At 53.2% G+C, this 103,294-nt stretch overlaps 6 protein-coding genes across 6 annotated transcripts in view; 5 read left to right on the top strand and 1 right to left on the bottom strand.

The window, feature by feature from the left end:
- Positions 1 to 14,166, top strand: part of PLEKHA2 (pleckstrin homology domain containing A2) — a 15,781-nt gene extending 1,615 nt beyond the window's left edge. Inside the window, 9 exon segments of the mRNA XM_050910106.1 lie at positions 230 to 327; positions 4,280 to 4,391; positions 4,394 to 4,425; positions 7,504 to 7,650; positions 7,821 to 7,889; positions 8,063 to 8,133; positions 9,128 to 9,191; positions 10,083 to 10,160; positions 10,588 to 14,166. Coding sequence (XP_050766063.1) covers positions 230 to 327; positions 4,280 to 4,391; positions 4,394 to 4,425; positions 7,504 to 7,650; positions 7,821 to 7,889; positions 8,063 to 8,133; positions 9,128 to 9,191; positions 10,083 to 10,160; positions 10,588 to 10,932 — 1,016 coding nt within the window. The 3' untranslated portion in view covers positions 10,933 to 14,166.
- Positions 14,167 to 16,086: 1,920 nt separating this feature from the next.
- Positions 16,087 to 17,861, bottom strand: TM2D2 (TM2 domain containing 2). Its single transcript, XM_050910255.1, has 4 exons — positions 17,656 to 17,861; positions 17,478 to 17,565; positions 17,257 to 17,372; positions 16,087 to 17,061 (listed from the first exon to the last, which is right to left on the bottom strand). The coding sequence occupies exons 1-4, from the start codon at positions 17,859 to 17,861 to the stop codon at positions 16,848 to 16,850; spliced, it is 624 nt and encodes a 207-aa protein (XP_050766212.1). The 3' UTR covers positions 16,087 to 16,847.
- Positions 17,862 to 38,261: 20,400 nt separating this feature from the next.
- Positions 38,262 to 64,051, top strand: LOC127025241 (uncharacterized). The gene is given in 39 exon segments (XM_050910105.1): positions 38,262 to 38,319; positions 39,075 to 39,264; positions 40,052 to 40,117; positions 40,564 to 40,635; positions 41,388 to 41,557; positions 42,842 to 42,923; positions 43,702 to 43,835; positions 44,055 to 44,226; positions 44,348 to 44,440; positions 44,674 to 44,869; positions 45,398 to 45,503; positions 46,256 to 46,439; positions 47,101 to 47,181; positions 48,132 to 48,237; positions 49,938 to 50,076; positions 50,564 to 50,666; positions 51,289 to 51,416; positions 52,202 to 52,315; positions 54,248 to 54,330; positions 54,674 to 54,738; positions 55,033 to 55,094; positions 55,546 to 55,624; positions 55,753 to 55,829; positions 56,040 to 56,193; positions 56,592 to 56,657; positions 56,925 to 56,996; positions 57,993 to 58,159; positions 58,645 to 58,726; positions 58,906 to 59,042; positions 59,627 to 59,813; positions 60,113 to 60,202; positions 60,553 to 60,580; positions 60,583 to 60,750; positions 61,576 to 61,684; positions 62,011 to 62,194; positions 62,523 to 62,603; positions 63,302 to 63,455; positions 63,552 to 63,690; positions 63,970 to 64,051. Coding segments are annotated over 38 exon segments (4,359 nt in total). The 5' UTR covers positions 38,262 to 38,319; positions 39,075 to 39,117.
- A 700-nt stretch (positions 64,052 to 64,751) lies between these two features.
- On the top strand, positions 64,752 to 75,451 carry LOC127025240 (disintegrin and metalloproteinase domain-containing protein 18-like). Its single transcript, XM_050910104.1, has 19 exons — positions 64,752 to 65,383; positions 65,649 to 65,710; positions 66,149 to 66,227; positions 66,719 to 66,795; positions 67,006 to 67,198; positions 67,727 to 67,783; positions 68,007 to 68,078; positions 68,923 to 69,089; positions 69,332 to 69,413; positions 69,593 to 69,729; positions 70,984 to 71,164; positions 71,408 to 71,504; positions 72,035 to 72,226; positions 72,764 to 72,872; positions 73,301 to 73,484; positions 73,732 to 73,812; positions 74,406 to 74,514; positions 74,674 to 74,830; positions 75,364 to 75,451. Exons 1-19 carry the CDS (start codon positions 65,327 to 65,329, stop codon positions 75,449 to 75,451), a joined length of 2,181 nt encoding a protein of 726 aa, XP_050766061.1. The 5' UTR covers positions 64,752 to 65,326.
- Positions 75,452 to 75,552: 101 nt separating this feature from the next.
- LOC127025239 (disintegrin and metalloproteinase domain-containing protein 32-like) lies at positions 75,553 to 87,167 on the top strand. Its single transcript, XM_050910103.1, has 19 exons — positions 75,553 to 75,821; positions 75,982 to 76,144; positions 76,809 to 76,885; positions 77,002 to 77,179; positions 77,943 to 78,008; positions 78,254 to 78,325; positions 78,466 to 78,632; positions 78,726 to 78,807; positions 79,093 to 79,229; positions 79,527 to 79,707; positions 80,612 to 80,701; positions 81,859 to 82,057; positions 83,071 to 83,176; positions 83,563 to 83,746; positions 84,037 to 84,117; positions 84,589 to 84,697; positions 84,884 to 85,037; positions 85,299 to 85,377; positions 86,973 to 87,167. The coding sequence occupies exons 1-18, from the start codon at positions 75,553 to 75,555 to the stop codon at positions 85,348 to 85,350; spliced, it is 2,367 nt and encodes a 788-aa protein (XP_050766060.1). The 3' UTR covers positions 85,351 to 85,377; positions 86,973 to 87,167.
- A 2,370-nt stretch (positions 87,168 to 89,537) lies between these two features.
- Positions 89,538 to 97,139, top strand: LOC127025238 (indoleamine 2,3-dioxygenase 2-like). The gene is made up of 10 exons (XM_050910102.1): positions 89,538 to 89,636; positions 91,002 to 91,097; positions 91,737 to 91,856; positions 92,058 to 92,176; positions 92,519 to 92,533; positions 93,004 to 93,103; positions 93,346 to 93,463; positions 93,957 to 94,008; positions 95,899 to 96,047; positions 96,769 to 97,139. The coding sequence occupies exons 1-10, from the start codon at positions 89,538 to 89,540 to the stop codon at positions 97,137 to 97,139; spliced, it is 1,239 nt and encodes a 412-aa protein (XP_050766059.1).
- Positions 97,140 to 103,294: the final 6,155 nt, after the last annotated feature.

Below are 103,294 nucleotides of genomic sequence, written 5' to 3'. Positions count from 1 at the left end.
CCTCCCTACGCTCTGGTGCAAGATGCATCCAGCTGACCAGCTGCCACATCCCCTCCACGCCCCTCGGCTGCTTTTCCATGCGAGAGGTTACGAGACCGATATCTGCAGATCGCTCTGGGACTGGGAGCTGAGAGATATTGTCTTGCTGATTTATTGTTTAATTTGTTTTAATAATGCTAAGCACTGAATGGGGTTCCCTAACTCTTCTTTTTGTTCCCTTCTTTGATAGTTATCAATGCTTTATCTCAGCGCTATTTCTTACAAGCCAGCGATCAGAAGGACCTGCAGGACTGGGTGGAGGCGCTGAACCGGGCCAGTAAGATCACGGTAGGTTGCATTATGCTCATCTCTGGTGTTGCTGTGTCCTGCCTTGATGGGCCACTCGATAAGCGCCTGGAAGAGCTGTGCTTTTCCTTCTTGCTGTGCTCTCCTCCTCCATTGCCTCCCCAGTCCCGCCTGAGGATGGTGGTGGCCGGGCTGTCCCCGGTGCGGGAGCAGGTCTGTGCCAAACTTGCCAGGCTTTCTTCTGGCTTAGTGCTGAGGCTGCGCTGGGGAAGGAGGGACGTGCAGCTCTCGGCTGGTGGCTGCAGTGTCTTGTCCTCCTTCTGGAGCCCGCTCTGCTTCTGGTGCCTCCCTTGTTTTGCTGTTGAGTGGAGCAGCTGTAATATGGAGCTGTAGCTCCCGAAACCCCTTCGTTCCCAGGGGAGCATGCCCTGGTCCCCCGGACGGCCCCACAAGAGCAGAGCTCTTACACAGACATCCTGGGGCTCTGTGCAGTTCTGCTGGCACGTGGGGCCAGGCTGGTTTGGATCTGAGGGAGAAACATTGTGAGCAGAGGAGGGCCGTGCCGGCGATGCAGCCTTTTAGCGTGCGGGGCTGGACATCTTTGCCGTGTCCCTTTCCAAGGGCAGAGCTGCATGGTGACCCATCCCAGGGGTCTGGCTTCAGACGAGGGATGTTCCCTCCACCATCCCCAGGGATTCTCCTCGTCTGGGTTTATTTTGCTGCTGGTTGCTCTTGCAACTCTGCCTTCCCCACCCAGCTGCTGTGGGGGACGGTGGCTGCACCCTGGGGAAGGTCCTGTGGGAGCCGTCCCCGTCCCTGTCCCCGCCTGCTCCGGGGACGTTTCCCTCCTGCCACTCCTGCTGGCTGGGATCGTGCGTAACCGATGCCTCGCTGCGACTGTCAAAGGGTGTCTTTCTTGTGCTTCAATAATTTATTTACTCAATTTTTATTCTTCCTGGAACGCCAGGTCTTGTGACGAGGCGTAGCGAGTGCCCTGCGCTGTAGGGCATCGCGGGGCGGGTTGTGCCTGGGTCCAAAGGAGTTTGTCTGCCATCTCCTCTCATTTACTGTTGTGTTCATAGAACTGTAAATTAATGGTCACTGACCCAGTAACTCGCGAAGTCTGTGCTCCTCAGCTGCCCAGTGCTCCTGGCGATGAGGGATGCTGCTGCGCTCCCTCTCTCATGCAGCGGAGTAGAAGCACCCTCTGCACGCTGTGTGTTTGATGCTCAGCGGGCAGTGCCCGTGTGCCGGGACGCCTGGGTTCGGTGTTCTCAGGACGGCTTCTTCCTGGCCCCGGGATGCGGGGAATCCCTGCGAAAGGGTCAGGGGCACTGCAGGCATCTATGTACCTGGCATTAGCAGTATTGCCAGTGTTTAATGCCAGCAGGGTTTTACTAGATCGTGTGCTGATGCATGTTGTTCGTGGTTTGTAAACTAAATATAAGGAAAAATCGTGGCAAACAGTTTAGGATTGGGGCCTGTCAAATAACTTTTTTTCTTTGATTTTTTTTTTTTGTTTAAAATCACTGGAGTGCTGTGTTGTAGTCCCTGTTGGGAAGCTCATCTACAAGACCAGACCTGGCTTGTACTTGTATTTTCTTTTTTTATCTGCAAATACATTAAATGTGACAACCCCTGCGCCTGAAGCCGCCTAACTGACTGCACGAGCTCTGGCTTGTACCTTCTCTTTTATGGGTTCAGGTGATGTTGGCTACAAAAAACCCACCTCCAAAACTGGGTAGGAGTTGTAACCAGTGACATTTGTGTAGGTGTGCCCCGGGGACAGTTACCTCCAGGACAATTGCCTGCAGGCAGAACCATGTTGCTGATCTGCAAGGCTGGCTGGCGTGGCGGTAGGAAGAGACCCATCTTCTGGTTCCACAATAAACTGCGGTGATTTTCATACCCCGATGTTGGCCAGCCCTTCCCGACTCTGGCTGTGTCCCGGCTGGCCGACCGGCTCATCCAGCCCTGCAGGGAGGAGTTCTCGCAGGCTGGCTGGGAAACGCAGGGCTACCGGGATGCGGGTGACGCTGCCGCTCTGCCCTGCGTGGGAAATCCCTCTTCCTGCTCTGCAGCTTCCCGTAGGTCTCTGTTGGCGCCTGGGTTTCCTTGGGCTGCTCCGAGTTGCAGCGGCTCCATCACCTTGGCATGGGTGGAGAGGCACAGCAGGGCATGGGGAGATGTTCTGGCTTTCGGCAGGGTTTTGACCCTTACCAGCCTCTGGCCTTTGAGTGGTCTCCCTCTTCCCCTGGGCTCTGCAGGGCTGCCGGGCTCCTGGGCGTGGGGTGCATCACACCAACCACGCTCGTGTGCGCTGTATGTTCGGTGCACGCTGCCGCCGTCCGAGCCGCTCGCTGCGGTGGGACGGGAAGGATGGGGCAGCGATTCGGGTATTGCTCCTGGTGCAGAGATCCAGGTTCAGCTTCCGCTTCTCACGGAGACTTCTCCTCTGCTCTTGGCAAATCGGTTCCTGTGTTTCCTCACCCTGCGTGCTGTCTTTGTAGCCAGGGACTTGGTGGCTGAAGGCACGAGGTGTGCAGCGGGCTGGTGTGACCGTGACAAGGGACTCTGCCAAGTTCTGCACAAGAAGGCTTGAGCTGGCAGCAGCGCTGCCCCGTGCCGGGCGCCGAGCAGCACCTTCCCCCTTGCACTGCTGCCTGCAGAGAGATGCAGCTCCTTCCCTCTGCCCCCGCCCTGCTGCCCGCACACACAGTGTCTCTGCATCTGCGTTGTGAAACCGTTTCCTCTGGCCGGGCAGCCTGTGCCGGCTCCCCAGCCTCGCCATGCACCCACCTCATGCTTGCCCGCGTTGCCGGGGCAGGCAGCTGGTGCGTGCCGCTGCCCATGGGCGCTGGTGCTGTGCACGGGGCTGTGCAGCGCAGGTGTGCGGGAGCCTGCCATGGTCTGGCCCCTCGCTCTCACGGCAGCGGCGTTTCCGAAGCAGGAAGCGATGGCGCCTGAACGTGCCGCTGCTGCCTGCCCCCTGCCCAGTGCTGCCTGCCCGCTGCCTGGCGCTGCCTGCTCCATCAGCTGAGCCTGGCTGTTGGAGAGCAACTGGGGCTCTGCGTGGCCATGGGGTGACTGGGATCTTGTCCTTGGCCCTTTGACCTCTCCTGCCTGTGGGTTTGTGAGGTCTTAGCACAGACCTCTGCCCCCCAAGACTTAAGCCAGGTCTCAGCCTAAACGTGAGGCCAGCCGTCTGCCTCGGGAGGGACTTCAGAGCAGCTGAGAGCTCTGCTCTGCCCAGCCAGCAGCCGATGCATGGTGTGGTTTGCACGGAGAGGACTGCGTGTTGCTCCCTGTGCACTTCGGGGTGGAAGGCAGGAGGGTGGGTTGGAGCCAGAGACCCTGATTAATGGCATTAGAGAAGTGGGAGTGCAGACTGGGGAAGGAAAGCTTGGAAGCCTGCCTTTCTGTCCAGAGCTGGGTGCCGGAGGGAAGGAGCTGGGAGGGGGAAAGGGAGGATGCTGGCGCTGGGAGCCGGGTCCCTGCGGCACAGCCTCCGTCCGGGGATGCGGAGCCGCTCGCAGTGGAGAGGCAACCTGCCTGGCCGTGTGTTGGTGCAGGACATGCAGGCGTTCGGCGTGTAAAATAGCGCCGGCTGTCCGCTGTGCCCCTGCGGACGTGCTGCAGCTCAGCCTCATTAGGCAGACGAAAGCTCATCATTAAGCCTAGCTGTAAGTAGAGCAGGGACAATTAAAGGAGCAAGTGTCCCATGAACACATTGAGCTGCAGAGGCGAGTCACAGACTCATGTGAGTTGATGCTTAATTATTCACCTCCTCTCATCTCCCATCTCAGTGCCTCCTGCAAACTGCCTGGGTGGGGCCCACACCCTCCTTAATTGGAGCGGTTTGTTCATTTATTATTTTTTAAAGGGACATTGCTGCATTTAGGCTGGGAGGACAGAGACGATGGTGCCTGGTGCAGGCGTGGGTCTGCCCGGCACGGTCACGCCTGTGCCCTTCACCCCTTTCTTTCTCCCATAGGTGCCAAAGGGCGGCAGCGTCCCCCTGGCCACGGAGATCGCAAAGCCTCCAGTGGTGCCCCAGGCCCAGGAGAGGAAGCCCCAGGTGGCCTACAAAACCGAGATCATCGGGGGGTGGTGGTCCACACGCCCATCTCCATCAACCAGGTGAGCTGGCAGGATCTATGCACCGTCCCAAATCCTGGGGGTAAAACCGCTGCAACATCAGCACCCTGCTTGGGTCTCTCTGTTCCCCGTGTTTTAAGAGCAGCTCCTAATTGGGGATCAGCAGAAAAGGTGGCAGCTTTCTCCATGCGTAGCTGGGCGAGGGCGTTCCCGCCACACCCCGCTTTGATGTTCCTGCACCTCACTGCCGGGGGCCCTTCGGCGCTTGAGCCGGGCTTTGAGGGGTCCCTGCCTGCTGGGTTTTGTGTCTGGCTCCTGCTGCTGTCGTTGCCCTGCCAGCAAGGGTGTGCTGCCTTCCGAGTCGAGCGGGGCAAGGGTGGCTGGGTCTGCAAATCACTTGTTGCAAATGATACTCAGATTTCTGCTTTAGGAAGGGAGAGCACAGGGAAAGCGAGTGTCGGGGCGTTGTTACTGCTATAGCAGCCTGCGGTGCCCCGCCAGTACTGAGCAGTGCAATGGGTGGAGAAATACTGTTAATACGCAGCAGCGATGGGCTCTGTTGCTCTCTAACCCATGTGTCAGAGCAGAGGAGCTTGTGGACGTGGGTCCCCCAGCCTGGCGCTGGGCTGGGACATGGAGTCTGGGGGTCTGGGGGGGTCCGTGGGAGGCCGTGGGGCTGGAGGCAGTGGCTGGTTTGGGCTGTTGGGGAGGCTGGTTTGCACTTTCAGTTCTGGAAACCAGCTTGATGCCTGCAAACCCTTCCCACTCAGGGAGGTATAAATAGCTGCACTTAGCACTCTGTAGCACCTCTCCTTTGTCTCGCTCTGAAGTGTGATGAGACGAGGGGGTGTGAGGAGGAGGAGGGTATGAATCTGCTTGCCTTCCCGGCCATCCTGCACCATCCACCCACACGTCCTGGGTCCAGATCCCCCATCGAGGTGCCCAGGGCAGAGGGACCCCGTGTTGCTGCCCCCATCAAAGCAGCCAAAGGGACTGACCCATCCCGGTGGCTGGCACCGCTTGCCGTGGCTCTGCGCCCCCTTCCCTCGGCACGTGGCCGGGTGTGCACGTGGCCATCGGTGTCTCCCACCTTCGGGCGCTCATCCGGCTCTGGGGCTCACTTCAACTCTTATCAGTGGCAGCACTGAAAATAGAGCAGAGAATTAGATCATTGCAGCTTTTTTTTTTTTTGCTGGCAGGCGCTTTTAACACTTCCCTGGCCGCAGGGTTTGTCGGGGAGCGGGGTGCAGAGGTGTGTGGGGTGCGGAGGCTGGCAGGCTGGTGGCCGTCCCTTCCTGGTGCTGCTGCCCATGGGACCCTCAGCTGGACCCTCAGCCCCATGTGTGGGGTGGGGAAGGGCAGGGAAGGGAAGGCTGTGCCTCTCCCCTTGCTTCCCCGTGTGCCATGCAGCCTGTTTGCAAACAAGTGGCAGCAGCCAGCCCTGTGCCTTTTTTGTTTCAGTGAGTTAAAGCTGCTCTTTCCTCCTGACTCATGACTCTTCCTCCCTCTCATCCCCTGCCACCACCTCCCGAGAGCCACAAGCTCCATTCTCAGCCCTCACCCAATTTCTTTCTTTCACCGAGGGGTTTTTTTAGAGGTGATGCATCAGCTGCTGGACTATTTTCTGTGCTCTTGCAGCTTGCCCCGTGTGAAATGGCTATTCCTCCGCTGCAGCTTCCTGGGCGCGTCCGTGGTTTCCTGGCTCTGCCCAGGCCAGCCGGTGCTGCCCCGCAGCAGCTCTGGGACTGCAGCGGGGAGCCCCATGCTCCGGCTGCACCCCCAAACCGGCCAGCAGCAACACCCCGGCTGCTGGGTGCAACGCTCCCTATTGCAGCAGCATCCCCGTCTCTGGTTTTGGACACGTACACCTGTAACGCTCGGCAGAGCCGGTGCAGCCCCAGGCGAGGGGAGCGGGTGGCTTCCCCTTCGCGGCTGGGCTGGAGCTCTGCACCGCCGCTCTCCGGAGGTGCGGGGCGGCAGTTTGGGGCCAGCCAAATGGCTGCTTGTCTCTGTCCTGGAGAAACCAAAGCAGCCTCTCGAAGGTGCTGGAAGGAGCAGCGCGGGCAGGTCGCTGGTTAACCACACCGGCAGTCGCACCGGCGCGGGTGCCATATAAGGCTGGCGGTGGCAAGAGCCACCCCGGCTGCCATGGCAATTCTCAAACCTCAGCGCGGAGCTGGAGGAAGGGGTTGGAGGGACGGGGGAAGGAGATGAGCACAGATGTTTCATCTCAACCATCCTCTGTGCTGCCGAGGGGGAAGGGAGGGCGCTGCCGGGGGACGGGCGGCACGGAGGAGGGAAGGGGTGATGCTGGCGGCGGGGCAGGGTCCAGCCCTTGGGATGCGCTGGGAAGTGCTTGGGGTGAGCCAGGGGATGGTGCTGGGCACGCGGCCGTGTGCGCAGCCCGTCCGTGCTCACAGCAGCGAGCATTGGCGCTTGGGGAGAGACAGCTTGGGGCCAGAGGAAGCGCAGTTTTTCTACCTGAGCTCCAAACATCACAGTTTCCTTTGGGAGAATTTGGCTGTGAAAATGTGGAGCGGAGACTTTATGGCTTTCCTGAACAGTTTATTCCCATGATATATTGCCTGCTCCAGTTGGAAGGCATCCCTGCTTTCTAACTTGGGTTTGTCTGGCTCCGGCTTCCAGCTGGTGGTTTTTGTTCTGCCTCCCTCTGCCAGGTGAAAGAGCTCCTTGTACCTTGCGTTTCCCCCTGAGAAGGTCTGTGGTGCAGTCGAGTCACCTCTCGGTGTTTGATAAGCCAGGCAGATGAGGTCCTTTAACAACCCTGCTGCAAGGGATTTTCTTCAGCCCTCAAATTGCTTTTCTATAGCCTTTCCAATTTCTTAATGTTGTTTTTAACATGTGGGCGCCAAAAGGATGAATAGTACTCAGGCAGCAGTCTGAAACGCTGCGTGCAATGAGATAAAATCAGCTCTCGACTCTGGTTCATTCCCCTGCTTGTGTCCAGGCATTGCAATTAGCCCTTGGCATGCAGCGCTGCGCTCAGGGCTTGCTTCGGGTTGCCTTTCCCTCCAGCTCAGGTGTCCTGCCTTCTAGCAGGGAATTCCCCTCCCTGCTCTCTCCCGGCTCCCCCGGTAACTCCGTGCTCTCTGGTTGCAGAACGGGGGGGACGGAGCGGAGGGCAGCGACGTGGCCGCCCACCCGCTGCTGCGGCGCTCGCAGAGCTACATCCCCACCTCGGCCGCCAAGCCACCCGCTGGGCCCCCCGTCCTCAAGAGCGGCTACTGCGTGAAGCAGGGGAACGTGGTGAGTGCCGGGGGTCCCCTGCGCCGCGGGCAGTGGGGCGGCTCAGCCGGGCGGGTGGCCTTGGGCTGCCTGCTCCCCCATGGGTTGGGGATGCTCCAGATGCAGGACCATGACGGCATGGGGAGAGCATCAGAGCCCAGCACCGAGCCGTTTCCTCCTTTCTTTTCCAGAGGAAGAGCTGGAAGCGCCGGTACTTCGTTCTGGATGAATTTTCCATCAGTTACTACAAGTGTGAGCAGGTGAGCAGCCTCCGCCACCCCCCTCGCCCCTGCCTGGGACCGGCTGCTCCCGAGCAGAGGTCTGGGGCTGCCGCGCTCCCGTGCCAGTGCGGAGGGCTCTGTGGGAGGCACGTCCAGTGCTGCCAGCCCCGGGGGCCAGCCAAGCCCATCAACGTCTCCTCTCATCTCCGCAGGACAAGGAGCCCTTGCGTTCGATTCTCCTGAAGGACATCTGCAAGACCCACGAGTGCCTGGTCAAGTCTGGGTAATGCTCCCGTCTGTGTTTCCCTGGACTGCAGCTCCTGCCATAGCCCCAGGTTGTGCCGGGGCCGGAGCAGCTAACGGGAGCTCCGGCTGATCCAGCTGCTGGTGGGAAGCAGCTCCCCGAGGAGCTGAACCGGCGGAGGGCAGCAAGGAAACTCAGCTCCCGCCTTCGGGGAGCCCAGAGGGCCCCGAACAGCGGCTGCTGCTGCGAGCCGGGGCCAGGCTGAGCTGTGCTGCCGCTCGCTCTTCTTTTACAATCCTGTAACCCAAACGTCTCCTCTTTGTTTCGCTGTTAAGAAATTTCTTCACCTTCAGCTCCATGAGCAGGTCGGGGAAATGTGCCTGGATGCAGGATATTGTCCGTCCTCTGTTCTCCTGGTGCTGGTAGCCATCTCTGTTGGGCAGGCGTGCTCCTACAGCTCTCTTATCTCCATAGATTAAGGAGTGTGGGGCCCTGCACAGTAAATAGCATTGTATGACAGAAGAACAAAGGTGTTCATAAAGCAGCCGAAAGCCGTATATAGGTGTTTTCCTTAAACTAGCACAGGTGGCTACACAAAGTCTTGGGAATAATTTATTGCAGTGAATGCTGATAAAATCAAAGTAACTTGAAGACTTGCAATGAAAAATGAAGTAAGAAAACAAACCTCTTTAGCTAAAGTAAAAATGTAATTTATTAATATATCTTTGAATTGTTTATTCTTAATAAGTAATAGAAAGCTCACACTTAAAATGAACTGTAAATGAGAAGAATTACAGGTCTGGGGAGGGGCAGGGTTTGCCTGCAGACAGCAGAAGCCGGAGTGTGTGTGTGTTGCTGAAGGTCTCTGGGGAGCTGGAGTCGTCTTCTCAAAATCCCGATGAGATCCAAGGTTGCCTTCAATATGTTTTTCCCCAGCACACTCTAGAGATTAGGATAAACACAGATTTATTTTTTTTTTTTCCCATCCACAATGACTTCTGGGTAGTGACCGTCTCTTTCTCGCTGTTTCTAGTGACCTCCTGATGCGGGACAACCTCTTTGAAATCATAACAAGCTCCAGGACCTTCTACATCCAGGTGAGGCAGCCGAGGCCGGTTTGCTTTTCTGGGCAGTAAGTTCAGCTCTCGACAGCTCGTGCAAGCCACGCTCCTGCAAACGGGCTGTTCCCCAGCAGCCTCTCGGCCAGCAAACACAAGCAGATGAGTTTGTAACAGCTTTGCTCAGCGTCAGGGCACGGGCGGCAAGGGAGAACTGCCGGGCGGTTTCACTTCTCCCCTTGGGCTTATTTATAATAGCAGCTATTTGTGTGAGCAGGAAAAAGCAGACACAAAAGCACAGGGTGATCCGATGAGCATCCCGAGTGCACGGGGCTTTGTCTGCATCTCCCCTGTCGTGCAGATTTGGCCAGCCCTCTCTGCAGCGGGGACGGGTATTCAGGCATTCTCCCTGTGGCTGGCTGAGCTGGGCAGGAGGAGGCAGCAGGCAGGGGATGCTGCGCACAGTGCTCTCAGCGCTTGCAAGAGCCCTGGGCACTTGTGAGTCCCCGAAGAGCAGCCAGTGCGGCGTGCTGTGCCGTGGATGCACATCCCCACGTGCACGGGCAAAACCCCCAAACTCTGCTGCGGAGAGAGCACGGCCCCGGGCGGGCTCGTGGCAGGATGCAGACCCCGAGCCTCTGCCGCGGCAGGGGCAGGGTCGGTCACACCCCGGCAAGTTTTTTTTTTCCTTAAATGTTTTATCTATTCCTGATACAAAAATGCCGCAATGCGGAGAGTGGCTCCCCTTCTGTTGGGGAAGATAGGGTGGTGCGGTGATTTTTAAGCAAGGATAAATTAGTAGCAAATATACTGGGAACCCTGGTAGCCTGTCCGTCTGTGTGCCCATGCTTTGCTGCGGTGGGGATCAACTCCAGCTGCACCGGGGGCTTGCAGAAGGCAAAGTCTCATTCGGGCTGGTGTGTTTTGCAGGCAGACAGCCCCGAGGACATGCATAGCTGGATCCGAGTAATCACAGGGGCAGTTCAGGCCCTGAAAACCCGCCCGAGGGTAGGTCACGTCCTTTCTGCTTCATACTTAGTGTCAAATGAAGATTGTGCCAATGTACAAGATATTTATTCGGTGGCTTGTGTAAGTGCTCAGTTAGCCCGTTTCCAGGATGAGATCCCTGCCCTTTCTGGCTTTGTTTACCATTCACTGGAAAAGTTTCCTCGAAAACGATTGAAAAGTGGGATTCAGCCATCGAACTGGACCTGCGTGAACCCTGCTCTGCTCCGAGGCACGAGCGAGAGCCTGACTGGTGGCAAAGGGCCATTTAATTCAGTCTTTCAGTTTGCTTAGGGTTTTTTTTTTTTTCCTTTCTGCAGAGCGTGTAAAGGGCCTGGGCCTGTTCCCCACAGCTTTGCAAATTGCTCACAGCATTGCATGCACAAAAACCCAGCCCCAGCCAACGCTCACCCTGTGTCTGTCCTTGCAGGAGATGTCCTTCATGAGATCCACCTCCATGGTCAAGCCCGGGGGCTCCTCGGCCCCCTCCCAGCAGAGGCAGGCAGCAGAGGAGAGGAGAGCGCTGTGCAAAGCCCCCTCCACCTCCTCCTGGCAGCCCTGGACGCCGGTGCCGCAGGCGGAGGGGAAGCAGCCGGCACTGGAGGAGGTGCCCGCGCCGCCGAGAGACTCGGTGTTCATGCCAGCCTTCACGGAGCGCGATGCCGGAGCCGCGCCGGGCAAGCGCGTGCGGCACAAGTCGGAGCCGCAGCATCTCAAAGAGAAGCCGTTCGCCTTCGACCTGGACGATGAAAGCATCCGGACCTCCGATGTCTGACCGGGCGCCGAGCCGCCCCCCGGCTCCGCATGCCACCTCCCCGGCTGCCGGGGGTCCCGGCGGGCCGGTGCGGGGTGCGCAGCCGCGCTGTGCCCGGGACAGCTGGTCTCCATGCGTCCGCTCAGCACCTCGGACCGAGCTCGCCCCATCGTCTCGGCGGGGATGAAGTGGCCCCTTCCCTCCACCGCTGCTCTTCCCTGCCATACAGGATCTGGCTGGACCCGCATCCCAGCGCCCCGCTCTGCCAGGGAGCGGGGACCCTGCCTGCTCCTGCCTGGGCTTTGCCCCGGGTGGCTCCGTGTTTCGGAAGCTGCCTCCGGGCCAGGCATGGCCTGGATGAGGGAGCATCCCCTTCTGCAGCCGCATAATTTCCCCCAAAAACCAAGCTTGGAGGAAGCGGCAGGAGGTCTCAGAGGTGTGAAGGGGAGCGTGGCCTTTCTTGTGTTTGGAAAAACATTTTTCTCCCCTTTCAGGCTGCTCGGCCTTCCCCGGGCCGCTGGGCAGAGCCGGGGAGATGCCAGCCCGCAGCTGCCTGCACAAGGGACATGCTGCTACTTCCCGTTTTGATGACTTTTTCCCTAGGAGACCAGCTCTTTACACTGCCTGACTAGTGGCGTATCAACAAATCTGTTAGCTTTTAATTACATCTCTTTATAGCTGTGGCCACTGTTGAACCCCGGCACTGGCAGGCTCCCTGCTCAGCCCCTCCGAAAGGCTTATCGGTACTTTCTGAGCGTGAGCCTGGGCAGGCAGCCGGTGCGACGGTGGCTCCCGGGGACGGGAGGATCCTCAGGTACGGTGTCAGTTTTGCACTGCGTACGTCTGGGCACCAGAAAGCCGTGCCCGGGCGGTGAAGTGCTTTTAGCAAAAAGCAACGAAAGCCGAGCGTTTGATGAAACTGGGAAGACTTGTCCAGCCAACTCGCCTGCTGCCTGCCTTGAAATGAAAATGAGCAGACGTTTTTAGAGCAATGTGAACTCGTCATTTCCATAACCAAATAAGCTCCTGTAGGAGGTGTGATAAGTAGCATGTAGAAAATTCAGGTATTCCCTAGGGAGCAAGATCGTCCGATATCTTCACCCCGAAATGTGTGTGTAATCCTTGGGTGCCCAGCGAGGGCACAGCTCCCCGTCCTTGCTTGCTGTCAGCAGCAGGTTATGTTGGTGTGACTTTGAGAGCTGCAGCAAGCCCATCCAGGCGTAGCTGCTGCTTCACCCTTCGCCTGAGGGCCCTTACCCAGACCCAGGGTGGCAGAGTGAGGAGCGTTGGCTGGGGCGGTGTCCGTGCACCACGGAAAGCAGCACGTGTTTGGGTAGGAGAGCTGTAGTCCAGAATTGCGTTAAGCTGAAACAAGAGCCAGCGAAGGCATCCCTGGCGTTAAGCTGCTGGGGTCTGCGGGCGTCCCCAGCTGCGGTGCCCGGTGTGTGCGCCGCGGGCAGGAGGCAGCAGCCCGGGCGGCAGCAGCAGTGCCCTGGCTGGGCACTGGAGCTCTGGGCAAGGCTGCAGGAGGGGCCCGGGGCTGCGTGGGGCCCTGCTGACGGGCACGTGGGATTTTAAATGCGCTTGCCTTGGCCCAGCTGCACTGCTGTGTCCCGTGTCAGACATGGGCATGCTCTTTGCCGCCTCGGATATACTCCAGCTGATAAATCTGGGTGGTCGGTGTGGGAGTTGCATTGCAAGCTTAGCAGTGCATGGGGTGGTCTGGAGTTAACAAGGCTTCCCTCTGTTGTGGACTAGTTACCTGTTCTTTTCTTTTTTTTTTTCTTTCTTTTTTTTGGCATTACATGTTCTGTGCTTTGCAAAATCAGCTCAACGTGCTCCCCAGGAGCAAAAAACCTCTGGTTTGTCCCTGCCCTTTCTAGGTCTCCAGCTGTTTGACAGCTGTGCTTCAGCTAGCTCAGGCTCAGCCTGGGATCGAGCGGAGCTTTATCAGTTGAGCTCCAAGGCGTTGATTAGCCCAATGGATCTTAACAAGATTAAAATCGCGTCTTCCTGCATCGATCGCCTCCCGTGTCGGAGGGGCTGCTCCTCCAGCCCGGGGCAGGCGCAGCTGAAGGTGCCTTGGTGCAGCCTGGGCGAGGCGGTGCCAGGGCCCCCCAGATTCGGGGCTAAGAGTGGCTCAAAGGGCGTTGTGCGGAGATGCTGGAGAACACTGAAACTATGAAAGCAAGTGGGAATCGATGCAAACGGTACAGGGCGAGTGTTAATATTTGTTATTTAACTGTAGAAACCTAGATCATGCTGTTCCTTTTTCTTCTTTTTGCTTTATTTGCACTAGTGTTTGAAATTTTTTATTTTTTTTTTAGGCTGACTTGCTGTTTGGCTCATAACATGGTGTTTCAAAAATGTTTTAATAGTTTGGTAAGCCTATCAATCATAGAGTCACAGCATTTGGTGATAGTGCTCTGACCTCATTTCTGGAAAACATCAAATGCAGAGCGACGATGGTTACTTTGTGCAAGGCTTCAAAACCATGGAGTACCAAGGGTTTTTTTGTTGCTTGATAATTGCAAAGTTTCCTCGGGCCTGGGATGGTAAAGCAGAAGCTTGTTGCACAATTAGGGTTAATTATCCAGGAGGAGAAACTACCAGTGGCTCCAGCGCTATTGCAACATTCCTGTTTCTCATTCCCACCCTCCCCGCATCCCCAGGACAGCATAAAGGCTGAATGTGAGACTGAAACAAGTGGGTTCAAAGTCAAGCCGGGCTCCAGACCCATCCATAATGCAGGGGGTGTTGCAGGGAGGAATTTCTCTCCCATCCCGAAGGACCAGGCAGATGCAGCCAGACCTCGATGGAGCTTTGCAGTGATTTTTTTTAAAGCAGACTGGTATCCCCTCGTCTCTGCCTTTGCCTCCCAGCTCTCCCATGTGGCAATGAACGCATCCCCCATAGCCGCTCCCTTTCGAGAATGAAGCGTGTGCTGTGAGTTTCCCTGCTTTTCTAGGGATGCGTGCAGGTTCGAGGTATCTTGTACGGAAAGAGTGGTGTGAGAGATGGGTTTGCTCTTTTCTATGGAAACTCCCAAGCGGTTTCAGCCGTTTCTGCGAGTGCTGGCTGTGGATTTCAAGTGCTCTTAGGGCCGGGTTGCCTCGCGCGGGCGATGCTCTGTGACTCCCGTGGTGTCGGTTACCCGCCTCCCACCCCTCGCCTGTAAATGCTGGCTGCAGGAGATGGAATGCCCTCTTTTCCCTGTGTTTTTAAATAAAGAAGGAAATCCCAGTTGCTTTTCCAGGCTGTCTGTTTGCCTTGTGTATTTTGGGTAATGATTGCCGGGGGTTGAACGCTGTCCCTGCCGGGGTGGGGGGACGGGGCGCAGCAGCTGGGGTGGGACCACGGGGAGCACTGGTGGGTGCTCCCCCACGTGCAAGGGGAGCAGCCATCGTGTGCTGGGGGAGCTTTAGGGATGCTGCACGGAGCTGCCAAAGTCCTGCCTGGTGTTTCTTGTGCCACACTTACGGCTGGAGCCCCTTGGAGGCCCCCGCTGCGGAGCTGCAGCCGGCTGGGCTGCCCGCCCCACAGTGCCCACAGCACCCCATGCCCCACAGCACCCCATGCCCCACAGCACCCCGCCAGACACCCCGGCCCCCCAGCCAGCTTCACCGGGGAAAAGCACCGAGGGGAGGGTGAAGGGGCATCACGGCCTCTGCTTTGAAAAAGTTTTTGATCTTGTCACTGCTAGAAAACGAGGGGACAGAGGCTAACCAGGCGAGAAGCATCCCTTGCTCCCAGGATCTGTGTTTGGTAAGGAACATGACAGATTGGAGCAGGAACTGTCTGTGTCCAGTACATCCTCCCAGCCCAAGGTGCAAGTTTATTGCTGATGATGTCAAGATGCTTCCAGCTATTGCTCATCTTGAGCCCTTCCGTAGGTTGTGTCCTAATAAAACTCTCGCTTTAAACACTTTGTTACTTTTTTTTCTTGCTTTCAACATCCCATTTTCCAGTGAGAACGGGCTGAGCGCGCTTCTTGTGGACATCTGTGAAGCGGGCACAGGCACTGCTGCCCTGCACACAGGTCGGTTCTGGGTGTGCGAGGGGGCGAGCGCATGGTGGTGGCAGGGAGGTCACAACTGTCTTTGCCTTTCTGAATACGCGGGCCGGAGGAAAGCTGTCGGGCCAATACCCTGGTGCTCCTCAGCGTAGTCCATGACAGCCTCGAACACAGAAGGAATCTGAGGTCCTGCTGTTAGCTGGCAGCTGCTGGGCTGAGGACATGGGGGGATGTTAATGACGATGGGCTTTTGCACATGGGATTATTATTTTTCTTCCTGGCTTGCTGCATTATTTTTCCCCCCGCCCCGTGGGCTTTTCAGCCCCGTTGTTCCACTGGTTTGAAGAATGTGGTTGTTTCATGATGAAGCCTGCCCCCACCCCCCTGCCCTGAGACCTATTCGAAGCTGCCAAATTCAGATTACTTGTGACCTAAATGGGATATAAGCCCCATTCCCCGGAGAGGAGGAGTAGTTGCAATAAACCACAAACCAAAACTGGAATAGGCAGAATTCCCGGCCAAAGTGAACCCCGTTGCAGCTCCATTGGAGGCAGAAGCAGAAGTAACGCAGGCAGGAATTAGCCAAATGGCAACGGCTGGAGGGTCCTCGGTTTGCAGAACTGCGTGAGAGCGGAGAGTGTACGTTTGCTCTATTTTACATCAAATGTGACTGGACTTTTGCATATACGGATTTTGTGTCTGGTTCTGGCTGTGACTTACTGCAGCTTCCTTTTCCCGTTTTTATTCAGCTCGGTAAGTTTTCAGACTGCATCTGGTGGGGCTTCCTCTTTTGGGTGCGTGGTTCCTTGAAGCTCCCACTCATTTCGGTACCGCACGCGCCCCGTGCCACGGGCTGGAGCCGGAGGGGTGACCGGCACGCGGATGGGTGTCACCCCTCGGCAGCTCTAGCCCCTTCCCAGCTCTCCAATGGCTCCCGTCCGTTCCCTGCAGCTCCAGGTGGAAACGAGCCTTCCGTCACTAATGAGGCAAGGCTGGTATTTAACAGTTTTGTAAAACACAAATGGTTGCCACTGAATGGTCATGGTTTTAAAGAATACGACTGTCCGGCAGCAGGGAAAGGGAATGCAACCTGCTGCCATGGGCAGCATGACGGAGCATGTTTTGAAAAGCACACTTATTTACTATGAAGGGCAGGGGACAGGAAGAGAAACAGATAATTTTAAAATAACACATGTACTACGATGGAGTGGTTGCAGTGTCCTGCAGATGTTTCTGTAAGATGAGCATGGCAGGGAGAGTTACATCAATAGACACAAGCGCTTCTTTTGAGAGGCCTGAATAGTAACTTTATTTGCTGCACTGTGGCTTTCCCCGCCTGCAAGAGAGTGGAAAGTAATGTTCTCCAAAGGGTGCAGTTTCTACTAAATCTAGCCCAGCTTCCCCTGCAGCCAGTGAACATGGTTTTAAACAAACAGCGTAGAATTAGAGCTCATCGCTTTGCCACAGAGTCTCTGTAACATTGTGTTGGGTTACTCAACCTTAAAGGTTTGCAAAGTCTAGTAACACAAAACCACACGCTAGTGGCCTGCGTCTCTGTGTGGCTGTGTGTCCTCTGCTAATACTGAAAGTACGGGGGGTCAGCTCCTTCCAGACTTTATTAAGACTTGTTTGACCACCTCTGTTTGCAAGGTCTGATTTCTTAAACTGTCACCGCTTTGGGGGGGGTGGGGGGAACCCAGATTATTTTAAACAAGCAAAACATATACCGAACAATTTTGTGTCCCAGGTTTGTACAGAGGAATTAACAAGAGGAATTGTTCTGCGCGTTAAGTTACAGCTTTGTAAATCCGTGTTTGTGCAAGGCAGAAGTCTGTTCCGATGCTGCAGAACAGGCGGAGGGGTCCCATCTCCCGTCCTGCAGAGATGCCGTTAGCCTCTTTTGGGGTCAGCTCTGCTCCTCTCAGTACACGGTGCACCAGTTGCTGCCGTCGCTGGGCATCAGCCCGCCGGTGATGAGGAGAATCAGATCAACGAACCACCAGATCCCCAGTCCTCCGAGGGTCAGCAGTTTCCCCACGGCGGTCCCGGTGTGGCCCAGGCAGAATCGATCCACTCCGAAGCAACCCAGGAAAAACGAGTAGAGCAGAGTGGTTATAAAATAATGTCCAGTGTACCTGCAATGGAAGCGTTGGGCGGTGCGTCGGGCGGGGGCTGCGGAGGGGGAGGCCGCCCCCGCACCCTCGGGTGAGCGTTCCCCGCCGGCCTCGCCCCGTTTCTTACGGCGGGGCTCCCTCCCGTGGGGGCCGGGAGAGGTGCAGGGGCCGGGTGAGAGGAGAGGGGCCCTCCCGCCCCCGGGGAACGCGTCCTACTTGACGCAGGGCCTGCTGCCCCGCAGGAAGCTCCGCGGCTCGGCGCACTCGATGCCGTCCAGCGCTCGGCACTGCACCCGGGTGCGGTCCACCTCGCCGTAGGCCTGTCCGCCGAACTGCAGGCAGCGCGGGCGCCCTCCCTCAGCCGCGGGCAGGGCCCGGCGGCCGCCGGCAGCGAGGCCCGGCCGAGCCGCCCCCGCCCCTTCCCGCCCGCCCCTCACCTTCACGCAGCCGTGGCCCAGCTCCTGCTGCGCCGTGGCGTTCCCGCCGTGATCCACCGGCTCCTCGCACTCCACGAACTCCTCGGGGCTGCGGGGAAGGAGGGGAGCGGTGAGGGAGGGCGAGGCGGCCGCTCCCCCCCCCCCGCCCCGGCCCGGCCCGGCCCGGCGCGGCGCTCACAGGTAGGTGCAGAGGACGAGCGGCGCTCGCGGGTCGGTGTAGGCCCAGGCGGCGGCGGGTGGCCCCGGCCCGGGCGCGTCGGCCTCGGTGCCGTTGTGTGGGAGGCCGCGGGAGGCGCCGTGCAGCAGCAGCAGGTTGCCGAGCAGCAGCGCGGCCTGCCCGCACAGCAGCGCGTACCCCACCGGCCCGCCCCGCCGCGGCGCCATGGCGGCGGCCGCTGCTAGGAAACGCCGCGCCGCGCCCCGGCTTCCCGGCTTCCGGGCCGCGGCGCCGCCAGCCAATGGGCGCCCGCCGTCTCGCCCCGGGGGCGGGGAACAGTCGCCCGCAGCCAGTCAGAGCGAAGGCGGAAGAAGCTGCGGGGCGGGGCTGCGGCGGGGCGAGGCGGAAGTGCGCGACGAGCGAGGAGGCGATTGGCTGTCAGGGAGCCCTGCCAGCCTATGGGCGAAGGCAGGTGGGCGGGGCACCGGTGCTGGGCGCGGCCTCTCCCGGCCCGCGCCTCGCCCCCGGGGCGGCCGCCGGCACAGCCCCGCCGTGAGGGGCGGCGGGGGGGCGGCCGCGCTCTTCCCTCCCTCCCCGCCGCTCCCCGCGCAGGCCTCCGGCAGAGAGGGGGCTCCGGACGCGCTGCCCCGCTCGGTGTGAGTTGCTGGGGCGCGGTGGGAGCCGTCCGGCGCCGTGAGCCCGCCGCGCGGGAGGGAGCGGCCCGCTGCCGGGGCGGGCCCGCCCGGCTGCTGGCGGAGTGAGGCCTCGCTGCCTGCGGCCGCCCCTTGCCGCCCAGGCGCTCACCCCGCGCCCGTCGGAGGTCCCGCGGTGCCCATCCCGGCACTCGGGGAGCCCTCCCTACAGGGGAGCGCACCCCGTGCCGCCCCCCGGAGAGCTGCCTCTGCCGGGTTCCCCTGCTGTTAGCACCGGGGAAGGCCTCGCCCCGTGTGTCAGTGTGTTGCACGGTAACAAGCAGAGTGAGCTCATCCGCCTCAGCTGAGGCAGCGGCAGGGAGAGGCTCCCCGGGCGGCCGGGGCTCGCTGGGGCGCGTTGGGGCTCGCAGCTTCCCTCGAGCCCGGGCCCGGCGCTGGGGCAGCAGCCCGGCACCCCGAGCAGCTCTGGCAGGTATGGAGAGCCGCCTCTCCCCGCACGTTTGATGGGAGAGAGGGTTTAGGCCGATGGCTCCCTGTGGTATTAGACTGAAAGTCCCCCGTGCGCCTGGCGTGGGGTGATGCCACCTTCCTGAGGGAGCTGTGGCTTTGGCTTCTTCGCTGGTGGTTAACGACTGTTGTTGGGCTGGAGAGCTGCGTGGTGGTACTGCTAGAGTCGGATTTCCTCTGACCTGCAACAGGAATTGGTTTGTCTGTTGGATGTGATGGCCAGCTGTCTCATTAAGCCCTTCTCTAATCATTGAGAGACTTCAAGTGGCTTTAGAAATAGCTTAGAGATTGCACAGCATGTGGGCTGGGTGGCAGCGGATTTTGTTTGCAGCGCTAAGGCAGGCAGAGGAAAGATCACATCGAGTGTGTGTTTTACTCCGCTTTTACACCATTCTGTCAGTGTAAAGCATCTTTGAAATGGGTGTAAATGAAACTCATGCTTTACGGCCTGATGTTTCAGACTTTACCACGTTAATTGCTGGGGGAAAGGCCATGTCCAAAGGGGCTGGGAATGCTGTTGGAGGCGAGAGGCGGCAGCAAGGAAATAAGCAGTCAGGGCAGCAGCAGGTCACAGTCCGGAGGGAGCTGTACAGCCAAGTGCTGCTTGGAGGAGGCTTAGAGCCAGGAGGGGTGAAACTGTGTCTCTGTTCCCTTCAGCTCCCTGAAGTGTGACTCTGGAAGTCTTTTGAAAATAAGTGGGACTTATTTTCCCACTTCCCATTAATAGGAAAACAGGGAAGGGATTTCAAGAGTTGTCTAGACCATCTCCCTGCCCAGAGGAGGGACTAGTCCTGCTTGGATAGTCAAGTAGCAGAATTTTTTTATCCTAACTGCCCTACCCCTTGTACGAAGCGATTGGCATTGGGAGCCCCCCTTGCCTAGTCTTGGTCCTTCTCTGTTATGCTCAGAGAGCTGTAGAGATCTACCTCTGAGTGCTTTCTGGATGAGGCTCAGTGATTAATTGAAGAGAACGGCGCACTCAGCTATATAAAGGTAGAGGGTTGGAGACTGGGATCCTGCTATTGACCCTCCATCTGGACAAGCTGCTGCCTGTTTCCATCAGTTTTCTTCTGCCTCATTTTCTTCTACCTCATTTAATCCCCCCCACAGTGTCTTGAGGTCATGAGATTGGAAATGCCAAGCGCAGCTTGAGACAGGTACGTGGCATTCATTAACTCCAGCTGGAAGCCAGGCAAAACATGTAATTTGATAAGAATGCGTTTGGGAAAGAGCCATTACCAGGATTCGTAGGTGCCCGTCGGCCAGCGATCACTGGTGCGGTGTTAACGAGTGTGCTTCCAAAGCCAGCTGGACTGTTGCTGGTGATGTCAGTGAAGTCCTGACTGCATCCAAAAGCCTTAATCTGTCTTATTTGCAGTGCTTATAAGCAAACACCATGCACGTGGTATGTGGAGAGGATGTGGGAGCCAGCAGGATTGAGGTTGGAGGGAGAACGCGACGCATCTGACTTTGCTGTTTAAAACCACTGTTACATGTTTAGCCAGTTTAGTTGGAGGCCTTACATGCTTCAGTCTGGCAAAGGTACACGTTTGGCATTCACTGGAAAAGGGAGTGTAACAACGGCCAGCCCCATCATGAGGGTTTCTGAGAAATTTATTTTCTTGCTGATTCTACAGCTTTGTTGCAAAGAATTGTGAAAATAACTGCCAAACAGCAGATGTCGTTTGGGGAAATCATTCCGTATCCTCTCCCCTTGCCTCACTGTCTGCTCGAGCACAGTATGGCTCACGAAACCACAGCCCGGCAATGTCTGTCGTGCAGCTCACAAAGCGTCAGTGAACGCCACAAGTACCCACATGGACAAGATTTACACCCTGATACACCGTACTGCCGCTCACGTTGTACATCAGCCTTGCTCCCTTTAGAAACCAGTCTAAAAATCTTCTAAAGCCTCCAGAGGGGATTGGCAGTGACAAAACACAAAGGAGGAAATGCCTCTTTGCGTGGGCTTTCCTTACCACTGCAGAGGAGATGCGAAGGTCCCAGTTATTTGCTGGTCATTACATCTCTGGCCTTGCACCGTCCCCTTCGCTGCATTCCATAGGAAATGGGGCTGCTGTCCCTGCTCTGTCAGAGGAGGTTGGAATGCTTTTGCTTGAAAAACACCAAATTCCCCTCCCTCCCCCAGACATTGAGTGAGGTCCTTTTCAACATCTACCACATAAGCTTTGTTATCACACTGGATGCTACTTTGCCTTTGGTGTAAATCGTTGGTTTTGCATCTTTTTGGCTCAGCAGCCACATCAGCGAGTGATTTCAGCTGGCTGCTGTATTGCATGGCTTACTCTTGTATTACCAATGTCCTGTGGAAATGAGATGTCCAACACACATATTTGGTTTCCATTTGTGTACATTTTTTCTTAGTAAGTTCATTTCTTTGAGGTATTTCCTGTTTCTGCCTTTTATGCCTATTTAAGAGAGTATTGCTCCTATTTAAGCCTTTGAAAGAAACAAACATCCTAATTTTAATATCAAGTAATCTCTAAGGCTCTTGTCTGCAATGGGTTTTCTCACTTTGCCTTATTCTAGTCATAAAGTCTGTGCTGAAGACAACGAACAGGCTGAATCCCAGTGCTTGCCTTTGAGGTTTCATTTGTGACTTAAGACGTTGCAGAGCTCCAGGATTTATTGGTCTGTTTTACCTGGTTCTTCTCCAAAAGCATCTTCTACCGTGTCTGAGCGATAGCTCTGCTGATGTGGGCATTTCAGGTGTGTTTCAACTCGTTGGTCAGATGAGCACTTTAGATTTTTTGTTTCCGAAGTTGGCAGGTTTGCATTTGACCCAAAACGTGTGTTCAGAAGCTGTCCTAGCTTTCTGGCCTCGTTTCTGGTTCGTTTCTGGAGCTTTGAGGTGTGTTGTCTTCAATTCCTTGTATTGTGAGGCTGCAGTAGTGGCGGTGAGTGACAGAAGTCAAGGGAGATGGATGTGGCTCTTGGTAAATACGGACCTGGGAATCTCATGCCCCTCAGGCAGGAACCACTTATTCATGGGATGATTCATGTTTGTGTGTTATTTGTACAGTGCACAGTGGTATCCGTATTTGATCCATGTCATTATCATAATCCGTGGGAAGCCTCCTGTATCTTGGGTAACGCCCAGCTTATGGGAAGCACAGGGTATTACCTGACTCAAAAGCTATGTGCAGCTTCCATCAGGGTTGGAGATATATAACCTCTATGTTCTTTCTAACATCAGGCGGGAATAAAATCCTCTGTCTCACCTTGCAGTATTATACAATTTAGCATGCCGGCTTCCTGCATAGCTTTGTGGTTTGGTCTGTTAGGATACATAAAAGTGGCTTCACAGGGTCAACTTGTTGCCTCCTTCCAACAGGAATGGGAGATTTTCTGGTTGCTGGAGGCTGCGAGGGGGGAAACCTGAGTCGCAGGTCGTCTTCCTACAGCTCCTGCAAACATGCGTGCAGAGTTTTGGAATGTGAAGGGCCAAACAGCTCTTTCCTCTTTAATTGTTCACCGTTGCGACAGCAGTATAGACCCCTTATGAAATCTCAAGAACTCATTGTTAAGGAGAGGGGGAAGACTTGCGCCAATTGCTCAGCCTGTTACGTGTTTATTAATGGCATTTTTTGCATTATGTGCATTCAAAAGCAATTTCTAAAACATCGTAGATGTCGGTCAGACCCCTGTGAGTGAGAACTTGGGTGTGTACGGGTGTTTCTGGCTGATAGCAGTCAAAGGGCACTCACGTCTGGTTCTCTGTTGTTTGTGCTGGTGAGATGCATGTGGCCTTCGGCGTAGGTCTGGCTCTGCACCTACAGTGAGGTATTTTGCTGCATCTGTTTTGTTCAAGAGCAGCGACCTACTAGGGAAAAGAATGTGGATGCTCAAAAAACCCCGTGAAGTACCACACTCAGAAAACCAAGACAGGTTATGGGTATCTGGGAAGTTGTTGGTAAAACTGGATTTTATTTGTTTAGGCTCTCGTACGCTGCTTATCACTGTAGTACGAGGGTGCTTCTCCATCACCCGTTCAGTAATGTGACTGATGTGTCACATGCTGTTTATTTCTCCTCCTCCCGGGGGAAGACGCCGTGCTCCATGGAGTGCCTGGGCCCGGTGTTCAGTGGGTTGCTGCACGCTGGCCGGAGGCAGGTCAGAGCAACACGTATGATGCTTGGAGCGGAGGGCAAAGCCTGTGACGCTGTTTCATTCTGGAGAGTTTTTCTCTTATTCACCTGTATCCCCTGGTTTTGCACGGCAGAGTGCTAAGGTGAAGTTGTGTTTCCACGTGCTTCAAATTTAATGTAGTTCTTTGCACGGGAAGGCCAGAAGGGTCATTGTGTCTGCGGTCTGTGCTGACGCCCGTTCCCTTCAGCAAGCTGCTTCTTCGGGACCCGCTTGCTCTCGGGACTTAGTTGTTTTTTTCTCTAAAAAAAGTACTGGAAATCGTAACGCGAGGTTTCTTCCCGCCTGTGTCACGCGAGGAGGTGTCGTTGGGGTACCCCTCCCGACGCAGCGGGGCTCCTTCGGGAGCGCGGTGTTGCTCCGTGCGGCCGCAGCCCGCCCGGGCTCAGCCCCGGTCCCGCGGGGCCGGCGCGTGATGACATGTCTCGGGTGGGCGCCGGGACGGCCGCCGTTACGGAGCTTCGGCCGGTGCCGCGGGTGGCTGGCTGATGTCCCGCCTCCGAGGGCCCGCCGTTACCGCCGTGCGGGGGCCCTGGGCCGCGGCCGCCGCTCGGCGCCGGGGCCGCCCCTTGTCCGCGGTGCTGCCGGCGGGCGGAGCGGCCCCGCCCCGGGGCGGCGGGGGGCGGCGCGGCGCAGGCCCCGGCCCGGCTCCATAAGGCCGCGGGCCGCCGGCCGGACCCAGCGCGCCAGCCGGGAGGGGCGATGCGGACGCGGAGCGCCATGGCCTGGGCCCGGGCCTGGGCGGCGCGCAGCTGCCTCTGCCTCCTGCTGCTGGCCGCGCCCGGGCAGCCGGGCCGCGCGGGTGAGTGCGCCGGGGCCGGGGCCTGCCGCCGGCACCCCCGCCCGCCCTCCCCTCCCTTCGGCCGGGCGGGCCCGGGCCGGGCGGGCAGGCGGCCTCCGGCCCCAGTTCCCTTTCCCGGGCCCCTTCCTCGTCCTCTCCGCGAGGGTCAGGCTCCCTCCTCATCACCCCCGGGGCTGCCAGGGCCCGGCGTGGCCCTGCGGCCAGCTGAGGGGGTCTGGCAGCCCCCTCCCCTTCCTCGGGGCTGCCAGGGCCCGGCCTGGCCCCGAGGGCTGGCAGGTAGGGTGGGAGAGCCCCCCCCCGCCATTCCCTTTGCCAAAGCGGTGGGGTCCTGCTCGGCTGTCCCCATCTGCCCCGCGATGCGTGGGGCTCTGAGGGCAGGGGGATCTCCCCCTGGGTGGGCAGCACTGGCGGTACACGGTCACGGCGTGGGGGTCACAGGTGTCTGAAGGACCGGGCGGGAGGAGGGTGCTGTGGGTGGCGATACAACCTGGGCCCTGTCCAGGACCGTCTCTGCCAAAATGTTCCTGGTAGATGTTGCACGTGGTCAGAGAGGGGCCGAGAGGACAGCAGGGCCTTTGTCTTAACCCTGAAATGCAAGGAGGCAATCTCGGCCGGTGAGCTGGCGAGGTCCCCTTACACCTGCTCGAGTTTGCAGGCGTGCGGGGAACGCTGTCGCTGTGCTCTCCAGCCCTCCTGTGCCAGGCTAGGCGGTCTGCTCTCCAGATGCTCTTCCAGGCTCTTACTAGGCAGGTGGCAATCCGTGTACAAGAAAGCCTGGAAAACAGGCGGTGGGGTGGGCAGCCTGTTCACGGGTCTCCCAGAAATTTGTGTGAACAGATCCTGGGTACAACCGTGGAATTTCCCTGCCCAGAGGATGTTTCATTTCTGCATTGAGGTGACAGAACACCCACATCGTTTCCACTGCGTTTCAAGGGACACGTGCAGGGGCCTGTGTCTTCCCCCTCTCTCTCTGGGTGGCCTTAGGCATCGTGGAGCCAGGGCATCGCCTGTGCTGGCAGAGCCAGGCACGGGGCAGGACCCTGGCCGGCTGCTCTCCCCTGAGGAGGACCAGAGGCTGCGTCCTGGGGCAAGAACTCGGGCGCAGCACAGTGCCATCGCTAATGGCAGTGAACGGACACCGAGCTCTCTGTATGGGTTTTTAATGAGTTGACGCTCTGCTGTCTTTATGGGCTGTTCATGAATTGAAACCGTTCTGTTTATGGGCTTTAGTGATGCTGATTCTGACATTATATATACATGTTAGGCAGAAATGTGTCCTCTGTCGTTGTTTTCCTCCTGAAGGGATATATGTGCTGTGTTAAACTTCTGTGTTTATCATTAATGCATAGTTTTATAGTCAGGACTTCCTAATGGAGGAATCTTTTCTAAAACTAATATTGATGCTTCATGCTGAGAAACAGTGCTCTTGCGGTGGGTATCCCTCCCTGAGGGATTCTGTGCTGCGAATCTCTTGCCTCTCACTTGGCGTGTTGTTACTGGCGGTTGTGAGCTGTGCGCTAGACGAAAGCCAAGCTTTGAAAGGTGGCTGTTGGCTTGTGATGGAGGTAGCACGGCATGTGGGAAACTGCCTTGCCAGAGCGCCGAGGAGCGAAGTCTTAAATGATGCATCTCCGGGTATTTGGTGCTTGTGCTTCCAGGGGACTGGTCGGTGTTTTGAGGAATAGTGTTCCAGTTCCTAACTGTGGGTGGGAGGAAACACGGGTCACTGAGTTACTGGTGGTGGATGGCAGTGTTTCTCTCTGCCTTCTGAAGTCTCTGTCCCAGCTAATAATGCCAAATCTGCGATGAAAGATAATGGACCTCCTTTGTCTCAGGTCTGAGCGTGAAGGAGAGGGGAGAAACGAGTCACCTGTTTCAGTTCATCCAGGAACTTCCAACTTTTGGGTTGGAATGTAGGTGCTTTGGACACAATAAACAGGGATATGAGGCAGAAATGGGGTGTTACCGGAAACTAGTAATTGAAAATTCCTGAATGAACATAATCATATAACGATGTGTAGCCTTAAGGGATTTGTGTAGTGTAGTGTAGATTTTCCTCTCCTATTTGTGTCCGTAGGAGGCCTCAGTGTTTGGCTGTATAAATTCGTAAAGAAACCATCTGGCATTGCCATAGGCAGGGACTGTGGTTTTCGCTACTTGGTCTCTTCCCCACTACTTGGTGTCATACACACACCAGCGTGTTCTAGCCATGCTTTACCAGTTTTTAAAGGAATTCTTAAAGTGTCTAAACACTTTGGTTTCAATTTTCTGGGGAGATGCAATGTTTGGTTAAGATAATTCCTTTGTTCAGCTCATGAAAAACATAGCGCTGCCTCACCCATATTTCAACAAATCTGGGACAATCATTCAGCAGAGTAAAGAGGGTTTTTGTGGTTATTTCCTCCATGTGAAGAATAAAAAGAGGAAAGAAATTTCAGTGCAGCTAATGTTGCCTCTTGTAGTGCTTTGTTTTCGGAAACAGGAAGTTTGAAACATGGCTTTAGTTTTTGCATGTCTCGATCATTCTCATTTCTCAAGCTAAAATTAAAAAAAAAAAAGTTTATTTGCTCAACTCTACCGAGTTCTGTGATTGAATTTGTATTGTGTGGTTTCCTTTGGTGGCCAAATTTAAAGATAGCGACATCTCCAAAGAGAAGCGTTCCCACGGACCTCTGCTGTGTGAAGCGAGCTGACATCTACACAGCCGACAAGATGTGGAGGAAACAAGTGGGCTCTGTGTGCGAGGAGCTCCTCTCCATGGGCAAGGCTGTCACGATGGAAGGGCACAGACTCCAGGGCCATTGACCCAGGAGGAAGGGTGTCCTGGTGAGATGAATCGTCTTGGACTAGAGGATAGTGTGGCTTTGCTCTGTTTCTCCTTGTAAGAAGGTTCCAAGGTGGAGAGGATGTTGTGACAGTACCAGAGAACCAGAGCGATAGTCCTTTTTGTGGAACAAGAGTAGCTGTTGTCTTGCAGACAAATTAGTGTGGCTTTAGAAAGGGCAGAAGGAATAGTAAGAGTCTAGACAGGAAACACTTACAGCATAGGTCAGGATTTCAGCAAGAGGGAGGTAAGAATATTCTAGGAAGTACTGCTGTAGAAGAGCTCAATGTCCTCGTTAATGTCCAACACCCCCAGTAAAATACTAAGAGAAATTACATTAACCGTTCTTGCCAGCTTTAATGTTAAACAAATACTCCAGGTGAGCAATAAATCCAGTAGATGAATTTGCTTCTCTTGCCATGATAGTTGGTCATCTTTTCCTACCTTCTAAAAAGGCACTGTGACACAAGGAGACCCACTCGGTCTGAAGATTTAGAGCAAGGGAGGGAGGAGACGGAAAGAAAAGTCACAAGGAGGAGTACCCTGCAGAAGAACAGCTGGCCAGGTGTTCCCGGGTGCTTTGGAGAAGGAGCACCACCAAGGCACTCTTCAGCCTTTGAGGTATGGGAGGAACTGAAACTGCTGGCTTCGTAGGAAATGTTCCTACTTTTAGCAGACTATTTGTTAGCTTGGTGTTTTGTATAAATCTCTAAATATTTTTAAGTGGACTTGGATAGTATTTACATAGTGAAAGTGAAGGAGATTTTTGCTTCCAGTAATCCAAAGAGTAAATCTTACTACAGCTGTCAGTGGAAAGGTCAACTGCACCTAAAAATGCTTTTCCTAGTATGTAATCGATTGAAGGAATACACCGAAGAAGTGATTGGTGGTTACATGTCATTCTGGAAGGACATCTGTAGGTCAGTTCACAGAAGTTCCTCCTCAAACAGATACTGCTTGGCAAAGTGCTTTATGATTTTGAAAACGGGATACAGAGAATGCGTATTGAGTTTGCAGTTGATACCCTTCCAGTCAGACAGGATTCAGGCACCTTAAAGAAGAGTTAGCAATCCCAATAATGTGAACATGAGAGAAATATCTGGCAGAAAGATGCGGCTTTGAAAGGGCGGGTGCAAAGTGTTCTGCTGAGGTGGTAATAATTGTCTGCACAAGTACGAGAGGGTGAAAAATGGGGTGCAGGAGCACGTTGGCAGGAAAGGAAATGAGTGTTAGAGTAGGTTAAATGACAAGTGAATCAGCCATGCTGTCTGTTACGGAAGAAAGATTAACCTGTGGAGATACATAAACACACAAAGCATGTGAACCGTGATACTTATGAGGCCTCACTGGACTGTTGTGTCCTGTTTTGGATCCTTTCTCAGGATAGCTACCGTCTAACTGGACAGTAGAGCCTAGTATGAATGGTCAGAGATCTAAGAGAGGATCCACAAAGAAATATTGGATATTGGCCTTTACTTAGTTGAAGAAAAGGAGAGGGGAGTGTGACAGCACACTTTGAAAATCTAAAAATTTGCAGCCAGACAGAAGGGGAGTAAACTGTCCACCTCCTTTGGGGATTAGAGATACGGCTTAAAACACAGCGAGGGAAATCCATTGGACATCAGGAATGCTTGTTGGGAGATGCGTTGTGTGGAACTGATCCTACCCTGGGGCCCGAGGATGGACTAGATGGCTGCGTAAAGCTTTTAGCACTTCTTCTAGTGAGCAGTCTGCTGCCTAAGTGTCGGATGACTGGTGCAGCTGACCTCATCATTAATTGTAATCGATTGTAGCAACGGTTGATTTAATGAGTTTGTGTATTTAATGCTTTAGCAATGTGCTTCTTTTGACTCAGACATGCACACAGCTAATAGAAGATTAAAACTTATTGTGCTAACTGATGCTCTAGGTTTAATATGGTTGTGATCAAACCTTTACATTTATAGTAAAATGGCTAAAAGTTCCTAGGGTGGATGCAGGCATGGGATAAATCTGAAGAGAAAGTTAGCAGTCTCTTACTTCTGTGTGGTGCTGATTTTTTTCCTGACTGTATTTCCACTCTCACGTAGGGACTGAGTAAATCGAAGTAGGCAAATACAAGTAAATGGTCATACTGGGTGTCCTCTCTCTGAGTTTCACTGATAGACAGCTGTGAATAAATTTGGTTAGTATCAGAGGAATTTTAGTGTTTTGCTTATTGTACAGAATGATGCTCTTCGGTATCACTTGTGATGCTGAAAGCAGTGGGGGATCCGAAAGGGGTGGTCAGAGCAGAAATCGAGCCCTGCAGCCATTGCTGGCAGTCCCAGCGCACTGCTGGGCCCTGTGATGCTGCAGGTGGAATGGTTTGGAGCCTTGTCTCTGCAAATCCAGTCCTCCTCCTCGGTGTGGGAAGGGTGGTTTTTTTGCACGTTCCTTGTTAGTGTCTGTCTGCAGCCGGAGCTGCAGCTGGTCACATGCTGATGAGCTTGTTTTTATTAAATTCATTTGTTTTGTGGTGTAATAGGCTACAGTCTAAACTTTCCTGTTTCTTTTTTTTCTTCTTTTTTTTCACTTCCACTGAAGAGTGTATCTTTGACCTCACTTTAGTAGGCTTGGGAAAGAGTTACGGTAAAAGAAGGGTGATAATTGGGATGAACTGTTCAGTGTGGGTGGATGTAGCCGTGTGCTGTATTTCTGCAGCTGAGCCAACGATCAGCAGGCATGCCAAGGTCTGTGAAGACAGGAGATGCAGCTTGACTTTTGCTGCATATAGATCTTACCTGTCGGCGAGTGAATACCCTAACAGCTTACCTCAGCGTCTGGAGAGCCGTAATGGCAGTGACACGTTTCAATGGTTTTCAAGCTCCCGCACGCCATGGAACGTACACAGAATTCCTACTGTGGATTTGGGGCGGGGAGGGGAAGATGATTCACATCTTCCTAGCTGCCTCCGATGCTTGGTAATTAAAGGCAGTCTTTAATGAGACAAGATAAATATAGTGGATGCAATTGTGTTTTTCTCCTTGGAAATACAATCTCGACTAGTGTTACACCCAAGAATGAATGATAAGAAGCACATTCTCAGTGGTGACGTGTAGTACAACTCAGACAGCAGCCTTGGCCAGTGGCAGGAAGCACCTGAGTACAAGAAGTCCTGTAAGTTAGTGGAAAATTTATTGCAAACTACTGTGCTTGAGAACCATATTTACATTGCACTGAAGTTTCTCAAAAGGGGGTGGAGAAAAAGCTACAAAAAATAGCATACCTTAGAAAAACAGAATATAAATATCTTCAAACATCTTCTGTGGAAAACAGCTGAGTATCTGGGCTGGGTTTTTGCTGTCACTTCTGCCTTTCCTTAATTGCAATGAATTAAACCACCTTTACTTTGTACTGAAATATATGAATGAATTCTCTTGGATAGTAACCGTCTTGACTGGAGGGTAGCATCTTAATACCGATGTGGTTGCAGGAACCTATCTGATAATGCCTTCACAGCATGCTGGAACCTAGCGTTTATCTAGACTGCTGCGATAGCTGCAAACTGCCTTGTCCTTGCTAGAATTTCGCCTCGTGCTAATTAGGTCAGGCTGAGTGTGTTTTTCTTCCCTGGGTGAGATAAGGGCTGAATGTGTCAGTCACTAGAAGGAGCGGTGGGTGCTAGGGGGGACTTGAGGTGGCCAGTGTATTATTGGATTTAAGGACATATCTCTCAAGATTTGTGTTTCTTGGTAGGAAAAAGGCCTGTCCCCTAGTAACTAGCCTTTTTAGGAGGAAGATTTAGGAGCAGGGTTGTCTCTTGCATGTTCTAATTTCTGCTTCGTTGCACTTGTCCCTTTCATTGCATTTTTGATTAACTAGTCTGGTGCCCTCTTTGAGGGTTGCTAGTGATGTGTGAAATGTTGCGTGGGGCAGTCAGCATGGAAATCAGCTCTTTATAAAGTGAGGGTCAATGCCATGGAGATACCTGCCGGAACGGATGCTTTTGTCCTGGGCGGTGCTGGTGAAGGGGTGTGCTGTGCTTTCAGACACTGCGGAGCGGTTTTGTCCCAGTGAGAATCCCGCAAAACAAACTCTTCTCTTCTGTACATCAGCAGTCTTGTTGTCAATTTGATTTGTACTGAAACATGGGGAGAGAAACGATGTTTTTGCCAGAAGAGGAAAGAGAACTGAAAGCTAAAGAGAAAGCTATTTGCATTAAGTTCGAACTTTTAACGTGAAGGCTGCTTTTCTCTTTTTAATTCCACTAGAAAGCAAGGTGGTGCCTTCCTACCCTTATATTTTAGCTTGTTGTAATAGGAAGCACTTTGTTAATCAAGACAAACGCGCCCTCCTCCTCTGTTGAATTGTGCCCACGATGAAGGGAAGAATAAGGCATTGTACCTGAAATCACCTCCCAAACTGGTGGTAGTGAAGGGAGGGAAGGAGAGCAGAAGGTGAGGGGAGGACTGTCAGAGTATTCAGAGAGCTGAAAATTGTACTCTTGTAGTGCCATTTCTCTAAGGGGAAGCCTCACGGAGTTGCACTCTTCCCAGAAATCCCTCCCAGTTTTGCTAGCTTCGTATGATGATTCACTCCTTTGTCTTCTGCTTCCAAGCTGCTTTTGGGGAGGCACGCTGCTTTCTGAGTGCTGCGAAGATTATCCGTGCCCTGCTGTTTCTGTAGCGCGAAGACTCTCCGAAGAGAGTCTCCAAAACTCTGTCCAAATGTCACAGTGTCACATCCCCCGCTAATAAAGGCACTTCTGGACGGCAGTGGGGAAGTAACAAGTGCAGAGCAGCGACGTGCAAGAGCTCGGGACCGGATACGAGCGAAATGTGTGGTTGGAAATGACAAATGTAGAGAAGTGATTTGCCCGAGTATGTACTTTTGGTGGTTCATCCCAGGGAAGGAAGCAGCCCTTCCCTCCCCTGTTTTCGGGCCAAGGAGGTGTTGACACTCTACTTTCTGTAGCCTGTGAACATAAGGGCTATTCTCAGGAAGTTTATCTCTGCTTTTTTAATACCTTTTTTCCAACAATCACTGAAATTAATGAAACTTCTGCCGCAGTATGTGTACTATGTTATTTCTTGAGAAACAGCATAGCTCTGCCTATGCTTGTGTGACAGAAATGCTGTATTACAAAAAGGTGCACTGCAGCGCACCTGTGTTCTCCAAACGGATGTACATGCGTGCTGTAACGGGAGAGAAGTTGAAAGCAATCTAACTGCTTTTGCTTGCTCTTTGGGGATATCAGCGGAAAGAGTGCAGAAATGGACGTGCTTTTCGCTTGGGCAGTCACTTACCGGGATGCCTGTTTGAAATGCTAACCCGAGGTGATATTCGCAGTGTTGAGGTCGCGCAGCAGCTCGTGCTGGGGATGGGAAGAGAGGCCGCAAAAGCATCTGCAGGAGCCTGAATGTCACTGCCGCTTGGCGGTGTGGGCTCGGGGAGGCTTTTGGGGAACCCATGGCATTTAAGGCCTGCATGGGGGCTCCTGCCCGTTTCCCAAACAATGGAGCAGGCCTCCCACGGAGGCTTTGAGCACGCAGTGCCTTCGTGCGACTGGCGAAGCCACAGCCGCCTTCAGAGTTGCAGCGTGAGTTTTGGCGATTTTCAAATGAATGCAGTATCTTGGTCCCACTCGGAGAGTTTTTGGAGGATCTCAGAAACTAAACACCCCCTCAGCACCCCCCAGATTTGGCAATTAGTTCTGGAGATAAACGGTGACAAGGAGGATAACTGTTCCCTTCCCCCTACCTTTGGGTCGGGAAGCTCAGGCTGCTCTGATGAGCTCACTGATTCCATTGCCATGAGCTAGTAAAACTGTTGCTCTTAATCCTGCCTACGATCCCGGGCGACCAACCTCCCGCTTCCCGGGGGAGCGGCTCCCGAGCCAGGCACAGGCAGACAGCGGCCGTTGATGGGAAAAGTAATTTACATGTGCAATTTATTATTGTTTACACAGTCAATATGGAACAGTTGCTTGCAAAAACTGATGCCTTATAAAGGAAACTTGGACCGTAGACTTCTGTTTGGTTCTGTTTGGTTCATCTGTCTGATGTTGCATATGCAAATCATTTATAAAATGATCTGCAAAAGGCCGCTTTGTTGCATGCATTTGTTTCACCTCACTTGTTTTTATAAGGTCCTTAAGAGCTCTCTAAGAACATAATGAGTAGTACCGGCCTTGTGTCAGAAGTTTGGCTGTGATGTGCAGGGCGAGGGCGTAACGCTGAGCTCTGCTGGGCTGGCTTTGTGCTGCCGTGCCATTAGGAAGCGCAGGAACTGCTGGAGCCCCTGGGAGCTAATCTAGAGAGCCTGCCTGGTCGAGCTGGTGCGGTTCTGCCACTTTGCAGCACAGGACACCTGGTTTTGACACTGTCTTTCTGTGTGTCCTTGAACAAGTTCTCTCTGTGCTGACCTGCTTTGTTAAATGCTCTGATTCCTGCTGATGAAAAGCGATGATGGGTGAGGTAGATACTTGTAAGACAGTAATTGGAATGCGAAGCTTTCGATTTGAAACCTTCTGGAAAATTTGGTGTTTCTTCTCTGCTATTTGTGTGTTGTTTTCTCTGGCCTTTTACAAGGCAATCCAACTGTGCTTTGCTCTGAGATTTGCTCTGTGCTCTCCTGTGTGCATCACGGCCTTTGGCTTTTTCTATTTGGGTTACAGCTCTCTCAACGCATGTGGTGCCTTGGCAATGTCATGCTATGTTGTTTCTTAAAAGTAGAGCTTGTAAGCATGCGATAAGAAACGATGCCAGTCTAGTGGCAGAGGCATCTGCCCCGTGCAGTACTGCAAACCCATACTGAGCAGCCCAGTTTCAGGGGTCTGTGATAAGCTGGAGACCTAAACTGGAATCACAGGCTGCCTCCTTCCTACCGAAGGGGCTTTTCCTGAAATAGCATTTTCTTCTTTGTGCCTTATGCTTCTGATTGCTTTGTTTCTTAAGCCAGTGTTTCTGTTCTGCTTTCTAGGTTTCCAGCAGGTTTCTCTGTTGTCTTCCTATGAAGTTGTAATCCCGCAGAGGTTAGGAAGAGAACGGCGAGAGGCTTCCAGTGTCTCCTCAGTACAGGTACTGGGCAGTCTTAAAAATGCCTTCAGTTTAGTATCTACTTCCTAATGAGGTCCACCCAAAACTGACCTGAAATTCTCGCAAAACACTATCGGAATGATCTAGCAGCAAACAAGTATCCATCCTTACAAAAGGTATTAGATCTAGCATTGCCTTTAGCTGAGTTATGGTAAATACCTCCCTGCTCCAGAGGTTACAAGTTGCCACAATGGATTTTTGATCTGGGTATAAAAGTTGCATAATGAGAGTTGTTAAGGACTGGAACGAGTTTTGGAGAGGTGGTGAAATCGTTATCTGGGAGATGCTCAAAATGTGACTGGAGGAGGCCCTGAGCAGCCTGGGCCAACTCTGTAGCTGGCCCTGCTTTGAGCAGGGGGTCGGATTAGACAGCCTCCAGCGGTACTTTCCAGCCTATATTACTCTGCTGTAGCCACGTAACTAAAGACTGCATGCTTCAAAGTATTTGGATTAGACCAACTGTGTTTAGTCACAAATCTTACAAACATTGGCAGAATTTAATATTAACAAAAATGCCTTGCAGTTTATTGTAGTTGTTGACTAGTACTCCTGCTGTGATATTTAATGTAGTGGTCAGGTGATTCAGCTTATCCACTTAATATTTAAGGACCCTAGTTGCTGTGTGTAGCACTTGGCTAACGCAAGGCTGTGGAGGTACTGGCTCACTGTGAATGTTCAGTAATAAAACTGTATTGTCCTTTTCCAGCTGTAACTAAGAGTTTTTCTGTGGAAGTCTTAGAAACAAGGAATAAGAAAGCCACAAAGCTATTTTGAAATAGCTTCCTTCATGTGACTTTTCCCCAGTTACACAGGAAGGGATGCCAGGTTCCGGAGCTAGGGACAATTATAAAATAGGTTTCAGGCTCACCCACACGTGGTTATTCCTGGTCTGGTGCAACTAGCAAGATTTAAGAAGGAAAGTTCATTAGCGCAGTATCTGGCAATTTCAGTGTGTGGACATGGCAGTCATTTTGTCTGCTGGATGTCAGGGAACCAGAGCAAATCCTGATGGCTGTGGTCAGCTTCTCATTGCAAAGTCTTGCGGGCTCAGCGAAGCCGGCTAGGAGCACAGGGAACACCCGCTCCCCTGACCAGCGCTGGGGTACCAGCAAGAAGCGTGATGGGAGAGGCCGCTCAGATCGACAGACTTCTGCATCCCTCAAGGAGGTGGTTTAAATTTTGTTGGTATCAGCTGCATTTCCAGCAGGGTCTTTGCTGCTACGGCTGTATCTGAAAAGACTGAGAGTACAGACTAGGTCCGAGTTATAGACGGTGACAGTGGTGATTTGAATGCTATAGTCATAGCAGTAATGAAGCTCACAGAGGCTGTTTTCTGCCAAACTTTTGTTGATTTTGAAGGATGTTTTATTCATTAACATGAGTAAAATGCAACTTTTTTTTATATTCAGGACAAGGTGTCATATGCTATTGAGATAGAGGGAAAAGAATACACGATTCATCTAGAAAAGAACAAGTAAGTGATGAATTTCTTTAGATTATTAAATTCTATCTGTTGTGTCCAAATAACGGGCTGGCAGGTAGCATGCGAGTTCCGACTCTTGAGGTTCTTTGAGAAGTGCAGTTACATGCTAGCTCTGTGAAACCTGCAGAGAAAGACAGCAAAACTGGATTGAGTCATGCAGTCTTGGCTATCAGCCAGAAATTTTGTTGAACTCCTGCAACCCTGGTGATCCCCTTTCAGTGAAGGAAGCAGTAGTTTGCTCAAAGGGGATCTGGGGAATCGCTGAAATGACTCTCTCCATTCGCATCTAAAAATAAACAAACTGAACTATATTTCAAGTAAATATTTTCACTTTCTTCTGGGTTTTGTTTATTGTTTCAGGGTTTTTTTCCTGTCTCTGTAGCACAAGTATACTAATAAATCAGGAAGCTGACTTTATATCCAAGGCCTAATACCCCTAAGTTACAGACAATATAGATTTTGTCTGTCTTGAGTTTAATTTTTAAAGGGCTACTTGCAGCAACAGCAAGTTACCATTTATCAGGCTATTGCTTCTTTAAACTGCCCTCATAATAGACAAAAGAGACAGAACTATTTAAATGTACAAGCCCCTGGGGATCTCTAGCTGCCACTTGCCAAGCCCCTGACCCTCAGAAACATGGGAGTCCAGCTACGCTGCATCAAGGGATTTACCAGTATGGGTCAGCAGTCTTAATCGTGGGAGACTGTCCCAATGCACTTCCTTCCGAAACTGGGGAAGAGGAGTCATATGCAGCAGACTGAGTGCTGTGATTTTTTTTTTTTTTGTAGTCTTCATGAAAGCAAGCTTTTAGCACAATTTAATGGGTTTTGATGCTTGTTTTACTTATCCGGGGTGAGGTGGTTGATTTGATTTCATTAACAGTTCCACCATTCTGATATCTTGGATTTTGCTGTGGAAATGCACAATTTCTTTATTAATTTTAGGGGGTTTTCCTTTTGAATGTTTCCTTATTTAATTGCAATTTACATATTTGTGACACTTCTGATTAGGATCATCTTACTGCCCTGCTATAGTGTCATAGTTATTTCATTAAATTCCTCTTGTATTCCTTCTCCCCTTTCCTTACAGAGAACTGCTGCCCAAAGATTTCACAGTTTATACCTATAATAAGGAGGGGAAGTTGCAATCTGAATATCCAGATATCCAGGTAGGATTTCTTTATACCCTTACTGAAGGTGACTTGAACACTGACCATTTACAGGATGAGGGAGTCATGCGTTACAAAATGATAGTTGTATTTTTCGCTGGGCCACCTTCTAATTCCATGCACACGCTGCACTCTTCCTGGAGAGAGGCCTTGATTTTGGATGAGGCTCTAGCCTGGAGCTTGTAATAGACCCGTATTTTCTTATGTGGAGGTGATTGCTATCTAATTAAAAGCTACTCTTCTCTAAAAAGGAAATGCTCTTCTTAGCTGTCAGGTATCTCGTTATCTGAGAGTGGTGCTGTCCTTGTGTTACAGCACAGTGCAGTGTTGGTATCGCTTCTGGACACAGGCCGTGCTTCTCACAGGGACCAGAGCACATGGAGCAGAGCTGGGGAGATCCAGTGACTGAATATATAGCTTTTACTTTTACACACAATGGTCTTCCAGATTGGTCCACAAGTCAAAATGAACGGTCAGCTGCTGACCCATTATTTCAGTTGTGCGAGGCTGTCTGTTAGTGACTCTAAGAATTTTTGAGGGTTGACAGGCTATCCGTTAGTCCAGAAATCTGGGAACTACTAGAAGGGATAGACAAGATCAAGTCTGGAGGACCTTTGAGAGGGATGTTATCCGCGTAGCATTGGAGTTATTCCACTGAAAAAGCACTTGCAGCCCTCTTTTTCTGTACAAGCATGCTGCCTGATAGGTTGCCTTTGAAAATCTAATTCATTCAGTAGAATAAGAATAAAAAGCAGCTTGTGCAATACAAAAAGCATGAGAGTCTTTCTAGTGGCCTCACTCTTCTTATGTATCAATGTTGTTCTTTTGAAAAGGAAGTGTTAGTCATATATGATTCGTAGGATCTTGTTTTTGAAAATAGAGCACCTGAGTCAACTGAGTATTTACTTCCTAGTTAAAAGTGATTGACTAAGAGGAAAAATGCTTTTTCTGCATGAGGTCGTGAAAGTCACAGTGGCCCTGAAGGATTAGCACGTGCCTTCAGTGCTTTCTGCATTCATTGCTGAAACAACAGGCGAAATAATCTACCTGAACCCTATAATAATGTTCAAAAATGCACTTGCCAGAGAAAATGGAGGGTATTTGCCCCATACGACCGCCTTGTCTAGTTTCCAAAACATGTATATACGGAGGACAAAGTGGAAGTATTCTGTCTCGTCAGGGCTGATGAGGGATGTACTGCGCAACCAAAAAGTTCGGGCAGCACAGCGCCTGTTGGTGAGGATAGCAGGCGTTCGCCCTCTTCTTGCTGGAGAGAGGTTACGTACAAGCCAAACATTCTGCAGGACTGTTTTCTAGAAGACTGAATGGTGATTTGGCCCAAATCGGTAGGGAGGGGCTGGCCTCGAAATATTTGAGGCAGGGTGGAGGACAGAACTTAAGAGTAGGATGGCTTACGGTCAAGTTAAGAAATCCAGTTGCTAGATAATGCTTCTGAGCCCTGCTTGCCTGGTATTTATAACATGTTAGCAGCACCAGCTCTGAATCTGGCTTCAGGTAGAATGACTGAGTGGGCAGGTGGGATTTTAAACTGAAATGTGTCATGAACTGCTGGCCTCATCGAGTTGTGAAGAGCATCTGCTTTACAGGACAGGGAGGTGGGGATCCAGTTGGACTGCTCTGGCCCTGGCATCTTGGTTAGCTTTGTATGTGTAAGTCCTTGTGGTACTAAGGCAGGTGAGGAAATTTTTAGATGTACATTAGTGAAGGAAACGCTGTTCCATTGTGGTAGAGCTAGAGGCATGTTTGAAGCTATAGACTGTAGATAAAAGGCATGTGGTAAATTTTAACTTAAAGCATATTCTGTTCTCAAGTTGTAACTACTGCCAGTCAGTGGCAGGCTTAGCAATTACGCGAACAGAGATCACGCTGGGTGTGCAGATATGCGTGGAATATGTGTGTAATGCGCCCTTGTTTTCCCGTGTAGGATCACTGCCATTATCAGGGATACGTGGAGGGGACCCTGGATTCTGTGGTTGCTGTCAGCACTTGCTCGGGGCTCAGGTAGCACAGCTCGTCTTTTGTGTCCCTGTTGTCACGTGAGTCTCGCGGCTCGCTGAACCTGAAACAAAATTCTTGCCCTGTTTTTAGCTACTGTTCAGCCAGGCGGGGATTCATTGACTGGGGCCAAGCTGCAATAGTGTATGCCTTTGTGCAGTCTCTTCTGTGGTATCTTTTGTTCATGTAGTTAATAGATATTTGAAATACCATTAAATAAGTTGCAATTTGTTATCAGAGTACAGTAAGTTGTTCTTTGACACAAATTTTGGCTTATTTTCTGATTTGGATAGATGGTCACTACAAAGAACTGTACATAGTGCAAAAATGGAAAGTCAAACACGAGTCTGCAAATTTTACAAAATTGGCCCTAAAGCTTATGCACATCAAATTTGATTGGAAATTTTTTTGCTTTGGGCTAATTTCCATATCTTTTGGGACTTTGATTTTTTGCAGTGCCATGCCAGACACCAAAGTGGCAATAGTAATTGAACTAAAGCATTTCTGTTTAAGTCCTGTGACTTAATTTTTTGAGCATTGCAAAGTCTTACAAAAATGTTTAATTTGCTGTAATTGTGAAGGCCCTATCCAGTGAAAGGCTGCTTTCAGGCTTGAAATGAAGCATGCTGTTTTGCAAGGACTGAGATATAGACATGCCTTTAGTTATCAAAGAATAATTGTTCCTTTGTTTTACTCTAAAAATCTGGGTAACTGTCCTCCGTGTTTAATGCAAGAATTTCTCACGCACTACCATATTTTAGGGGTTTGGTGACAATAGGGAACATCACCTATGGAATTGAGCCCATGGATTCCTCTTCTGGCTCTAAACACATTTTATATCGATTGGATAATGTGAAGAAAGAGCCCACGATGTGTGGAGTAGCCACTGAAGACTATGAAGGGGAACATACAGAGGAAAATCACCATCCCAGTATGACTCAGCTACTGCGAGTAAGTACTCCGCTGTTTTCTCCACAGTCCCCTATAATGCGTTTTGTGAGCGTTCCGCTAAGAATATGGAAGCAGCTTATCAGATTTCCTGGGGTTTAACACATACCTAAAGGTTTCTGATTGAGAGGGCTTTATACACTGCTGAAAAATTCAATTGCTTCAACAAAGCAGTTGCAATTTCCTTCTGCTTCTGCACACAGCAGTGAGAGTCGAGTGGCTAGCAGAGCTTTTTGGGGCTTTAAAGGGCAGGAACACTACCCGCATTGGAGAGGCTCGTTGACAAAGTATTGCATCAGAAGCCAGGAGAATATTGTGCTGTTTATTGCATTATCCTAACCATCAGAATAACAGTTTGGTGTGAAGGTCCCCCTTGTCCTTTAAAGACTGGCTGTACAGGAACAAGATTGCAGTAAAAGCAGGAGTATGAAAAACATTGTGTTTCACTTCAAGGTTGTTGGCATTTGCTTGTTAGTATCTTTCTGCTCCTTTATAAAAAGTGTATGCTGTCTTTCCAAAGAAACCTGTGTGAAAAGTAAAAAGGTCCCTTGCTTTTGAAACACGGGAAATCTTTGTGCAGGTAAATTTTAGTGTAAAACACTTACAGAGAAATTGTCATTGCATTGGATTACACTTCTTGGTTTTGGCTTGTTTTTGTCTTGGCACAGTGTGCTTTGGGTGTGTGTCTCAAACCACTAGTTGTATCAAGTGAAATATGACAAAGTCATGGTTTTTTTTTGTTTACACTTGAATTAATAAAATTGAAGTTGTCTAAAACTTTTTTCCGCAGAGAAAGAGAGCGGTCCTACATCAAACAAGATACGTGGAGCTGTTCATAGTTGTGGATAAAGAAAAGGTAGGGATTGTGTGTCACTTTCCCTGCCTTCTCCCCAGGAGATGGCTTGAAAAGCCCTCAGTCTTCGTTACTCCCAAATGGATTGTTGAAAGACACTGACTCTTTAGCCAAGGTTATGCAAATGTGCTAACCTAAAACTGAATACACATGTTCTGTGCAACAGTCTTCAGGGAAAGAGTAAACTGTCAGACACGGAGAGTTTCTATCAGCAAGGAATCTAATAATGTAAGGAAAACACGTGGCAAAAACTGCCTTTGCTGTTTTCTCTTGAATATTGAGCTGTTGAGCAATAGCAATGAAGATGTTGCTGTCTTGATTAGCATCTTCTTGACAGGAGATTTGGAGCCAGACAAAAATGTTTTTCATGTTACTAGTCTTAAAATGTTTTGTTCCTTTTTCTAACTCTTGTCTTCATCTCTTCGTGACTAAGTTTCTTTGTCTTGCAGTTTGAAGATTTTGGGAAGAGTGAAACAGAAGTAAGAGAACACATGGTGCAACTGGCAAACTTCCTTGACAGTGTAAGTTAAAGCTACACTGAGTGTAAGTGGGAATGATGCTGTGTGCAGCAGCCCTGCAGCTCTGTTTACTTTTGTAAACTTCCACCTTGGAGTCCGTTCTGTTACCACTGTGGTGAGAATGAAATAAAGGTTTTTATGAAGCCAGGAACTAAACCTGTTCCCTCGGCCATCATGTTGGTGACTGATAGAGCTCAGAGTTGCGCCTGCACATTGTGCTGGAGGACTGCCAGAGGAGCAGGGGCTGCAAAGCGATGGCAGTATTTATTGACAGTGGGCTTTTGTGAATGCATCACTATGAAAGCTTTTCCACCTCTAAATTCATCTGCAGTCATCATACTTGAGAATTAATTTAGGGAACTCTTCCAACCTGTGCTACATACAGTGAGAGACAGGACAGATTGTTGCGATTATTGCAATTCTTAAGTATTTGTCAAGGTTAGAGAAAAAACTTGTCTTTCAACTTGACTGTTTCAGACGATGCTATTTGTCAGGATTGAGACTCCTTTTTATTTCTGTTTTGGATTTTCTCATTGATCCTGTAGCTAACGAAAGTCTGAATCACAGGGAAAATGCATTCTGGTGATTTGAATTGTGTACTAAATTTAAAAGAAAAAAAAAACCAAAACCAAAACAAAAAACCAAACCCAAACAGAAGAAGTAGATTCTTGCAATAAGATACATAATGCCAGACCACTTGTTCTTATGTGAAGGTCTTCAGAAATATTTCTCCATTTTTTTTTTTTCCTCCTCAGATGTACATCATGTTGAACATCCGCATTGTGCTGGTTGGTCTAGAGATTTGGAAGTATGAAAACATTATTAGCACAGACGGAGGTGCTGGTGATGTGCTGGCAAATTTTGTACAGTGGCGAGAGAAGAATCTTGTTTTGCGCCGAAGACATGACAGTGCCCAGTTTGTTCTGTGAGTTGCAGTCCCCTCCCTTTGACTCTTAAGAAGCTTATTCTATTCCTGTCTGCTCAGCCGTGCTCTAGTATCAAAAGTAGCCATTGTATTTCAGCAGAGAACCCAGTGCAATCTGCTGTGGTTTATGTACTCGTGAAAACGTTCCAAGTCAACTTAAGCATTTTTAAGAAGGTTTCTGTGGTCCTTGAATTCAGTGTCCTCTCTGGCGGGTATATTGCTAAATAACAATTTATTTTTTTTTTTCCTGTCCCATATGTCCTGCAATGTTCTATGTTGTGTTGTATTGTATAAAGCTTCCATTCAGATAATCCTTTGTCAGGTTGTACACCGGTTAGACTTGTAATCTAGGGCTTCTTTACTTGAAAATAAGCATAAACCTGGTGCAAAGCATTGCATTTTAATGGAGAAAAAGTTGTTTCTGCAGTTGGTATCCAGAAGCTAGCTGCGTGGTTTGAGCTTTGACACGTGACGTTAATCTGTCCGTCCCTACTGCCTTAAGCTAGCACAGAGCTTCCTGAGCTGTCGTCTCTGCCCCGCTTCCAGGACGCCTGCCCCTGTGCACTTCCCGCTCCCGCAGATAGCGCAGTCCTTAGGAAGTCACTGCCCAACGTACAGAAAGGGCAGAGGCGAGAGCACGCTTCGCACGGGGCAACAGCCCAGCCTGCCCTTGTGCAAAGCGGTAGCTCCCCTTCCCGCAGGAGCTGGGAGCCTCTTCTCCTCCGAGGCAGAACAGCACCGTTCAGGTGATGAGGGTGAAATGGCTGAAAAAATACTCATTTTTAAAATTCTTTTATATGAAGTAAAATGTAGTGCATTGTGCTGTTGCACTTAAGCTTTGAGAACTGTGTAGAAACAAAATAAGAGAGTAATGAGAAGGAAGTTGACAAGGAAAGAAATCTATGGAGTTTGGCAATAGTAGAAAGGCAGCTAACAGCCAATTAAAACAAATGATTTTAAGGGTGGACCATTTAGCTGTTTATATTTAGCAGGAAGATACGGAAGAGGCCGACTTTATCTGCAAGCTCTTGTCTTAATTTAAAAGAATAAAAGAACCATGAACAGAAAGATAAAGCTGAATTGGTACATTCATACCCACAGTCAATAGTAGCGCTCCTAGCAGTGCTCCTTTGTTAGCGTTGGAAAGCTGGAAAAGCCGGATTTTGTGCCCCACAAGCAGAAGTGATGTATTGAGTGGCTGTACGGATGGGCTGTGCTGTTGGCAGTATCGTGTGTCTGTGTGGTCGGGATGATTGCCTTTCCTTTTTCTCCCCATGACTATAGGAAGAAGGGGTTTGGTGGCACAGCTGGAATGGCCTATGTTGGAACAGTGTGCTCCAAGAGCCATGCAGGAGGCATTAATGTGGTGAGATATCTTTAGTGATACTGTGAATGGGATCAGGATAAGAGTTTTGCACTCCAGAATTCTTCCTGGAAGTGCAGAATCTTTAATAACAAAGCTGAAGTGGCTTAGTGGGGCCTTTTATGTGGTCCCCAACCGTTTCTGGCACTTCCGTGGTATCTGAATCACAACTTTTCTGTAGTCTTCTGCATCCTCTGCTCAGCCTCCCCTTTCCTCAGTGTGCAGCACTCATGAAAAAGGGACAGGATTTCTCTGCTGACATTTTAAGCACCCCTGCCTTCGAAGTATGTGGGAGCTGTGGATGTTCTCAGATCTGTCCTCTGGTGTCTGCTTGACCTGCACAGTCGTGAGCTCCTAGAGCAATGCCGGTTGACTGCCCTCTTTATGTGAAATTGCAGAGTGTTAATGAACTGAATTGCTGATCTCGGATAACTGGCGCTCCCAGCAATCTTGTTTTCTTGGACTAGTGACAGAAGTACTGGAATTGGAGTTTGCATATTTAAGGAGATTTGGGCTGGTGTGGAGAACTTTAGTTTTTGTGTTAATGTTGCAGCTGCACTGGAAAGTAGAGGTTCTTAGGTAGTGTCCCAAATATGTTTATCTAAGGGCTCTTATTACTAAGCAAATGACATGTACTTGGTTGGAAAGCAGGCAGAGTTGGTCTGAGAATCCTGTTAATGTAGAGACAGAATGACAGAAGTGTCTTTTTGGCACATAAGTAAACACTGACTTTCTCAATATAAGCTGTCCGCTAATTTTCTTCTGTTTTGTTCTTGTGCAGTTCGGAAGAATCAGTATACAGATGTTTGCATCAATTATGGCTCATGAACTGGGACATAATCTGGGGATGAACCATGATGATGAACGCGTCTGTCACTGCGGAGCAAGCAGTTGCATTATGAGCTCTGGAGCGTCGTAAGTAACTCACAAGAGCGAAGGCATTTTCCGAGGGTCAAAACGCCCCACCCATGCGCTTAGTTTTTACAGGCTGCTTTCATCTTCAAAGTACTCTTGCAAAGAGTCATGTCACGCTTGCAGCTCATGGGGAAAGCAAATGTTACCCTTGCTCTACAAACTGAGCGAATGCTTGTGGGTTGGCTTAGTGTAACGATAAGCTCATGTTCTCTGTGGCAGGGGATCGAGGAACTTCAGCAGCTGCAGCGCAGAAGACTTTGAGAAACTAACTCTCAACAAAGGTGGAAGCTGCCTGCTCAACGTTCCCAAGCCTGATGAAACCTATAGCGTCCCGTACTGTGGGAACAGGCTGGTAGATGCTGGGGAGGAGTGTGACTGTGGTTCACCAAAGGTTAGTAGCTTGTGGGTCTTACAAATGCTGCCAGGGTAGCCTTGCGTGAGCCTCACTGGAGAGGGGACTGTGCATGGCGGAGGGTGCGATTTCTTGACATTCACAGCACTTCTGTTTTCAGGAATGTGAAAGTGATCCTTGCTGTGAACCAGGTACTTGCAGACTCCGATCCGGTGCTGAATGTGCTTATGGCGACTGCTGTAAAAACTGCCAGGTCAGAGACTCAAACGTGTTATATGGAAGTGTTCTTCAGTGGCTGAGAAAAGGAGAGATTGGCCTAGCCTGTGCATCTGTGAGAGGGAATTGTCCTGCATGTACACAGCACCCGCCGGGGGCTTCAGATCAGTGCCCTTTTTTGGGGGGCATATTGTGGGTCGGGTGCAGTGTTCGTCTCTGCTGTAAGGTTTCTATTTTCTGATGCAGTTTCCCCCTCCCCTCTCTCTTCAGCTCCTTCCTGGAGGAACCGAGTGTCGGGCAAGTAACAACGAGTGTGACCTTCCAGAGTATTGCAATGGCACGTCCCAGTTCTGCCAGCCGGACTTCACCGTTCAGAACGGTCACCCGTGCCACAACGAGGAAGCCTACTGTTACAATGGCATTTGCCAGTACTACGATGCACAGTGTCAGGATATTTTTGGCTCAAGTAAGGAAGAGCACAGTGTTACAATTTTTCTAGGAGACGTAGCTAAAAGAATACACTAAGTTTATTTAAAATATATTTACTGGTTTTACTGTAACAAAGACCATCTGGCTTTGGCAAAGGATTTGGAATAGTGGTATTTATGGCTTAGCCTTCACACATTCGTCCTTTGTTGCCTTTAATGCTGTGCTGGTGATTCAAGTAGTAATTGTCTTGCACTGATCATTCCTGTTACAGTGGGGCTTCTGGAGTATAGGGCTGTAAAGAAGCCATGAAGAAATATCAAATGATATAATTCACTCAATGTTAAGTGACTATTTTTCTCTCTCTCTTTTTAAACTTGGAGCCTTATAGTGCTGACGTTTTCACCTCTTTATTGTTTTGATCGAGTTCTTAAGCTCTCTGTGCTGCATGGAACATACTAGGTGTAGCAGGATAATTGCTCTGGGTAAAGGAGACACGATGATATGAGATGTTTCTGTCCCTATTTAACTTGGTTCCTCTGTCTGGGGGGTGGGTTGTTGTTTGCAGAAGCCAAAGCAGCCCCCAACATTTGTTTTGCTGAAGTGAATTCCAAGGGTGACAGATTTGGCAACTGTGGTTTCCATGGCCATGACTACAAGAAATGTTCCAGCTGGTGAGTTGAGCCCAGTGCTCAAGAAGTTCCTAAATGTATCATTGAGAATCCTTATTTGGGTGATGTAGTATTAGTTTGGGGTGTTTTAGCAGGTGCACTGGGGAGAGACATGTTGTCACATAATCTAACCTTATTGACATGTATGCATCATACTGAAGCGACAGTGAGATAGCATAGAAAAGATGTGTTTTATCCTAATTTCTGAAGCTTTTATTAGCACTTGAAGCCCCCACACTTACTCAGTTGTAGGTTTTATTGACTTTTGGTTCAGATTGTCTGGCTTTAACTCTTGCACATAATAGTTGAAATGAGTTTGAGTGTTCAGGCAATTCTTCTGTAGCTGGGTTTGAAGCTTTCGGGCTCGTGCTGCAGTTTCCCGTGTGTGCGGTGTTCTGTGGCTTCAGGGGATCTGTGCGTCATGTGTTCAGATGTGGGGCTATGGCAGGGAGAGTGTGTTCCACATCTCCCATCATTGATTGTTCTTATCCTAAAGCGTTCACATACAGAAAAACGAGTAGCAAATCATCATGTTTTCTTTAATGTAAAGATCCCAACAGCTTAAAAGAAGGGATAAATCCATACTCTTGCAGCACTGAAATGAAGCCCAGCTCAATTTTGTTTGGCGAGTTGCCTCCATTTTATTTCCAAGTAGTGTCTTCCAGTAGAAAGAAAAGATCATATCAAATGCATGATAGTCTTTTTCTGAGAATAAATTCAAGTGTCACTACAGTATTCATGTGTTGATGTTGTAGGAATGCCATGTGTGGGAAGCTGCAATGTGAAAATGTGAAAACTATGCCTGTTTTTGGAATTAAGCCTGCTATTATCCAGACTCCCATTAGAGGCACCACGTGCTGGGGTGTAGATTTCCAGCTAGGCTCTGATGTCCCAGACCCAGGAATGGTGAATGAAGGCACCAAATGTGATACTGGAAAGGTAATTAACAATTAAAAAGTGATTTCTTAAAGTAATAATTCGGGCTTTTCATGCTAATAAAATTTTCAGCTGCATTGTTTCATGAATATTTATGGCCATTAATTTTTTTGATGCCTGTAGTTACCGCAAAACTGAGCGAGTCCTTTGGTTCCCCACACTGCCTAGTACTGCAGTGCATGTGCATAAAAAATGTAATGAGCCTTTCATTTATAGACGAAGCAAAAGAAATTAAGTTTGTTGAGAGCCAGAATCTTTGCTCCGTCAATGAGCAGGAAGAGCTAGGCACAGACAAATGCCTTTAAGACAACTTTCAATTAAAATCCAACTGAACTAAAAAGCCTAGAAGCTTAGCCCCAGCAGAGGAATGCACATTCCACATATCCTTACTGTGCACAATTTAATTGCTGTTCCTTTACATTCAGACTAGAGACAAAAGACTTCCAGTGACAGTTCAGACCCCATACTGAGAAGCCTTTTGTAGAACAGACGGGTTTCTGTAGAGTTGGGGTTCATCACGTAAGAGTATGAGACTTGCTTTGTGGTCAGTGAGCACAGAGTGGCTGCAGAGCCGTGTGCTGTGGAGCAGGCAGGCGGGGGAGGAAGGGGTAGGTCAGGGAAATGCCATCTTGCTTCATTTGTGCGCATCTCTCAATGCCCCTAGATCTGCAGGCACTTCCAGTGTGTGAGTGCCTCTGTTCTGAACTACGACTGTGACGTGGAGAAGCAGTGTCACGGACACGGGGTAGGTAGAGCAAGAGCCTCCGCTCCTACTGATAGTCCACTTACGATGAACACTAAGTCTGTAAGTTTTGGTATAACTGGCAGTATTTCTACATGACGCCCTCTGACATCTTTATTACGAGAATACTAGATTTTTAGAGCCAATGACCATGCAAATATATAAACAGAGCTTTTTTTATCAAAGGTCCCAGTTTGAGCCAGGTACACTGTAATTGTGCTTAATCAATAGTGTCTATATACTAGTCATTTTTGCACCTAGGAAGTCTTTTGCCCTTCTCTGTTTAAGGCTGTAACTAATGTGGAATAAAGTAATCATGATGCTAGATGCAGTGATTAAAAATATTCTGTGGGGTTTTTGAGGATGGGTTTTGCTATAAAAAGCTGGTTTTCGGTACTGTTACTGAGAAAAGTGCCATTAACAGTCAGCAAAAATTGGACCGAAGTTATGTAAGTTGAGCAAGTTTTAAAATGGTGGATAGTAACTTAATTCTTCTGTTTGGTTTAACTGTAAAACTCTCTATAAAATGTCTCTGGGCAAGAGAGCCTATAACAGTATCAAAAAAATCTTTGGCAAAAGCTCTTAAGATGATATTTTTTTGCCAGGCAAGAAGAATTCCCAATTCCAGTATTACTAATGTAATTTGAAACTCTGCATCTCACAAAAAAAGAAAAAGAAAAAGAAAAAACCATGCTCTTTAAGCCATTGGGATAGCTAATCTTTGGAAGCTCATCCTGAACAATGCTGTGCTTGCTCAGTCATGTGAAATCTTGAGATGCCTGGCCAAGGACTATTTAGAATTGGCGTGGGAGTTGCCCGTTACAGTCTTCCAGGCTGAGTGATACGGAAGGGACAGAATAGATGGTCATGGCTACTGCATGCGGCTTTTAAATATGTGGAAACTTAAGTTACTAAATAGACCTTATTGTGATGTTTGTGTTGTTCAAATACAGGTGTGCAATAACAACAGGAACTGTCACTGTGCAGCAGGCTGGGCCCCTCCTTACTGCGATACCAAAGGCTACGGAGGAAGTCTGGACAGCGGACCTCCTTATAATGGCAAGTAGTTGTACGGCATCTCCAGGGCTGTGGGCCTGTCTCGCTGAGGGTGGTGCTGGGCTGAGCGCAGAGTGCCTGACTGCTCTGAAGCAGCTGACTTCTGGTGGCTGAAGTGCTGGCGGTTGGCTCTTCACCAGGTTTCGTTTGCAAACAATTCTAGTTAAGGTTTTGGGCTCAAGGTGTTGCACTTCTCTCTTTGGGTGCTGGGGATCTGTAAAGAAACTGGGCTGGTTTAATTGCCTTCAGGGGATTTCTGCCACCTTGGACCAAGATCTTCTTGGACTTCTCTGTATCCAAGCTGGGAACTGAAGCCCCTTCCATTCTTAGATCCAAACAAAACATGAAATTTGGCCGAGGATGTGGGTGCAGATCCATGGATGTGAACCTGCATCTCCACGAGGACATGCTGCTTCTAGCAGTGGTGGCAGAGATGGGTGGCTGCTCTGTTCTGGTATCTGCGGGTAGTTGCATGTGCACCTGCAGTGCAGTCAGGACTAACATCTGGCCGAGGTGGTCTAGGGCAACACATGTTGACAAGCCACTATTTTATTAATGTTTATTATTTAAGTGCAGACAGCATGCTTTGTTTGGTAGTAAATACAAATGTAGTCCCTGCCCCAAACAACTTACAGTCTAGAAGAGAGGTACGCAACAAAGAAACGGGGAGATACGGAGGTTTGTGACACTATGTTGTTTGCAGACTTCTGGTTTGCCCCTTTTTTGTGGAGGGAAAAGATGGGTTGGGGAGGGAATTTTGTGGGGGTTTTTTATGTAGTCTTTCCCCCAGGAAGGGTACTAGGTCAATGTTTGACGTGGCAAGATGATGTATCTATGTACTTGGAAGATATATGTATCTATGTTTGAATGTGAAGAGTGGGAAAATGGTGCCTGGGGCAGGGGAGCACAGTTCATGCACGTGAGAAAGCGAACTGAAAGAGGCTGTGAAGCTTACTTTTCTCACGGACAGTTTGAAGATGAAATAGGAAGCCAAATCCAAGCTATAATTTGGAGAAAACTTGTGCAATGCCTGTGTGGAGTATATAAAGATGGGATTGATGTTGTCCCTTCCATGATCTGCAAGAATGATCCTGAAGACTGTTTTTCATAAGATGGTGTGGGTTTGGGGAGAAGCTAGACACTATGTTGATGCAATAACAGACTGGACAATCACATTGGAGCATGGACAGATGCTTCAAATCATCAGACAAAAAAAGGGAAAGGCTTTTTTTGTACAGCCTGCATTGGAGAAATTTGCTGCATATAAAAATGTAGATATTGTTAAGAACCTGAGTTCTTTGCCTACAGCAAACAATGGTAGGAGAAGAGGAAGATTTAGGATCAGACCAAAGGGCAGAAGCTCTGCTTTCCTCTGTTTCAGTTGAGCTCACAAGATCTTCACAGTGATGTAGTGGAAGAAAAATTAGGTATTGATCTAGTAATTCAATATACTATAGCCCAGGGTATCATGGCACATACAGTTCTTTCATCTTTGACCAGACAATCCCTGTGAAAAGATAATCAGAAAAGAATATATTTGGGCATATATCTTGCAGTCTTATTAGATTCTTTAGTTTTTTCTTCTATGAAAAATGGAAAATAGTTGTAGAACCAATCTACCAAATATTCACTGCTGCAGTGAGTCAAGTGGTGGTAACACCATGTAATACTTTTTTTCTTCTCCGTCGTTTTGTCCCCATCAGACAAAGACACCTCGCTGAGAAATGGGCTGCTGGTATTTTTTTTCCTGGTCCTCCCACTCCTTATAGCTGCTGCTCTGGCATTTGCAAAAAGAGACAGGCTGAAGCGATGCTGTAGAAGATTAATGTCACGCTGCCATTCGTAAGTATAGTCTTCTTTTTACCTCCTCCTCTGCCCTTTTGAAGTAGTCCATAGACACTTGTTTACACAAGCCAATGCCAAAGTATGGAGGTATATTCCAGTCCCAAGATGTCAGGCAAAGGCCCCTGCATCAAATGACACATGTAGGTTGCTCCGGGCAATGACAGAAAAGATAAATTCATCTTAAACTGAGGGAGCAGAGAACTTTCTTTTTACCATTACATTTGTTGCTGTGCATTGGTGATGGGTTTTATATTTTTGGGTCCCATCTTTAGTATAAAGTGGCAAAATGAAGCTGTCATAGTCCTAAACAGAAAAAGGGTTATGTTGTTTATTAGATATGTGGCAAATACTGTCTTCCTGAGATTTGATATGTGCTAAGATAGTATAAATCCATCTAATGGGTTTGAAGTGCTTGGATTCATAGCCTGCATAGCCATTCTGTCAAGATTATACGCTCACACAGTCCCTATCAATTGGATTTCAGGTCACTTCAGTCACCACCTCCTAGAACAGAAACCGAACCGAGAGACTACCACCACAGAGGCTTTTCACACGGCATGCCTTATGCTCCAAGAGGTGTTCCCATGGTAGGAACGATCCACTTTTCATTACTTTATTTGCTACCTGTTACTCTAAAGTAACAGATGAAGGCTGTTTATATATTTTTTTGCCTTAATAAAAGCTTCAAAGTTACTTTATTTTTTCATTTCTGCAAATCAGGTTTTCTCTTTGCTAAGAGGCAAAGAGGAGAATTATTTCCTAAGGTGTGGGGGAGGCACTCCTCAGTTTCCCACTGTTTAAGCTTTTTTGCGGGCTGTGCTTGGCTTGGCAAGCAGTTTACCTGCTTTGCTACCCCCTTTCCCTTACACTGGAACCCCCCGCCCTGCCCGAGGAGGGGAGCAATCCTTGCCAGCTCCCTAGCTCCACTCCTTTGCAGACCAGTTATCTCTCTGAATGCAATAACTAGCCAAAGCACGCTTGCAGAACAAATCAAACGCTTGTTGTGATCAGCCTTTCTGTTTTTTCCAAAATACAGTACTTTTCAGACTGCTGTTGCTTCTTTCTGCTGAGTTTCTCAGAAGGAAAGAGCAACTCTGACATTTCCAGGTTTGTTTGCAAGTGGTCTTAAATGTCACTTAACTAATGAAACAAATATTTCAATTCCCTAAGTGCAAATTTGTGAACGTTCTCGTTATGTTTTCTTTGTAGGATATGGAACCAAATACCTTTCCCGTTCCATCTTACCCAGTTAACCAGCATCCTCAGCAGGCTTACCACCAGTCTTACTACCCATCTCCACAATACCAGGCGCCGCAGCCACAGAAGCTGCCGACAAGGTTGGTTGAGTTATTGCAAATAACTATTGGCAGTTGCGCTGATGTATATAGATTGTCATTGCCTTCATCTCTGTAAGCATTAGGGCATTTCATCACGTATTATACGCAAGCAGGACTGACCTTTTATTGAAAGAAGTTTCTTCTTCGTTTCACACTGCAGAACTAAAGTGCTATTACCCATAGCATTCATGTTACACACTGTCACGGCTACATTTTGATTAACAGGTTTCAGAACGCTTTTCTGGGGCCAGATTAGCCCTGCATACAGGTGAATAGAATGCTTCTCAAAATACGCAGTTTAAAAAGAAATTACTCAAAAATCTGTCATTGTGCTGATTCGTAAACGTTATTGCCAAGTACAGGATCATTTCTCATTAACTCTGAACAGAAAGTTTTCCTTTATTTTTCATTTTACTTTTTAATTGTATTTCTAAGATGTAATGCCTATGCCATAAAACATGCGTATCCAGAAAGCACAAGGTATCGAGAGGGAGTCCTTCAGAATAGCTTGTGTTGGTGGGAAACTCGTGGGGGTCTTCAGAGTGTTTTGGGAAAAATGGTGTGTAACAAACGGGGGTTCCCTGAGGATTTCAGGCAATGGAAAGCAGAGTCTGACCATGGCGTGCTCGAAATGAGCCTTCAGCGTGGCAGCTGAGATTGTGAGAAGCAGCGTAGCTGGCCGGGGGGGAGTCTCCGCAGCGGCCGCGGTGCTAGTGCCGGGCGAGGGACGTGCGTGTTGGATGTAGTCACCTGGACTGACGACGGCTTCTCTGTCCCCCTTGTAGGCCACCGCCTCCGCAACAGAAATGTGTACCTCAGGGACCTCCTCCATCACAGCAAAAACGTTTACCTCAGGGACAGTATTTTCCTTCTCGACCGGCACCTTTGCCTCCCAAATAGCTTTTGGCTTCTTTGGGGCCTTCACGTGAGCTGACCTGTTCACTGAGACAGAGCTGAAATTGCAGTTATCCTTCTTGCATTGAGTGGCCCATGGTAATCCTGGAAAGCCTTCCTTCTGCAGCCTGGGATAAGGCAAATGAGATATTGGAACGAGGAATGTAAAACTTTAAACTAAATACCTCTACCAAAGCTACAGGAACTGAAAACATCTAACCCGTTCTTAGATCTGAGTATTGTGGCTTTGTAAACTGCAGCAGGGCTGTCCAGCTGGAAGTGGAGCAGCCTGCAGTTAAATCATCTTTAGTACAGCACTTGGGAGTTGCTTTGGGTTCCCCTATTTCTGCGATGAGCCCTGATAATGAAATTGTCTGATTTGTTGCCGTCTTTCTAAATGTGCAGTGAAGAATTGAAGTAACCCATACCGTTTTCAAAACAAGGAAATCTGGCCAATTAATTTAAAATTATTTTGCATGGACTGGAAAATGTTATCCATTTACACATTAATGGCACAAGTGAAATAAGGTATCAGTGTACTTTTTCAGAGGAAGATAAATATATTGTAAACATGTTTATGCATGTATATATGTTTATTGATGTGTAATAATGCACTTAAATTCTTACTTCCATGCTGACTGACACTAAGCTGTGCTATATGAGCACTAAGTTTAATGGTTTTAAATTAGTAGTTGTGAGTTGCTGAATGAGAATCCTGTACTAATTACCACTAATATCATGAATGGGCAATGAAAATAAAGGTACGAAAAGACATGGCCATATTTTGGTTTTAAAAAACGGGGTGCTCTTAGGTTTTAATTTGGGTCTAAGGACTGAGTAGCAGTCCCTGCAGAACATTGAGAAGCAAAAGGTGTCTGTCTGCCCAGACCACCTGAGCTTCTCTGAGCACTTTAAACAGGAACCTGCTGACTCATGCAGCCCTGTCACCTAATCCTCAAAGCTTTTTAGTGTCAGTCAGGATGCTTAGAGGCTAACTTGCGTTAGGTTGGACTGCCATCCGTTTCTACACCACTGACTAAACTAGATTCTAAAACTGTTTCTGAAAAGCAGCGTTTAGCATTTGGTGTGCTGGCCGAGGAGGAGATCTGTTAATCGTGATACCGTTGTGCCGTGGGTAGAAACTGGATGCTGGTGGTCACAAATAGAAATCTGTTGCACAAACTTCTGCTAAAAGTGAAATAAGTACTGAAAAGAGTGCTTGGCTTTTTCACTTTGTGCTAGCCACCGAGTACAAACTCAATCTGTAAAATCCCCCATAATATTGCCAAAAAAAAAATCTTTTCTCCTGTATATACATATATAAATATATATATATAGTGTTTGCATTTGCAGTAATAAAATACTTGAACTCCTGTGATTTCCCATAAACTTAGACTAAGATTTATAACACTATTAAAATATGTAAAACGTCACCTAGAATATCACCAGGTATTTGTGGGGGTCTTCTGTTTGTTCCAAGATAATCACTTCCTAATTTGTGTTGTATTCTGCTCCGTTGGGGCTGTCTGTCTGTCTGTCTGTAGCGATTAGCTTTGCAGCTGAAAGAGGCAGATGTCCGCGGGAGCCTCTCCAGGCAGCTCTCGGCTCCAGTGGGCCCGGTGCGGAGGGTGGGGACGGGAGGAGGGAATCCAGGGAATGAAGTCATCCGAGAGAGAGATGTACTTAATTGTATTTGAAGCTGTATGTGTGAACTAAAACTATGCTGAAAACGGTGCCTTTTAATAGATAAAGAGTTTTTATACTTCCAGCATGCTCCTTAGCAGTATTTGCAGGGTGGTGGTGTAGGGCAGTGAACGTGCTGTTTTTAGAAGCGATCCTACGGAAAGGAAATAGCTCAAATTTTACATGTGTTGAATTATTGAAGATGACTACTGACTTTCTTTTTTTGAAGTGTACGCTTATCCCTGTCCCCCGAGTAGGTCTGGAGAAGGTGGAGGCCGTGTCCGTGTCCGACGCCTTTCAACCTTCGTGCTCTGCAGAACCGTCCCCGCTCTGCGCGGTGAGGCGCGGCGCTCCCGTACCCTCGGGGTCTGACGAAAGGGCTGTTACCGACCCCCTTTGTAAGAAACAAACGAGCAATAAAGATGCCGGTTTTGTACAAGGCGTTCTCGTCCGCCTCTGCTTTCCGGGGCGGGCGGGGCCGAACCGGTGCGGCGGGGCCGTTACCGGCCGGGTGATGGGGCCGCTGCTGCTGCGGGCGCTGCTGCTGCTGCTGCTGCTGCGTGAGTCCGGGCCCGGGCCCCCCCCCCGGTCCCCCCCGCCCTTGGGGCCGCCCCGCACCGCCGGGGGCCGGGCTGGGGCCGGGCTGGGCACCGCACGGGTCGGGTCTCTCTCCGCTCCAGGCTCACAGGCGCTGTCCGAGATCACGGTCCCGCTGCGGCTGCCCGCAAACGCGACGGGAGAGGCGGTGCCTCAGCAGGCACGTTGCTTCGGGGGGCTCCGTGCGGGCAGTGGGGGGGGGGGGGTGCGGAGGAGAGCGGGGTCTCCAGCTGCAGAGGAGGGGCGGGGGGGTACAGATGTGCTGGCAGCTGTAACGGAGGCACCACGCCGGTGCTGCCAGCACAGCAAAGGCTGTGCCTGCTGCTTGAGGAGGCACTGAACTCTTGTGCTTGCCCTCGGCGTTTGTAGTTGCCCTCAGAGCGTGCTTTTCCAAAGTCGGTGTTCCTAATGCTTCCTTTCTCTGCTTTTCCGCACGCACAAGGACGCGGTGTCCTACGTCCTCAGGATAGAGGGGAGGCCGTACACCATTCACCTGCAGCAGCAGTAAGTTGGCCCTGGCGTTGCCTCGTCTGACCGCTGCTCTCCTCTTCCCCGGCGGCGGTGGCGGCTGGGCCACGGGCTCTGCCCCCGGCACGGGACGGTGCCGGGCTGCGGGGCGATCCCCGCCTGCAGGCGTTGGCACTGGTGCTGCTCCCTTGGGCTCTTTCCAGGCCCTGCAGCTGCCGGGATTGTGCCCCGCTGCAGGCACGTCCCAAAGCCCGCAGGGGATGTGTACGTGTGTGCCACGCGCCCGAGTGCCGAGGGGTGGCAGAGGACTGGAGGGGGGGTTGAGGGATGTTTGTGCCCGTGAGCCCTGATGCCAGCAGGTTCTGGATCTGCCAGAAGCTCTGGCATCACCAGTGCAACAGTGCAGGCCGCAGGACCTGGAATAAGCTCAAGAAACTGGGTAAGAGATACTATTTTCAGTGCTTCGCTTTATGCTTTTCTTTTGTAGTGTCTTTTTATCTGATGATTTCAGGATTTATGTGTCTAATAAGAAGGGATCTTTGCATTCTGATTCAACCCGTATCAAGGTAACCTTGGATTGCTTTGGGGTTTTTGTACTGTAAGTGTTGCAGCATAGAGCTGCTGTTTGGGCGACGGGTGAGGGAATTGCCTTCACGGCCACGGAAGGGGCTCCCTGTCCTCTGTCATGATGTAGGGAGGCTGCCACTACCGGGGGTACATCGAGGGCTTCCCCAGCTCGGCAGTGACCCTCAGCACCTGCTCGGGGCTCAGGTAACGAACCGCCACCTCCCCGCGCTGCCGTGCCCGTTAGTGCCGGCGGGCGCTGCCGGGCCTTTGCCGCGGGGGAGCCCAGGGGTGCCCCGGCAGCCTCGCTCGAAGGCGGCTGGGGCTGGGGCTGGGGCTGGGGCAGCCTCCCCGACGCGGCTGCCAGCACCCGGTGGCAAATGCCCGGTGACAAATGACGCACCGTCACCGTGGCAGGGGCTTGCTGCAGTTTGAGAACGTCAGCTACGGGATCGAGCCCCTGGGTTATTCTCCTGCGTTCGAGCACTTTGTGTATCGAGTGAGTGATGAGAAGATGGCAGGTTCCCTCTTGGCCAGCAGCCACCCCGCGAGAGGGCCAGGCGGGCTGACAGCAGAGGAGATGTCCTACAAAGCACATGGAGATGACGAAGTGAGTGTGTGCCTGTTCTCGCGGTGGTGCTGATGTCCCCGTCACGCAAGGAGGGGTCCGATCCCGCAGGAAGCTTTGTCCGGTGTCGTCTGGATGGAGGGGGTTAGGAGTGCTTGTGATGGGATGTCGCATGGATCGTTACTCATCTGGTGCCTAATGAGAGGCGTCACCAAGGTAGAACGGGTTCTGAAAAAAGTCAGAAATGGCGAAGTCGGAATGGCTTCTTACCTTATGCTAATTTGAAGACAGCGTCGAAGCATTGCTTTTGAATGGACACTTGAGCAGTGTAGCAAACCTCAGGAATAAGGTGGCTGTAGAATATAGAAATAAGTAGCATTGGAGACCATTTTCTTTTTCAGCCACTATCAGCTGCAGCACGATCTCCCAAATACTTCAAAGTGTACGTAGTTTTGGACAAGGCTTTGGTAAGTCCGTGCCAGTCATTTTCTCGCTTGTGTTTGCCTGACTTCTGTGAGCATAGAAATGGTGCCATTTCTCAGCTTTTATGTGTATTTGTTTTCCCTTTTGAAAAGTTACGTGTACTGTGGATTTTGTAGGAAAGAAAGAATGAAAATTCGTAGCTCACATTTACATGATTGGATGTTGGCAGTCATTTCAGCGTTTCAACATTGTTCTGCTTCATCGTGGTAAATGCCTTGTCTGCTCTTATGTCCTCTTGGGTTATTTTTCAGTACAACTATATGGGTTCAGACACAAATGCTGCAACGCAGAAGATAATCCAGGTCTTCAATTTAGTCAACAGCGTAAGTTTTAAATTCTGGTTTGTATTGTAGTAAGATGATGGGGGGTTTGACGTTAGTAATGGCCACCTATTTCCCAGCTGCTTTTGGTTTTAGGAGGAAGTTATGTAAAAAATTCCAGGTCTTGGCTCACGATGTTCTGGCCGTGATGGCTGGGCATGGCAGGAGCTCCTAGCTTCTCAGCAGCCTGGTCCAGACTTGATCAGAAGTGGGCAAGGGGTTTAGTCCCAGTGGGCTAATACAAAAGTTTGGCCTAGCAACTGTGAAAATACACTTTTTTAAAGCTGCAACGGCACTAGTGGTATGGTCTGTGCTAAAGTTACAGTTAGCTGCTCGGGATGAGTCTTGAACTGCGACAAGTTGGTATGGAGGAAAGTTCTGTTGAGCAGAATGGAGTAGGAATTCGCAGGACCTGCCTCCCCGTTTCCATTTCACAGGAACCAGGAGTAAGCTGTCTGGCATTTATAGCCTGTAAAGTGTTTCCCGAGGAGGTTTTCTCTAGACACGTCAATCTGCTGCAAATTAACATCCTTCCATATGTGGTGGCAATGTCTCATGCAGATGTACAAAAATGCGGGCGTTTGCCTTAAGGCAGCCAAAGTCCAACATTTCGAGGCTGCCTAGATTGTTCCCCTCTCTGTGCTGCAGATCTCGTCTCACTGATCAGCCATACAATTAAATCTGTTTCCACTCAGGTGCTTATAAGCAACTTCTAATCCTGTTCTTCACTCCACTGGTGCTGTTAGGATTCATGTGTATAATGACAAGTTAGTCACAAAAACCCGAAAATCTTCCTACAAAGTTATTCGGCTTTGTTCTCATGCCTCTTGGTATATCCTTTTGGTTTTTGGGTTTGTTCATTCTATTTGTCATACAGATGTCATTCAGTGACTGACAACAGCAATTGGCTTTTCCTACATGATTTATTGTGTATAGAGCTGTAATTTTGCTCAGAAGGAAAGGTAGGTGAAGCAGGCGTTTCCTCTGTTATGCTTTCAGATGTTTAGTGCTCTTAATGTTACCATTGTGCTGTCCTCTGTGGAGCTGTGGACAGAGAAGAATAAAATATCGACAGCAGGGGAAGCAGATGACCTTCTACAGCGATTTTTACAGTGGAAACAGTCATATCTCACTCTGCGGTCGTATGACATAGCTTATCTATTAGTGTAAGATAAAGGTTTCCTTACTCGTTAAAGGTTACATGGTAGAAATCAGTTAAACCAATGTAAGTTGAACTATAAAGATTCCCATGAAAAGTGGGTTTTTTTAAAGAAACATATTTCTTACATATTTCCTAATTCCTTAACATTCCGAAAGTATTTCTTTCAAGACAGACGTCCTAGCCGGCCTTTCAGTGGCGATGTAGCGTACGCGATTGTGCCGCCCATCCCGGCAGCCCGTGGCTGAGGAGAGGCTCCGCTGCTGCCCTGGCAAGGGGACGGCTGCAGCCCTGGTCCCTGCCTGGCACTCGGCACAGGCACCGGCCGCCACGCAGACCCGGCCAGCAGCTCCCCTGGGCTGGCGGGGGGCACCGGGGGACAGCGGAGCAGCCCAGGGGGACCGAGGGGGACTCAGGCTGTACAAACCTGGGATCCCCCACAGCAACAGGGCGTCCCGGGCTGGACGGCCGGTGAACGCGCGTGTGTTTCAGGTACAGGGACCGAGCAGCGTTCGTGGGCGCAACGGCTCCGGGAAAGGGGTGTCAGAGAGACGCTGCTGGCGCAGTGGCCGTGGTACGGTGCCGCCGGTCCCCCGCCTGTCCCCCGCCAGCCCATGTGTCCGTGAAGCCGGAGCTCGCCCACGGGCGGCAGGGACAGGGACGGGCGGGAGCATCCGTGGCCGGAGCTGGGGTCTGCCGGGGTCTGCGCAGGGAAGGCGCAGCGGCGGCAGCCCTGCTCTCTCCTCCCTCTAGTACCAAGAAGCCGTGACGCTGGAGTCCTTCTCCGTCCTGCTGGCGCAGCTGCTGGGACGCAGCCTGGGCCTGAGCTACGACGACTCCCGGGACTGCCGCTGCCCCGGGCACGTCTGCCTCATGAGCCCGGAGGCGCTGTGAGTTGGTCGGGTCCCGTCCCTGCCCGCGGCGTTGCCCGGGGGCTGCGGGGGCCGGGGCAGATGGGGCGGGTGGGCAGGATGCGCTGGGGGAGATCGGGGTCCCCGGCAGCTGCCAGGCCGGTGCCGCGGCCAGCGCCCGTCCGGCTCGTGCAGCCGCGTGTCACCCGCAGCCTGGCCGAGTGTGCACGGCGCCGCGGTTGCGTGGCGGGGATGATGGCGGGGTGTCCTCTCATCAGAGGTGTCCTCGACGAATGTCATTCTGTTGCAAAAATTACAACAAATCAGAAATATCTGCTTTTATTCCTTTAAGAAGGAAAAAAAGAATAATTAAATTAGTGATTCAGTGCTTAATTTGAAAAAAGAGACCTTTTCTCTCCAAAAGCGAGATATTTCTGAATGCCTCTCAGTCTCTATTAATAATGAGTTGTAAAATCGGGTTTCACAAGTGAACTGAAAGACACCCAGGGGACCATTGCGCCTTGTGCCAGCATCTGAGCAAGTGCTTGAATTGCACAGAGATTTTGAGTGAACGGCGGTAGATGTGTTAACGCAAACAAGTATGGATAATTGCTTTATTTTAGACGTTTCAGTGGGGCAAAAGCCTTTAGCAGCTGCAGCATCAGGGACTTTGAAACCTTCCTGAAGCACAATGGAGGCGCGTGCCTTTTCAATAGACCCCGCTTGACTGGGCTGTCCTACCGGAGAGCGGCCGTCTGCGGCAACGGCGTCGTGGAGCCCGGCGAGCAGTGCGACTGCGGGGCGGCGGAGGTGGGTGCTGCGGGAGTTATGGCTAAATATGTACATTTGTCCTGTTCGTACGTTTAGAATAACGAACCCTTGAGACTAAGGGCACGGCTGAAGTAGAGGCTAGCCCAAGAAGGATTATGTCGGGTTTTAGATCATTTCTATGATGGCATCGACCTGATGGCAGCTTTGCCCACTTTCTTCTGCTAGATAGTGCCCAAGTGTAGCTTTTGGGGGAGAAGAAGGAGAAGAGAACCTCTGACAGTAAAAACCTCTGGGGGAACAAAAAAGTAGAGTAATGTGGTTTTGTGATGTGTCCCCAGGCATGCTTGAAGGATAAATGCTGTACTAAAACATGTCAGTTTAAGCCAGGAGTGAAATGTTCCTCTGGATTATGTTGTAATGAATGTCAGGTAAGGCACGTTTTTATAATTATCGCATGATCGTCATTTATTTTTGGAGAAATAGTATGTTCCCATGCTGAAGGATGGAGACAAACTTACCGCTGTGCAATCGGAGAGGTTCCTGGGGAAGGGCTTTCCAGCTCAGCTCCCTCAAACCCCCGGCAGGAATGTTACTGGGGAAAAACTGTCTTGGACAGTGTAACGTGCGTGCGGTGAGCTGAGTGCCTCAGCGGTGGTCCCGAGGGCCCGGGGATGTGTCTCAGGACAGCGCCGGGAGGGGCTGCGTGGGGCCTGAGAGGGGACGAGGCTGGTGGGTGCGTAAGGGTGGAGAGAAGAGTCCTCGCTGCCTCCTCTGCCAGTTCAAGCGGAAGACCTCGCGGTGCCGCCCCCCGCCGATGCGCAGTGTGACCTGGCCGAGTTCTGCAACGGGTCCTCCGCGTCCTGCCCCCCCGACCTGTACGTGCAGGACGGGCACGGCTGCGAGCACGGCACCGGCTACTGCTACAAGGGACGCTGCCAGTCTCCGGACCTGCAGTGCCGGCGGCTCTACGGGAGAGGTAGCAGAGGCTGCTCTGGTTGTACTGGTACTACTGGTGCTGCCCCGGCGCAGGAGGTGGCCGCGGTGGTAACGATGCTCAGTTTGTGTCTTTGCTCTTTGATGCACCGATCTCAGGTCGGTCTCACTGATTCTTTTTAGCCTGCTTTTGGTGGAAATGAGGGTTTGGGTTGGTCGGTAACTCATTTTTGATAGTTCCCCCATGAGCCCGAACCCAATTTCAAGCAGCTGTTGAAGCAGGCGGGTTGTTAGGGGCTGCACTTGCACGTATCCGATACGAGTGATGAGGCACAGCGCTCTGTGCAAGACTTGTGCCTTGTGTCGCAGCTTCTCCTTGTGCGTGCAGTTCGGGGGCAGGAGGGAGAGCAGAGACTGTGGTGCCTGGGAGGGGTGGGTGCAGTACCCAAAAGGAGGGCAGAGGGGTGGAGTGGGGCACCCGAGGAGGGAAGGAGACAGCTTTAGGAAAGCATTTCAAGCTCAGTTTTGACTCTGGTTAATATGTACTTCAGTAGCCAAACCCAGCACAAGCACGTAGTTCTCCCAGTTCTTCAGAGATAACAAAGAAAACAACAACAAAAAAGCAAATTATTATCTGTGAGCAAATGTAATCAGCGAACTAACCTACCGTTTGCTAATCCCATGTTTCTGGGGTTCAGGACTGCTGAGGGTTTGGCAGTTCAGGGACAGGTATTATATTTTCTCTAATTAGTGAACAGCATCTATGTTCTGCTGTGAACAGGGTGAAAAATTAAGAAGTTATTAGATACCACAATATGTCCCTTTGTGTTCCTTTAATTTCTAATAAATACTATTGCTAAACTTGTAGGTTCAAAAAACGCTCCTGTGGCTTGTTACGAGGAACTCAATAGTCAGCGGGACAGATTTGGACACTGCGGGTTCCAGCCCAGGCAGCGCTATAAGTCCTGTGCTTGGAGGTATGCTCTAGGGAAAGGGCACTTGGCTCCGCTAAAAATGCATATTTAATTGGGACTTTACAGTCAAGGAAAGTACCAAGACTCCCGTTGATAGTAAGATCTGTGAAGCGATAAATAGAGTTATGTGTGTGTTCTCCTTGTTAGTAGTATGGTGTCTCTCCTTGTGTCACGGATCATCTCTTGGACTTCCCAGTCCTGCTTATTTTTTCTTATCATGCAGCGCTCCAGATTTGTGTTGCGCTGTTTAATGTTTCTAGTGTTTCATCAGGTAGCCTACATATACATGTGTGTGTGTGATACACATCCTATGCAAACTGATTTTATAGGAATCTCAGATGTGGAAAGTTAATCTGCACGTACCCGTACAGCACTCCATTTCCATCAGATGCTGCTGCTGTTCTTTACGTCCGAGTGCGTGAGCATTTATGTGTATCTTTGGATTATTTGAATACACCAGCAAGTCTGGATCCTCTTCTGGTTCCGCCAGGTACAAAGTGTGGTTATGGAAAGGTGAGGAAACATTTTATAATAATCTAAAATGCCAGATATAAATTGTAAATATTAACCAGGTTTTAGAAATACTTGCTCCTTTGCAGCATAAGTGTACTCGATATTTACAAACACGGTAAAAACATGCAAATGTTACATTAAAGGTTTGGCATGGTGTAAGCATTAGACATAACCCAACCCCAGGGTACTAACTGTAGCTTTTTAAAAGCACTGTTGTTGTTTTTTTAGAAGCAGTGTATTTTCACTCCCTTTTGGGACATAAGACTGATGGGCTGAGTGCTGCGATGGTAAAGCCATGCTGAACTGGAACTGTTGTGGCTTTTCCTAGGTGTGTATAAACAACACTTGTCACCCACATTCTGTCCTGGGATATGACTGTGACAGCAAAGTGAAGTGCCACGGCCACGGTGTAAGTCACTCCACGCTGCGCGCGTGGTGCTGCGGAGGGTGGGTGGCTTTGTCGTACACATTTGCGGTGGCTTTGTATGGGACGTGCTCAAAGACCCATTTTAGGCTGATACTCTACAAAATCATGACCTTGTCAGCTAATACACCGAGTAAAACCATTTAAACTATTGGTCCTAAAACCAATATCAAAATATAATGACAGTTTTTATTCACTGAAATGGAGAATTTGATGGTTTGTTTGGTTTATGGAGGGGGAAAAAAAAGAAAGCAAAACTGAAGGAACATGGAATTGAGGGCAGCGGAGCCAGTGTAGATAAAAAGTGTTGCGTGGTTGTAGGGAGCAGGAGAGCTGCACTGTGATGCATGGAGGGATGCTGGGCTCTCCGGACCCCTGCCTGGCTCTGGAGCGCTGATAGCCGGGGCAAGCTGCTCCCATTTTCTGCTTATCAGACAGAAATGCGCGTGGGTTTTGCAAGAGGGTGATGTTTTATGCTTGTTCAGTGTGTCAAGGCTATTAGAGCCTGCACTTTATGGTGTGTTCCTTTTCTGATACGCTTCCTAAATCGCCAGAGTGCTAATAAGTGCGCGTAGCCTTGTCCCAGCCTGGCCAGCGGCAGCGAGACCGATGCAGGTCTGGGCAGGAGAATCCGTTGCGTGAATTCATGGCAAACTTTAACCACCCGCCCCCGGGCTTTTCAGGTGTGCAATAATAAGAGACATTGCCACTGCCACCCTGGCTGGAAGCCCCCCGACTGCCTGCAGAAGGGATCCCACTTCGGGGGAAGCGTCGACAGCGGCCTCCACGTGACGGACAGTGGTTAGTACCCACAGCGGAGGTGGGGACAGGCGCCGGGTTGGGGTCCCCGGTGCAGGCAGGGAGGGTGGCGGTCCCATGCCCCTGCCTGCTGCCAGCTGGGCTGTCTCCTGCCAGGCCTCTCCCTGCGGCAAGCGCTGGAGGACGCGACGCCGGCCTGGCCGGTGCTGGGCTCCTGCCTCCTCCTGCTTGCCCTCGCCGGGGCCGTCTGCCTCGTCCTCCGGCGGCGGGTGCTGGGCCGGCGCTGCGGGTGGCAGCCCCCAAGCATGGAGGGGTGAGTGGGGGGCCCTCCCTGCCACGGGATCCCTGGGGGTGACGGGAGGTGCGGGATGGGGCCACGGTGTTCCCCCGGCAGGGTTGAGGTGATCCCTGGCGGAGGGTGGGGGCTGAGGTGATCCCCGGGGCTGAGGTTGATTCCCTCGGGGGGGTATGGGGGTGATTCCCGGGGGGAATATGAGGAGACTCCCCAGGGCTGAGGTGATCCCCGGGGGGGGGGGTGAGGCGCTCCCGGAGCCAGGCCGCGGCTGAGGCGCTGCTCCATGTCTCCATGCAGCTCCGCCGCCGAGGAGGGCAGCGACCGCTCGGAGCCGGGGCCGGAGCCGGAGCCGGGGCCGGGGCCGCGCCGCGGGCGCTAATAAAGGCGTTGGGCCGAGCCGCGTGTCCGCGGCTCTGTGCGGGGCGCGGCGGGGCCGTTACCGGGCGGGCGGGCGGGATGGGGCCGCGCCTGGCGCTGCTGGCCGCGCTGCTGGCCGCGCTGCGTGAGTGAGAGCCCGGCCCGCACCCCCGGGCCGCCCCTGCCGCCACCCCGCCCGGGGGAGCCCCGGGGCACCCCGCTGGCGGACACCCCCCACCCCCCACCCCCCCCCCGATCCTGCCAGCGGGATCCCGGCCAGCCCGGCACGCAGGGACCTCACGGCCTGGAAGCTGACGTCATGTGCTGGAAACTGACCTCACGGCCTGGCAGCTGATGTCACACCCTGGAAACTGACATCATGTGCTGGAAACAGACCTCACGGCCTGGCAGCTGCCCGCAGGCCAGCAGCAGCTCTCCCCACGGCCACGCTCCCCCCGTGCCCGAGCCCTGCCGGGTCCCGCAGCCCCGGCCGGCGGCAGGGTGTCGTGCTGCCAGGGCCGGGGCGAGGTTTCCTGGCGTGGGAGCCTGTCTGTCCCAAGGCTGGCCTTGGGCCGGGGGGCACTTGTTCCTCCTGGCTGCTTGGTAGGGATACGGGGGGGTGATTTTGTCCTCCCAGCACAGCACCCCATCCAGCAGGAGGAATCGGTGGAAGGGTTTTGTGCTTGCCTAGTTTGTGCTTTTTGACAAGTGTTAAATCCTGCTCTCGGGGGCTGAGGGGCTGCAGGCGTTGCGAGCGCCCTTTTTGTCTGGGGGCACATCGTGGTGGTTGGGTTTTGTGGATCTGCTGAGCGTGTGAAGCTGCGTGGCGTTGGCAGCTGCACAGCGGGGACAGCGATGCTCGCGGGGACGGAGCAGGTGGTGTGGCTCCTTCTGAAGTGGACATTTCTTGCATGGTTGTGGACGTGTGTGGGTGACTGGCCTCTCTGAGCCCCGTTTCGGTTCCTGATGTAGGGTGGGTTTGTTCAAGTGGAGCTTGCTCTCGTGCTCCCATCATACTTGGTTTCTATTCATGGGCTCTCATCCAGCACTAGTAAGTGCGCATCATTTTGTTTTTTCTATGCAAGTGTCTAGATACTTTAAAATGAAGTGTGGGTGAATGATCGCAAGGTAGAAAGTAGAGTTGGTGAACCTCTACAGGTAGAGACCACGTCGGTCTGTGGTTATAAAGGTGTCTGTGATAGGCATACACAATTCTGACTGTGGCTGACGGGCACAACCATGGTGATACAAATCTGTGATTATAACTAAGAAACAAATTCTTTCTCTAGGTTCACAAATGCTGCTGCACATCACAGTTCCCCAGAGGCTGCTCTCAAAAACAGCTGGAGAGACGGTACCTAAGTAACCAAATTATATTGTGTTTGTGTGTGTGTGCGAGTGGATATACGTGCACAGGAACGCGATGTGCACCAGCCGAGGTGTGACTGACCCGAGGGACAGTTTTAGGAAACCACGTTCTGCCTGCGCAGGTGATGGGGAGGGCCATGCTCTGCTGAACTCTTGTGCTTGCCCTCGGCGTTTGTAGTTGCCCTCAGAGCGTGCTTTTCCAAAGTCGGTGTTCCTAATTCTTCCTTTCTCTGCTTTTCTGCACGCACAAGGACGCGGTGTCCTACGTCCTCAGGATAGAGGGGAGGCCGTACACCATTCACCTGCAGCAGCAGTAAGTTGGCCCTGGCGTTGCCTCGTCTGACCGCTGCTCTCCTCTTCCTTGGCGGCGGCGGCTGCTGGGCCACGGGCTCTGCCCCCGGCACGGGACGGTGCCGGGCTGCGGGGCGATCCCCGCCTGCAGGCGTTGGCGCTGGCGCTGCTCCCTCGGGCTCTTTGCAGGCCCTGCAGCTGCCGGGATCGTGCCCCGCTGCAGGCACATCCCAAAGCCCGCAGGGGATGTGTACGTGTGTGCCACACGCCCGAGTGCCGAGGGGTGGCAGAGGGCTGGAGGGGGGTTGAGGGATGTTTGTGCCCGTGAGCCCTGATGCCAGCGGGTTCTGGATCTGCCAGTGCAACAGCGCAGGCTGCAGGACCTGGAATAAGCTCAAGAAACACTGGGTAAGACCATTTCAGAGCATTTTCAGAGGATTTTATTGTTTTTCTGTTCTAGATTCTTTTTATCTGATGATTTCAGGATTTACACGTACAATGAGAAGGGATCCTTGCACTCTGACTCGCCCCACATCAAGGTAATGGTGACCTGCTTGGTGTTTCTGTTGCTGCGTTGTTCCAGGGTAGCCTTGCTGTTCGGTATTTTGGGGGATGTCACTAGTTACTGCAGGGGAGCAGTGCTCCCCCTCTCTCTCTGCAGTTTTGCTTTCTAATTACAGCAGGAGGTGCTGGGGTGAAACAAAACGTTTTCCTTGCAAATGCATGGTCAGATTCATGTTTGTGAAGCTTTTTGGAGTCGCTGAGTTTGCTCGGTTTAAAGCTTGTAATCCTGACCGTGGCTACCCTTCCTTACGGAGAGACCAGGAGAAGAGCCCCCACACCCAGCAGTGCGGCTCGGCACAAGGCAGGGCAGGTCCTTATCGTGAGGATGCCACATCCTCACACTCAGATTTGTTTTTAATTACTCGGGCCAAAGAGAGATTGTCCAAAAATTCCTTGTTGTACCATCACTTGACGGGGTTGCCTTCACGGCCACGGAAGGGGCTCCCTGTCCTCTGTCGTGATGTAGGGAGGCTGCCACTACCGGGGGTACATCGAGGGCTTCCCCAGCTCGGCAGTGACCCTCAGCACCTGCTCGGGGCTCAGGTAACGAACCGCCACCTCCCCGCGCTGCCGTGCCCGTTAGTGCCGGCGGGCGCTGCCGGGCCTTTGCCGCGGGGGAGCCCAGGGGTGCCCCGGCAGCCTTGCTCGAAGGCGGCTGGGGCTGGGGCTGGGGCTGGGGCAGCCTCCCCGACGCGGCTGCCAGCACCCGGTGGCAAATGCCCGGTGACAAATGACGCACCGTCACCGTGGCAGGGGCTTGCTGCAGTTTGAGAACGTCAGCTACGGGATCGAGCCCCTGGGTTATTCTCCTGCGTTCGAGCACTTTGTGTATCGAGTGAGTGATGAGAAGATGGCAGGTTCCCTCTTGGCCAGCAGCCACCCCGTGAGAGGGCCAGGCGGGCTGACAGCAGAGGAGATGTCCTACAAAGCACATGGAGATGACGAAGTGAGTGTGTGCCTGTTCTCGCGGTGGTGCTGATGTCCCTGTCACACGAGGAGGGGTCTGATCCCGCAGGAGACTTTGTCTGGTGTTGTCTGGATGGACAGAGATGGGGGCGGTTAGGAGTGCCAGTGCTTGTGATGGGATGTCGCGTGGATCGTTACTCATCTAGTCCCTAATGAGTGGCGTCACCAAGGGCTACAAATTTATCAATGGATTTGTAAAAGTGGGGGTATTTCTCCCTCCAGTTTGCAGACGGTTGGCAGCGATGTGCTGGCTACCTTGGCCACGGGGTTCATGTGAGTGTCACAGGGCTCCGATGTTCATCTTAGCCGAGAGCCAATGTTGCTAGCAAAAGACTTCAGTGTTGTCCTAGGTGTTAATACACAGCTTTTGCTTTCTGCCCTGAAAACAAAATCAGCAGATGGCGATGCCTTGCGGAGAGTTCAGTGTCTCAGACAAGTCAGCGTTTCTTATGCCTCATGACTGAATTGGTGAAATGAATTATTAACAGTGAAGAATTTTTTTTTCCAGTCAGTGTCCAAATACCAGAGAGAGATGGCGCTCCACGTAGTTTTGGAAAGGGCTTTGGTAAGTCTGTCAGTCAGTTCCTGTTCTGTGTTTGTTTTCTTTGCCCTTGCTCGAGCTGCGATAAAGCTTCGCTGTGGTCGTCTGCGTGGTCCTGCCTGGCTCTGTACGGTCTGTGCCTTGTGCCCTGTGTCAGTGGGTAGAAGCCACTCTGAGAAAGATCGTGATAACCCCATGTGCTTCAGCGTGGCAAATAACCTACATATAATCTCATGTCATTTTTCAGTACGACTACCTGGGTGCAGACGAATATGTTGTGACACAGAAGATAGTTCAGATCTCCAGCTTGCTCAGCAGTGTAAGGTTTTCCTGATTTATGTGTACTGAGATGGAAATTTTGACGGCTTATTTCAGCCTACGAATGGATAGGTATTGGTAGGATTTCTCTAATTTTAGAGAAGACAGTAATTAAATGTGCTTTCTGGAAATACTGAATCTCAGCTTTCTAGCTTTTAACTTTTTGGTTTAGTCTGTCAGAGCTCCAAGTTTGCCTAGGACTTGTCCAGACTGGGGTAGGAGGTGTGGAGGGGGTTTTACCCCTCGCTGTCCAACACAAACACATGCTCTAAATCAGTGCTGCTCTGGAGTCCCGCAGTGCCTGTTCCTAAAACCTCCGAGGTGACGCGCTGTCCCGCAGCACGTGCCCCACCGAGGGCCCGTTGTGCCCTTAGGCGGGTGCCAGCAGCCACCGCTGCTCGTTCCCATCTGTCTGCCTTAGGGGAGTGATTGTATTGTTTTCCTGCCCGTGTAGTACCCAGCGTACACAGTTGGGTCAGCGTTTGACTTGAGATCACAGGGAATATTGTGTTTCTTCCTGGAAACCTAAAAAATGCAGACACGGACACGGTTGTGTATTCTGTATGTTTAATTATTTAATATCTCTATTCAAGCTTAGGTTGTCTTTGGGTTTATTAGATCCTGCTTACTGAACTAATTTTTTTTGCTCTTTTGGACACACTTCTGTGTCTTTCCATTTTATATTTCCTACACCTTTTTCATGATGCACATACAAAGCAGTCATCAGTTGCCAACTGCTCCCGTCTGTTTTCCTGAAGCAGCGTGGCTGCTAATAAGAACAAACACTTAAACAGCACTTGAAATGAAACATATGGGAGCAGCCACTTCTCTTGTTAAACTTTCAGATGTTCAGGTCTCTTAATCTAACAGTTATGCTGTCCTCCATGGAGGTCTGGATGGATAACGGTGCATTTAAGACAACGGCGGGTGGAGAAGAAGTGCTGGCGCAGCTGTTGGAGTGGAAGCAGACCAGCCCCACTCTGCAGCCCCACGAAGTGCCGTATCTGCTCCTGTAAGAATAAATTGTCGTCATTATTTAAGAGCAGGCAGTAACAACCTGCTGAATGCACGTACTCTTGAACAATAGACTTTGCTATGACTGTGATGCCTCTTGTAAAAATTGAGGATGCAGTGAGGTATTGCAAACATAAAGTGAGCCCTACCTGAGCTTGGCATGATCGGCTGGCTCTGGCTGGGGCTGGCAGCGACGGGGCGTCCCGGGCTGGACGGCCGGTGAACGCGCGTGTGTTTCAGGTACAGGGACCGAGCAGCGTTCGTGGGCGCAACGGCTCCGGGAAAGGGGTGTCAGAGAGACGCTGCTGGCGCAGTGGCCGTGGTACGGTGCCGCCGGTCCCCCGCCTGTCCCCCGCCAGCCCATGTGTCCGTGAAGCCGGAGCTCGCCCACGGGCGGCAGGGACAGGGACGGGCGGGAGCATCCGTGGCCGGAGCTGGGGTCTGCCGGGGTCTGCGCAGGGAAGGCGCAGCGGCGGCAGCCCTGCTCTCTCCTCCTTCTAGTACCAAGAAGCCGTGACGCTGGAGTCCTTCTCCGTCCTGCTGGCGCAGCTGCTGGGACGCAGCCTGGGCCTGAGCTACGACGACTCCCGGGACTGCCGCTGCCCCGGGCACGTCTGCCTCATGAGCCCGGAGGCGCTGTGAGTTGGTCGGGTCCCGTCCCTGCCCGCGGCGTTGCCCGGGGGCTGCGGGGGCCGGGGCAGATGGGGCGGGTGGGCAGGACGCGCTGGGGGAGATCGGGGTCCCCGGCAGCTGCCAGGCCGGTGCCACGGCCAGCGCCCGTCCGGCTCGTGCAGCCGCGTGTCACCCGCAGCCTGGCCGAGTGTGCACGGCGCCGCGGTCGCGTGGCGGGGATGATGGCGGGGTGTCCTCTCACCAGAGGTGTCTTGAGCGCGTTTGGCTTAGGCTAGGCAAGATCCATTCCTTTTTTGAGTTTTAACATTTAGAAATTGATCGTCTGGAAATCTGAATTAATTTCTAGTTACTGTAAATGCGATAAAGCTTAGTTTTGTCAGCAAGCGTTGCCTGCGAACTGACCGCACGGTAGCTGTGTACCTCAAACGCTTTTGGTCTTTGAGAGCGTAGGGGTAAGTGGTCAGCGCAGCCGAGCTGAGTCTGCTTACAGCGGGGAAACGTCCTCTCTGGAGCCTGAGGAGCTGTATTTGTGTGTGTGTGAGAATAGGTATACGTATATGTATAATGGTATATATGTGTAGATACAAACATTAAGAGACCAGTCAATCTAATATTTTTCAAGGAAAGAAGATTTCAGTTCAGATTTGATTTTGTTAGTACTGGGAAAAGAATAGCCAATGAGAAAATAGGAGTTAAAATAAAAATATGTTTTAATTACTAGAAATCCTGAGATATTTTGGCCTTCCATTTTATTATCTCAGGCATGAAAAATGTAATGTTTCTGTTAGTGAATATTTCTGAGAAGTAATAGTTGTATTTGCTTTAAACAGGAAAGCGTGCTCGTCCAGCACTTCTGCCTGTGTTATTAGTCATACATGATTTGAACCAAGTTTTACAAAATGATTGCATGTTGAATATACTTTAAAATAGCATGTCTAGGGTGATATCCTAAAAAGAACTTGAAACATTGTGAGAAAAAAATGGAGTTGTTCTTACTGTAGGAACGATAAAGTATAAAGTAGTGATTTGACTTGAGAAATGGACACTTTTCTTTCCAAAAGCAAGATATTTCTGAATGCTTCTCAATCTCTGTTAATAATGCATTATAAAATCTGGTTCGGCAAGTGAACTGAAAGACACCCAGGGGACCATTGCGCCCGTGCCAGCATCTGAGCAAGTGCTTGAATTGCACAGAGATTTTCAGAGAGTGAACAGGGGTAACTGTGTTAACATATAAATGGATCATTGCTTTATTTTAGACGTTTCAGTGGGGCAAAAGCCTTTAGCAGCTGCAGCATCGGGGACTTTGAAACCTTCCTGAAGCAGAACAGGGACTGCCCTTTCATCAGGCACGCTCTGCGTCAGCCCTCGTACCGCGCAGCCGTCTGCGGCAACGGCGTCGTGGAGCCCGGCGAGCAGTGCGACTGCGGGGCGGCGGAGGTGGGTGCCGCGCTCCGGCGGAGGGCTGTGCTTGCTTCTGGTCCTGAGAGCGGGTGTAAGCTGGAAGTGCTCTCAGGTGGTGTATAAAGCGTTTCTGTGGTAACACGTGGAAGCGCAGCGTTCCTGCTCTTCCCTCGGCTCCTCCGAGGTACGCTGTTTGTTAGGAGGAGGGGGGTCAGGGCAAGCAGTCATCCTGCAGATGGGGAAATTTGCAGCAAATAGTGATTTCTGGTGTGTTTTCAGGCCTGTGCGTTAGACAAATGCTGTACTCCCCAGTGTAACTTCAAACCAGGAATGAAGTGCTCCTTGGGATTATGCTGTGAAAATTGCCAGGTAAGGTGTGTTCATAATTATCAGAAGTTAAGGCCATTTCTAAACCTTGGAGCAGTAGTAGTTTCTATGGGAGCACTGTCAACCAGCTTTCTGGTTTTGCTTGGACGGGCATCTCCAAAAAAACTTAACGATATTTGTGCCGCATTTTGTCTCTTCTGGATTATGTTGTAATGAATGTCAGGTAAGGCACGTTTTTATAATTATCGCATGATCGCCATTTATTTTTGGAGAAATAGTATGTTCCCATGCTGAAGGATGGAGACAAACTTACCGCTGTGCAATCGGAGAGGTTCCTGGGGAAGGGCTTTCCAGCTCAGCTCCCTCAAACCCCCGGCAGGAATGTTACTGGGGAAAAACTGTCTTGGACAGTGTAACGTGCGTGCGGTGAGCTGAGTGCCTCAGCGGTGGTCCCGAGGGCCCGGGGATGTGTCTCAGGACAGCGCCGGGAGGGGCTGCGTGGGGCCTGAGAGGGGACGAGGCTGGTGGGTGCGTAAGGGTGGAGAGAAGAGTCCTCGCTGCCTCCTCTGCCAGTTCAAGCGGAAGACCTCGCGGTGCCGCCCCCCGCCGATGCGCAGTGTGACCTGGCCGAGTTCTGCAACGGGTCCTCCGCGTCCTGCCCCCCCGACCTGTACGTGCAGGACGGGCACGGCTGCGAGCACGGCACCGGCTACTGCTACAAGGGACGCTGCCAGTCTCCGGACCTGCAGTGCCAGGCACTCTATGGGAAAGGTAACAGCCTGCTCTGGTTGCACTGGTACTAACATCGAGCTCCGGGGCTGGTCTGGGGCAGAAGGCGGCATCCGAGCACGATGGATGCCTACCCTCTCTTTTGCCTGAAACTGGGGAAGCCGGGCACCGCCGGGAGTATGCAGGGTAGGGAAGGGCAGAGGAGACCTCAGGATGGATTTCCCACGCTTGCGGAGAGGGGAAGGGAATGGGCCATCAGAAGAGGGTGACAGTTTCCATGGGGATTTCCAGGCTGAACGTTGACACAGCCAGTCACGCACACCTCACTGCCTCTCAGAGAGGAGAACGAGCCAGAAACATACCCTGATGCGGTTGTGGAAGGTGTTTTGGACTGGTTGGGCCGTTCCACTGTCTGTGAGATCTGTCCCACAACCCGAACAGAGGCGGCTAGCGATGGGACTGGAGCGGTAGCCAAGTATTCCTCTGTCAGAGGCCACAACTGATAAGTGTTAAAGGCAACAGAGGTATCTTAGTCCGTATTACCGTCAGTGGTAACCAGTATCGTTTCTAAACTTCCAGGTGCAAAAAACGCTCCTTTGGCCTGTTACGAAGAAGTCAACAGTCAGCAGGATAGGTTTGGACACTGTGGCAACCACCCGAAGGATGGCTATCGGCCCTGTTCCTGGCCGTAGGTTTCAAGGGAATGCAAAGTGTTGAACTGGGAACATATATTTAATTGTGGTGTCCTTTACTGTCGATGCAAAGTAACAATCTGTGAGAAGGTTGCCTTCGGTATGTTTTTCTTTTGCTGGGCAGAATTGACTTGCAATATTAGCTCTAGGCATTCTTTAGAGAAACAGTGTTGTAGAGAAACTGGAGACTTCCGAAGGCAACTTCAGCACACGCCTAATTGTGTGAGCGTTTAATGTTCTGATGGTTCATAGGACGGCTTCTCCCCTGGTATCAAGGATTCAACTCCTCTAAAACGTCATGTGCTTGTGTTTTTATGTTGTGTAAATCCCCCTTCCCGAGTTGTGCACCTCACCGTCTCCAGCACTGTGATCAATCAGATGCTGTGCGTGCTGTTCTAATTGATTGTGCTAACAAACTTTTTAGGAATCTGGGATGTGGAAAGTTAGTATGTACATACCCGAATCGTATTCCCTTCACAAAAGTCAAGGGTGCCATAATTTATGCTCAAGTGCAAGAACATCTGTGCGTGTCTTTCGATTTTATGCGCGGACCCACAGTGCTAGATCCTCTCCTGGTGAAAGAAGGCACAAAATGTGGTCCCAGAAAGGTAAGAAATATTGCACGAGCATCTGGAAATGGCATATAATGATCATGACCGTAGCAGTTTTAGAAATAGTTGCCATTTTGCAGTATGAGTTAAAAGTGGTCTGTACTTACGTTTTTAGTAATTATTACCTGTGCTATTGACTTTCGGTCATTCTTTAGGGCTAGGAATCCTTTTTAGAGTTACGGCAAGCGTGGTAAAGGGTGATGAAAAAGTGCCCAGCGGGATTTTTTTCCTTTTGGTCTTCCAGGTTTGTATGAACGGCACGTGCCACCCACATTCAGTCCTGAAGTATGACTGCAATGTGCAGAAAAAATGCCACGGGCATGGAGTAAGTAACAGCAATGCACTTGAGTTAGTGTTATTGGTTTGATGAATATTGCTGAAGAAGAGAGAGCGGTTCTGTTAAAATGCCCACCGGGGCTTGTCTGTGAATTGCCTAGACCTGTGTTTTGGCTAACACTTGTTCTCTGAAATCATCACGCAGTAATGAGTTATTGTGGGAGAAATTAAGTGAGACTAACTTACTTTCTGTCCCAAGCAAAAAATAAGTGAGGTAAAGGGGCTTGGAGTATTTGCTTGTCTAGATTAGCAGAAAACTGGAAAAAGAGTATCTGGAGAGGATTTAACTGCACATAATTGAAAAAGTGTCGGAAATGATCAGCATAGCTGTGCAAGGCGAGAGGTGGGGTGGTGAACAGCGGAGTGGGAATGCAGGGGAAGGCCGAGCGGGGCTTTCGCACAGCGGTGTCGCAGGTGCTGGCAGGCTGGTTGTGACCGCAGGGTGGGAGCAGGGAGGGCAGTGGTGTGGGGAGCAGAGCAGGGACAGGTAGGAAAGCGGCAGTCCCGGTGGAGACGGAGCACTGTTCCTCAGTACGGGCTTTCCCAGCGAGGGATGGTTTCTGCCCACCCTGGTGTTGGCAGGTGTGCAACAACAAGAAGAACTGCCACTGCGATCCGGGCTGGAAACCCCCCCAGTGCAGGACTCGAGGAGCCGCTGTAGGCGGTAGCATCGACAGCACGCTGCACCCCGGTGAGTGCCGCAGCCGGGCTCTGGGTGCCCCGTGGCTTTACTGGGTGCAACAGCAGCTCCCACGGCCCCGCAAACGGCCCCGTCGGGCTCGCAGCTGAGCAGACGGCCCGTGGCATCGCCGGCCCTTACCCAGAGCTGTACCTTTGCTTCTTTCCCTAGATCGTATTGCCAAAAGCTCTGCCCTGGCCGTGCCGAAGAACTGGCTGCTGCTGAGCTTCGGCATTGTCCTCCTCACCCTGGTCTGTGGCACCGTCGTGATTACGAAGTGGAGCTGGCTGAAAACATTCTGTGCAAGGAGAGGATCACAAACGGATGGGTAAGTTGATATGAGTTACTTAATGCAAATCCTCTCTTCTGGGTGTGGGAGATGGGCAGGGAGCACGGAATTACTGGAAAAGCTGGTGAGTGGGATTTACAGCCTGGGCAGAGCAGGGGAAGCGATGCTTGGGAAACAGCAACTGTTTGTTGGTAAACTGGGAACTGTTTGTTGGTCATCAAGGGAAGAAACTAGCAAACAGATGTCTAAAATATACAAATGTAGGAGAAGCAAAACCAAGGGTGGATTTCCCTGGCACCAAGCATGCTGTCTGTATGCAAGAGCCGGAGGAAACAGGTTTTCCATTTGCTAATTCCTGGGGAAAGCAAATGGTAAAAGGGGAAAAGTAGGATACAGGAGAAGCTGCAGGTCCCGGTAAAAACGGAGAGTGGCAGCTCACGCTGTGATGTGGAGGAGGAGAGCGGGTGGGAGACGGAGCTCGGGCGAGCGGGGAAGCAGGGCTGGGTGAGGACACAGGGGACGTCAGGGCTGGCGGGGCCGGGGCTGAGGCACCGCTCCGGCTCTCCTCGCAGCCCCGCCGCCGAGGAGGGCAGCGACGGCCGGGACACGGACACGGACCCGGACCCGGACCCGGACCCGGGGCCGCGCCGCGGGCGCTAATAAAAGCGTTGGGCCGAGCCGCGTGTCCGCGCCTCTGTGCGGGGCGCGGCGGGGCCGTTACCGGGCGGGCGGTTGGGCCGCGGGGGGCGATGCGGGGGGCGATGCGGGGGGCGCTGGGGCTGGCGCTGGCGCTGGGGCTGGCGGCCGCGCTGGGCTGGCTGCCGGGCGAGGGCGGCGGGGCGCTGGGGGCGCGGCCGGCGGTGCCGCGGCTGGCGGCGGCGGACGGAGCCCCGCAGGTAGGTGCGGAGCCCCGGACCACCCCCCGCCCCCGGCTCCGCCGGCCCCTGACGCTCCTCTCCCGCGGGCAGCGCGCCCGGACCTACATCATCCCCATCGAGGGGACCCCCCGCACCGTGCGCCTGCGGCAGCAGTAAGTGGGGCGCAGCAGGCGGGCAGCGCGTCCCCCAGCCCCTCTGCAGGGCTGCGCAGGGTCGCGGCCGGGGACCGGGGCGGGCCACTGCCTCGTGCGGTGGCCACCACGTGTGGCCACGGTGCTGACTGCAAGGGTGTCACCTCTGTTTTGTATGTAGAGTGTTTTTGGCAGAGGATTTCCGGATCTATACCGATGGCCGAGGGGGGCTTGCGAAATCCGAACTGGCACGTATCGAGGTAATAGTCACGCCCTGTGTGCTGTACCCAACATCTCTGAGAACGGAGCAGCCGTGGAAGTGCTCCAGGAGGAACGTGCAGAGGGTGAGAGTCCCCTCTGCAGCAGTGCTCTGCACAGCCCCGCTCTCCCCCAACATGGTGCCTGCAGGAACTTTCTCAAGGCACCAAACCCATTCCCTGGGACCACAGATCACCAAGCCAGTGGTGTCGAAACATCGACGTGGTTGGTGCTGCGTGGTTGGAGGAAGGTGGGCAGCAGCCAGCCAGCAGTTCTGCCGAGGGGCAGGGGTGTGGGCTCAGCCTCCAGCTGACGCAGTGGTGCAAGCAATCCCACATCCCACAGTGGAGCCTGTCCTGCAGCGTGGGGGCTCGGGCTGTCTGGGGGGCCATGGCTGCTGCCAGGCGAATGGCCGCGTCACCCAGCCAGCACAGTGTTTGGGAGGACAGCCACGCTGAGGGCACGCATCGGCTCGCACCCCACCACAGCGAGGGCTGACACGGGCGTAACGGGTTCCCGAGGACGGTAGGGAGCTGAGGAAAGGACAAAGACCAACCGGGGGTCAGTGCAGGTGTCGGTTCCCCGAGGAGGCTGCAGGGCTGTGCTTCTCCCCACACGCGTTGTGTGCCCTGTCCTCTATGGGGACCGCAGTGCAGGCGGTAGCAAGGTCTGGTGCCTTGCACGCTGCAGTGCTCCCCAGGTCTCTGGGGAGAAGGCACCGAGCTGTTGATATGGCTTTACTCCTTCCAGCGCGACTGCTTCTACGAAGGCTACGTCGAGGGTTTCCCTGTTTCGCTCGTGGCACTTAGCACCTGCTCCGGCCTGAGGTAAGGCGGTTGCTTTTGTGTGGGGGACAGGCACCAGTGTGAACGCCGGGCGGTGTTGGTGTCGTCCCAAGGTGGCAGAGGAGCCGTTCCTGCCGCTCCATGCTTTTGCTTTCCAGCGGGGTCCTGCAGCTCGCGAATGCCAGCTATGGGATCAAGCCGCTGGAGGCTGTAGCTGGGTATCAGCATCTCGTGTACCCAATGTGGAACGAAAACATAGAGACTCGGCTGTTTGTAGAAAACAGCTCTCTTGCCCGGACTGGGGAGGTGTCACCGAAGCCGGAGGATGCAATAGCAGTGAGTACACCTCCCGGCCGGGTGGTCTTCGGTGGGATGGTAGCTGTAGACCTGGGAAATGTGTAGCCAAAGGATACCTCAGTTTGTGCAATAGTGTGTTGTTTCTGAGTTGATTTGCTACAGCAGATGCTAAAGGGCTTCGTAACTCGTCTGTGCTAAGGATGAGGTCTCTGCCTGTGACGGGTGGGAGCTGCGAGGGTGGTCCAAGGCTGGGCGAGCAGGATGGGGATTTCTCGGCAGCGGTTATCGTGCAAGAGTCGACCGTGCCTGCTTATTAACAGGGCGGAAGAGAGCCAGGCAAGCGGGGAGGGCATGTTCCTTCGCTGGAACTTACCCGTTGGGCCAAAGCCACCAGCAGCGTGCAGTGCGGGAGGGCAGTGGTCCCGGCAGGCAGCTGGTGTGTGGTACTGGTGGGCGGCTGGGTTGCAGAGCTGTTGTGAATAGGAAGGAGTCAGTGCTTGCCTCTGCTCTCTGTTGTAAGTTGCTTTTTTTTCCATTGGTCTGTGGCCTTGCCAAAATGTCTGTTGTTGTAAATATGGCTGGAATCTGTGGCTGAGGATGTTGTGTTGTAGACGATGTAAGGACTGTTTTCCTGGGAGTCTGGGGCTGTTTGTCCTACAGCTCCAAATGGCCATGAAGTGCAGTAACTGGCCGTGGACCCAGACGCCTCCTTTGCAGAGCTGCTGCGAACTGCAGAAGCTTTGCACCAATGTGTGCATGGGGTGTTTTTGTTGTTTAGTTTGTTTTTTTGGTTTTCCTAAAGAGTAAGCAAGCTGTCCGTAGATCCCCTCGGTATCTGGAAATGCACGCAGTTTTGGACAAGTCTCTGGTAAGTCTCTGCATCCTCTCTGCTGTAAATTGTTGCCTCTAGAAAAAACTTCTGCATGCAGCAAGTCTGTAGCTACACAAGAATGTCGAGGGCAATTTGTGTGGGGCTTGAGAGTCTCCACGCAATGGGGACAAACTCCTTTGGGCACGGACAAGAATATGTTGTGGCAGGGACCACAGCCAGCGCTCTTGGAGAGTTTGCCGCACATGGTGCCCTGCCGTGCTCTTGTGTTTGTTGCGTTTCAGTATGACTATATGGGAGCAGACAAGGATGCTGTGACAGCCAAGATAGTGCAGCTTTTCAGCTATGTGAACAGCGTAAGTTGCTTTTGGTCGCATCCTGAACGTGCACGGAAATGTGTGGTAGCGGTATGGATAAGGCCTCGTAGCTAAAGCAGGCGGGAGGCTGCGGAGCAGCAGGGCTCTGTGGACCAGCCGTGGTGTCTGTCTGCCTCCAGATGTTTGCTCGCCTCAATCTGACAATAGTACTGTCTTCTCTGGAGTTTTGGACGGAAAAGAACAAAATCCCAACCACGGGAGATGCCGAGGAGTTGCTGCAGAGATTTTTGGAGTGGAAAAACGTGCATCGTGTGTTGCGGCTGCAGGACATAACGTTCCTATTTGTGTAAGATGAGGATGGCTGTGTTAGCGTGGAAACGACAGGAAGAGGAAGGTGCCAGTATACCGTGTGTCAGGCTGAATCTGGTCTGTTCCCCAGTTACAGGGAGCAGTCCCGTTACACGGGGGCATCTTCTGCGAGGAAGCTGTGTCTCAGAAACCATGCTGGCGGCGTTGCCTTGGTACGGTACCACTGAGCTGTCTGTCTGTCCCCATAACCTCCCATGCCTGTAGGTAAGGTGATGAGCGGTGCCTCAGGATCTAAGCCCTGTGCACAGCCCGAGGCCAAGGAGCCGCCAGGTGGGAGCAGAGCCCTGCGAGCGAGGCAGCAGGGGTGCTGGGGGGCGCAGACTGGGTGCCCCCCGGGCTGTCGGTGCAGGAGCCCTCATGCCCGCCAGAGCCCCGGGGGAAGGTGCTTGGGTATGGCAGCGACGGCGGGCTGAGGCCGGTCCTTGTCCCCCCTGCAGTACCGGAGGGCTATGACACTGGAGGCGTTTGCAGTCCTTGTGGCACGGCTGCTGGGGCTCAGCCTGGGGATGGCGTACGACGATCCCGGGAGCTGTCACTGCGCAGCGGCCGCCTGCATAATGCAGGCCAGCTCGGTGTAAGGCTCCCCCGCCACCTCGGTGCACGGGTGGGTTTTGGTGTGATGGCACAAGTGGGACACGCTCCCGCCGGGTGTGCGCGGTGCCGGTCTGTGCGATGCGGCCCGCGAGGGGCAGAGCAGGGGACGTGTCCAGGAGCCTGCAGGGGCGGAGGGGGCAGACAGCGGGCAGCTCCTGGGGGCAACCGCAGCGGAGGGCAGCTGCCCCACGTTATCGACGTCTTCTGCGGGCGGGAAGGGTCACACAGCCCCAGACGCAGACCGTGGTAATGGCAGCCCTGTCCTCTTACTTTGCAGACACTCGGCTGGCGTGAAAGCCTTCAGCAGCTGCAGCGTAAGAGACTTTCAGCGTTTTCTCGCCACTGGGGAAGGGCAGTGTCTGCTGAACAGGCCAGCTATGGATGCAGCGTATAAAGCTCCTGTGTGTGGCAACAAAGTGGTGGAGCTGGGAGAGGCTTGTGACTGCGGTACAGCAGAGGTTAGTTGTGGAGCCTTGGTACAGCGGGAAAGAGCCAAGCTATGTGTCCCGGTGGGAACAATCCCAAGAGAAGTGTGAATTGCTCCTGTACCCTCCAGACCTCTGTGAGGGCAGAGAGGGCCTGAGGCTTTATGAAGCCCTAAAGCCATGCAGACGCTTGGCTGTGGTTGCCACTGTGTCTGAAGCGGCCATCACAGAGGGCTGTTGTGTGGTGTTGGTAACGGATGGATGGGAGGGAGTTTGTAAGCGGTTGTAGCTGTAAAGAGGGGCTGCCCCAGCCCAGGGACACAGCCTGAAATGTGCTGGGAGGATTACCCTAGGGACCTGCCAAGGTGTCCAGCTGCGGATACCACTTGGGAAGCGGTTTTGGACACAAAAGTGGCACGTGGTGATGTTGTGGGGAGAAACTCTGTGACTGCAGCCTGCTAAAAAGGCAGGGGTGCTGTAGTGGTCGTGGTTTGCTGGCAGGGCGTAGGCAGAGGTGGAGGCAGCAGGGAAGGTCTGGTAGAGGAGCAGTACTCCTGTTGCAGAGAACTGGTGAGCAGCAGATGAACTCCTCTGTCTTGCTAGAAGCCCCCCGGTTTTGTGCCATGCACACACATCCGCAAACAATCTCTGTCCCCGCAAATGCTGCCAGCCCAGGCAATGGCTCCCCCACGGCCTCAGGCATGTGAGGACAGAAAATGTGGACTTGCCGTGGGAGCATGGATGGCTGGTGGCAGCCAGCGTGGCAGGGGGCTCTGCCTGGGGACCCTGGGCACCACTGCCCACTGGAGAGCCTGGGAGATGGCTGCCTTGGATGACAGGGGCTGCCGGAGGGAAAGACCAAACTCTCCGGCTTGTTCCCTTGTCATCCTTGGGAGAAGCGGAACCTTGCCTGACTGTCCCTGCCGGTCACCTCCAGGAATGTCAGCGTGACCCGTGCTGCACCGTTGGCTGCAAGATGAGGAGAGGCGTGCAGTGCCTGTCGGGACCGTGCTGCCAGAAATGCCAGGTAAGCTGTGTGGCGGGAGCGGGCACGCTGCGTTCCCTAGGGATAGCTCCTGTGCCGACATCACCCACTGACATGCCTAACGTGAAGCAGGAATGTAATGGGACCCATGGGGGAAAACGGGGACCGTGCGTCCAGCCGACGGTACTGGCTAGTGCGCTGATGTGGAGGGTCAGCAAGCGTCGGAAAGTGAAGTGAGCGCTGTGAAGTGCTGGTGCCTGTGTCCCAGGAAGGTATTTTTAGGGTGCAGGTACTGTGCCTGCTCCCAGAGTAGCGAGGTGAAGGAGATGCCAACTTTATAGCTACATGCGAGGCTTGTAGCGGCATCCCCCCATTTGGCCTTCCCAGCTGGGCAGCGCAGGCTGCATGGGGCCGGGTGACTCCTGTCAGTGGTGGCATGTCTGCCCTCCCGCCAAGGGCGAGCTGCAGGCTGCAGGGGAGGGCAGCGGGGCGCAGGAGCGAGCCGGGGCCGCAGGAGCTGGAGCAAAGGCAGGGCGAGCAGAAATAGGCACGCCAGAGTCGTGCCCTTTTGGGCTGTATGGGTGCCAACGGTCTTGTGGTGTGCAGGCGTTCGGAGGGGGCTGCAGCTGGAGCTGGGGCTCCAAAGTACCGGCAGCTTTGGTCTTGCAAATGTACAGAGAGGAAAGAGTGCAGTGTGGTCAGGAGCCAGAGGAGCTGAGACTTCTCTTTCTCGGGGAGAGCCACTGTGGTGTCTGGAAGGTATTTACTCTACATGTTGTGCAGATCAGGCCAGCCGGTGTTAGCATGGGAGAAGCTTTGGGGGTCCTTTTGTTTGTGTCGCTGGTTGATGCAGTTGTTGAAAATGGCAGATAGAGCGGTTGGTCTGAAATCTCTCCCTTATGGGCCTCGACTCCAGGCAGCTGGCAGCCGCGTGGTGGACGCAGAGGGTGCTGGTTGGCAGCAGGCTCAATAGGAGCCAGCAGCGTGCCTGAAGTGGTCAGGCAGTTCGATGAGATGATCGGTGTAGGTCTCTTCCAACTGGAAAATATTCTCTCCTCTCTCCCTCTCCTCTTCCTCTCCCTCTCCTCTTCCTCTCCCTCTCCTCTTCCTCTCCTCTCCTCATTCTGTTGTAATCTGTTCTATTGAAGTTCTATTCTATTGAAATTCTATTCTAATCTAATCTATTTTCTTTCCTCTAGTTTGTGAAAAGAGGCACATTATGTAGAAGCAGCTCCGAGGATGAGTGTGAGTTGAAGGAGTATTGCAACGGCACCTCTGGGGAGTGCACACCCGACCTCTGGGTCATGGATGGGCATCCCTGCAGCAGGAACACCGCCTTCTGCTACCGGGGAGTCTGCCAGACAGCCGACAAGCAGTGTCAGAAGGTCTTCGGCCGAGGTAAGGGTGACAGATTGCAGGAGTGGGGCTGGCTGTTGTGCGGGAAATGCAAAGACCTGGATCGGAAGCATTGGAGTGGGAAACCCTGGCAGCCCAGCCCGTGTGTGCGAGCAAAAAGGGACAGGAGGCGTGGAGGAAAAGGAGGAAGCATGTCGGGCATCTGTCCATCGGTGTGCTGCTGCGGCGCGGGGTACTCTGGGGGTGTTTGTAAGGGACTGAGTCCATGTAGCTGGAGTGGAGGTGTCAGTGGGAGAAGAGATCTTGTGGAAGTTGATCCAAGCTGGGTGAAAGAGCAAGCGGCCGAGGGGCTGGTGGAAAAGCCCGTGAGAGCACCATGGGACGGGTGTCCAGGGACGAGGGCGGGCAGCTGGCCTGGCTGTGACTGGAGTAACTGAAGTTGGGGTGGCACAGCGCATCTGCCAGGAGACATGGGGCCGCTTTGGCGGCGTGCTGTGGGGTACAATGCGCTCGTGAGTGTCCTGGGCACCTGGAGAAATGGCTCGCGATGAGCGTCTGCCTCATGACCGCGGGGCCAGATGTGAACGTGATATGTTGCAGCACTGATGCTGTTCCAGGGAGGCTGGCAATGAAGGAGCAGTGTGTAGCTGGAAGTGGCGGTGGGAGCGCTGCCATGCAGGATGGGGCTGGCTAGCTGTGAGCGCTGTCCTTTCCAGCCAGGTGGATGGTCTCGTCCTCTGGGACGCGACTCCCAGAAATGTCCCAGAAGGTCTTGTGGCTGTCCCGGGGGGAGCCTGGCGTGGAGCCGATGGGCACGCAGGGGTGTGGAAGGGAGGCAGCCGGAGCATCCCACCGCGGCAGGCTGTAGGGAGCACGAGAGCAAGCAGGCTGGCTCTGGGCTTCTGCACGGCCATGGCTCCGAATGCCTGTGAGCATGCAGGCGGCCCCGGGCATCACCGAGTAGTGGGTGTAGCCTGTGGCCTAAGTGGCGATGCCCAACCCCGAGGTGGAAAGAGGCTGTTGGACGGACCACGAGTGTTGTTACGTGTTTGCAGGTGCCAAGAACGGGCCCTTGGCCTGCTACGAAGAAATTAACAGCCAAAGGGACAGAATGGGACACTGCGGCTCCGATCGCCGCGGTTATCAGCGTTGTGCGTGGAAGTAAGTGCTGTAGCAAGGGTGCCGGGGTGCTCTGGCCGCAGCGTGGTCTGCCACGGAGCAGGGAGCTCGGCCCCACGGTGGGGGAAGAGGCAGAGCGCAGACGGGCTCCCTGGGCTCAGCCGCCCGGCAGCGGAGAGAAGCGTGCTGTCCCGGGGCTGGGCGGGCAGGGGCACTGGACGTGCCCGTGCAGAGCTGGTGAGCACACTGGCTGGGGGTGCGGGGATGCGGAAAGGGCCCGTGGTGGACGTAAGCGTGCCGTGTCCGTGTGCTGGGAATCAGGCGTTCGGGGTCCGTTCTCCAAGCACTCGCTCAGTGTGGGCAACAGAGCTGAAATGGAAGGATGAAGGTGGCTGTTGTCAAGTCCTTTGCTCGTGATGCTTTTGCAGGGATCTCCGATGTGGGAAGCTCGTGTGTGAATATCCGGGCTCCAAGCCCTTTACCAAGGAGAAGGTTGCGGTGATTTATGCGCGGGTGCAGAACACGCTGTGTGTAACGTTAGACTACATGAAGCCTCCCATGGAGAGGGACCCCATGCTGGTGAACGATGGCACCGTCTGTGATGACCACAAGGTAAGTGATCCCCTGATGTGTAGCAGCAACCCTGGGAGAAGAAGGACTCGTAGAAAGTATTGCTGCGGTAGCGGCGTTGGGGCCCCGAGGGCAGCGGCTTTTCTGTTGGCTCCATCCCAAAGGAGTTGGGATGGATGTATGGGTGGTGCGAACACCTTCAGATGAGGTCCAGCATGAAGCCTGATGCTCCCTTGTGAGTTCCCGAAAGATCTGCAGCTCTCCTGAGTTGGAGCTGGGTGCGTAACCACCCGGCTGGCTGACCCAGGGTTGCCTGTGTGCTTGTGCTGTAGATCTGCCTGAACCAGCAGTGTGTGCCTGCTGCTGTCCTGAACTATAAATGTGAGATGAAGACAAAGTGCCACAATCACGGTGTAAGTCACGGTGCTGCGCGTTGTTGTTTGTGGTTTGTTCAACTCTCTGGAGACGTGGCTCACAAAAGCGGCATCTTGGGTCGTATTTGTGGGGAGGAGCAGCCGAGGGATGCTTGGCGGTGGAAGTGCCAGAGCATCTCTGGAGGCTGCGTGCGTAGCACCTCCAGCAGAACTCCCTCGTGGAGCCAAGTGGCTCCTCTTTGTAAATCAGCCAAATGAAAGGGTCTGAGCCTGCCGGGAGGCTGGAAGAAGCGATAAGGACAGGGAGAAGGCAGTGCCCCGGGAGGTGACAGCCAGCATTGACAGAGGCAAAGGGCCGGCCGTCTGAGCCCCGGGCAAGCTGTGCGCAGGGAGGCTTTGCCTGGCGTGAGGTGCCCTGACATCTGTCCCCAGTGTCTGGCAAGTGAGGACGTGTGGGCGTGATCCTCTGCAGCTGGCTATTAATCCTGTCTCTCCCTGTCTGTCACACAGGTCTGCAATAACCAAGGGAGCTGCCATTGCCATCCCGGCTGGAAACCACCGACTTGCCAGGAGAAAGCAAGGGCGATGGGCGGGAGCGGCAGCAGCCCGTCCGGAGATGGTGAGTGGCGAGGGCAGCGGCTGCTTGGGGTGACAGTTCTCATGGGAAGAGATGGTTCTGGGGCTGGGGTGATGGATTCCCGTTCTGGCAGTGGCTTGCCAGAGCAGGGCCATGTAGGCAAGTGTCTGGGTCCTGTGGTGTGTCCCAGGATGGGCTCAAGGAGGTGGTTCTGTTTCCTGTGCCTAGATGAAGCAGATGTTGAGAGCGAGGGTTTGCCGAAGCTGTGGCTGCTTCTGACCTTCTGCCTCTTTGTGCCTGTCGCCATCGGGCTCGTCCTCATGGCGCTAAGGAGAAGCGGCCCAAGGCGCTGCCTCGCCACGGAGGAGCTGGATGAAGACAAGTGAGTTTGTTCTCTGCACCAAAGGGTGTGTAGGTAACACAGTGGTGGCCGTAGGCAGCAGGAAAGCTGGAGCCCAGGCAAGGACTGTCACTGCGCAGCATGCCCGAGGCGGGAAGAGGAAGCGGGAGCGACAGACAACAAAGGGACGAGGCGGTGGTGCTGCCATGGGGCCGACGGCGATGCTGGGAGGAGGGTTTTTGCTCCTTGCAGCTCTAGGCAGCTCTGCGACCGACAGGAGCTGCCTTCCTGGTCCCACTCTAGGTTGGAAGACAAGGACTGTGTGGATGAGGAAAGGAGTGTGTCGGATGTGTAGCGACGCAGCAGGGAAGGACGTTGAAATGTAAGTCATTGCCCAAGTGGCTGATTGTTTTTTTGTGCTGGGCTTGTGTGGGGATGGCGGTGGAGCTGGCAGTGGAAATAGGGGAGAGGGAGCCATTGTGTGTGCCTTGACGTTGGCAGGGAAGCGGCCTTAGTGGGAGCATTGGTCTGGGGGTCAGGGCACCCAGGCAGTGTGGTTGTTGGGGTCACGGGTGGGCGGCAACAGGGTTTCTGCAGCACATCAGCTCCTGGGTGCCTGCAGATGTGGCCGGTCGAAGCCACGGGAGTCAGAGCGGGTGGTCAGGAGGCGGCAGTTGGCCGAATGTCCCGGGCACGTGTCAGCGGACAGCAGCCTGGGTGGTGGCGAGTTAGTGTGAGCTCTGAGCGGTGAAGCTTGAGGTGCTTACTGGGAGAAGGTGTGTGAGTGTAATAGGAAAGCGGGGTGGAAGAGAGTGGCCTGGGATAGTGGAGTTAGTTGGAAGGGACCTGCAATGGTTGTTTAGTGCAACTGCTGTAGTTGTTGCAGCTTGTGGGACAAGTCGGCGTAACGGCTGGCGGCATGACGCGCCGGCGTGCAGGTGCCGGGACGTGTCCCAGCAGTGCCATGTAGAGGCCAGCGGTAGTTGGCCGAGGGTGTGCGAGAGTTGGGTGCTGTGGCCAGGGTCAGTCTCGGGAAGGGTATTCCCCAGGGCTCGCTATTGGGGCCAGTTCTGTTTAATATCTTTATCAATGATCTGGACGAGGGGATCGAGTGCACCCTCGGTAAGTTTGCAGATGACACCAAGTTGGGCGGGAGTGTTGATCTGCTTGAGGGTAGAAAGGCTCTACAGAGGGATCTGGACAGGCTGGATCGATGGGCCCAGGCCAATTGTATGAGGTTCAACAAGGCTCAGTGCTGGGTCCTGCACTTGGGTCACAACAACCCCATGCAACGCTACAGGCTTGGGGAAGAGTGGCTGGAAAGCTGCCCTTCGGAAAAGGACCTGGGGGTGTTGGTCAACAGCCGGCTGAATATGAGCCAGCAGCGTGCCCAGGTGGCCAAGAAGGCCAACAGCATCCTGGCTTGTATCAGAAATAGTGTGGCCAGCAGGACTAGGGCAGTGATCGTCCCCCTGTACTCAGCACTGGTGAGGCTGCACCTTGAATACTGCATTCAGTTTTGGGCCCCTCACTACAAGAAAGACACTGAGGTGCTGGAGTGGGTCCAAAGAAGGGCAACGAAGCTGGTGAAGGGTCTGGAGAACAAGTGTTACGAGGAGCGGCTGAGGGAACTGGGGTTGTTTAGCCTGGAGAAAAGGAGGCTCAGGGGAGACCTTATTGCTCTCTACAGCTACCTGGAAGGAGGTTGTAGCGAGGTGGGGGTCGGTCTCTTTTCCCAAGTGAGCAGTGATAGGACGAGAGGAAACAGCCTCAAGTTGCACCAGGGGAAGTTTAGATTGGATATTAGGAAAAATTTCTTCACCGAAAGGGTTGTCATGCGTTGGAACAGGCTGCCCAGGGAAGCGGTGGAGTCACCATCCCTGGAGGTATTTAAAAGCAGACCTTGGGATGGAGGTGGCTGGAGGTGGGTGCTGCCCAGAAGTAAGTGATGCCTCCGTGGTGTTTCCTCTCTGGCAGCGTCTGACAGTGGGTGTCGGAGCGCAGTCCATGGAGAGCATGCACGGAGGACGCTGCAGTGTGGCACAGTGGAGGAGATGCCTGCAGCCCCAGGCTTGGGAGCGAAGTGGCCCGCAGCCTGTGTAGTGGTCACTGTAAGCGTGTGTAGTGTCTGTTGTGGTGTTTGTTGTTCAATAAAAGGTGTCTGCGATCTCTGAGGAGTTGTGTGATCCCTGAGCAGCACCGTGTGCCAGAACTGTGCCTGGACCGGGAGGCCCCTAAGTGAGTGGAGGAGCTGCGGCTGTGTGCTGTGATGGGGTGGGCAAGGGCTGCTCCTGCGTGGGACACAGCCAGGAGATGTGGCCAGCACTGACCGGCATGTGCCCAGTGTGATGCCAGTGATTGTGCCTGTGGGCCAGGACACCACTAACCTCCACCTCTGCCCCAGCGAGGGCGCATCCGTGTTTCCTGCAGTGCCCTCAGACCTGCACCCCACAGAGATGCCCATCTTGCTGTCCGTGCCCCCCCCCAGCCCTTCCCTTCCCACGCACCCGTGGCCTCTCCAGCCCTGGCCCCCGGCACAGGAAGCGTTCTGCGCAGGCAGCACTCACAGTGCTGACTTTCCCCCAGAAGACCACTGTTTTGGCAGGCCCCGCTCAGAGCATCCTGCCGAGCCCCCCTCGGACGGGGGGGACCCGCCGGGCTGCCTCAGTGACCCTCAGCCGCGGGGACCCTGCCCTGCCAGGCGCCGGGCTGGGGCGGCTCTCGGCGGCACCGGGGGGCTCACGCCATCGTGGCGGACGCACAGGAAGAGCGCGGGGCGGATGCGCGGTCCCCGCCGTGGCTGCAGGCTCCTTCCCGCTGGCGTGGGGCCGGCAGGAGGGTGGGCTGGGGCGGTGGTGGCGGAGGAAGCCTGACTCATCAGAGCAGGCGTCGTGCCAGGAAATCCCCCGGAGCCAGGCAGCCCCCTCCCCACTTTGGCTGCAGCCCACATCCCCTGGACAGGCAAACCGTGGCACTCACCCTCCCACTTGCGTGGGCTCGGGGTGCCCTGTCCAGCACCGGCACTTTCTGGCACACAAAACCCCTCCAGCCTTTCCACGAGAAAGACCTGCACAGTTGTGCCCCCACCTCAGGGCCCCTTGGTCCCCAAGGCGCAGAGAGCAAACAGCACCAGCACAGCATCACTGCAGCCCTGCGCTTTCCCGTGCTGCAGTGGCAGCAGCACTCGCTGCAGGGAGGGGAGCGATCTGCCAGGGGGACAAGAGCAGCACCGCACTGAAACGCGGGGAAACGGCAGCCTCTGCCGTGAGGTCCCTTTCAGCCTCGGTTCATTTGTCTCCGGCCAGATGGTGGCACGAGCCTCGCCAGCATTAACCACCCAACAGGCAGGGAGTTTTGCTCCTGTGCATCGCAATTAGGTCAGAAGCCTGCAGTCCCTCGTTGCAAGGTGGTCTAATTACCCTCCGTGCATCGCCGTCCACTCTGCCTCCCTGGGAGCGGGTGCATGCAGCTGCGGGGAGAGCACGGCCGGTGTTCCGGTGTGCGCACGCTACCAGCACGCCATTCACTGCTGCCAATTAAAACTGTCATTACGGTCTTGCACTTTGTTTGGCACTGGGAATTTAATGACAATGTCAGCTCACGTTCAGCCATTAGTTCACTGGAAATGTAAATAAACCCTTAAGTGACACGAAACGCAGATTAGGGAGTTTCACTCCCTGCCACGCAGCACTTACTTCTGCAGCAGCTGCTTTGGATGTGGCTCCCATTAATGTATTTTGGCTGTGCTGGGCATATTGTTAGCGCACACATCAGCAGCACCTCATGCGAGCACGGGGCTGAGGATACGGTGCGTGCCTCGTACATCACTCCTGCGGGGACAAAGGTCCCTGGGTCCCTGGCACCTGGGGGTGTCACACACAGCCTGACAGGAGCTGCGGGCAGCTCCCACAGCCACCAACACACGTCTGCCCTGCCAGGCTGTACCTGGTGCCTGTGGTGGCTGCAGGTCCGTGCTGCGGTGTGGGGTCCCTGCTGCACTCATGGTGTGCCCGGGCTCTGCAGCCTCCAGCAAGATGTGGACGGTCCCCAATTCTTGCACGGTTCCTGCAGACCAAGCACAGCACACAGGACGTGAGTTTGGCACTGCCAGGATCCTGGGGAAACCCAGCTGCGGAGTCAGCGTCCCTGAGCTGCCGCCAGCCTGAAGTACCCCGGGCTGCTTCGATGCAGCCTCCCATGGGAGCCTGGAGCATCCCTGCAGCTCTGAGGGGAGGTCCCGGGGGGAGACAGCTCACAGCCCCTGCCCGCGGCAAGGGAGCTTCCCTGAGCCTTCCCCATAGGTGGATGCCCACGGGGATGGAGAGCAATGTTTGCTCCACGACAACGCCTTATCGGCAACCTTTAACCGTGTTTGCTCGGACCCTCCGGCCATTGGGCGGATGGGCCCTGGCTCCCCCCGGGACAAGGTACGCTCCTGCGGCCAGGGCACACGGTGCTGGCTCAGCACATACCGGGAGCGGGGCAGCCGGTGCGTCTCCGCTGAGCCAGAGCACGTCCCAACCCTGCGGCCAGTGCCCGGTGATGGAGGCCGGTGACAGCACGGAGGAGACCCCACTGCCTCTGGCACTGACAAGGTTTCAGCTCTCCGAGGACTACGGCTTCCTTCTTCCCGATCCTCTGGTAGGAGATGGCTGTGCCACTGCGTCTGCATGCTACAGGAGACAGAGAACAGAAAAATAGAGGGGTTGGTGAGCAGCTTTCTGGTTGGGTTTCAATTTAATGCTACTCTATAACAGTTTATAAAAAACAATGAGGAAGGCACAGGCTATTTCGGCTTAGATAGTTTCATAGGACAAACCCCTCGCTTTAAAAATTATTAAACTGGCTGCAGCAAGCGGCACAGGGGAGAGGAGAAGGAGCTTTGCAATTCACACATTGGCCTTGGCTTTACAGGATTTCAGGGAGTATGAGGAGAGCAGTCAGACTGCAGATCTCCCATGCTGAAAGCAGTGCCATTTATCACTGGGCTCACTTTGCAGTGGGAGCGCTCAGGGACAGGCAGATACTTGTTTATCATCCATTAATTCATGATCATGCAGGCTGGTATTACAAGAGGGGGAACCAGACACAAACCATTAGCCACGAAGTGCAAGGCTGGATGGATGCTGGGACCCCGGGCCGGCGGCATCCGCTCCCCTCCCTTCCCCGCAGGCGTGAGCGCAGCCCTGACAGAGCCGCAGGAAAACCTTTGCAAACATGATGGAGCGGGACGGCAAAGGGTGCCCAGGCCCCCCCAGCCGGGCAATGTCTGGCACGGCCCTCCCTGGGGCTGCCCAGCCCCGGCGGCCAAGTCACAGCCCCGCTCCGGGCCCCCCCGCGCACCCCCCGCCTGCCACCGCTCCCCCGATGCCCTTTTCTCCCTGGATCCAACGGCTTTTCTGCGTTACAGCCAGAGCAGGGACTGGAGCAGGAGAGTTTGGGTGTTGTCTCTCAGCCAGCCTCGACTCTGAAGAGTTTACCCAGGGCTAGGCTTATCTCTGAGCCCTCTGTTCCCTCCTGCTCCTGTCCCAGCACCCCCCGTACCCCAGCACGGGATTACCCTCCCCACCCCGGGACGGACAGGCTCCATCCACCTTTGCAGCGACTCCCTGAGACTCACGCCAGTCCCCAGAGCTGCGCTGGTGCAGGACCTCTTTGGCCGTCCCGTGGCCGGCATAAGACCCCAACCCATGGGTGCGCTGGGGACGTGCTCCCCTCTGCCCCCCAAAAGCCTGGTGTCCAGGGGCCGGGGCAGCCAGCCCAGCTCTCTCAACCGACCCGTCAATTCTAACCCCGTGACTTCTTCCCAGGCTTGGCACTGGTGGTGCCACGTTTGCTGCGACCTGTCCCCCCTCAGCTGCCACCTGCCCACATCGGGATGCTCTGGGTCCCGTTTCTCACAATCTCTCGCTGTTTTGCAAAGGACGACAGCGGCAGCATGTCCCCCTGGCCCAGCACAGCCAGACTGTGCATTAACAGCCCTCCCTCTTGCCTCTCTCTACCAAGACAGAGCTGCCAGCACCCTACGGTCCCTGGATGGAGATTGCCCACAACCTGCCTCAGCTGATCGCGAGCCATCGGCTCCGCTCACAAGTTCACCAGGTACCCGTGTTATCTTTCCTGGCTCTGGAGCTCTCTCAAACCTTGGTCTGACAGAGCACTGCCTGCAAAACGCATGGAAAAGCAAACCAACAGCAAAGCCGTGTCCTCAGCAAGGACTCACGCAGACAGGACTAATACCATGCAAAAGCAAAGCCTTAACGTCGGCACAGAAATAACTCCTACGGCAGATCCTAGGGTGCACCGGCCAGCTGAGGCAGCGAGGGCTGGAGCATGGCGAGCAGCGTGCGGTGGCAGGGGAAACCCTCTAGATGTCACGAGAGCTGCGGCTCGTCCCGGCCATGCTCCCCGCCGAGGAGCCCAGGCGCTCTGTGAGCCCCCCAGCCCGGCCGGACCCCTCCGGCACGCGGGGATCGGCTGCTCTCATGTCCATCCCAGCATGAGGGAGAGGGATGCCTTTTTGAGTAAAATCCCAGTTTACTGTCCATGCTCGCAAACCAGCAACAGCGAATCAGCAGCAAATCGTGCAGGGGTGGGAAAGAACGGAGACTTGCGGGGAGAGGGGAAGGGCAGGGAGAGGCACTAGGAGGGTCTCTCCCTGGCTGGCGGGGCAGCCCCCCACTGCGGGGGGCCCTTGGCATCGCCTGCCGTGCCCCTTGCTTCCAAGGGTCTCCCTGGCAGATGCCGCAGCTGAGTGCCCGGCACCTCCGAGGGCGCGAGGAGCTGCACTTGGCACATCTGGTGCTCAGCTTCATCACGATGGGCTACCTCTGGCAGGAGGGCGAGGAGGGCACCGTGAAGGTAAAAGCAACGTGGAGCAGGTTCACCTGCTCCTTGGGATCTGGGGGCTGATGCCGCTTCCCTGGGACTCATCCCATGGGAGCAAAGCCTCTTTCCTGAGGCTGCAGCAGGAGCATGACCCCTCCTGCCTGCTTGGGTGCTTGTGCACCTTTCACCAGCCTGACAGTGTCCCCATCTTCTCCTGTGCTTTGTGCCCTTCAGGTCCTGCCCCGAAATCTCGCTGTCCCCTTCTGGGAAGTCTCACAGGCCCTCGGCCTCCCCCCCATCCTCAGCCACGCAGACTTTGTGTTGGCCAACTGGAGGAGGAAGAACCCCAACGGGTAAACGGGCAAACGCGGGCGGACTGAGCACGGCTCTTCCTGCGGTCAGGGCAACGGTGATGAATGAGCCTGAGCAGCTCCCGTCCAGCACAACAGGGACAAATGGTTCCCAAACCGCTCCTGTTCTGCCAAAACCCACTGAAAACCCACCATCACTGGGGGCCTGTCTCACGGGGAACCGGGTGCCTCTGGGAGCATCCCCCCAGGGGACGGTGCTTCCCACGGGCCAGCGAGCTCATTTGCCTCCCACAGAGCACAGTCCGTTGCTGAAACAATTTATAACGTCTCTCTTTCTCTCTCCTTTTCTTGTGCATTTGTTGGCAATAACCGAAATGCCTTCAGGCCTCTGGAAATTGAGTAAGTATTTAAGATGCTTATTTATTTTCTAACAGTATTAGTTTTGTTTGAATTGGCTTAGCACTCCAACGCTGCAGGGCTCTGCTGAGGTTGAACCTATCTCTTGATATATGAGCACAACAAAAACAGCTCAGTCTTTGGCACGCAAATGCCACTGCAACAACAGCAAAGTGCTGTGACTGTGGCTGAACCGTGGGCTGCTCTAGTCCACGCAGAGCCTGGCTGCCACGGGCCAGACTTTTAGTCCAGTGAGTGCACGGGGAGGGTTGCGGATCCCTCAAAACCAGAGCAGCCCCTCTCCCCTTTTGCTCTGTGCCAGCTCATCTCTGCCCGGGGTGCAGATAAGAGGCTCTGCAGCCGGGAGGGTTTTGCTCCAAGGGCTCAGCAGGTCCTGGGGTATGCGGGGAAATCCCGAGCAAGCTCCCTCCTAACCCCCGCGCGCTCGGCCGCCCCGCCGGTCACCCCTGCAGGAACCTGGACACCATCATCTCGCTGCCCGGGGGAGAGAGCCTGCGAGGCTTCATCCTCGTCACCCTCCTGGTTGAGAAGGCGGCTGTGCCTGGGATTAAGGTAGGGTACCGCCGTGCCCTGTAGCTCTTTGCTCGCCCGGAAAGCACCCGCAGGCATGCACCCATGAGGTGTACCCGTCCCCTGCACGCTTGCTCGCAGGCTGGGGGAAGGGGCAGAGCTGCCGTGGGTGGCAGCGGGTATCCAGAGCTGCTGTACACAGACATCCCAGCCTCCTCAACACTTCGTCCTCTCCTCTCCCTCCCTCTCCCTCTCCTCTCCCCTCCTCTCCTCTCCTCTCGCAGGCAATCGTTCAGGCCATTCGTGCCATCCTGCAGCTCGATGAGGAGACCCTGCACAAAGCCCTGCAGGAGCTGGCAGAGGCCATCAGGGACATGAGCAAGGCTTTGAAACGGATGCACGGTAACAGCAGCCTTCAGCTGGGGGGCAGCTCATGTCCTCACATCGCAGTGCACGCTTTAGGTCATGGGATGCATTAGCGTAAATGTGCTCACGCTTGGCCCATAAAGCATCTCTGGAGGGATGGTGCGGGAGGAGGCGGGAGCAATTCAGGGAAAGCTCAGTGCTCCCAGGATGGTGCATGGGAGTGTTTGAGCACTCAAACGGGCCTGGGGTAAAAGTGTAGGGTGTTTTCGGGCTGAGCAACTCTGAGCACCAATGCTGTGCTGCGCACAGCGGTGCCCCAAGGAGCCCAGCCGGGGGAAGCCCACCACGGGGAGGGGGCACCAGCACCATGCAACATGCCGGCCCCTCCTGCCGGGTCCTTCTCGGAGCACAGATTCGGGTCGCCTTGGCTGCAGCGGAGGGGGGAGCACTGCCACACGGGAAACGCCGATGCAGAGGGAACTAATTGCCTTTTGCCCGCAGTAACATCTATGATCTGATTTCCTCCTAGACTATGTGGATCCAGCAGTATTTTATGCTGTGATCCGGATCTTTCTTTCCGGGTAAGTGCAGCGCATTTCCCTCCAAAGCCACCATGTCAGCAGCTCGTGGGGCCAGTGGGACCAGGGGATGCGCTGGGAAGGGGCAGCCCAGACAGGGCACGGGGCCCCCCGGGGCAGGGGAGGAATCAGCGGTGTGTCCGGCAGCGGTGATCCCGAGGGCAATGTGGTCCTGTCCTTCTCAAGGGAGGGAGTTCCCAGGCGCTTGATCTGCCTGCACAGAGCCGGAGCCGCTGGGCAAGGACCACGGCAGAGGGCTGGGGTCTGCCTCCCCACCCGCTTCTCTCCATCCCGCACTTCAGCTTAGCCCCGGCACTGTCTCTGCGCCGCAACAGCCGTAATTGTGCAGAAATGAATCATTCCTGCTCTTGGCCCGAACACTTTTGACAGGAGAAGACTAATTTCTCTTTACTTGCACACTGTACACACAAAGCTACAAAGCCGGGTGGGGTCTCTTCCCCCTGTGTGTTAAGGAAACATCTATAACAAGCCTCTTGCTGTTGCTCCATCACAATTCCATTGATTAAAAAAACCAGTCCCCCCCAAACACTGAAAAAAGTCCGTTGGGCAAGGCAGAAACATGGCCATGAGAGCCCAGTGCTGAAGGTTTGCTATCCCTCATCTTCCCTGCGGGGCTGCGAGCATCCCCAACTGCTCCGCTCCCGGGCTTCTCAGGGGGTTTCTATTTTTATTTCTCTTCAGCATATCTCAGCATTCCTAAGTCAAAAGGCTCCATGCATCCTGATTAGGTTTCTCGCATTTTTTATCCAAGCTGACCTTGTCTTGATGGTCATCAGCCTGGAAAAACATGCCTTTTAAATTCCCTTCTGCTTATAAGAACTTCCCACTAGTAAAGGTTACTATAAATACATCCCTGGGAGAGCTAAAAATATTATGGTATTTGATAATGAATCTATTTTCTCTGCAGTTTGTACAAAATCTGCTCCAGCAGTCAAACAGCCTTAGCAGCCAGCACCAAAAGCTCCATGAAATGGTGCATTCTTCAGAAGGTCAAGAGATATTTTTGTGCCAGGCACATCATCTCTCTGAAATTATAACTCCTCTTTCCGTTTGTGAGCAAGCATTTATCCATTTTTGCACAACAGGCGCATAAAGCCGGATGACGGGCTGTGAGTTAATGGTGTACGGGGGGGAGGCACCGGCACTGCCCGGTTCCTGGGCTTGCCGAGGACGAGCAGCTTTATGAGAGGGAGGAAATCACATTACAGGCTTGTTCTCCGCTGAAATAAATAAAGGCAGGCTGTCCTGCGCTGTCTCTAAAGACATCCTCTCAAGAGTAACAAGAACAGAGAAAAATCCAAAGTACAAACTTCAAGGGCTCAGAAGAGCATTTGGGCGACTCTATCATCTGCCACAGAGGCAACCCGGCTTCTCCTAGCAGCCACCGGGATTCCAAAGAATTAATGTTAAGTGCCACTATTGCCCAGACAAGTGCCCCCTCCCCTCTTGCACACCCAAAGCACCTCTGCACGTGCAAACCACCACGCGGCACCGGCCCGAGCCAGGACCCGAGTCAGAGATGGAGGTGCAGTCAGGCGGAGGCAGCTTGTCCTGGGACCATGCCATGGGGTGCTCACCAGTGCGCGGCACTCCCATAGAATGATCCCTAGCTCCTAGGCAAAGGATAACTAAGGATTTCCCCCTACACTCATGACCTTGTCATGTGCCTCGACACGACACAGTGTTTATTTTCCAAGTTTATCTCGCGTTTGAGGACAGCTGACAAGGCTGAGCGAGGAGGAGGAGATCCATGGGCCGGGTCAGGAAGGTTTCACTCAATCTTGCCAGCCCAGGGTCCCTTCTTGCAGCCCCTCCCCGTTATCAGCTGCCCCACGGCTGCTCCCTGCCTGACTGCCGTGTCTTCCCGCTCAGCTGGAAAGATAACCCCGCCATGCCGGATGGGTTGATATACGAAGGCGTATCTGACGAGCCCATGGCGTACTCGGGAGGGAGCGCGGCACAGAGCACCATCCTTCATGCTTTTGATGAACTCCTGGGGATTCGCCACAGCGAGGAGAGCAGTAAGTCACACACTTTTCCTTTTTCCTAAGCAAATAAGGGGTGGGGGAAGAACCAAGCCAGAGCGATTCCCACGGCTGTGCCCAGCTCTGCCAGTCGGCAGGACACGCGCCCATCTCGCCCTCACAAAACCCTGGCAGAGCCTGGCTGGGATGAGGCTCTGCCCAGTTCATTAGGGCGGAAGTCTATAAATGAGGCTCTGGCAGGCACTTCCTCACCACTGTGAATTCCCAGATGGACAGACTTCGCTTTTTGCGTGTCAACTTTTTACGGAGGTTATATATGGGTACAGAGATGAGGGAGCAGAGCACGCCAGCGTCCTGCCAGTAATTTAGCTCATCCATTCACATAGCTTCACATTAGTCCGGCCCACAACTGAATATATTTATCAGAAATTAGCAAAGCCACTCTAACAGCAAAAAAAACCCCAAACAACCCGAAACCAAAAGGCTGAGAGCAAGGGCTGAAAGCTGCCTTTTAGGGTTAAGATGAACCCTAATGGAGCACTGACCTAATATGGGTTTTCTTTCTCAAGTAATTGGAGGCACCGAGACAGAACAGCGGAGGGCAGGAGGCTGCGCAGGCTGTCAGGTACCACCCAGCGCAGTGGTCCCTGCAGACCGCGCCAGCACCAGTGCTCCAGTCCGGCTGCTCTCCGAGAGCGTCAGGGTGCTTTAACCCACTCGCCCACATCTTATTTCTTCCTTTGCTGGTGTCTTGCAGCCGCCTTCCTGCACAGGATGAGGGACTACATGCCCCCGCCCCACAGAGCCTTTGTGGAGGAGATCCACCGTGCCCCCTCCCTGAAGCAGCACGTGCTCTCCTCCGGAGACGCACGGCTCTGCGCGGCTTTCAACCAGTGCATCTCGGCGCTGGCAGACTTCAGGTCCTACCACATCACCATCGTCACCAAGTACATCACCGTTGCGGCGGCCAAAGCCAAGGCCAGGCGGGCAGAGCCAGGCGACAGGGCTGGCCCTTCCGCTGGGAAGCCCCCGTCTGCACTGGAGGCCAAAGGGACCGGCGGGTCCCACATCTTCAGCTTCCTGAAGAGCGTCAGGGACACCACCAGGGAAGGGATGATAAGTGCCTGACTTGCCCTGAGGGTTTGCAAGGCAACGCTCAAAGCGGGTGCAGGAGGCCAAGCGGCTCCGGTGTGTGTCTGCAGCGCGCGAGCCAAAATCCGACCGCGGCGACCTTCACCAAAAACCTCCTCTGGCAGCATCCTTCCGTCTTGCACACGTCTGGGACATGAGGAACGCGCTCTGGGTTGTCGAGGGAGGAGAGCACTGCTGCTGATAACCCCTCAAAGGCACGCAGTGAGCGCAGCATCCTTCCACGGCACCGGGATGGACACAGCATCCTTCCGTGGCACTATGATGGGCACAGCATCCTTCCACGGCACTATGATGGGCACAGCATCCTTCCACGGCACTATGATGGGCACAGCATCCTTCCACAACAGCGGGATCGGCACAGCACCCTTTCACAGCAGCGGGAAGAGCCATGTCCATCCACGCCCTGCTTGCTGCGCCCCACCGGGCTCGCCCCCCCCCGGCACCCCGGGGTCGGGGCTGCCGCTCCGCTGCGGGGGCTGCAGGCGCGGCGGGAGGCGGCTGGGGTCACACGGACTAATAAAGCAGCGATCCCCAAACCCCGCCGCGCTGCCGGGCCCTGTGTCCGTCGCGAAGCCGCGTCCCCGGCCGGCCCATCGCGACATCCCAGCGCTTCTCCATCGCGAGGTGGCGACAGAAACCTGCTTTTGGCTCCGCCGCAGACGGGCTCCCTCGCAGCAGAGGAACGAGGGGGGAGCAGGTAAAACAAAACACTAGCCGGGATTTGGGAGGGCTGCGGTGAGTGCTGGGGGCTGCGGGGTGCAGCGGGTCGCAAGACGGGGCTTCCCGCTGCGACCCACGGCCTTTGGCACCCAGGCACGGCTCCTCTCCCCCCACACCAACCAGCCCTGTCATGTTAACACCCGGACACGATGCATTTCTGATGTGCCCAGGGCTGTCGGGCCCCTGTGGGTCCCAAACCACCAAGGCAGTCTCACGTCAGCAATTCTCATCAAACCTTTCAGCCTGATCCCAATACTTGGGCTGGGAACGACAAGCAGTCCGGTCTAAAAGTCGGACTCTTGATTGCCCAGCATTTCACAATTACTTGTTTCTGTACAAGACAGTTTTGTCTGCTGAAATGCCTGCTTCCAGTTTGAATAGCAGGCAGAGATCTTACATCTGCAGCAGGACCACAGTTACAGGGGAAGTCTGCTGACAAACACCAACTGTCCAGTCATGGGAATGATGCTGAAGTCACTGAAACCCAGCTGAGAGGGGAAAGTGGACGAGAGAAGTGAGCAGAGCATGTGGGAAAAGCGCGGGGTGTCAAGGAGGCTGGTGTTCACTTGGAGATGCTGCATTAAGGCATAAGGTTTTACTCTCCATTGCCAGCTTCATTGCAGCTCCTGATTTATCAAGGGCTCAGGACGTCACAGGGGCAAAGCTGCAACATTTGGGCACACACAGGCTTCACCTTCTTAAGTCTCAATGAGCAATACCATGCTGTGGCAGGGGACACGGGGACATATGGTTTCCTTGAGAGGCCAGCAAGGGAAAAACACCCCAGACAAACCCATGGTCCTCGCCAGGTATCTGCAGCAGACCAACACCCAGCCTGACACCCGGTTCAGCCCAGGACCTAAAATACAGGCTCCTACGGTACAGACACCGCAGCAGATGAAGCAAGACCAGCGAACAACCCTGCAGCTCGGCCCAGCTGCCAGGGCTCCTGCCTGCTCCCCCGTGCATCGCTCCCTGGCCCGAGGCTGTAGGACTGGGCTCGCCTCACCCCACCGTGCTGGGGAGGGATGGGTAGATCTCTGCGCCAAGAGCAGTGCTAAAGCTTTTTTCGTAATGCCAGGTGCCCAAGATGCCCTTTTACAGCGAGAGAGCACCCCCAAATTCCTTGGAATCGGCGTCTTTAGGGAAATCAGGCCATATGCCTCTGTGTTTTGCCTGCCCAGGTTTTGCTGGCACGGCCACCAGAGACAGGTTTCACACCCAATCAGTGTCTCGGTGCAAAAATAGCTCTGGCAGTGCCACTTCTCCTGCACCATCAGAAGAGAGTCAAGGTCCTTTGAAATGAGGCTCCATTCCCATAAGGGCAACAAAAAGCTCAGCACACAGCAGCTTGAATTATTAAAGCTCCTTGCTAAATTTTATTTTGTGTCCTCTTTTGAAAGGCAGTCTTAAAACTGGGGCTTAGGAGAAGATATCTTCAGTAAACAACCTATGGGAACATGTCAGCACCTTTAAATCTTTGCCTGGCAGCCCTCATTCCACTCAGTCTTCGTTTCTGAATAGCTGCTGCATATTTTATGTAGGAAATATTTCATTCTGATGATTGTCTTGGTCTATTACATTTCAGACCATTTCAGGAAAACAGCAAACTTAGAGGGGGAAAAAAATCCCTCCAGCTAAATGACAAATACAATCAGGAGTCGCAGGGAGCTGCTGCAGGCTGGCACTGCAGGGGAGACGCGTGGGCTCCATGCGCGCTGTGAAGTGCCCGGACCCACGCTGGTCAGCAGTGATGCTGGCGCCAGGAAGGGACAAAGGGTCCCCGGGGGGATTTTGTTCCTGCTGCAAACCCTCGCGAAGCCCCACGGCCCTTCCCCGCACGTGCTGCCCCTGCCCCGGACCGGCAGAATCACAGCAACGCTCCAACTCAGGAGGAAGGAGGGCGGATTCATGCTGCTTTGGAAGAGAAAAGGGAAGCTGGGAAACCAGAGGAGAGATGCTGGAGGGCTCTGGAGAGCCAAGGGCGTACCCCGCACTGGTGGGCACGCTCACCTTCAACACACTACTTTTGGGGGATGAGGAAGGTGCCTAAAAAGCTGCACAGAAACAAAGTCAGACCGTGGCGTTTCCAGGTCGGCAAACTACATAGCAAGGGCTCACCACATCTGAGTTCACTTTACCAAATGCTTTGTGAGCAACACATCCAGTGACAGCACACGCATTAATCAGATTCAGCTCCTTTAAAGTCAGATCCAGGGAGGATCCTGCCACACTCACAGCACCCAGACAGTGATGCACAGTGATGCACAGACCCTTCCTGTCTTCTCTCTTGGCAGGCTGGGACAGCTGCTTCACGAGAGCTTTGATTTCTCTCTGTTTCCAAACCACTGCTGTCTAATATTGATCACAAGATGCAGACATTTAAGGTCTCAGGTGCATTACAACTGGAAGCGGATTGCACTTAAATAATTTACTCCTGTGCCTAAAAATGCCACAATATCTTTGAGAATAACACGGTGCTTGGCACTCATTTTGCATGCCGCCATCAGGAACCACACTGCGATGCACTGCCCGCAGCCAGGCAGAAAGACGGGTCTGCGGACCCGAGGTCCCGCTCTGCCCTGAAAAGTTCGTTTCAGCAGGCGCTGGGGGAGCCTGGGACGTGCGGGATGGCACAGCCCTTCTGCCACCGAGGGTGATACGAAGAGCAAAGAAAATTCAGAAAGAGAGCTGTGCCACAGTCACAGCCCAGACCCCGGCTGGGACAACCAGAGCCCGCGGGACACTCGAGATGCCCTGCACTGCTGCCTGCAATGGGACGGGCAGAGTTAAGCTCATTTCTGCCCAGGCTCCACACGAACAAGGACGGGGTTTTGCACCACCTCCCCGAAGCCATCAGCATCTGCCGGGTCAGCCAGGACAGACGCCTGCCAGGGAGCTGATGCAGAACCAAGAGGGATGTCGCAGCCCTCGGCCACAACCAGAACAGCAGCTACAGACCCAAATTAGCACCTCCCACACAGAAAACTATCTTATCACTGCAAACAGAGGCCCTGCCTCTGCAGCGCTGATGCACACATTTCCATTGCAAATCTGCAGCTCGGGAGCCGCCCGACAGCCCCAGCACGGCACTCCCAGCCCTGTTCTGGGGGTGTCCACCTTCTTGACACCTCATTACCCCCTTTTATTAAGCGGAGATTTTCTCCATGGAGTCTGACCCATGTGGTGGAGAAGGAAGCCGGACGCACACCCGATGGGGCAAGGAGGAGACCCTGCCTGGGCACACCTTCCATGCCACCAAACCTCACGAGAGCCCCAGTAGGCTGCACTCGGCTGCTGATGCATCAACACAAAGACCTGTCCGACAGCCACATCCCTTTCCTCTGCAGCCCAGGCAAGCCAGGGCCTCTCTTGTACCTTATCACAAAATCCCTTTCCTACTCTGCCTGAGAGGACGACGCCTTCCTTTCCTTAAGCCCCGTGTATAGTGCACTAACAGGGTAAAAGGAGGAAAGGTTCCTGGTTGCCCCGCAGCGAGGTCTGTTGGGTGCCCACCACCCCACCTCGGGGCATGCATGGGACACAATCCCTCGCTCCTTCCCCAGCCCCGCCATGTCCCCTGGGTGAGGGGAGTTATCGGCAGCAATTTCTGCAGGATCTTGGGGCTGCCCCCAGACCCGGCTCAACTTCTGCCCTCCCCTCACAGCCAAAATCTTCTGTGGCCCCGGGGAGGGCGGCGCAGGGGACGTTGGTGCACGGGGTGTTTCCCAGCTCTCGGCCGTAGCTCACAGCAGCACCCAAGGAAGGGCCTCTCGCTGCAAGCTCCCCAGCAGCGCCCAGCACCCCACACCGCTCGTCTCTGCCGTTCCGCTCCCCGGCGCGGTCCCCAGCCTGCCCGCACCCGGCTGTCGCTCCCTGTGCCGCGCCCAGCCCGGCGGCCGCCATGCCACCCACACTGCTTGCTCAGACTTTCCGTCCTGCTCCTCGGTTGCTTCAGCCTCTGGTTCCCTCCTCGCCTTGCCCGGGTCTCACCCAGGTCACCTTCCACCACTGTGCAAAAGTTCCTCAGATGCCTCAGGGTGCTCACAGCCACGTCCCCGCGGCCGGGCTGCCAGCCCTGCTCCCCAGGGTGTCTCAGCCCCCGGGCAGACACAGCCAAGCGCTTTGCTGCGACTCCTGCTACCGCTTTTGTCCCCGTGAATATTTGAAATCGAACAAGATTACAAACATTTGGATTCTAGACACTTCCCAACCCCAACCTTATTTATCATACTTGGCTCTGCTCCTGGAACCAGGGCCAGAAGAGGCTCCAAACGATTTAAGTTATTTAACATGCTGTGCATAGATCAATCTCGCTCTCCCCTCTAGCCACAGGTTTCCCTTTGTGGTTTGCTGCACACTTATTATGTCCATCAATATCCAAGTAATTAAAATCCCCCATTATCTGGGTCCTGGCTGCCTTACGAGCTCCTCATAAGCTATAAAGCGTTTCATGATCAACCTTCCTTAAGTGCCTGGGAGGTCTGTAGCACCATCTCAGGATCCCCTGGCTGCTTTTATAACCCTGAAGGTCCCATCTCAACTGCTGCCTGCTCCAGCCCGAAGCATGCCTGCCATTCCTCTCCACGCGTTCCCGTTCTGTGCCAGGATTGCTCATTTTTCCCCATCTTTCTCTATCCGCTGGCAAGCTTATCTCAGAGCACCCCCCCAACTCCTGCTTAGCTCGCAGGGCTGGAGGCGAGTACCGGACCTGCTGCATTCCTGGGAGCACCTGCAGGCTGCCAGGCTCCGGACGGTCACATCCTGAGTTTTGCCCTGCTGCACAACCGCTCACCGTACCCTGGAAAAGCAGCGGGCCCCCAAAGCTGTCACACCTGCGGCCCCAGCTGACCCTGCATCACGGTCAGGGACCGTCCCGGGGATCTTCTGGAGAGACACTGGCCGGGGCGGCCGCTCATGCTGCTCAAACCACCCACAGCCCACCAGCAGGTCTCTGTGGAAGGGGCCACCAACTGTCCCAGCTTGGCATGTTGCTCCGGGCATGGACATTACGGCACGCCGGGCAGGGTGAGCAGCACATGCAGCCCCGACAGCGTACCCGTGGAGACAACACCTCTACAGACAAGTACTTGTCTCCTAGTGGGGCTGTCCTCTCCTGCACGGCTTGGCCACAGGTCTCAAAGCAATTTATTAATAACAATCAAGTTCACTTTGCAATTCCCCCTTGGGAGGGACGGGAGGGCACAGAAAATAATTGCCTTCACCTTCTTTCTGGCACTGCCACGTGCCCGAGACCTGATGTTGCATCGGGTGCATGCCCTGAGCCGCGAATCCCTCTGAACACTCGACCTGGCAAGAGCACAAGAAACGTGGAGGGCTGTATCTCTGCCTGGGGAATTACTCACCTTGGCAGGAGTGACTGCAGTCCAGATATGATTAAAGGACATGAC

The sequence above is a fragment of the Gymnogyps californianus genome, chromosome 23 (genome assembly GCF_018139145.2).
Source record: "Gymnogyps californianus isolate 813 chromosome 23, ASM1813914v2, whole genome shotgun sequence".
Classification (NCBI taxonomy): domain Eukaryota; kingdom Metazoa; phylum Chordata; class Aves; order Accipitriformes; family Cathartidae; genus Gymnogyps; species Gymnogyps californianus.
This window is presented reverse-complemented; position numbering and strand designations above follow the sequence as displayed.

What these genes read in the sequence shown, in the direction of transcription:
- LOC127025240 (XM_050910104.1), top strand. Translation starts at nt 65,327, where the DNA reads ATGCTGCTGCACATCACAGTTCCCCAGAGGCTGCTCTCAAAAACAGCT. An exon ending in CTGCTGGCGCAGTGGCCGTG is followed by an intron (nt 69,414 to 69,592) that starts GTACGGTGCCGC and finishes TCCTCCTTCTAG; the next exon opens with TACCAAGAAGCCGTGACGCT. An exon ending in TGAAAATTGCCAGGTAAGGT is followed by an intron (nt 71,505 to 72,034) that starts GTGTTCATAATT and finishes TGCCAGTTCAAG; the next exon opens with CGGAAGACCTCGCGGTGCCG.
- TM2D2 (XM_050910255.1), bottom strand. Translation starts at nt 17,861, where the DNA reads ATGGCGCCGCGGCGGGGCGGGCCGGTGGGGTACGCGCTGCTGTGCGGG. An exon ending in CTCGTCCTCTGCACCTACCT is followed by an intron (nt 17,566 to 17,655) that starts GTGAGCGCCGCG and finishes CCTTCCCCGCAG; the next exon opens with CCCCGAGGAGTTCGTGGAGT. An exon ending in GGCAGCAGGCCCTGCGTCAA is followed by an intron (nt 17,062 to 17,256) that starts GTAGGACGCGTT and finishes CTTCCATTGCAG; the next exon opens with GTACACTGGACATTATTTTA.
- LOC127025238 (XM_050910102.1), top strand. Translation starts at nt 89,538, where the DNA reads ATGGAGGCCGGTGACAGCACGGAGGAGACCCCACTGCCTCTGGCACTG. An exon ending in ATCCGGATCTTTCTTTCCGG is followed by an intron (nt 94,009 to 95,898) that starts GTAAGTGCAGCG and finishes CTTCCCGCTCAG; the next exon opens with CTGGAAAGATAACCCCGCCA. An exon ending in TCGCCACAGCGAGGAGAGCA is followed by an intron (nt 96,048 to 96,768) that starts GTAAGTCACACA and finishes GGTGTCTTGCAG; the next exon opens with CCGCCTTCCTGCACAGGATG.
- LOC127025239 (XM_050910103.1), top strand. Translation starts at nt 75,553, where the DNA reads ATGCGGGGGGCGCTGGGGCTGGCGCTGGCGCTGGGGCTGGCGGCCGCG. An exon ending in AGCACCTGCTCCGGCCTGAG is followed by an intron (nt 76,886 to 77,001) that starts GTAAGGCGGTTG and finishes TTTGCTTTCCAG; the next exon opens with CGGGGTCCTGCAGCTCGCGA. An exon ending in CCGTCTGTGATGACCACAAG is followed by an intron (nt 83,747 to 84,036) that starts GTAAGTGATCCC and finishes CTTGTGCTGTAG; the next exon opens with ATCTGCCTGAACCAGCAGTG.